This window comes from Pholcus phalangioides, unplaced genomic scaffold, assembly GCF_987345545.1.
Source record: "Pholcus phalangioides strain wild (caught in Gottingen) unplaced genomic scaffold, Ppha-v1.0 ptg000021l_1, whole genome shotgun sequence".
NCBI classification, from domain to species: domain Eukaryota; kingdom Metazoa; phylum Arthropoda; class Arachnida; order Araneae; family Pholcidae; genus Pholcus; species Pholcus phalangioides.
In genome coordinates this window covers 11957672-12101850 of record NW_028301614.1, presented here as the reverse complement: position 1 = coordinate 12101850, position 144179 = coordinate 11957672, and the positions used below count along the sequence as shown (strand labels likewise).

Sequence of the window (144179 nt, the reverse complement as noted above, 5' to 3'; positions counted from 1 at the left end):
ATAATTTTAATTTAACGTCTTTTTTTCATGGCCCCAATTTTTTGTAGCCTGCTGTGACCGCACCCTCTACACTAAGACTGGACTCGCATCTACTTGCTTTTGCGGCAGTCCAGTCATTTTGAGTTTTACCTGGTTGCAGTTCGGTAGGAATTGTTCCCTTCATTGAAGGCGTCGGTGTCTTTCCATCGTCTTGAGCTCCTACAATTTTTTTTAATTATTGTACACTAACTGTGGTTAGATCAACTTAATTTACTACCGTCCGAATTGGGTCGGAATTCTTTCTAGAATGGAAAGTCTAGAGCAGAAACTCAAGTACTCCATGTGCGGGCGTCATCTGGGATTGTTTTTTCCTCTTCAGGGTATATTTCTCCTCTTTTGTCTTCGAAAAAGAGGTACATTAAGCTGAATACAAACTATTGGTACTAGATAGTGGGTCACGCGCGTCAGGAAAATTTGCTTTGGCGAAACACTACTTTTTCCGCACTACTTCAGTAAGACTCTACTTACGTTAGACTTTAGCTCGACAGAATTTGAAAGTCAAGCATCAATATGATATGATAAAAGCCAAACAATCTCAGCTGATGCACCATCCACGTGACTTACTTTCTTTCAAACCGAACATGGCCCCGGCTCTGTCGACTTCAGCCAATTTTAGCTAGACAATGGCCATCACTGCATGACTTGCAGCTTGACGCGAACCTACAACGGTACAATTATCTACCGTCAATCATTACACTTCACTCATAGTTAGAAAAATCTTTGGCAGATGGCAGCACTGCACGTAACAAGCGTTACACAGAAACACTATGTTAGGTTCACAACACGTACACTCCAACATGTACCAATTTGTTACAAGGTCCGCAGAGGAATATGAACGAGGTGCATGTGTGGTTTAGTAGTAGTAAAAACGCGAAGCTTTTTGATGTGAAGGTGAGAAGCGGGGCATAGGCAACAGACTCCTCTGGTGCACGTGACCAGTGGTACCTCAACGCATGGGCATGGCCTGGAGGGTCTCATGAAAATGAGATCTGATTAAAAAATGTCAGAATAAGCATGCAAATTGGTAGGCAGGTATTTCTAGTCAGGTAGGGGAGCCCATGACGCTTTTAAGACGGTCCTGCACGTGACTAGTCATACCGTCTATATTACTCACGAGCTTAGCAAGTCACAAGCCTGAACACGGTTAGTATAGAATAGACTCATATCAACAGGCAGATCGCTTGATACACCCACAAAAATCGTCATGCATTCTAAAAGTTTTGTCGGATGTTAATCCGTCAGAGTGGTGGATGTCAGCCCGGAGCTTCATCTCGGCTACATCCAAGAAAACCTTCACTCGGAAAAACTACGTTCAAAGGGATCGACAGATGCCACCCCAACCGGAAGGATTGAAAAGTGAAATTGTTTACTAGAAAAGGAACAAATGGCGGATATATTATAAAAGAGGTACAATTTTAGTGATTTCATATTTCAGTTATTTCTCTTGTAAACAATGCGGATTTCACGAAGAAAAGTGTACCAGAACAACCACAGCAGAAAAAGATTTCGATTCAAGCTTCCGATACAAAACTACACTTATTTTAAAAGGTTTTCTCAACAAGGCAAACAATATATACATTTGTTCGTCGGGTTTAGCAGCCGACGAAACAGGCGCGATTAGTTGCCAAAATATAGGTTAATTTCACTTCACTTCACGCAACGCTGGAAACAATTCATTTCTTTTCCTCTCCCATAGTAAGTGTAATAAAGTTTTAAAACTGAGAAGATCGTCGCGAATGCGTGCTGCACGCGATGGGAAAAAGAAATAGAAAGCAAAACAACCTTAATCTGGACTTGGCGAGCTGTTCGACAAGAAGTCAATCGATCTATCATCAAATTTAAAAATTGTATTACATAACATTCGATTTTCAACGAAAATTAAGACAAAACAAAAGTTGTGTGAGTCTAAACCTCGCAACTCTAAACTGTCTTATTATAACGCAACAGGAAGTCAATTCGTGTATCTGCACTAGAAATAACGTTCCCAATGATCGTGCGTGCTGAGAGTGTGAGGCCTCCTTTCCTGCACGATAGAAAAAAAAGAAGAAAAATACAATGTGGTGTAATAATCGTGGTTATTTCTTCCCGTAACAAAAAAAAGAACAATCAACTGTAACGGTCATGTGCGTTAGCCAATGATAAGAGAGAACGGACCCGAAATAGCCAATTTATGAGTTTTGACCACCGAAAACCGTAATGTACCGAATTCCAGATCATTCCAAGATGAGCTTCCGCGGTGTTTCCACACTCGGGCCACTGAACTCGGTTCCATCATCGAATGCTGTTTTGACGTCACATCTAAATGTCATATTGTTATTGGACTTCTTTTCACCTCTGACGACCCCCGAAATTTGGCGTGCAACAGATTAACCTTATGTGTGTGTGTAGACCCGCAACTGGGGGGGGGGGGAGCAGGCGGGCTTAGTGTCCCGGGTGCCGGACTAAAGGGGGCACAAATTTCACCTTTTAACCTCGCCTTCAATATTACAAGGGGGGCGCCAAAATGCATTATTGCCCTGGCTGACCTAGCATCTAGTTACTGCTCTGGATCATCCTTTCCGAGAGTCGAATTATAAGGAAAAAAGGGTCTGTGTAAAGTACGGGACGATCCAACGAATCTATAAAATTAATCTACCCTCCCGACACGTCACCCTAGATCCCAGTACAACTAAGGGGGAGCACGTGAGTACTCCCCCCCCCCCCCGAGTACCCGAGTGTGAGACAAGAGGGTTGAAAATTTCATCCTTACACGTCTCCTTCAACATTGAAAGAGGGCGCCTGACAGGGCTCTAGCCCTGGGGCCCGGGACAATTCTCATCCCCTTTTTTTTGCTTTTTCACGCTATAAATTAACTATAGAAGGGCCCGTGGAAAGTCTCACAGGAGACCCGCAAAAGATCCCAGCCTAAGGGCCCTGCTCTACGATGTGGGGGCCATGCTGTGACGTGAGGCGCTGAAGTAGAGGTATTAGTAACCTCTCTTAACTTCGGGAAATAGCCCCCATGTAGGACGGTAGAGAGAGATATAGGCGACCTGTTTTTTCAACCCAAGATATCAAGGAAACAGATATTTTCTGGATATTATGCCGAGGTGAACTTGGAAAGCAAAGACATCTTGTCTCCGCCGAGACTCGAACTCACTCTCTTTCCCACCCCACCCAAAGGGAGCCATTTCCTGAAGTTGAAAGAGGTAACTAATGCCTCCAGTGATGTAGATGGTAACATGCTTACCCGATTTGCAAGAGAACCTGGGTTCGAGTCCCGACGGAGATAAGATGATTTTTCTTTCCGAGTTCACCTCGGCATAATATCCAGAAAATGTTTCCTTGACATCGTGGACTGAGAAAAAAAAAGCCGTCTATCTCCAGTAACCTAAATAGTTTTAAATGTGAGTTTTTTTATTTCAAGATCAGATCATTCAGCATGATTTATGATGATTTTTGAATAATATAGCGGTACGGTTCATTGAATTTGCTTGTAAATAGTAATATTTTAGCACACAATGAGCAAAAAAAAAAGCTGAAAAATAATGATGGCAGACTTTTTGTCCGCGCTTGAACGCTTTTACATGATCAAAAAAAAAAGTTTTGACTATTGTTTGCAATTTTAAATCCGTTTTTCACTCAGAGACCTATTTTTTCTCAATTTAAAAAATAATAATAATAAAGATGTATTTTTGTGGTGAAGCTTGCCATCGCGTTTATGGAGTTTTGCTTCGTAATTAGATTTTTACTTCCTGCAGCATGTCATGGAGGACAAGTTTGAAATTTCCGTTTTCCGTCATGTGTGCATCGCTTCTATATAAACATTTGAAAATGAAATGAAAAGTGTGTGTGTGTGTGTGATACGTTATCTTCCTTTTTTTTTTCATCGGAAAATCTGTTTCGGCAGCGCCTTTCCCAATCTTTTTAGACCCTCACATATTTTACTGGTGTCTTTGGACCAGTAAAATATCTGAAACAATTCCACGGACTTGTGTGGACCCAATTGTTTATTTAAGTCCGTGTGAGTTTTTCTATAAATTAGTATTGGTTGAATAAGTTTGATTCAAATGAATAAAACATTTCAAAAATTCTGAATGAGGACCACACACACACACATCGGATCAGGCGAGGATCTAGGCAATACCATACTAGAAATATTTTTATCACTATATCTTTAGTGTAGTGTTGATCTAGGGCGATTTATTGTTTAGGTTTGCTGAATCTTCCCTTATTTTACGGGATAGATAAATTTGTACCTCATTTTTAACTCTTAGGAGGGACAATTGCCCTCCTCTGGATCCGCGCATGAGCCGAGGCAGACATCCTCAGCTGCCAATTAAGCCAAGGCAGATATCTCCAGCCAGTTTGTTGAATCGTCCCGTATTTTACGACACAGATAAATTTTCCCTAATTTTTTTGGCTATTGGGAGTGGGGCGATCGTCCCTCTGGATCTGCGATTGCATCGGATTAATACAGTGTCATGGTAATCAAAAAGGGGGAGACAGCGCATTCGATACGTAGCATTATACGGTACATAGCTACGTAAAATAACTTATGCATCATTAATCAGTGGATATGCCCCCGACCCAGCCGATTCAGGCCATACGGAGTTTCATTCATTAGTACTCTCTACATCAATATTCTTCAATCATTTATGTGTCATAGATAAGATCTTGTTCATAAGACCTTTTGCTCCCGCGTATGCAGTAGCTTCCGCCACTCATAACGACGCGACGAGTCGTGATATCGACAGATCGCTTCTGCAATATGCATATACGGTCATGTAGTGGTAGTAGTTGTCAGGAGAAAGGCAATGAGGACTTTTGAGAAAATACAGCTCGAACATCATTACATCAAATGGACTCCCCAAACCGTTTTGCGATCTTACCGTCTTCATCCGATCTTGCGGCACTCTGGAGGAAGCTTAAATTGACACGACACACTGGTGTCGAAGTATCACTTGAAAACATCATTGCTCTATCCCAGAGGTCCTCAAAGTTTAAGCAGGGAAGGGCTTAATTATTTTGCGGGCCAGTGCAAAAAAAAAACCTCTGAACAGGAGTTTCCCGATAACCTAGTGTCCACGGGTAGCCTCAGGTTCCCGCCAGTTCACATTGGCACCCAGGAACGGGCTTAAATATTCTGCAGCCAGGTGCAAAAAAAAAGTGGCCCTCTAAAACGGGGGTTTTCCCCGCACCAAACCACTATTTCATGGTAATTGAAAAGCCTTTCGACTATAACTCTGGACAACAGTGCCAGCTGCAAAACGAAAAAAAATACGGGTGTGCTGCCTTCAGACACAAAGTTTGGAGGCTGCCAGGACTATATATACAGAACCATACCCAGGGCTGAGACTAAATATTCTTTCAGCTGGGTGAGCATGCATTGTGCTTCACTCGTGTAATTTTGAATGATTGGTTAAAAGAAAAATTAACCGCTCTCCTCTGGTCCAGCGCCCGGGACACCAGATCCACCTGCACCACCCACCCTTCTAGGCTTGGGGAAGGGAGGTTGGTGGTGGTCAAACCCCAAGACCAGAGAGTTCGATGTCTGGAAGTTAGAGAGATTCTCTATCTTAAAAAGAATTTTAAACTTTAAAATAGCAAAGCAATATTGTTTTGAACTACTATTACTTTGAACAGACTGTTAGGTATACACACAGTTACACTTCCGGCACAACTCACTAGGTAGTAAATCGCTCATGGATGGGGATAGACCTGAGTTGTGCTCGGTTTGAAAGAAAAAAGAAAGTTCTGAAGTCAAAACGTAATCAAAATACTGCACTTTTACACTCTTTTGCGGTCCCTTAAATTTTGCGACCCAGTCAGAGAATCCTGCAAACTACGCGGCCACAGAAAGTGCCGATTAAAAGGGGCGATTTTTTTTAGGGCTTCAGCTGAAGGGGAGGTGCGATTTTTTTTTTTATCACCAAATATTATTCACTTACACCTGAAAAATGTCGAGAACCGGCCTGGACCCGTTATGGCCGCAGCTCCTAGGGCCGTCGATATTGATGTGCGCTTGTATCTTACTTTGAAGTGGTTATTTATTAGACTATTTTGGGGAGCAGCGGATGGCAAAAGTTTGAGATGCACTCAGCTGCTAGGCGGTGATGCAACTGGGCATTTTTGTTCATCACGGTATTTTATACCATATCTTTACTCTATGGCAGTCATATAACGCATATTACTTTTAGAATCACCGTTGGAAGCGGGAGAAGGGCCTGTCTGGGTTTAGATTTTTTTTCTTCTGCCTTTGCGTCATCCGACATTGATGTAGGTCCGAGCTCTTTTTGAACTGTGGAGGGCATTTAAAGGAAGTTTTTCTTGTTGCACGTCGATTTCTTTATCTCCTGATGTGTTACAAGAAAAAAAATAAATTTCCAGATGGTTGCGAAAAATGTGTGGGTTATACTTTTATAGATATCCGCCTTGAGGGGATCGTGGCGTCTTCCAATGCGAGACGATTCCGGAATTTCTAGATGATTAAAACAAGAGAATGTGATAGCTAAAGCTCCTTGAAATACCTTTAGAAATATCCTTTATAGGCGCCTTAGTGATAGCACAATTCTGGGGGGATGACACATTTAATTTTTTTTTTCTTTTTCAGGTCATCGCAATCACCATTTTGACCATTTTCATCCACTTTAGAGATCACGTTTCTATTCTGTATGTTATATCATTATTCTATAACATATTTTCTTTCTTTTTCTTATTTATTGGGTCAAGCATCTTAGCTTTCTTCTTCTTCCTGTTCGCAAGTCGATATATCTCTAATAATGTCTGGTTGATTAATGAGAATGTAGCTGATTGCGTAATTTAAACTAACGGGAAATTCATCATTAAGATGGTTTCACTTTTCTCTATATTTTTTTTTCAATCAAAACGAGGCGTGTCTTATGTATTGCACCTGATAAGGCTTCCGGCGTAGTAACGATCAAATTTGAGGAGCTCATTTTCAAAAGGGAACATACAAAAGTAGAAAATAGCCCAACACAGGTAGCATGTAGAAATGATAGAAGAATATTTAAATGTTAGGTTTCTTGATCAACATTTAAGACTTATCCACCTTTTGAATTTTGGACATGGTTTCGTTTTGAAATAAAATTAATAAAAATGTTCCCTTTGATTGAAATTGGAGCCGGTCAAGTCTGAAAAATTGGAAATTTTTACCTCACGTGTTAATTCCAAAAAGTTTTAACTAGCCCAGGAAGGTACCCGTATTGTCCTCTCGTCATTAACATGAACACGATCATTCTACAGTGGAACCTCCCATAACGGACATCTTCACTGACGAACACCATTTTGAATTACATAGACGGGACTCAATATATCTATCCATTAACGGACACTCCTCGTTAGCGGACAAAATTTTTGGTCCCATAGGTCGGTTATGGAGAGGTCGTTATCAAAAGATGAAAAATACCGAAATGTATGGAAAAGATGGCTATGTTTTCTTTTGATAGAAACGACTAACTTTATATATATAAACTGAAGAGCCAAAAAAACTGGTTCCGTCATGCGTATGCAAATAAAGCGATATGGAACCAATCAGAGTACGGCGCTGCGGTCGGCAATGCCTATATAACACAACAAGTGTCTGGCATAGTTGTTAGATCGGTTACTGCTGCTACAAAATGGCAGGTTATCGAGATTGAAGTGAGTTTGAACGTGGTGTTATAGTCGGCGCACGAGAGATGGGACATAGCATCTCCGAGGTAGCGATGAAATTTGGATTTTCACGTCCGACCATTTCACGAGTGTAGCGTGAATATCGGGAATCCGGTAAAAAATTAAATCTACGACATCGCTGCGGCTGGAAAAAGATCATGCAAGAACGGGGCCAACAACGACTGATGTTGAATCATTAAACGTGACAGACGTGCAACCCTTCCGCAAATTGCTGCAGATTTCAATGCTGGGTCATCAACAAGTGTCAGCGTGCGAACCATTCAACGAAACATCACCGATATGGACTTTCGGAGCCGAAGGCCCACTCGTGTACCTTTGATGACTGCACGACACAAAGCTTTACGCCTCCCCTGGGCCCGACAACACCGACATTGGACTGTTGAGGACTGGAAACACGTTGCCTGGTCTGACGAGTCTCGGTTCCAATTGCTTAGAGCTGATGGACGTGTACGGGTATGGAGACAACCTCATGAATCCATGGACCCTACATGCCAACAAGGGACTGTTCAAGCTGGTGGAGGCTCTCTGATGGTATGGGGCATGTGCAGTTGGCGTGATATGGGACCCCTGATACGTCTAGATACGACTCTGACAGGTGACAGGTACGTAAGCATCCTGTCTGATCACCTGCATTTCTGTCCATTGTGCATTCCGACGGACTTGGACAATTTCAGCAGGAAAATGCGACACCCCACACGTCCAGAATTGCTACAAAGTGGCTCCAGGAACACTTTTCTGACTTTAGACACTTCCGCTGGCCACCTAAATCCCCAGACATGAACATTATTGAACATATTTGGGATGCCTCGCAACGTGCTGTTCAGAAGAGATCTCCACCCCCTCTTACTCCTACGGATTTATGGACAGCCCTGCAGGATTCATGGTGTCAATTACCTCCAGCACTATTTCAGACATTAGTCGAGTCCATGCCGCGTCGTGTTGCGGCACTTCTGCGTGCTCGCGGGGCCCTACACGATATTAGGAAAGTGACCAGTTTTTTTGGCTCTTCAGTGTATATACAGTTTATATATATTGTAATTTTTACGAAAAATATTCCCGCTTGCATAATCTGGCCGAGTTTCTCCCAAAGATTCAGGAATCGTTAAAAAGTGCATTTCAGAAATAAGTGGAGAAGTTCTTTTTTGAAAATAAGCTCCTCAATTTACGTACTAATTAATATATATTGGGTTGTTACACAATGTTGACAGTTACATAAATATCAAGTGAAGTGCTGAAAAAGGCGAAAGGACATTTCGGATTTACATATCTCTTAACAAGGATGAACTTAAATGAATTTTTTTCAACACTGATTTTGAACAAACTTCGCTGCCCGACTATATTTTATCTATCAGCAGGTAAAGAAGTCTCCCTAAGAATGTTCTTGAATTTTTTGGTTGGCATTCATTTTGATAATTTTTTTTTATTTGCCCAGTTTTCACGAGAACAACTTTTTTTCTTATAATTACATGCACTCAATCATTTTAAGGTGATTGGGTCAGGACTTACAGTTTGGAACCAATGGCGAAGGGTCAGACATTTTCAAACTAGGTTTTATATCAAAGTTGAGCTAGTAACTGTCAAAAATTGCAGGTATTGCAATCTAATTGTAATAGCAATGAAAAGGTGACCTGCCATGCCAATAAGAACTGTGCAAAATTTCATCGAAATCAGTTAATATCATCTGGCCTGTCATCTTGATCAAAAATTTCTAAATTTGCTCTAAAATAGGATTTACTTAAAAATTCTCAAACAAAAATATTGAATCAAATGAAGAGATCAGATATTGCTATGTGACAATAGGTATTGGTTATCTTTCATTGTAATTTCCATGAAGTTGCTCCATGTAGTTGGCAATCAATCTTTTTGACGCATGTGTACTTGAATTTTTTAACTGTCCCTGCTCTTGAGAGTTACTAGCTCAACTTTGATATATATAGATTACAATTAGATTGCAATACCTGAGATTTTTTTTTTTTTTTTGGCCCGCTCTAAAATAGCCAAATGTTAACTATCTTGTGTGGCTTATTTATATGCAGAGAAACCTCACTATAACAGTACTCAAAATATAATAATAAATTCCTCTAGAATGATATTTTTCAAATCTTGTTTGGAATTTCCTGTAGTGTAACGTAAAACTCATGTCGATACAATAATATCCTTTACTATGATAAACCACTCTATAACAATATTTTTAGGATATTTCGGAATTGCTACAAAAATATTTCTTATATTTTGCTCAAAAACACAGTCAATATATTTTTAATTCCTCACTAGTTTTACCCTATGAAAGTGTTAATGGAGTTGTGGTGAAGCTACTTTCTGTGTAGTACACATAAGTATTATGAGGTAAACTACTTTAGAGGATAGAACAACCAATTGAATTTTATTCAACTAATCAATTAGAGTTTTTTATTGGGAATAAATACATAAAATGCCATTTCATGGGGGTACTGTCAACAGCAATTCGGGAGAGATGCCAACAAAACCATAAATTTAACACCGCCTGATGAATAATGCTACTTCTTGATATAACAATAACCCCTTTACAGCATCTTTTCTTGGTATGCAGAGTATGCAGTATGTCATTATATCGAAGTTTCACTATATTCATATTACAGTAGAACCTCTCTTCTCACATGAGAGGAAGGACATTCTGAAAAGAAAAATTCTGAATACGAGTATCTCCTTGAGGTTTAAAAGGTCTAAAATAAGGTGAAAATTTTATAAATTATTGTTCAATTTAATTATTGTTTATTTTAATTGATAAAATTGATGTAGTAATGTTTATTTTAATTGCATTCATAAAATTTTGAGTAAATCAAAACAATTAACTCACAAATTATTTTCACTATTTCTTTGGTCAGTGACCTTGAATACAACCTGTTTCTCGGAATGAGTATCTTTGAACATATATGAAAAATATATAACCAATGTAAAATACTTAATAACATATATTACATAATTTTTTTTATTGAACTGTACTGTGAATTGGTTATTGCTCTTCCTCAGAGTTTCAATGTGATCATATTTATAAGCATAAGAAAATACTCCAGCATTTGTCATAGCAGATCTCATACATCCAAAATAAATTTCTATGCAGTAAACTTTTAAAACTATATGAAATCTATGTGGGTTCTATGGAAATCTTACAATTCAAATCAAAAACTGCTTCTGATATGTGTAATAAAGAGATAATTTTAGTATTCTGATTGACAAGCTATGTTTTTTGATTTACATTGCTGGAAGAACGAAACCGGAAACAACAAAATGCTACATGAATGTCATTCTTACCTTAGAAAGGAATGAAGGTATGATGAAGATTTCATATCCACATACAAGATTTCATCCATCAAGAAAAGAAGACTGGCAGAGACATAATATGTTATAAACAAATGAAATTAATTATTGCATCATGTACTTTATGAATGTTTTAACCTTGAACTACAATCCTTTTACTGCATCAGTGAGAATGTCGGTCAACAAGTTCTAAAAAAATCATGATAAATATCAGTTACTACTCCAGACAAGCCAATGGCAGAAATGAAGAAATCATCATGTCACAGGGACACACTTCATAAGCATCACACATATTGCTTTTTGCCTTGGATGGTCAATACGGGTATGAAATGTAACTGCTTTACTAAACATCATATTCCTGAAAAGAATATTCACCAGGGTATGAAAAAAATCAAAAGATCTGATTTTTTTTATATAAATCAGAGTTTTTTATTTAAATTAACTCACTGCTCATTAATTAAAACAAATCTTGTTAACCATATGCATATTTTTTAACTGAACCTCTCAAAATTCAGCATTAATGAATAAATTAACAAACAATAAACAAACTACAAACAAGAAATATGAATACTAAAAATCTATGTTTACGTAACATGAAATCAATATAATATTAACATAATCTGAAATTCTCTCTGGTCTTTCATCAGTTTCTTTGTTTTTTTTTTGTTTCTTGTTATTTTCTTCACGGGTTTGATTTCTTTTTCTTCAGGTACTTCTTTAAGAGGGTGGTGGTTAAATTTGTTTATTCATGGTGACATCTTGTTTATCTTCAGTGGTGTTATTATAACAAATAAAATCGGTTCTTCAGCTCTAACTGGAATTTATATCAATGTTTTTGAAGATTTACTATATCGATGACAGTTTTCGTATTCTTAATAAGTTTCACTCTTTCCAGAATACAGCTTTCCTCGGATGGAAATGAAATTATTAGTATTGTTGAGGAATTTTATAATACTCCATACAAACATGAAGAACAGGATCGGAACAAAGGAAAGGGAGCAGGAAGAAAAGAAAATGGAGCAGAATTTGTACAAATAGCACCTGTGCTGAAAGAAGTCGTCTACATGGCTATAAGGTGTATGAAAAAAGGAAATGCCCAGGTGAAGATAGGATTTCAATATACATTGTTAAAGAAGCAGGAGAAGACTTTGCCGGTATGCTAGCTACTTTGTTCACTTTCATTTTTAATTGGGTTGCTGTATTTTTTAAGTATATGACATCCATATTTTTATGGGCATCTTTTTATCAGCCACCTCGTTCGGCATTTTGCCTGTTGTGGCGTTGTATTTGTATTATTTGTAGTAATTGTCTCACAAAATCGAATGTGCCTGAAGAATGGAACAATGTAATGATAGTTCTTCTTTACAAAAATGGCGAAAAAGAGGGTATAAAGAATTATTGACCAATCAGACTCTTTTCAATAATTTATAAAATCTTCAACAAAGTGCAGACATATAGGCTTGAATCCACATTGGATGAAAAGCAACCTAAAGAATAAGCAGGTTTTTGAAGTAGATTTAGTACAATAGATCACATACAAACAATCAGGGAACTCATAGAGAGACACAAAGAATACAAATTACCATTGTGTGTATGGCCTTCATTGATTTTGAGAAAGCATTTAACTCTGTCTTTACATCTGCTGTTGTTAAAGCTCTAGATGTAATTGGGGTAGAGAAGACATTCATAAATGTCATTAAAAAATATATGACAAAGCAACTGCAATCAGTCATTTGGACAGAGGAAAAAGCGAAGTTTAAACTTGAGAAAGGTGTCTGACAGGGTGATACTATCTCACCAAAACTCTTTACCACTGTTTTAGAAGTATTCAAAAAACTGGATTGGGATGAGAAGGGAATTAAAATAAATAAATAATTCCTCAACCATTGGCGTTTTGCCAAAGACATTGTTATTATCAGCATTAATCCAGAAGAACTAGAAGAAATGATACACAAAACATCCTTTGGCGCGTATCTTATCGACCTGGGCTATCACCCCCTGGCTTTTGTTTTTACATTACATTTGTCCCCACTATAGGTAGGCCATTTCGAAAGTAATTTCATGCATGCATGGATTATAGCAGCCACTACTGCCCAAACAAATACTTGTGAACTGAATGCAGAAACGATTGTCAACAAGAAAAGGATATACCTTCTGATCTCCTACACTGTCTTGCAGGTTGATGATGATAAATTTATCAGGGGAAAAAAGTATGGTTTGACCTCAGCATCAAAATGGGAAAAAAAAACTTTCGATGGAAAAAGATTGATAACATAAACCAAAATTCTGATACCTATAAATGAATTGTGTGTTCTCGTGTTATGATATTGGTCTGTTTCATCATTTAAAAGTCATAAAAATATGAGAATGATATTACAAATACAATACAAATACAACGCCACAACAGGCAAAATGCCCAACGAGGTGGCTGATAAAAAGATGCCCATAAAAATATGGTTGTCATATGTTTCAAAAATACAGCAACCCAATTAAAAATGCAATTAACACAAATTGCACAAATATATAAACCCATCCTGAACCCATCACAAATATATACACATGATAAAATATTATACAATGCCCATAAAGAATACTTATGGTTGTCTTATTCTAAGAATGGATAGCTTCTCGATTTACCCCAACATGTTTATCGTATTTCTTTTTAAACGTGTCAATTGTGTTACAATTTACTACCTCCGGGGGTAAGCTATTCCATTTATTAACAACCCTATTGGAGAAAAATTCCCTGCGACACCATAACCTTGCATTGTCCCTCATATTATTATTTGTGATTCTAATAAGCTGCGTCTACTGTGTTATTCAAATGGACTTTTTCAACTAACTTCCAGTAATCCAGTGATTTTGATAATTTGCTACACACTGATCTAATATGTGCCAGATTACAGAGAGTCTACTGTAAAGTCGACCCTCTGTATTCGCAGATTTTATATTCACGGTTCTTGTATTCATAATCTCTTTCCCAGTTTCTTCGGAAAGCACTGTTGAGGTAATAATTCTCGTATCGGAACAAAATATAAGTTGTACGTGGTTAAATAAATAGTTAAACAATCCCTCCCAAAGATTTTTCTGGTGCTTCTGAAAATATTCATACAAGACTGTTGTTTAAATACTTCTAAAAGTGAAAAACGTGCAAGGAAAATATTGACAAAGGTTATTGAAATATACAAAGGTTAGCTTAGCTGTGGTTTCTCGTAAAAACAGCATCAATGAATCTATATAATGAAATATATAAAGAAATAAATGAACTACAACATTCGATCAGATGATCTGGTAGCTACACCTGCTACTATATAGCCCCTGGATCCACATGTCTCTCATGTAGAAAGTACTGTCTCTCTTTGGATGCGAAGAAAAAGGTATGCAAGTTATGTATTGCATAACTTGCTATAGCCGTCATTATTTAATCTGCAAAACCTGAGAATTAGAAGACAAGTTCATTATCAGCAACATAGCAAAGGTTACGTAAGTTTAAATCAGCAATGATTTGTTTCTATAAAATAGAGCCAACTGTGATACATTTTTCACATGTAGAGGAAATTGTAAAGGAAGCCTTATTACGAGACATGACGTTGTTTCTTTTAGGAATCACTACCACTGAACCACACATGTAGCTCATCTATATTCCTCTGTGGAACTTCTAACAAATTGGTACACATTGGAATGTGCATGCACATGTTGTGAACCTAACTCAGCGTTTGTTTCTGTGTAATGCTTGTTATGCATAGTGATGCCATCAATTTTTCTAACTATGAGTAAAGTGTAATGATCAATAATAATTAATCATTTGCCTTGAATCCCTGGACCCCCCCCCCTAATTCATCCACACAAAGCACTGTAAAAATGAGATGCCTAAAGAACAAAATTTTAGGGTTTTGGTTATCAAATCAAATTTATTAATTTCCAACATACAGAGATTTCGATTAGTTTAAAAAAAACATATTTATCATCCAGAGGCTGTGATGCCTGTACAGATGATTGAAAATTTACATGATAATTAATGAATAAAATATATAAAGCATACGACATGAACAGAAACATTAAAAAAAAGGCACATATACAACATAAAAGAGACAAAATTATCTCTGTCAAATAAAAAAAATACGTAAAGATAAAAAATCAAGAACGAAAAAACATACACAACACAAAAAAGACAAAGTTCTTAATGCATGGCGAGAAATGTAAAATAAAACAAAACATTAAATAAAAAATATATGAAAAAAAATGAAACTCTCACATACATAAATACAAACACGAACAATTTTTTTTAATCGAAAAAATATACATAATTAAAGTGGCACAGCTAAAGTGAAAAAATTTTATTGCTCCTCCTAAAGGTCAAAATAAGAGTCTACATTGTCTATTGAAATTAATAATTTGAATGCTTTTTTAAATTCCGAGTGTGTGGGTATATTTTGTATTTCTAGTGGTAGTGAATTATATAATTTCGGAGCTAAATAATAAAAATGTTTACAAAAAATCTCTTTCCTAAACGAAGGAATACGATAAATCATATGAGGTCTTCGCTCGGAAACATTATCTTTTAAACTGCATAAGAGCCTTTATTACAGTTTAAGAAAAGAATTATACGAAAAAGAGCATTATGGCATAAAGGAAGTAGATTAAGATTTCTAAAAATTGTAGAAGAATGAGATGACCCTGATTCAAAATTTTGAAAACTCTTTTTTTGTGCTTAAAATAAAGGCAATAAATTAGTTTTATAATCACCACCCCATATAATTGTACCATAATTTATAAGTGAATAAAACCAAGCATAGTAAAGGTCTTTTAAGAAATTAGTGGAAACTTTCTTACTTATATAATAAAAATTATATAAAACAAAGTTTTTTAAGTAGTTCATGAACATGAGATTTCCATTTTAAATTGCTGTTTACATTTAAACCCAAGTATTTAATAGTATTTACTTCTTGAATTGCATCGCAATGACAATGAGGTTGAAAATCACAAGCGAGGATGTGAAATTCAAGATTAAGATGTAAATCAGATTGCATAAGATTGAAATTAATGTATTTTGTCTTCTGCAAATTTAATTTTAAATCATTAGCATAGAACCATTTTTGAATTAATAGTAAATCATGGTTAATATGATTCTTAAATCTGTCAAGATCATCACATGAATACATTAATACAGAATCATCGGCATAAGTGATCATGGAACCGTCTAATTCTAAATTACAAAGATCATTAATGAAAATCAGAAAAAGCCTCAGAGCGAGAGCCTCATTTTTGTTCTGTAACTGAATTATAGAGTATTTGTTTATAATATATGAACAGCATTATTGAAATTGATCACTTGTTTGAACTCTATACAAAGGTGTTTATTAACCATTTTCCACCATGGTTTCCCTTCCCCTCTTGGTCAAGTTTTATTTCTGCTCCTTTTCCTCTGTTGTTTTCCATTTAACTAATAAAATTGGTTTTTTTTTGTCATCCCAAGACTTGTGATTTTGTTGAAATTCGCTGTGTTCATATGCGAAGCAGTAGCTGGTTCGTTCAATCGCAAAACAATTGTGGTTGAAATGCACCTCCATCTTAATTCACCACTAGCATCTGTTGTAAAGACAGTGCAGAGAAATTTTTGGGACATACCACCAGATGCAGTTTGCTTTCATGCTAGCAGGTTTGGGAGAGAAATTAGATCATCACAACACCACAGTGTCTCCAGCTACAAACACCAAACCGAAGTCATCTTCTTTACTACCTTCCGAGAAATGAAATCTAACTTCCTTGGTTATTTTGACATCAAGATAGTTGAGATTACTGCACTTCGAAAGTAACAGTTCCGTAGTTCGCAAATACATATATCACATGTCAATCCATTTCACTTCAGGCATCGGAGGAACGTGATAGTTTCCCCACAGACTGTGGTCATTGTATCTGATCATCGGGTGTAAGTCACCAATCACCACCTTCTTTACATTGCAGAGAAAGCCATTCGTTGATAGATGCAGTTTGTGTAACTGCCTGGCCAATGCATAGATTTTCCCTGGACCACACTATTCTGACATCACTTTTCGCATCTTAATGTAGGTCCAATATCACACATGTCGAGTAGCATCTCTTCTGGAAGATTCATCAGCACCACCACTGAATCATTGCATTTTCACTTCACCAACTGAATCTAAGAAATTAGAAAGATCCAAAAAATAGAATCATCTCAAAGCAAGGTATGAAAAAATATTTAAAAAATTGAATCAAAAATCAAATTCTTTAAATTTAAATCAGATTTATTTGATTAAAATTAATTGACAGCTTATTAATGGAATAAAATTTGTGAATCATTGAGTGAAAAAAAAATGCATTCCTAATCTTTCAAATTAAATTTACCACAAATAAGAAATATGAACACCAGAAAAAATCTGTGCTTAAAAAATTAAATTTTTTTTTTAGAATACATGAGCACCCTCTCTTTTGAAGGAAATACCTGGAGGTGATTCACTATCACATATGAAGTCTTTCTCAATTCCTTTTGTGTACAACTAGGGGGTCATTCAGCATGAACTAAACAATTCTACCGATGTGATAGTTTCTTGCCCAATTGATGGATTCATTTATTATAATGTGTTTCCAATTTGCATGAGTTGTTGCTTAATAATTTACACACACATTTTTATTCTTTCAACAGATTTAATGAGTTCAAAAGAAAATGAGCAAACTCCACACTTTCTATTTTTTGTATTATATTTTAAGTTCAATGGTATTTATGTTGGTACAACATCTATTATTATTTTAAATCAGCAATTCAAGGCTTTACACAAAAACTAATTTTCTGTTTTTTTATCAGGGAAACTCTAGTGCCCCATAGTTTCTCTCTGTGGCGACACTTTTTAGCGGGGAGATCATCCCGCATTTGCACCTCTAAGTTGGTAGTTTATAAATGTTTGGTTCAGTAGTAGTGCCTCATTGTAATGCATTGGAAATACTTAGTGCAGTTTCTAAATTTAGCTCCCTATACTTTTCTACAATTTTTTCCCTGCACAAAATCTGGAAAATAATAGAACAGCTATCTTTCTGCATGGTACCTAAGGATTAGGTTCAAGTTTATATTTACCAGATATTCTATATACAATCGAATCCCATTACAGTGAACTTCCAAGAGACCAGAGAATCACTTTGTTATAACGAAATTTCATTATAAAGGAATTCCAGATTTTTAAATTGATCTTATGTTAACTTTTCTGGGGATTAGAAAACTTTTCGTTAAAACAAGATTTTTGCTATTGAAACGGTATTCGTTAAAAAGGGATCCAACTGTATCTGTTAATCAAGAACTTACAAAAATAAGTTCCTGGTTCAGTTTCAGACTTGGTTTGAGTTTTTACTTAAAAACAAGTTTTTACTTACAAAAATAACATTTTCAGCATACTAGGTTACTTATACGTCAATATCGTTGAATTCAATGCAAAGGAAAAATTAAATTTGAATTTTGTGATTTAAATCTGCATACCCTGATATTCACATATATCAGATATATCAATAACACATATACATATATTCATGTGAGGGTACATTAAAATGACGAATAGGGATATAAACATAGAACTACAGCACCCCCCCTCCCCAACTTATGAACAGGTCCTGTTTCAAGTATCATCCATAAGCCAAAGCATTCATAAATTGGGATTGTGCCAATTTGGTAGAAGTGACTCTCATGGCCATCAGTTGTGATCCTTTCAGATTATACAATTATACCCTTTCCGTAATTTTTGTTATCATTTTCTGATTTAATTATTTTTCGATTCTGCTACAAGTTTACGAACATGGCATTATTCAAATTTGTATGTATATATATATATATATAGACATAATGTCATACCAGGATCTGCATCATATACACCGGTGTTTATTAATAATTTTCCAACATGGTTCCCCTTCTGGTCATGTTTTATTTCTGTTTCTTTTCTCTGTTGTTTCCTTTTTAACTAAAAAAAACAATTTTTTTGTCTGATTTTATTTTTACTTGATTCTTGCATGCAAGAGCTAAATATCTTTACTCAAAAACTGCATAAATAGATTGTTTGTAAATCTGCGAGTGGCTATATCTTAACTAAAAAAGCGCAACACTTCTGAAATTCTGCATGAAAACGAAGTACCACGAAATTTGGTCCCACAGTTTGTAATATTAATAACTTTGAGCTGATAAACAATGGCAAAAAATAAAGTCAATTACCATAATTTTTCATAACACTGTTGTGTGAGTGCTACCACAGTCGAATTCCGTTTTAACGAATACCATTATAGCGAAATCTCATTTTAGTGAACACTTTTCTAATCCCCAGATAAGTTTACATAAGAGCAATGCTAAAACCTGGAATTTCTTTATAGCGAAGTGATTTCTCCGGTCTCTTGGAGTTTGTTTTAACGGGATTCGACTGTACTACTATTACCATTACTACTTAACCGTATATGCACCTCATACATATATTCCACTGCAGAATTTATAAAGAATTGGTACATACTGGAATATGTGTTCTGAATGTACATGTGGGGCTGTAACATATTTATGTTATCAGAGTTCTTTTGAAATAAAGTTTCTTTTGTTAATTTGAAGTAAAGATGATAAATGAAAGGATGATGTCACTCTCTGCTACCATACGAAGGTTTTTTAACAACTGGCTGTTGCGAAGATGAATTTTTGGAAAAAGAGAAAATTCAACTGCCTTTGCGGGGAATCGAACCCACATCTTTTCACTTTCCGGGTGAATGCCCTAGACCAGCAGTTCTCAACCTTTTTTGACTCGCGGGGCCCTTTCAGTGTATAATTTCTATGGAGGAGCTCCACGTAGGCCTATTTTTCATTCATTCATCAAAGTTACTGATTTATTATTATTCAAAAATACTTAATTATTATTATTCAAAAATACTTAATTATTATTATTCAAAAATACTTAATTATTATTATTCAAAAATACTTAATTATTATTATTCAAAAATACTTAATTATTATTATTCAAAAATACTTAATTATTATTATTCAAAAATACTTAATTATTATTATTCAAAAATACTTAATTATTATTATTCAAAAATACTTAATTATTATTATTCAAAAATACTTAATTATTATTATTCAAAAATACTTAATTATTATTATTCAAAAATACTTAATTATTATTATTCAAAAATACTTAATTATTTTTTCAGAATTTACTGTTTTTTTCGTATTTTTCTCAAGCTGCTGCGAAGCCCCTAGGGAGTCACACAGAGCACTAGTTGAGAACTGCTGTCCTATAGCACTAGACTACAAAGGTAACGAATCTCCCAATCTCTCCTTGGAGCTCGTATATACTGAAAGGGACCGTACATAGTCGGCCGGACCTGACTCAGGCCAAGCTCACAACTGCTGATGCTACTACCAGATGGCGACTTATGAAAGGATGACATCACTCTCCGCTACCATACGAAGGTTTTTTTTTAACAACTGGCTGTTGGAAACAGAGAAAATTCAATTGCCTTTGCGGGGAATTGAACTCATGTCCTTTTACTTTCCGGGTGAACGCCCTAGACCACTAGACTCCTGTCATAAGTCACCATCTGGTGGCAGCATCAGCAGTTGTGAGATTGGCCTGAGTCAGGTCCGGCCATCCATGTACGGTCCCTTTCAGTGTACACTGCTCCAACGAAAGATTGAGAGGTTTGTTGCCTGTCTAGTCTAATGGTCTAAAGTGTTCACCCGGAAAGTGAAAGGATGTGGGTTCAATTCCCTGCAAAAGCAGTTGAATTTCGCTATTTCCAAAAATTCCTCTTTACAACAGCCAGTTGTTAGAAAAACCTTCGTAAGATGATAAATACTTGAATTTTCCATGTTATATAAGTACCATGTTGAAGGTCTGCCCCTCCTCTCTTTTTTTCAAATGGCAGACCGGCTTGCATTTGCACATAGAAGTTGAAAAAACACCAAAATGTGTAAGTGCTACAACTACTTTGACCTCCAAAAACCAAACCTAACGTGTCACTGAAGAGTGATATCTGCCGTTAGGTCACTACAACCATACATGCACCTTGTAAACATTTGTCCGAGGAATTTCTAATGAACTGGTACGTTCAGGAATGTGTTGTGTGTGTATTAATGTAGACTTGTTGATGAGTTAGCACCATGAAATCCCAGATTTTATTCTGCACAGTGGCACTGTGATGGTTGTAAACTAAAGTTACACTTTCTCTCTGTGGGTTTCCAACACAAAACAGTGAGTATGAGCTGAACAAAATTCATGCCCTCCAAGAAATTCTTTCCACAGACAGCAGTACATAAACAAAGCAAGAACATTACCCTACTAACTCAGCAGTGTTCATTAAAAAATTATGACACTCTGCGATAGGGGTCTTCAACGGCTCGAGGGCCACATAAAAAATTTTTTACGTTCCGCAGGCCACCCATTAATGTCGTGGGAGAGTGCCCAAATTAAATATATTTCAAAATTTTTTAAAATTTTTAAACATTCAATTCAATTAATTTTAACAAATATTAATTTCGAATGATTTAAAAAACATTTCAAATTATAGTGTCACAAAATGCCTTTTTTTCCAAATTAATATATTCCTGTTACTTGAAAATGCTTTTGAAAGTTGGTAAATCTAAACTTTTCTCAGAAATTCCTTGTGCCTCCAATCAATCTCAGTATGTTCCACCCCCACCTGCCAAAGGCTGATCCTAGGTGCGCTCAGATACGTCAAATTAAAATGTGACACGTACTACATATTTTATGATTCCATTATGTAGCATTTTCAGTTTAAAAAATTAAGTTGAATCGGGGTAAGACCAATTATTTTAGGTATTTTTTATATTGTGTGAAAAAATGAAAATGGATGATTTTATTTATACATGTATATGTTGAATTAATTACGTACTAAATCAAAAAAAAAAAGTCTAGTTACTTGCATTACAAATGCGAATGGATGTAATCTCTAAATTAATGCGAAACTTGACATTGTTTTTGCTTGACTAAAGCTTCAATCTTAGGTAAAATTTGTGTTGTTGCTATTCATAAAGTATCCTCCAAATACCGATCAGTCAGGCATGTTCTATTTTTTGATTTTGTATTCTGCATTCGACTAAACAACTGTTCACATATGTAAGTGCTGCCAAATATAATGCATGTTTGCGTATTTCTGGAGATACTTTTCTTCAGACACATACTTAGAATAAAAATCAATTAATGAAGGAATTTCAAAAAACATGTATTTAACTGCTGAGTGACGTTGCAAATCTGCAAATTCTAATTGTAGCTCTGATGGAACACTTTCGATATCGACCAAGAATGGTGAGGAAAACATTTTCATAGAAATTTCGTTCTTTCAAAAGTTGAATAATCTGCTTCTGAATTCCATTCTCAGATTTGAAATGCACTGTACATAATCGTTCAGTTTCCAAGTTGTAGATCTATTTACCAACTCCACTAATTTAGAAAAATGTATGTAGGCACTAAAGTATTTTTCCCCCGGCTCAACCAGCGTATTCCTGTATAATAAATAACGTTGCCATACTCAGCTTCCAAATCCTCTAAGAATTTTTAAAACTGTCTATGGTTAAGTCCTTTCGATCGAATGAAGTTAACCACTTTCACTACAACAGACATTACATGTTCAAAGTTAGAGGAAAAACTTGAAAAAATGATGCAGTGTGGAAAGCCATCATCTTTGTATTTCTGAATTTTTTGGCATCTGATTTTATCAATGTGATTACCCCTGTTTTCTAACCGGTCATAGAGGGAGCACCACCTGTAGTTATGGCAGATACGTTGCTAAGTCCAACTCACATTTGGCCAATGTTTATGTCGAACTTGAATACGAGTCGAAACTTCATGTGGTATCCTTAAGTGCAACGACACTAGCTAACTCCTCAACAATTTTGATGTTTTTGTCAATACCATGAATGAAAATGGCTGCTTGTGTGGTACCAGTTGCATCCATCGATTCGTTCATATCTACTGCGTAAAAAAAATTCCTCACATTTGTATTTGAACATCTTGAATACATCTGCTGACAGATCCTCCACGCGTTTTGCTACAGTCACACCAGACAAACTAATATTCGAAAGGCTTGAAAGTGTGATGGGCAAAGCATATCAAATGCACACTGAAGACATTTTTTAACGAATTTTCCATCAACTAAGGGCTTCCCACATTTCACAATTTTCACAGACTATTCATTTCTTTGAAAGAATAATGACTTGACAGTTCAGCTTTGATTTCAATTCATTGACTTTTCCACTTCAAAAATGTCCCTCCAATCCAGAATACTTCGCACTATGATTGGTATCATAATGTCTCTTAATATTGTATTCCTTCATCATGACTACACTCTCATTGCAAATGAGACAAGCTTTAGCCTTGTTTTCGACGAAAAAAATAAAGGGATGACCACTTTTATTTAAAAAAATCTCACTTTTTCTTCAACTTTCCTTTTTTTTTTGCTATCACAGATCATCATCATGCACTCATTTAAAAACTAAAAGGCTTCTGATCAAAGGCTTCAAAGACTAAAAACACAAGTAAACTAACTGTACCAATATTGTACAAATTCTTCTTCCAACCAATTAAGATGCATATATTCACCTGCTCTTTTTCCAACCATGCACACGAGAAATACAATATCATGGAAATTCTGTTCATTTCTGCTTTCTCCCAGTCAAGGAGCATGGGATGTACTCGAAGTTATTTATGGTGAAGTGTATGGTGTGGTTTCTTTTGCGTTTAAGGCCTTATTAAGAAGCTAAATACTGTACACTGATCAGTCTGTCCATGTTATAAGTCTATATGAAGCTGGGTGACTTTTTTTGCCGAAATCTTTGTTTTACCCTATTTTTCAATGATATTGTGTTTATCGATCTAAATGTTTTGGCAGGCCACGGTTAAAGACCCCTACTCTAGGGCATACATTTATTTCAGCAATATCATTAGAATACACTATAATGATTTTTTTCACTTCAATTCCAAAAATTACCTCTATTTGAACTTATTCAGAGTTTTCTTCATTCAATTTGCATTCTCAACTGTTCTCAGCTGCGAGCTGCAACTTTATGGCCGCTGAGAAATATTCCATCAATTACTTTTACACTGCCCTCAAGAATATGTCTATGCCATCTCTGGCAGCAAAAATGGCCTTCCACTGCCATATTTCAACTCCACAGGAAACAGATGGATGCACGTAATCATTTTTGAGACAAATCCTGAAAATCACATGAAAACATTATTATGCTGCTAGACACTAAATTTTTTTCCCTTATCAAAAAGCAAATTTATGATGATGATAACTAGATATGTAAGTTTTCACAAATACAAAATAGAAACTTTGCAAAAAATAATTTTAAATGGGAAATTTTACATTTTATTTGCAACAAAGAAAAACAAAATAACAGTTTTTTTAAATATAATTATGAGGGCTTACAGGACATTAGTTGAAAGGCAACATTTTATTAGTCCCTATATATTCTCTCCTTCCTTTTGCTTTTTTCTTCTTTCAGTAATAACAACATTACACTATGTTCCAAAAGCTTATAGAATCTTGTTTTTTTGTTTTTTTTTAATACAAATTTTATAGAATGCGGTGTAATGAAATGCAGTTTTCTCACAGAAAAAGAAAAGCATTTTTTCAAAAATATAAACAGCATTTTTCATAAAACAATAAAAATTGTATTAATAATCATTTTTAATTTATCAAAATTACGTGTCCAGAAAAAATTTATGGTACTATTGAATATATACAAATTTGAAACTCCTAATTGTGATGCAAGTCTTCAAACCTGTAAATGTAGCAAGATGGAACAAGGTGCAAGAGAATCTTTTGTTTGCTAGATGTCAAAAGCCATGTAGATTTCTGTAGACAAGATTAACAAAATTTTCAGGTTGAAGTTGCAAAGTAAGCCGCCTATTGAATATTTTTCAAAGGCTTTAAATCATTGCAAAAGCATAATTTATCACATTTTAGCCAGAAAGATGCCTTACCATCCAAAATCACATTCTAGAAGACCTCGTTATACAACTTCCATGATGAGAGGTTGCTAAAAGGAATGGTATTCACCCATGTGATGTTTGCTTGTAGAATTTCTCGTGCCTCTAATTTGAATATATTGCCAATTAAGGGTTTAAGAAGAATTCAAAAAACTGGTTTCATGGTTCATATGGAAAATTATCCGTCAACTAGTCCTCTCAAAGCACCACATTTTGAGCGGTGAGAGTGGACTCAAAGCCAAGTAGCTTATGGAGATGTAAATGACAAAAAGAAATGCCTTCATTGATTTTGAGAAAGTGTTTGACTCTGTCTTCACATCTGCTGTTGTTAAAGCTCTAGATATAATCGGGGTAGAGAAGACTTACATCAATATCATCAAGAAAATATATGACAAAGCAACTGCAACGATTCGTTTCGACAAAGGTAAAGCAAAGATTAAACTTTGAAAAGGAGTCAGACAGGGTGATACTATCTCACCAAAACGCTTTACCGCTTTAGAAGTATTCAGAAAACTGGATTGGAATCAAAAAGGAATTAAAATAAATGAAGAATTTCTCAATCATTTGTTTTTTGCAGATGACATTGTTGTTATCAGCAGTAATCCAGACAAACTAGAAGGAATGATATAAGAATTGGCGAAGGCAAGTATTCAGGTGGGCTTGAAAATAAATCTGCAAAAGACTAAAGTTATGTTCAACCCCTTTGCGTTGAAGAGGACAATCTCGCTTAACAACACAGATAAAAGAAATAGAAAGTTATGTATATACCTGAGACAAGAAATCACGATGGAAGGATCAGGATTGGATAGAGCACTTCTGCAAAAATTGTGTAATTCTGATTCATGCCATTATGCCTGAAAAGAAAAGTTTTTAACCAGTGTGTGCTGGTAGCACACAGTGGTTATGACTTATGGAGCTGAAACATGGACACACAAGCAAGACAATACAAAGGCTACAGACAACACAAAGGAGCAAGGAAAGATATATGCTAGGCATCACAAGGAGAGACAGAAAATGAATCACTAGAATAAGGAACCACACAAAGGTATATGATATCATGGAAAGAATTAAACGTTTGAAATCGAAATGGGCTGGACATATTGCAAGAAGACAGGACAACAGATGGATTACAAGTATTCTAGATTGGTACCCCCGTGGTGTTAAATGTCTGAGAAGGCAACCCCACGCAGGATGGATTGACGAGATCAGGAAAGTGGCAAGAGTCAACTGGATGGCTAAAGCATCAGACAGAGCAGAATGGAAAAATTTAGAGGAAACCTTCATCCAACAGTAGATTGAAAATGATTGATGATGATGATGATGACCTAGAAGACTGCCATCTGCCAATTTGACTGGTAATGTTATGGGTAATTTCATTGCCATATGCAGTAAATATTTCATCAAATCATGGCATCTCAAAGTTGCACTAATATAGAAATGCTCACTTTGGCTAATTGAGAGCATCCTCAATGATAGACTAATTATAAAATAAAAACACTAATGTGGCCAAAAATGCAGTGATGCAAATAACTGAATCTTGTCTGAAAGCTAACAGAAGTTTGAGACAGTCATGATTTTTCTTTCTTCATTCAATACTTGCTGAAATATAGAAAGAACAACACTACTTTGGTAGGTATACAGTCAGAGCAGCTTATAATGAACACAAATCTTACTTTTCCATATATAACAAAGTTTTCCCTGTCCCTTGAATTTCCTATTGCATCTTTGTTATTTTGATTGCTTATAACGAACACAGATTTCAGCAAAGTATGCCTATAATGAATTTTCACCTAGTTTTGAAATACGAATTGTCACGAATTTCTTTGTTATCTTATCTAATTCTTCTCATCTGTAAATTTACCTTTCACAATGAGCCCTTTTCCTTGCAAAAAATATATTTCAGTGTTTTTGAGAGTGAGTAAAAAATTATCGTAAAAATGGCAAATTAGCCTTTTTTTACTCTTTTTTTTCCCCGTTAAATCCTTAAAGAAAGTATAGAACTTAATGTTCTTCAATCACGTTTTGTTAGAAGGGAAGGCTAAGATTCCATGAGGGAAGTTGTTGCCAAATTGACAATTTCTGATTGCACCAAGTTTTTGGCCCCCTTGGTGAATAAACATTTTTTTGTTCACCAAACATATTCAAAGTTGTAGAAATTGAAATATGCCTGCCAAAAAAATTTCCATAGCATTCAAATACCCACAAAATAAATACAATGTGGCTAAGATTTTGTAAGCAGGGTTGTGCCAAATTAAGTCATTTTCAAATTCACAAAGGTTTTTTTACATTGGCGACCCAGAATTTTTTGCTTGCCACTCTTTAACATTGTGAAAATCAAGATGGCCAACAAAAATTAAATTTGGCAATTCTTTTATGGCAAGCCAGAACATCACAAGGAGGAATTCTGGAGCCAAAGAAGAAAGAAAGCATTGGCAATGGGATTCACCCACCCATTAAATTTGAATTTTGTGTTCCTATTCCGGCAGCCCAACACCAATAGTTTCTTAGTGTGGTCGCTGTTCGAAAAGCAACACGTCTCGGGCAAGAAACTTCCTTATCTATGAAAAACTTTTAAAAATTCCCAAGCAAAGCCATTGTGGTGAACATTGACAAAAGAGGCTTTGACCTATTACTTAATTAATTTCAATGATAACGAACACAATAATGAGACCTAAAGGCTGTCACACACACTACAATCTGCAGACTATAGGGTGTAGCAGCCTTAAGATGCTGATGACATTTAGAAATGAAAATAGTCCCAAAATAGAAAATGATAGCATGCTGGCTTAGAAAACATCATTGTTGCCACTGGAAAAGTCTGAAAGAGCCAAAGTGTCAAGGTAATCAGTTGATCACAAAAAAATTAATCACCAAATTTCAAGCGACCCTACTTATGGAATCTTAGCCTACAATAACCAGAAATGCAAAAATATAACACAAAAAATCAATCAATGCCAACCAAATTCTTTGAGTCTGATACCATTTTAGCAGCACATTTTGGGCAAGAAACCAAGCTTTCTTCCACTTGTGTGAGAGTGACTTTTGTTTTGAAGCATTCTCTCATCAGATTGGAAATTGTCCACCTAAGAAAAAGTGGAAAAATTAATGAACGAAGGATGCATATTTAAGTAATGAGCACAATAACTCAAGAATACGAAGATGCTGATCACAAAAAAATAATTAAAAATGGTGAAAAAAAATAAGGATAGCACGTTGGCTTGAGATACACTCTGGTCGCCAATCGGAAAAATTTTAGAAGCGCCAAGGTAAATTATTGGCAGCAAAATAAAAACCATCAATTTGGCTATCACCCTGCCTACAGAATCATAGCCCAGGAAGGCATGCTCCCTCCCACATCCTGAAGCAGGGCCCTTACAGACACAGATCTAAGACGATGTGATGGGGGAGGGGCAAGTTTGTTTGATTGTCCCATATTTTACAAGACAAACAATTTTGCCATATTATTTGGTTCTTAGGAGGGATGGTCATCCCAAAGCCTCTCTATGCATCCACGCCTTAGTGAAGACAGGCATCTTCAGCTATGAATGGAGCAGAAGTAGATATCTTCGGCTGCAAGATAGAGCTTACCAGGTGTACAAGTATGAAATGCGGATTTCAAAAAACAGATGGTGCACCAATGCAGTTTGTGCTATAAAGATTTGACACCGCGCCATTTTGTTGTGTCATCAACAAGTGTCAGATGCGCACGAGTGATAAATTGGAAAAGTGTGTGCATAGTGTTGTATTGTTGTGTTCAATATGTCGAAAGTTATACTGAACAAAGAGCATTCGCGGACAGCATTAATTTTTTTTGTTTTCATTTGAAGAAAACTGCTGCTGAATCATGCCGATTACTTTGAGAAGCTTATGGTGAACATGCTCCATCACAAGATACGTGTGAATAATGGTTTTGGTGTTTCAAAAGTGGCGACTTTGATGTTGCAGACAAGGAACATGGAAAACCGCCAAAAAAAAAAAGATGATGTGGAAGCATTGTTGGACGAAGATGATACTACACAGACACAAAAACAAAAACAACTCGCAGAGCAATGGGGCGTTAGTCAACAAGCTGTTTTCAATCGCAATGCCCCATGACAACGTGAAATGACACATACAGCAAAAGCGGTTCGCGGCACGTTGGAAGCACTCAGCTGGAAGTTCTACCCTATGCGGCTTACTCACCAGACTTGGCTCCTTCCGATTACCACTTGTTTGCATTGATGGGTCAGGCACTTTCTGAGCAACGCTTTCGTTCGTACGAAGATGTGAAAAAATAACTCGATGAATGGTTCGCAGCAAAAGGGGAAGATTTTTACTGGCGTGGTATTCACAAATTTCAGGAAAGATGGGGGAAATGTATAACAAGCAATGGAGCATACTTTGAATAAAGCACTTTTTATCATTCTTCCGAATTTAACGTGTTTTTTAAAAAAAAAAATCTGCATTTCATACTTGTACACCTGGTAGGCAGACATTTGAAGCTGCAAAATAGAGCTTAGGCAGACATTACAAGCTGCAAAATAGATCATTTGATCATTTTTGTCGCACCATGGTCATTTCCTGCACACGAGGGCTAATTAGACCAGGACCTACAATTTACTGCCGATTCCGAACGGCAGGCTTGTATTTATACTCATCGAGAGATTGGTGCATTAACCCCTCGATGGGGGAACTCCCTGAGGTAGCAACTTTGCAGCAGTCAAGTCGCCATTTTTTGTTGTACCCCTGTGTCAGGAAAGTTTTTTGACAAGGATGAACCGGGTATCGAACTCGCGACACCTCTAAACATCCGTTGGTACTTTAGGCGAGTATCTTATCGACTGGGCTACCGCACCCCTGCAAAATAGAGCTTAGGCACACATCTTGGAAACGGAACAGAAAGATGCATCTTCAGCTGCGAATGAAGCCAAAGCAGATATCTTCAGCCGTAAATGGAATGAAGACGGGCATCTATAGCAGCAAATAGAGTAGAGGCAGGCACCTTCAGCTGCAAATGAAGCTGAGGCAGACATCTTCAGCATGGAATGGACAAGAGGCAGGTGGATGATGTGTTGGAGAAACGACTAATTGTGTATGAGCATTGAATCATCCCAAATTTTATGGGACACAAATTTTCCCATATAGTCTTGCTTTATGGGGGAGGGGCACCTCACTGGATTCGTGCTTAACCCCTAGACTTTTTATCGCAAACTCCAGGCATATATTGTCATATGGCAATTTCCAACAAGTGGAGTTGAAAGGAAAATGAAGGTGCAATCTATCGGTGGTCACCCCAGGTTAGGTAGGTAAATAATTTTTTCCTGACGTTCACGTTTTATGCCCTGATTTGAACCCATGGACCTTGACGGTAGCCTTCATTAGTGGAAGACGAGCAACATACCATTGTGCCGCTCAGGCACTAGACAGAGACCTTTAATAGGCTCCTCTTTACTGGATTTATAGCACGAAACAAAAAATAAGTATTGTCACAGGGCTGTTGCCTTGTCAGCAGGGTTTAAGCTAAGGTTGAATTTTTTGCAAAATGCAAAAGTGATAGCCACTTTTGCAAAAATGTGTACAGGAGGTACGGAACGAGTAGACATCCAACCATCAATCATAACATTAGCAATGTAGTATTTTGCTAAAGCTTTTCTCTCCATTTTCGCTTTTTTGCGAAAGTAATTTTTTATGTAGCTTAAGCCCTGCTTGTCAGCCCATATGTGGATGCCATGAACCAGGGAGCGGGGGTGCATTGCATTGTATATGCATTTGGGGAGGCTCTGTCCCTCTGAAATTTATTAGAAGTAGGAGCTTAAATAGTTTGAGCCCCAGATTTCAGCAGCTATGCGGTGGGGTTATTTTTAAGGTGTAAAATTGCACTAGAGCTACATGCCAACTTGAATTTGAACACTATATCATACAAGACAGGAGGGATAGAATAAAATATAAACTACAATAAAACCTCGCTACAAGGATACTCGATATAACGATAAATTCCTTTACAATGATATTTTTTCAAGTCTTGGATGGAAATGTTTATAATCTAATGTTAAACAGCTGTGTCTCGATATTTGTTTGGGTGCACAGAGTATCGCAATATCGAGATTTCACTGTATACCATATATCTTTGTTTACATAGAAAATGAATCATAATAGCGTAGTTATTGCTTCTTCGTATAAATAACATCGAGATTTGAATAAAAATGCAATGTTTGAATACACACCACACAATCCGATTATACAGCGCTGCGGCAGCGAGGCTAAACCCCTGATTAAATCAATCAATACTAATTTATTTTATTAAATATTATGGCAATATTTCAAATGCGAAAATACCTTCGAATAGAAAATTTCGAATAAGGAAAAAAATGAAAGTGACGGAAAATTATTATTATTAAATGGAAGAGCTGCGAAGTATCAAGACTACGTTGCAACAAACGGTGACGCAAAAATCGGTGGTTGGCAACCAGAGGGTGGGGGAAAAGGAAGCGGAAAAAAAGCGAACGCCTCTAAAAAGTCCGTCTATCAGCCAGTTGTAATAATAATAATAATAACCGAATATAATATATGAGAAGTTGTTTGGTGGCTGCTCCTCGTTTTTTCCCCCCCTATTCTTTGATTGTTCGTTCGTGTAGCTGTTAATCAGTGCGGGTGGTGACGGGCGGAAACTTCTCTCTTTCCTTCTTTTGTTGATATATCTCTACGAAAATTACTCCCTTGTAATATAAAAAGCACCGAAGTCATAACTGTAATAAAATGGTCACCAAAGACGATGAATACGATTACCTATTCAAAGGTGAGGGTTTTTTTTTTATCACCCCACATTAACTGTTATTGTTCGCTGCGTATTCATTCCGTGTATGCGTACTTTGCATTGAAATTTGTTTAAATGTCCATTGCTTTTTTTATTCTCCTAGGAGTAAATTGAAATGGGTGTGGAGCTTTGAAGCTTTAAAATAGTAGTTCAATGCGCATCCGGTGCTCGTTTCGATACAACGATTTAAATTGTAATCAACTCGAATTATCCATTTGTTAATTGCATTTGAAACCTAATGCTGGATATAGTAGGACAAATTCTGATAAAATTCGAAATTTTTGACCAAGGCCACCTAAATATTTAGCTGCCTCTCAAGGCCCTCCATTCTCAATTTTGTTGTGTAAAAAATAAAACTAAAGATATAACATCCATGTTCGGGGGGTTCTCCCAACATCAGTTATTTGTGTGGGATGACAATATGTGTGCATTCAGATTGACATTATCGTGCCCCCTCCCCCCGACTGTCAATTCTATTTCTGCACCTATAGGGCTGCAACTAAAAAGAAGCATGTCAGTCTGGGTGCTGGACTAGATGGGACACCAAGCTGACACTTTAATTGTTTAATTGGTTCTTCCTTTCGGGGGGGACGTGGTCCCCACATCCTGCAACAGAGCTCCTAGGCTGGAATCTTAGGTGGGCTCTTGTATAGTAAATTCATGGCTTGAAAGAGCAAAAAAATTATAAAAAAAATCATCCATGAACCTCCTGGTTAGAGCCCTGTCAGTCCCACCCTTGTGGGGGTCATTCACGGGTGTTTAAAAATGCCAGCTTGCTTTAAGTGACAAAGTATTCAGTCGTAACTCTGTCCAGGACGGAAACTAGAGTGATGGTAAATTTTCGGGGAAAAACACTTAAAATTGTCAAATTTCTAGAATAGGAATGTGTACGGGAAGTCTTGTAAAAATAAAATAAATATTCTCATTTGCCTCTCGGGAGAGGTGATCATTATCATCGCTCCCTCCTCAGGATCCAATACCAACATCTTCAACTGTAAATGGAGCGAAAGTAGCTATGAATGGAGTGGGGGCAAACATCTTCAATTACAAATGAGCAGAGGCAGGCGCAAATTTAAGACAATGTGTCAGAAAAGCAAGTTAACGCGCAAGTTCGTTGGATTGTAACTAACCATATTTTACGGGGCAGACAAATTTCCCCATATTATTCGGCTCTTGGAAGAAGTGATCACTGTTTATTCATCCTGTGTATACGTACTTAATATTGAAATTGATTTAAATGTCTATTTTTTTTATTCTAGGAGTAAATTGAATGGGTGTGGAGCTTTAAATGGTAGTTTTATGTTCATCCTGTGCTCATTTTGTTAAATTTTAATTAACTCTCATTTGCCATTTGTTGGGCTGGGATTACACTATAAAAGTTTAAAAAAGATTTTTCGTGAAAAAAACCACCATTGAGCCCATTGGTTACTTTTGCCCGAATGTAACCGATGTGCTTACTAGTTGGAATTTTTAAGTTTTATTTAAAAAAACCTTTATACGGTAATGTCGGCCTTAGTTGAATTTAAGCAGATCACAATTTTCAGCTGAGAAATTTAAAAAAATATGGAACAGATACAGTATAATCCGGATCCCCTTGGCAACTTTTTTTTTGTTGGCAAATATGTTTGATGGTCCAACAAAAAGTTGCCAAGGCTGTAACTGACACTGGACGGTGGGAAAAAAATCACCACTAGAAAACATAACTAAAGCGGAAATCAACAATAATATATATAAAAGTATAAATATATATTCTCATTAAGAAAAAGATAAAACTCTGACTCTTTGAAATAATAAATCAATCAGGGCGTAAGTCATTTGGGGGTATCCAGACTCTTTAAAATAATAATAAACTAAAATATTTCTTTGTGATGCTAAAAACGGAAGGCATGACAGAAAAAGGGCAGAAGTTACAAAAAATAAGAATAAATATATCAAGAAAAATACAACCTGGCGTAAAAATAATCCTTGCGATATAAAATATATAACCTTAATAATCGATAATTATCTCCCCCCCCCCTCATGTTTTTTACATGAGGGGTCCAGGATAAATGGATTGGGTAATTAAAATTTTGGATAAATCAAATTTCTTTGCTGTGACTTTTGATTTTGAGTCAATCAAGTTCGACTGTATACAATCGTTAAATTTTATTGTCAGTATCATGACAATAAAAATCTTTCAATTACCACAGTTTTTAACTGTTATTTAAATAATAAATTGCATAATTGAAATGCAATATTTAAAATAACCAATAATTTCATTTTCAATTAAAAACAACAATTTTATTTATAATTTCGATGAATTTTAAGTAAATCGATATTCGACCACCAAATTTTTTGGCCAAAACATTGTCAAGCAAATATTCTATATTCAGCTGTTCGCCCAAATCGCTATTTGTCCCATTCCTAGTATTTGGAGTGGGGGACAATCGGTTGCTAATCAGGGCAGCTAATTAGAGGAATGAATGGGTAAAAAAATATTTTTTTTATTATAAGTATTTTAAAAAAGTATTTTTTTATAAGTGCAGCAAATTTCATTCCTCTGAGTGGGAAAACCAAAATGCACACGTGTGCATTTTGGTTTGGTGATAAGAGTCCATTCCTGTTTCTGGTATTAAGACCCCTAGTCCCTGCCTGTTCCCTATCAAGTTACGAGTCAAGAGTGATAGTGGTATGCTACTTTATTATTCCAAATTTTAAAAATTTGTTTCTGAACAAAACCTTAAGCTGCCGCCCTCACCCCTTGCACCATCATTTAAGCCATCCTGGGTAAGCATCTTTATCTATGAATGAAACAGATAGGCACGAATATGGGACGATGTTCAGAAAGACAAGTTATTGTGTAGGTTCTTTGGATCATCTCGTATTTTACGGAACATATAAATTTCCCATATTAAATTCAGGCAACAAGTATAGTATAATCCCTTTTGGCGATGTGTTGCCATTTTTTCTTTGGCAAGAAAAATGTCCAAAATGCACTGCACATGCTCACATTACTCTATCCTAGACTCTTCTAATGAGAGGAGCCTCCCTCCCTGTTTCTATTTTCTCTCCCATTTTCATTGCAATGGCTGTAAAAAATATTAAGTCAAAATGAATATAATTTTTTATCCCTTCCAAATATTGAACTCTTTCAATATAATTTTTTTAAACTTCTGATACGATTTCCGAATATAGTGTCTGTTTTACATGAAATGATCAGAGTCGTTGTAACGAATGTCCTGTAATGAAAATGGTTTTTTCTATGCCCGAACCGAGATTTGAACCCATACCGTACAGTGAGAGGCTAGCTCCTTAGCCACTCGACTGCCGGGTGGTAAATGTAGATTTTTTAAAAATTTCTCACTTTTTATATAATTTCTCACCATAATGACTTGAGCCTAGAAGCAAGGGCGTAGCCGGGGGCGGGGGGGACTTAGGGGTCTGGTCCCCCCCACCCCCCCCCCCCGAAATGTGAGAAAATGACCGAAAAAGGGGAAAAAGATGGCCAAATCCATTGTTCTGTCACTTTGGTCCCACCCCGAAATGAAAGTGGCCCCCCCCCCCCGAACGAAATTTCTGGCTACGCTCCTGCCTAGAAGCATTTTGTCACTCCAACAAAGAATCATTGTCTTGGAGATGCATTTACGGGAGGGCTAAGCTGGTTTTAGACACGGGTAGTAATTTTGAAGAATTCGTGGTCAAGACTAGAAAGGGAGAAACAACAACCTCAGCATTGCTCACAGGTGACTAAAGCAGAGGTTCTCAAATTGTGTGCCTTCATTGGGGATGCTTCAGAGCACCCAAACGACAAGGATTTTTTGTTAAATTGTTCTTCGGGGCCACAGGTAAGTTTTGATTAGGGGGTAAGGGGTGCTGCAGGTGGGAAAAGTTTGAAAACCCCTGGATTAAACCATAAATCCATCTTTTTTCTTGCTGTAGGTTCTATCATATTTTCTTATTTTCATAAAGTTTGGTAAATGGATCATTCTCAAAAAAAGTGTATATTCCATATTTTTGAAATAAAATCCAAAGTTCAAGTATATAAAAGCTGCACCAAACTGTGCTGAAATGATTCTCTTGTTACATGGTGCGCCAAGTCCCTGTGCATTTGTGCCAATTCTGGTTTGTGGTACGCAGTGGTTCCACTGACACACTGTAGTATGTCAAATATCCAGAATTTAGGGGGAAAGGAAGCATGAAAATTTTGTTCACGAGACAAGGAAAAGTGTATGGGCGGGAACCTATGTCCTGAAAATAATGGTAATTCTGCAGTAATATACCTGCATTCAAAGACAGCGTGTCTACCAGGCCGTAACTAGACTGGGGCACGATCCGAGGGCCCCCCCCCCCCCACCGAGCAGAATGGGGGTCCCACAAAAAATACTCATTTTTTACATAATATTCATTCAAAGGGGCTACAAGAAAATGTCTACCCTGAGAAAGAATGCCATGGGATCCTGTTATTTACAGCGTAAATTCACTTTGTTTTCCCCACGATTGCGCTCGTGCCTTTGTGAAAAATCATAGAATTGGTTCACTCATTTAAATTATCAAAATTTCTCGATCGTTGGAAATAAAACTCCCATAGAACTAGATAGTCAAAAGAAGTTTGTATTAGGAGCATGCTCATTTTACATAACTTCTATGAAATACCTATTAAATGTCCTATCTTTCCAAAACATGTTGGAGAGAATGAAATGTTTGCACCCCTCTCTTCTCATTGCTCGCACTCCCTCTCTTACAGAGAATTATTCTTTATCTGCAATTGAAAAATTATTGCTGGGATGTTGCTTAACATTGTATCCCCCTCTGAACTATCAACTCTGGGTGATAAATGGATTGCATTACAATGCGAAGAATTGCAAACAGTGACACCAGTTCAAATAATAGATATTGGGCAGACATATTTGAACCTAATAACCTTGAAATCAGTTCAAAGTTCAAAATTTTGCCAGTTTTGGTGGAAGCTCTTATATTCCTACCACATGGTAACACAGACAGTGAAAGAGTTCAGTGTTAACAAAAGTCTGCTTAAGCAGCGAAAAATCTATCCATCCAATGCATTAATGGAATAAGACAAAATCTTACATTCAATGGAAAATTTTTAAAAAGTTGTCATTGTAAGAGATGTTAGACTTCTGAAAGCGACTTGTTATTCATATAGAAAATATTGACAGGCTTCAGTCTGAGAAAACAGCAGAAAAAAGACAATCTATTGACACGCTATTATGTTGAGAAATTGTTTGTGTAAATAAAGGTATATATACACTGAAGAGCCAAAAAAACTGGTACGCCTGCCTAATATCGTGTAGGGCCCCCCCGCGAGCATGCAGAAGTGCTGCAACACGGCGTGGCATGGACTCGACTAATGTCTGAAGTAGTGCTGGAGGTAATTGACACCATGAATCCTGCAGGGCTGTCCATAAATCCGTAGGAGTAAGAGGGGGTGTAGATCTCTTCTGAACAGCATGTTGCAAGGCATCCCAGATATGTTCAATAATGTTCATGTCTGGGAATTTAGGTGGCCAGCGGAAGTGTCTAAAGTCAGAAGAGTGTTTCTGGAGCCACTTTGTAGCAATTCTGGACGTGTGGGGCGTCGCATTGTCTTGCTGAAATTGTCCAAGTCCGTCGGAATGCACAATGGATATGAATGGGTGCAGGTGATCAGACAGGATGCTTACATACCTGTCAGAGTCGTATCTAGACGTATCAGGGGTCCCATATCACGCCAACTGCACACGCCCCATACCATCACAGAGCCTCCACCAGCTTGAACAGTCCCCTGTTGACATGTAGGGTCCATGGATTCATGAGGTTGTCTCCATACCCGCACACGTCCATCAGCTCGCAGCAATTGGAACCGAGACTCTCAGACCAGGCAACGTGTTTCCAGTCCTCAACAGTCCAATGTCAGTGTTGTCCGGCCCAGGCGAGGAGTAAAGCTTTGTGTCGTGCAGTCATCAATGGTACACGAGTGGGCCTTCGGCTCCGAAAGTCCATATCGATGTTTCGTTGAATGGTTCGCACGCTGACACTTGTTGATGGCCCAGCATTGAAATCTGCAGCAATTTGTGGAAGGGTTGCACGTCTGTCACGTTTAATGATTCTCGTCAGTCGTTGTTGGTCCCGTTCTTGCATGATTTCCGGCCGCAGAGTGGACATTCGACAGTGAAAAATCTGGTATTGAAGACATATCATGAATTGTAAGTCATTTTTAAAAGTCAAATCCAAAAAATTTGATCAAGCATTAAAAGGAAAACCTTTCAATGAGTTCAAAAGTATCATATTTATTATGGTACAAAGATATATTTCCCAAATGACCATAACAGAGTAGGCGATAGTGAATAATAAAATCGTTATAATAAAAAGTAGTTTTTCATAAGAACATCATTTTTTTTTTCAAAATCTTATTTGTTTTATTCATATATGGCACAAATATAAAAAGCGTTATTCCAAGTTTTTTGAAAAACAATTCAGATTCACACCAAGTCTCCTTGTTTAACATTTTTTTTCAAGCTGGGACAGCGAGATTTTGAGGTTTTGCTGTGATACTATCTGAAACAAATTAAGGAATACCATGACACAGAATTGAATGTAGAACCAGAAAAAAAATAAAAATTACAACCAGGATACTCTGAAATTTTATAATTTAAGTCTCTGAAATGGTTTGTACACTTTTTCACGAGTGACCCATATGCGACTAGTGCAATCACACAGGCCCCGCACTCAAAGAATAAAAATAAAATGAAATTTGTGAATGAAAAAAACAAACTTTTTAAGTATAACAATGATTACAAAAACTTGTTGAGAGAAACAGGATATACAAATACAAAGCCAGAACAGGCAAAATGCCCAATGAGGTGACTGAGAAAAAGATGCCCATAAAACTATGGATATCGCTAATTGTTGCCAATTTAATGATTTGAATTGCTAAAAATTGTCAACCGGCAAGAAATAAAGTTGTTGCAAGTCACTATGTATTGAAATATATTGTACGGAAAACTGAATTTTTAAAAATGTCGAGACTGCAAAAAAGGAAAATATGGGGACATTTGGTAAAACGGTTCATATAATAACTCTGCATAGGTCTGAAAGCTGTGTCTGCTAAGTGGGCAATCGGCAAATACAGTGCATTTTTGGCTTATTCTATGGGAATTAAAATAGTGTTATTGGATGTGTTTGTTATGGGAAGTTCTGGGAAAGATTGAAGAAAATTATTCTCAATTTCTCTGAATGGGGGCCCCCTATGATTATTTTCGCACTACGTCCCATGTCCGGTAAGGATGGCGCTGCTATAAACTACACAAACATAATTTAGCTATTGTTAACTATTGAGTTCTTTCATATGCCTAATCATGGGCGGAGATACGGGGGGGATTGTCCCCCCCCCCAGCTATAATGACCGTGCCCCCCCCCCCCCATACTTCCAAGTCTATCTCCGCTTATGGGCCTAATCAAGTTTTTCAGTTAATTAAGAGCTCGGTTGATACAATATTTTTTCAGTGACACCTTTAACTTCATTTTGACAAGATTTGATGTTATTTTAAGGTAATTTATCTTATTTACTTGGAGGATAATCCTTTTATAAATGAGGAAAATTTATGAAGAACCTTGTGTTCAAGGGCTGAGCTGGTTTGTATTTCATAATGTCAACTTGTAATTTTTAAAACATTTTAGAATCTATGCATTACATTAGAGTCTAAACATTTTAGATCATGGACAGGATACAAAATATTTTTTTCAGTCTCTGAACCAGACATGCAGGATGACCACTGCTCATATGTCACAAACTGGTATAGCTCACTTGTTGTGTTGATTGATCTTTTCTTTTTTTTCTTGATAATCTTAGATAAGGTGGAGGACATTGATCTTTGCTTACTGAAAACCACTCAGTGGTTTATTTAATTGAAAGTTTTGCTATGTTTGTTACACTCATTTAACCTGTGAAATATTTTTCAGTGGTACTGATTGGAGACTCAGGAGTCGGAAAGACGAATTTGCTGTCACGATTTACCAGAAATGAGTTCAGCCTAGAGAGTAAAAGTACAATTGGTGTAGAGTTTGCCACAAGAAGCATTCCTGTTGATGGGAAAACAATCAAGGCTCAGATTTGGGATACAGCTGGGCAAGAGAGATACAGAGCAATTACCAGTGCGTAAGTATTTTCCCAATTTCTTTCAAGCTACCACTTACCTAGAATCCTGAAGCAGTGAGAGGGGACATGATGTTTTATTGGTTTGTTTCTTTGGCATCTTTTCTTTTTTCCTCTCCTCAGTTCAAAAGTGTTTGAATTTGCAACAAAGTTAGTGCAGAAATTTGCTGTAGGAGAAAACATTCATGAAAGGCAATAGACCAGGGTTACACAAATCAAAACAAATCTAGGTGCCAAAAAAAAAATTATCTGAAGAAAAAGGTCCAAAATAATTTTTCTTTTGACTTTCAAGGCATAGTGACCCTGTGTTATGTTGGTAGATATATCTGTAAATTTCAAACATTTTGTGCTGCTCTCAACCTGCAATTTAGTAACTACACAAAGAAAATTTTGGATGCCAATACTAATTTTTTAGTCCCCATGGTCAGGGCCGCTACTAGATACTTTGTCATCTGAGGCAAGCCTGCATTTTGGCGCCCCTTGTAATGTAGAAGAAGCAGTTAAAGCAGTTAAAGGGTGAATTCGGCACCCCATTCTGGTTCAGCGCTCGGGGCATGAGACTCACCTGCTCACCCCCTAGTTGCAGCCCTGCCCATGGCAACCTGTCATTCGTCCAGTCCTGTGATAGACTGTCAGTATCAGTAATTCAACACATATCAGACCAGGAATAATCAAGACCAATGGGAGATCTTCAAAACACACAACATTCATTGAATTTTTTTGTGTGGAGTGCTTGACAAATAAAAAAAAAGATCTAAGTGCCAACCAAATATTTTAGGAACCAAATGTATTTCTTTTGTCTGGGCTATTAATTACACTTAGAAAAGTTTAGGTGCCAATTTTTTTCCCCCATAGTGACATGGCACCTGGAATTTGTCAAGCCCTGCTGTACACCATGTATTCATTTACAAAACTACAAATAAATTTTTAAAAATATCAACTGAACTTCAAATATGAACTTAGACTGTTACATATGTTAAAATTTTGTAGCAGTATTGTAAAAGCATTGTAAGAAGCAGGCTTTAGCTCTGTGCCAAATGTCATGTATAATGTAGTTAAATGGTCATAGCAAGCAACTCCACTCCCTGCATCTTGTTCATATTTATCACTCCCTTTCCATTATTTGTATCGTGCATTATATTGTTTAAATTCATGTATAACATGATGTTCAGTTTTTCATCTGTGTTCAGGGACATGCCTATTTTTCCTGGCGCTTAATTAACGAACATCCATCCGTCACAACAACTTCACTGAAATTGGATTGCATGATGTATATGTACTTTTTTTTAATTCGTTTTATTTACTTTTAGAAGCATTGATTTGTTTATAAGCATGAATTGACTATTGTAATTTCTAGCCTTTTATCCGTAACAGTGTAGGTCTATAATCATTATAACTTGTACATGATAGTATCTAGTTATCTTCATTACTTGTGATGGAATGAAAGGTATCATTATTAAGAAGACACCAACGAATAAGGCAAATAGGGGTTTCCCCCCATTTGCCTTGTTCGTTGGTGTCTTAATATTCTTGGGTGAAGTTGATCAACTATTCAAAGGTATCATTATTCATTTATTTTTAGGGTGAAAAGTTTTTATTCTTTTACTCACATCTATTGGCCAAAGCTATGCCAAAAAAATAATTTAGGCACCCCAGCCTAATTTCTTAGGAGACAAGCATGTTTTTCTCAAGAAAAACAGTAAAAAATTATGGTTTTCTCCAGCTTATCCAAGTCAGGCTCAAACCCTATTGACGGCACAGTGATGGTCGGCTAAAGTTGGTTTTCTGTGGTTTTCCAGTTTTGAGGCGTGAATGCAAGCCAGTCTTCCATTTAAAAAAGCATCCATAGAGAGCATGTAGATCTACACCCATGATACTGACGTAACAGGACAATTCAAACATTTCCATCTTTGCTTTAGAAAATTGAAGAAAAATGGCAGCAGGAACATGAAACAAGCTCAACTTGACAACATAAATACGTTAGGGCCACACATACACTCAGAATACACATTCCGGCATGTGCTGATTTGTTAGAAATTCTGTACAGGAATGTGTACGGTTAAGTAGTAGTAACTTGTCCAGGACTTGGTAACCCCTGCCCATGTTACTAGACACTCTTACATAATTTCAAGAAATTTATAGGCTCGAACTCCAATTTAGTAATCAATCATCTAGAATTATAGGTGCCAATATCAATTTCCTAGTCATTGTGGTCACCTGGAATTTATCAAGCCCTTTTATAGGTCATCTTTTTCTTCAAAAAAATGTGTTTTTATGTGTATTGTTGAAATATTTATATTGCTTCAACCTTAACTAGAAAAAAAACCTGCAGATTATATGCACCTATCTGTAATTTAGATTTAGAAATTCAAAATTTTTTTTTAATACACTGAGATTGTGATATGATAGTCTGCAGACCAAAAAAAAACATCACCATAAAGGAATTGTCATTATATTGAGAGATATTATCACACGACACCAAATTTATGTTGATGTTAACATTTTTGAATAAATGAAATGAAGATAACTGTGTTGTGTTCCTGTAAAAAGGTGCACCGCATTGCACTTTTGTGTCTTACATAGAAAATAGCATTACCAATGACTCTCTCAGAAAAATGAAAACAAATGAAGTTAAAATTTAATTAAAGACCATTTTGGGAGAAATATAAAAAATATTGTTGTAGCTGTTTTGAAATCACTTAAAAAAATTAGGCCTATTGTTATAAAGGTATTTATTACCGTAAATGTGGTATGTTTTCTGTCCGTGTTTTACCTGATTAAATAAATTATCTTATCATAAAGGGTATCGTAGTATTGAGAGGTGTTCAGCATCAGACTATAGGCAATTCAAAATAAGATTTGAAAATATATTTTTGTATAAAGTGATTTGTCATTATATTGAATACCGTTTCGCTGTATATATTCTGCAAATTATAGGCTTTAAATAACTTTGTTTATGTGGAATTTATTCATGCATGTTTCAAACAACAAAATTTTGTGAACTTTTATAAAACGGCTGCTGTGTGATATTATGTCTTCTTTTTTTAGTTATTACCGTGGTGCTGTTGGTGCCCTTTTGGTGTATGATATTGCTAAACACTTAACATATGAGAATGTTGAACGTTGGTTGAAAGAATTACAAGATCATGCCGACCAAAGCATAGTTATTATGTTAGTAGGTAACAAAAGTGATCTGCGACATCTGCGTGCAGTTCCTACTGATGAAGCTAGGACGTTTGCAGGTACAGTATGTTTTTTTTTTCTTTTGTGCATCTTAAGTTGAGTTTATCAACTAGTTTGAATGAATTGATTGAAGTTTTTTCACGTACACATACACACTAACTTGATTGAAAAGTACCCATCCTAGACACTGTTTCAATGCCTTGCATTTCACTGACACAAGGAATCTGTAATTTGAAATAGCATGGGCGTCAGGAGAAAAATGGTTTTCTAAGAAACTACAGGGAAAATTTGAGATATGAGTACAAGCTTTTGAAATATTCGGTTTTGATTGTTTCTCTTATATGGTATTAAATCTTTGAAATTTTATTTTCATCCATCGTTATAAATTATAAGATTTTTAAATTTCTATTGTTTGCTCCATACATAAATTTTTAGTGAAGAAAGATACAAAATGTAAATCATTTTCCGAGGAATTTTGCTGATGTTAGGTAGAAAGCACTATTACAATTTGGAACATCATGGAACAAACAACTGTCAACATAATAAGTTAGGGCCACACCTACACTCAGAACAAACATTTCGGCATATACCAATTTGTTAGAAATTACATCCAGGAATATATACAAGGTGTATGTATGATCAAGTAGTAGTAGTTTAAAACATCAAAAAATAATCTGAATCTATAAGAGGGTTCAGTTTTCTAGAAAATCTACAGATTGGCAAATAATATAACCATAAATACTTCTTCCTCTTATCTGTATTTGTTTTTTTCCCCTTGACTTTTATGTAACTATTTTTTTTTTTTTTTTCATATTTTTCGTATTACAGAGAAACACAAGCTGTCTTTCATAGAAACCTCTGCTCTTGATACAAGTAATGTAGAAGCTGCTTTCCACCAAGTTTTAACTGGTAAGCATATTTTGTGATTGTCAGAGGCTAGTATGATACACTATCAATGTTACTACAGTGATCTCTCACTTGTGTTTCTGTCACTTATAACCCCTAGGCTGTGGGAATAGTCAGGTAAAAGCTGCTCTCAAAACGGCTTTAAAAAAATTATTTTTTTTTCCCAGTTGTCTTTTGTGAGAGATGACATTCAAACTCATAACATTGCAAACACAGTGATACCTCGGCTATTGAAGATAATTTGTTCCGGAATCACGTTTGTTAGCCGAGGTATCACTGAAGTGAAAACCTATTTAATAGACTGAGATAGAAACCTCTCTCTCTGTCTTCAACAAAAACAAAAATAGTCCCTTCATTGATTAATGTGTGCGTGCGTGCGTGTTTTTTATTCTTTGTCATCCCACATAGTACAAGCAAACCAGCTAGAAAATAGAGAAAATAATTAGTGTGTGTGTGTATATGCCATCTATATGTCAGTTTCAAAACTTAAAAAAAATCATCTCAGGACGATTGAGAACGCTGCTATGCTCATCCTTTGATGATGGGAACACGCTGAGAAATAATCAAGATGTATAATTGATAGATTACATATGTAACAATAACCTACCCTAACTTGGAAATTGGTACATCTCTCTTCACAGAAGAACTTACATTTTTCTTTTTTTAAAATCAGAAAACACATGATGTCAGAGTATTTTATTCTTTGTTTTTTATTTTTCCAGAAATATATCGCATAACATCTCAAAAGCAAATAAGGAGTGATGCTGAAAATGACCCGTCTCCCGGTGGTGACCACATAAAACCAGTTAGCCTTCCTCCAACAGATAGTCCCGATATGAGGAAAAAAAATCCTTGTTGTCAGCCATAGATGTACTATATGTGTATGCCATGTTTTTGGACTATTTTTCTTCTTTTTTTTCTGTTAATGTGGCCAAAAGCCTGTGAATGCAAACATATTAAATTTTTCTGTCAAAAGTAAGATATTTTAATTATTTATGATGTTCAGTCCAATTGAAATATTTAATTTTTTTTCTCAATATATTCTGATTCATATGAAATGCATTACTTGGGGCTTTTGGCTGAAAATTTTCCATGCTAATTCTTATTTGTTACTGATTTATATTGTATTGATATACTATTTTTTTTTCCACTTCTTTGTGAATATTTTTGAAGAAATGGGTTTAGCTTTGTTCAAAGAATGTTGAAAGCTCAAGCTGATGTCATTTCTTTGAACGTGTTTCATTTATGAATACTCAAAATACAAAGCCTTAGACATAAAGCATTATGGACTTGTATTTTTATATTGTGCCAGCCACCGTTAAACTAGAAAATGTGCTCTGTGATTGATACTTCCATTATCTGTGCCTACAAGTTCAGAAGTGGAGCTTTCTCTTTAGTAGCTGGTTCTATGTGTAATTTAATGTTTTATTCTGGATAAACATTCAAAATTCTTTGTCAGTGAATTATTGTATTGAAAATATATATCTAAGTACAATAGGGACATGATTGTCTGATGCTGCCATCTAAAATTTTGCATTATTGGAACAGCCAAAACGTTTCATCCCATTGTAGCTTATTTTCCCAGTTATGAGTTTTTTGGCTGTAAATACATGTGAAATGCTAATTTTAACATCAATTTCAATAATACATTCGAAACTCGATAAAAATGCAATAAAATTCTTTTTAAAAAAACACGAGTCCAAATACATGAGATGAATGTAGAAATGTCAATTAATTCTGCACTTAAAATTATTTATTGATATTTTAATATCAATAAGTAATTGATAAATATGATGCTATTAGCTTTGGGCACTACAGATTTGGCAAATGTACACAGTATTATATTCACTGAAATTGAACAATTAAAATTTTTCAGAAGGTATAGATTATCAAAATGGACCTCATTAAAACAAAGTTAAATAGATGATTGGCGTGATGATGGTTAAAGTTTATCAAACCAATTTCATTTTTCAATAAATCGTGATCTACACTTTCTAAGATATAATCGTTGTTTGTACTGGAAGTCTGTTCAAATCTTTCTTTGAGTTGTGTAAGAGTTTGAATTTTATTCTGTAGAATTTAAATTTTGGATTTATATATTTATGAAGTTGTTAAAGCGATACGTATTTGTAAATTTTGTGCGGTTTGCAATGGCTTTAAAATATGTTTCCTTCATTTAGCCTCACATTTAAATGAGTATTACTCGTTAAAGACTATTTTAAACATGAATTGAATTTTTTCCCCCATTCTTATGACTCGGATGATGTAATTTCAACTGTTGACTGATTTAATGTGGCTGGCAGATATCAAAGAGTGATGACGAAGCTGGGCTACTGAGATCAGTGATATTAGTACACAGTTTAATATCCACATGTATATCAGTTTGTATCTTGATGTTAAAAAGTTGTATAGCTGAATAAATCATACGATGTAAAAATTGTAGAAAACAATCAAAACCAATATGTTTATAGATTGAGTTACAATTAAACATTTTAGTGGTCCCCCCCCCAACCCCCCCATTAAATGTAACATGTTAAAAACTTTAGTTCAGATATGATGATTATTGCACATTTTGTTTGAGAAGTGGGTTACATGTTAATTTTATACGAAATGTTCTTGAAGTTTCATGATGGGAGGAATAAAAATATGATCAGCAAATGAGACCATTTTTTTTCATACGTTTCAAGTACTTTCTAAAGAGTAATTAAACAGTAGTCCTGCTGCATGCAATAATAAAAGGTGCTGAAAAATCATGTATTTCTGTTCGAAACTCATTTGTGTTGTGCCTGCTTCATAACATGGTCATTTAATCATAGGAAATTTCTGAAAAAATTTTGTGTTGTATAGAGCATTTTTTTTAGCATCTGGATATTTTCAGTGTTAAATATACAAGGTAAAATGCTGTAAAATATAGATTTGTAAACATTAACAGCTTTTGTTACTATAACCCACATTCTGTCTTCTAGATCATTTGAGACTCTAAATTTACTGGAGAGGTGAACGTCTGGTTATGTTATCCTCCAACTTTGAGACATGAATTTGAGCCAGTCTTCCACTTGGCAAGTCTTTCTGCAGAGATCAGACAGATTTACAATACTTAAATTACATGAAAATACAGGGATCTGTTTTGATTCAAAATATGTCAGATAGCCGAACCAGTAGAACACGAAACATGGATAACTCTGCCGTCATAAATATGTTAGGGCCACACATACTCTCGCAACACTTGTTCCAGCATGTACCAATTTGTCAGAAATTCACCACAGAAATATTTACGAGGTGTATTTTTACGGTCAAGTTTTATGGTCTGTGGTGAAGAGTGATCATAGTGACAGACTGAATCTCGAGAACCCCATCATTACCGCAGTGGTGGTCAGCTAAGTTGGTTTTCTGATTCCCAACTTTGGCTCGCATTCGTGTCGTGTCTCAATCTCCCCATTGAAAAATCTTGCCACTGAGAACTTGGCCACTAACGACCGTGTTCACCGACAGTTTATACTACAATCGCAGTTGACAGGATTGAAGACCAGTCGAGACGGATATTGGTTAAATTCAGGATTTTAACCAATCTATGTCGATCGCTCATCCTTTTACCTACGATTGTAATTTAAACTGTGGCCGTTGCAATGGTACACATATTGAATTATTACACTTCACTCTGTGTACTAACTTCTGAAATATAGATGGCAGCACTGAAAAATCTGACGTTATACACTATCTACCAATAAGTATTTGGACACCTATGCAAATAACGATATCTGCGGTCCTGAGATACGTCACGCCCTCCGCCGGTATATATCGTGTAGGAAACATTGGCATTAGTCGCATGCAAGATGCCGCGCAGTTCGGAGCTGTCTGATTTCGAGAAAAGTATAATTATCGGGTATCACAAAAATGACCGATCCTTAAGGGACATATCTAGCGAGCTGAAGTACCCAAAATCGACAGTGGCCTATGTGATTAAGAAGTGGAAGGTGAGCAGTGATTGTCGGAATTTGCCCCGAGTCGGCAGACCAACGAAACTGGGAGATAGAGACCGACGGGTGCTGTCCAGAGAAATTCGGAAGAACCGCACCCAACCGATGGCCCTCATCCGCGAGGAGTTTCAACAGGCATCCGGGAGTATTGTTTCAATGAATACCATCCGTAAGAAAGCACATCTGATTGGTTTTCATGGTCGTGCTGCTGCCCATAAGCCTTTGATCACAAAGTCCAACCGCGTTGCTCGGTTAATGTGGTGCAAGGCACATCGAAATTGGACCGTAGATCAGTGGGAAACGGGTTCACCCTCTACCGTTCGTATGGCTGGGTCTGGCGTCTGCCTGGAGAACGTCTCCTGCCAGAATGCATTGTGCCAACAGTCAAGTTCGGCGGAGGTGGAATTATGGTCTGGGGGTGTTTCACCTGGTATGGACTGGGACCCTTGGTCCCCATTCATTGTAAGCTCAACGCCGATGCCTACTGCACTATTTTGGATGACAATGGGCTTCCTACGTTGTGGCAGTTTTACGGGGTGGACCCCTGTTACTTCCAGGACGACAATGCCAGCTGTCATACTGCGAGGTTAACCAAGGCTTGGTATGGTGCCAATGGGGTTCATCGAATGGACTGGCCTGCTCAGACCTGAACCCTATCGAGAACCTCTGGGACGAGTTGGATCGCCGAATCAAGGGGTGCCCTACCCGTCCAAAATCGGTGAAGGAATTGACATGTCTTCTCCAAGCCGAGTGGAAGAAAATACCACTAGCCGTCACACAAGGACTTGTGGAAAGTATGCCCCGGAGGGTTCACGCTGTAATTGCCTCTCGTGGAGGCTCTACCAACTATTGATTTTGAATAAAGTTAGTTTTTCTTATCTATCACAGGTGTCCAAATACTTATTGGTAGATAGTGTATATGCAATCAAACTGTTACACTTCGGGCACAACTCGCTTGGTAGTAAATTGCCCATGGTGATATATAGACCAGAGTTGTGCTCAAATTTTGCACTTCAGCACACACAATGCTTTGAGAATTTTCCAATGCAATACTAATTGTGTGGTGATCTGAATTGTATTGATGGGAGGAAAACTAGATACACATATAATTTACAAATTATATTTGGTGCCATTATATATGCTCACCTAGTGGTATCTTGGAATTGTTATCACTGAAAATACTGTTGATATGCCCTTAAAATTCAGTAATTTTGTAAAAAAAAAAATTTCATATTTTCTATCATCCTGCTTTTATCAAACTTATATAGTGTAATCCTAGTCTGATATAAAATATAGGAAAGTTTTCTCAATAGTGACATGGTGGATTATTAAGTCATGGTTTTATTAGACATGTTAAAAAATATCGTTGAGAAAATATTGTACCAAGAGGCATTATATATGTATGATGTGTCATGTAGTTTAATTTACGCTTCTGGCATCTCTTAATTCAAAATTATTGGTACCATTATAGAAGGATTTATCGTAGAAGAGGAAAGAGCTTTTATATTAGAAGCTTAGAATTTTTAGCTTAAAAGTTTTCAGTTTTTTTGGCTGACGTGAAGTACAGTTTTTGTCTTTCGACGTTTTGTTCTCATGAGTGGCGAACATTTTCAAGAAATCATTACATAACTGCGGGCAAAAGGCTACTACTTACGCTTTCTCCGAGTCGCACTGCCTCGTCGGGATTGATCTGTTTACCCCATTGACCGAAGTTGTTCCTAAGTGCTGTGGATAATGCTTGGGTTTCAATCTCATTTTGAAAATCGGAAACCAAGCACACTGTTGATTTTCATTCTCTCTTCCTTTTTGTTGAAGCACTTCTGCTTGTGAATTTTGATTGCTTCTCTAAAAATATGTTGAAAATATCTTGTGTCGTTGGATAACACTTGGGTGTTTGTGAAGAGAATTTTGTTAAACTTTTAAGCTAAATTCTAATTTGAACGATGACTGCTAAAGCCTTTTTTTGTTTCGCTTATTAGAAGCGTTTAACATTTGATTCCTTATACTGAAGGCAAATGCAAACAAGATTTCAAAGAATGTTGTAGAGTGGTTTGTGGTCAGGGCCGCAACGAGGGCATATGGGGTCGTGCACTGGACCAGAGGGGTGCTGAATTCATTCTTTAAATGCTGCCCTGCCCACAGTACACTTCCATATTAGGGGCCGTTTTTGTCCGTCCGTCCCCCCCCCCCCCCGTCAGCAAAATTTCGTCATCAGCTCTGCCCCTCTGAATCCTAACTCATATTTTCATAATGGGTGGTTGATGACGTAAGCATTATCCAACCCCCCCCCCCGTCATCAAAAATCAAAAGTCGTCAGCAAATCGGAAACTCCCCCCCCCCACCATCGATGATGACGTAATACTTGAACGGCCCCTTACCCATAAGTATAAACTTATATACACAGCCCCCGAGACACCCATTTTGTTCCAGATTACTTATCAAGTGGCCTGCAACACGTAGCCTTTTTTTTACATGTTAACTGGTGGGGCAAAGCCCATTTCTTGTTTTTTTGGAACAGCTTCAACTTCAAACCCTATTAATATGATGGGAGTCAAAGAAATAAAAAGTTTTTGCCATTTGCGAGGCCGATTTTTTTTATGACCGATTTTATTTTTTTCATTGAGGAAATAGAAAGATATAGATCAGGGGTGGCCAACTTCTTTCTGTTCGTGGGCCGCATCAGTGGTGCAACTTTGGTGTATAAGCTGCTCCATGATTAATTTAATTAATTAGTTATTAAATTAATTTTATAGAAATGAATATAGAAGACTATATTCATATAGACACTATATAGAAATGAGTTGTAAGCAGTTTGTTAATCAAGAAATCTGCTGTTGGATGATAAATAATGATCACAAATTTAATTTTTTCACGGTACTTTTACCTTGCCGCGAGCCGCACAAAATCCCTTCACGAGCCAGCTGTTGGCCACTCCTGACATAAATCAACTAAAAAGATAAGTTCTTCAGGGACAGACTTCTTTGGGTCTTTTGCTCTCATAAAAAAGTCAGACAAAGAGCATGTATGTTGACAATCATACTAAAAATTATGGTTTTTCAGTGACGTCTTTATGCTACCTAAAAAAATAGAACACTTAAGCGATCTGTAAAAAAATGTACCGCTTAGTTCATTTTTAAATGAATTTCTTAAAGAGAAATTTAGAGTTCTTAGCCTTCAAATAGCATTGAAACTAATAGAAATTTATTATTATGTATTTTCTTCCGATATTTTAAATAGTTTTTAATTTTTTAATTTAATTTTTCTTTTAAATATTTTTGCATAAGAAAAATACATTTTTGATTGTCTGGGGGAGAGGGGCATGGGGGGAGGCTCGTTCTGCCCCGTCTGCAAAGCTGCATTAAGACTTACAAGCGGCTTTGCCCGTCTGTGTCGACTCTGATCTGAATATGCGTTAGGAGGTAGAGGGCAGAGCTGACGAAATTTTGCTGACAAGTGGGTGAGGGGGGTCAAAAATGACTAAAAATCTGCTGACGTAATACTTGTTTGGTCCCATAGAGCAGTGGTTCTCAACCTTTGGAAGATCGCGGCCCGGTTTCATTCATTTTTATAAGTGGAAGGCCCGGTCAAACACATGATTAACGGAACATGAATGGGGGAGAGGGAACGGCAGATCAGTCGCGGCCCGGCGGTTGAGAAACACTGCCATAGAGCATAGGACTCGTAATCCAGAGGTTACGGGTTCGATTCTGGCTCGTCACATCTCTGTTGCAACTTTTTTTCTCTTTCAACTTTAATTTTTTCTTTTTCCTTACTCTTCCCTCTTGTACGAGACTTCAGTCACTACCTCCTGTGTATAGGAGGTAGTACTTCAGTCCCGATAAAAAAAGCTTTCTTCCCCCCCCCCCCCTGATTTACGGCCAACCACGATTATCGCCAGAAATGTTTAGTGAACAAATCTGCCACACATGGGATATACTATATGGGATTATTACCGCATTTAATTAAATTGAAAATATCTAAATTCAATTTTAAATAATTAAAATTAAATTCGATTGAGGTGAATCTATAGTCATGTCAAACCTAGAAGTTTCACTTAAAGTATATCGCGTGAGATCCTCACGCAGATTTTTTTTACTGAATTTGTTTTTAAATTTTCCGAAAAATCAGTAAATCCTCAACTTCCACCGTATATATCGATGTTCCACTATTATTTTAGAATGCATATATTTATTTTGTATAGTTTTATCGTAATGAAGAAGAAAATATAACTTCTCAAAATTTTTGAGTAGGGGTCATTCAAGTATTACGTCAGCATCGAGGGGTTTTGGATTTGCTGACTTTTGATGACAAGGGGGGAAGGAGGGGGGTTGAAGGTTGCTTACGTCATCAACCACCCTTTTTGAAGATATGAAATATTCAAAGCTGCTGACAAGGAGGGGAATGGGGTCAAAAATGGCTAAAAATCTGCTTACGTAATACTTGAATGGCCCCGTACTATATGCAGATATAAATTTCATTATTGTGTCACGTTTGATTAATTGGCCAGTGTTTCCAACGTGTTAGGCCACATAGAGCCATTGATGGTTAGACTGCCCCACGGAGTCGAACCAAACATTAATATTTCTTTAATACAAATATATTATTTAGATTGCTACTGCACAAATGAAAAAGCTTTTAATTCGTAGGGCAATTTGCCTGTTGTGACATTTGTATAATATCCCACCATCACCACCCCACAACACCCCCCCCCCCCAATGACTTGCCGTGACTTTCCTTCTACTTGGTTTTTACCCATCAGCCTCCTTAGAATATTCAAGGGGCTTCTAAGAACCTGGTCTAGATTAGTGTTCAAAACGCATTGGTTCTACTACCCTCCTTTCCAAAAATCTTTTTGCCATAGTGAGTCGGCTACATTGATGTGGGCGTATTCAGTGCTTTGAATTGTTTTTTTTTTCCGGGGAGCAGTGGATAAACGTTATCGCAGGAGAGCAAAAGTTCGGGAACCACTGCTTTACTGCCCTCTCAATAATTAATGAATATAAAATGCAATGCACCCCATTCCCTCCTGAGTATGTGCTAGAGTCCCATATACACCGAACGACTTTCAACTTTCAGTCCCTCCCCCTTAATGTTTTCTTCATGTGAGCACCTCTGATACTGCCCACTATAGGAAACACGGGTACTGACGACGTTCATAACAACCATATTTTCAACATACTTGCTACTACAATGTACAATAATTGTATTTCATTTTTATGTCATCATATCCAAATCAAATGTCTACAAAACCCCCCCTGACATACCAACGCGGTACATCAGGGCGTCTTGAGGCATTACCTCCTAGAGATACATGCCTTGTATCTCTAGGAGGTAATGCTTAAGGTCCCCTATAACGAAGAGAACTCGTCATCAAAAAACAGGTTTGCTGCTATAAGTGATGTCTCAGAAATCGTTGAAGAAAAACTAGGATAGGACAAGCATAGCGATAATACTGTTGCCACATTAAAAAAAAATGGCAGATGAGTCCGCCTGGTACTTCAAGGAGCTCAAAGGAGAATGTCTCAAATCTAGAAAGGGTTTCACGTTATTATTTGTCCTCAATTTTTTTTAAGTGCATCGCAACAATTTCAATCAATCTATGGAATTAAATCCTTTAATGTTTCTTTAAACTGCCACGAAATTCGATTCTAACAATTTATAGGTATGTCCTAAAAATTATGTCGGGAAAGGGAGTAACTGCTTTTAACTTTTTTTTACCCATGCTGACGGGTACCTAGCCTCGGGGGTGCAGAGATTCAACAAATAATGGATTTTTTTTTTTTGGACAACAGTATTGCACAACGATAATATTTATTTAAATACGTAAGCGCTGAAAAACTTGAAATTAAATTCGTAAAATTTGACATTTCAGCTCGATATTCACATTTTTACGAACACACTAGAGAGTCAGGGGCCTAATCAAGATTGGTCTTCGAAGGGGGCACACAGGATTCGGAGAGGAGGGGCCACAAGTAGCTAATCTATTTCAAAGAATTTGAGTTTCTAATCTTCAAAAAGCATAATATTAAATTAACAAAAATTAAATTTGTCAAGGCAGCATAAAAAGGCATTTTCATTTGATAATTTTTGTTTTACGAAAATATTTAAGAATATTTTAATTTTTGATTGACTCGGAGGGGGGAGGGAAGTGGAACGGTACCCTATGATTCCCCCCTCCCCCGAGTATGCCTCTGACTGCAGATGATTCCTCTTTGAGTGCCCATTTTTCCCAAGTGCCCCACCAGTGAAAATTTCTTATAAAATGATGGCACGTATAGTTTGGTTTAAATTTTTAATAAGAATGCTTCATATTTTATAATGAAGTTGTACACTCATTGCCATAAAAATTTGCGCACCCAGAAGTCGTCAAAATGAAACGAAATTGTACACATGTAAGTACTACGTTGATATAAGTAAGTGATTAGAAAATCCAAGAAAAAGGATTATTTATTGCAGAAAAAAGTACAGATGAACAGAAGTTTTAGTACTCTGTTGGACCCCCTCTAGCGCGAATGCACGGCACGATGCGATACGAGCGGGCATTGAGGCATACAAGTTCCGTATGATGTCCTGAGACATCTCGTTCCACAGTTGCTGTAAATGCGCCTCTAGTTCGACCAACCTCGTATGGTGTCCAACTTGCCGTCCCAAATGAACCCAGATATGCTCGATTGGTGACAAATCTGGGGATAGAGCAGGCCAGGGAAGGGTGGTAATGTGGCGGAGGCAGTCTTGTGACATCCTTGCTGTGTGTGGCCTAGCATTGTCTTGTTGGAAAATGGCTCCTGGGAGCCCTGCCATGAGTGGCAACACATGTGGCTGAAGGATGTTATGGACGTACCGCTGGGCTGTCATTGTGCCATGGATCAATATTAGGGGTGACCGTGTATCGTAAGCAATAGCACCCCATACCATGACACCAGCTGTGGGAGCGGTGTGTCGCTGTTAAGCGAAGGCAGGATTGAAGCGTTCACCACGGGGCCTCCACACACGAACACGATTGTCATCACTGCTCAAGTTGAATCTCGATTCGTCGCTGAAGACGACCTGGTTCCATTCCGTTGCAGTCCAATCCCGTCGGGCTCGACACCACTCCAAACGGAGGCGTTGGTGGGCGGGTGTCATTGGCAGTACACGTAATGGGCGCCGCGATACCAGATGTCCTTCAGCCAGGCGCCTTGCGATGGTTCGGGAAGACACAGGGGGCCCGTAGTGAAGCTGCTGTCTGTGTCTGGATAGCGGCCAATGAGGCAGTTGGCTCTACGCGTGCGTTTCGGATGTGACGGTCTTCTCAACGACTGGTCTGTCGAGGGCAAAGCCGCTTGTAAGTTAATGCTCTTAATGCAGCTTTGGTCGAGGGCGTCCTGAACCTGGTCGCCGTGTAAATGACGTCTCTTCTGTTCACTGGTCCCAACACCTCCTCACAGTAAAATCAGAACGGCCTAGTTGACGAGCTACTCGCCGAGCTGACCACCCAGCTTCCATCATCCCGATGATTCTTCCCCTATCGAACTCTGACAACTGCTCATATGGTCTTCGACGGCGGCGTAACGGCATGTCTACCTCAGCATTTCCTTTGCAAACGATTAAATACACTCCAGCAAGCTCTGCTTACCTGTTTTACACTCCAAGGAGAACGAAGTTCAACGCCCTCTAGTGGCATTACGAAATGCGCAATCACGCTGCATTTCTAATTATTTGCATATCTGCCCGACATGTACCTTCCGGCCAACTTTCGTTTCGATCCCACAGTTATTTCTTGGTGAGCAAATTTTTATGGCAATGAGTGTATATTGACTTGACTCTTTGAGTGGCACAGCAGAAAATGCTGGGTTTTTTTTTGGCATATTCCCAAGAGATCCGTACAATTCCATCCACGGAATTTGTTAGTCTTAGTAAACATCCATGCCAAAACCAAGATTCGAACCCAGACCTGCGCAGTCAGAGGCCAGCTCTATAGCCACTGGACTGCTGCCTGCCAGTCGAGTGGCATTCTAATTTTGAAAGCATTTCCTCTTCGAAATGCCACGTCTTTTTTTTAACCTATACGTATACAAGCTTTTTCAACTAATTTGAATGATTTGTATCTGTGATAAATCTGCTAACCTTGTCCTAACAATGTACCCGTACGTTAGAAGGAGGAAGAAAATAAGAGAGAAACAGTATATACAGTAAAACCTCGTTAAGTCGTCATTTTTCTTAAGACCCTTCCAGCTCTCATAGACCACAATGCTATTAAACTCTCGTTTACTCGTCGCTAATTTCGGTTAAGTCGTCACTATGAAAAAGTTTGAGAAATAGGAACAGACTATTTTTATGGCTCCCATTAAAAAAAGAGCTTGATAACAGCATTGCCATATACTTGAAAGTCACCATAAAATCCTATATACCCAAACGGAACAGTTTAAGTAACGAAAGTTACGCTGGGGCAGTTCATTTGCCGACAAAGGTTTTTGGAACGTTGGGGACTGTTCAAGCTAGATCTCATTTCTGCCTGGGCTCCGTTGGAGAAACTGGACAAACCGCGAGACACCCAAGCTCTGTCGCAAGAAGCAACGTAAGCACTTCACCCTCCCTGGGGGAACCCCAAAGACAAAACCAAAATTTATTAATACGTCAAAGATTACATATAGTGCAAGGAAATCAAAAATTATGTAAATCGAAGAATCAAATTAATCAAGTTAAAGTCAAAGTGCAGCGGACACGGATAATAAATAATCATAGAAAGCATGGACTTTACTAATTTAGGGCTTGAAATTTAAACAAAATATTTTTGTTGAAAAAAATTAGACATTCTTTCCCAAGTTGAGGTCTTCTGTTTACTTTTACCTGCCCAGGACCCCTCCAACAAGTCAAAAGTGTTCGAGATAACTTTGTAGTTGCATCATGAACTACTGATGAAGAATTCAAACATTAAAATTAAATTTGATGTATATGTAAAATTAATGTGCAATAGAGTTCTGTTATGAAGAAAAGCTACTTATTCAAACAGTTGCTCTGTTAGTCTAAATTAAAAATTACTAGTATAAATCAAAGTGTACAGTACATTTCACCACAATAATACAAATACAAATACAACGCCACAACAGGCAAAATGCCCAACGAGGTGACTGAGAAAAAGATGCCCATAAAAATATGGATGTCATATATTTCAAAAATACAGCAACCCAATTAAAATAATGTAAGTAATAAGAGATAATAAGAGATAAAATATTGCTATTATTTTTTTCTTTTGCAATCTATACATTTTATTAATATATGGTTATTTTGATTCATTCTTTAATAAATGTCATATTACTTTAAATTTATATGATTTTCATAACATCGCACATTAAAACTGACGGAACTCCGCTTAAGTCGTCACTCCGCTTAAGCCGTCATAATTTTTCGATAACTTGAGACGACTTATCGAGGTTTTACTGTATATATTTTTTATATTTATTTTCACCCTGGGCCTAAGTGTTCTCTTTTGCTTTTATATGTTTTTTGTAGAAAGGTACTGTACATTGTATGCGGGGGTCCCTGACAAGAGTAAAAAAAAGAACGGGGAGAAAAAAAAATTGGTCCTTGGGGTTACAATAAAGCTTCTTGATGGTGAGGGGAAAGGAAAGAAAATACAAAGAACTCTGGAATGAATTTATTCCACTGGCGTTTGGACAAAATATTTCGTCCGTGATCGTAAAGGGGTTAATGAAGCAGGTTCCGATTTTTAACAGGTGCAAAGTAAGGGATACGGGGAGTTCCATTCAGGGTCGGACTTAAACAGGTGCGAAAGGTGAGGCCGCACCGGGCCGCAAAAAAAATGAAATAGTTTTTTGCCTTGGTAAATAAATATGAATTTGTTTTGAAATTTAATTTTTTCCCGTAAAATACTAATATTGCTTGAAAAAAAGTTTGATTTTGGATCCCATATTCTTTAGCCCTTCAATGGGCAGCGCCGTATATATCCGCTCAAAAATGTTGTGGCGAATCTGGGCAGTGCCGTATATATCCAAATCCTCCTAGATACTACTACTTCCTAGGTACTTCTAGGAGGCTTTGATATATCCGGTCGACCTTAGCAGTTGCCCTCCCCTACTTTCTTTGTGTAGATCTGTCACCCATGCAGTTGACGAGCTCCTCCTCCAGTATTCTCAGATCATGCCATTGTAGGACGCTCTATACCAACACCTACTAGAGAATTTTCTAGTGGGTGTTGTCTATACAGCTACACAATACAGAAAGCACACGGTAATTATTATCCCTTGCATTGTAACTGCTATCTTGAGGAGCAAACGTGCAAAGTGTTGTGGTGAAAGAGAATTTTTGAAGCTGTTTCTGTGGTCTGAAGTGGTTTTTTTTTCCGGTCCAAAAATAGAGTTAACTCTATTTTATATATATTCTATGATTGAGTGGAAGAAAAAAAAAAGCGATAATTATCGCTTTTTTTTCCACTCAATTATTTCTTCTATATTTGATTTTCTTTCGATTTTGAAACTTTCGGATGATAATTAGTTTAGAAATGAATTTGATACAGAATTTATGTTTCAAAATAACTATGAACCTTAAACTCCAACCCCTTGAGCTGAATTTTTTTTTTCGTAGTAAAGAAAGGGACCCCCTCCCCTCCTTCACCCTCTCATCATAAACTGACTTATTTTCCGCTAAATTATGTCATATAAAATTATCCGTGGTCATTAAAACTTTGATATTGTAAATATAAGCCGTCCATCTTATATCCCTAACAGACTGAACCGTCCTCAAAAATTAAATCCTATTTCTGCTTCTTCTGGTTTAAATATAAGTTTTTCCCCTCACACCTATAGTTGAATGGAACTAACTCTCTCCCTTCTACTATCATTATGACCACAGTCTGTCACAATCAAACGCATTCTTTTGTATCGGTCTCGACAAACAATATTGTATGAATAAATGTCAGGAATTTTCTATTTCACCATTTGTTGATTTTTTTCAACTACAATCTCTCGTCATTATTTCCTCAATAACCTCACACACTCTATAAATCAAGTTTATTACACTGCTGATGTATTCCAAAAACATCGAAATTTTAGTATCCATTGCACATCTTTCACGTCCTTTGCGAACATCGAATTTGAATATTACCATAGTTATTTTAAACTTGTGAAACTTTAGGCCCTACATTGCAGCCAGTTCTTTGAAGTGACATTTTCCTAAGCCTGCACAATACTGCAATCCTAAATTATCACATTCCTGAGCTTACGCAAAAGGGAAGGTCTAACCGCCTCTATGAGCCAATATAATAGTGTTATTTTGCAGGAAAAACTTAACTCCCCCCCAAGAAGATATTAAGTTTTGAAACGCTCCTTTCCCCCTCAGAGAAAATCCTGTCTACGCCTGTGATCACATTCACCTCTTTGACGTAGTCTTGTCTGTTCTTTCCGTGATTGATAAATGTATTGTTGTGTATAGAAAAGTGTTCTTTTAGCGAAACTGTGTGGATCACAGAATGCCCATTTACATGGGTTGCATATGTGACGCAATTCATTAGGAAAATTCTGTCTCTCTCAAAATAATAACATTTTGAAAGTACGGTGAAACTTTTATGAAACGGTATTCCGAAAAAACAGAGAGACCGTTTTCGAAGTTGATCACCGAATAGAAGTTGGGCGATGATAGAAAGAAGAATAAGGCAGAGAGCATGTGGTGTGTCAAAATTTTTGATTTCAATTGTCACAAAAGAAAAAATCTCATGCTCAATACATTTTACAATGCCCAAGAAACAGGTGCATATACTTAGGACAGAACATTGAATACCAGATCATCCGAACAATTCTTGAATCTGTATTATCAGAGATCTGTTCTTTCCTCGTAGTGAGTACTACCAACACCCCCTATAGATAAGAATCTTATCTATAGGGGGTGTTGGTACTATACACAATGGAAAGTAAAAGACTGTATTCGTTCTATAAATGGATTACCTTTTGGGTTTGATAATACGATTAAATAATCGACGTTTGGGTGTACCCAAAATTCCAAAACGGACAGGGCTATACGCGTTTCGGAACTATATGAAGTTCCTTCATCAGTAGCAGAAACAAAGAAGAAAGAAAATATTGAAAAAACTCCTTATAGCGGGAGTTACTCGCTGTTGTAGACAAGAGTCAAATTCAAAATGAACCGGCAACAAAAGACGTGCGTCTGCATCCTGCAACAGACCCAAATCAAAAACCAGCAACCAATCAAAAAGCATCATTTTGACGTCACCAAAAAGGGAGACGGCATGTTGGCGAGAGAAATTTGTGGCGTCTGTAAAAAAAGGATTTCAAAAGTAAATCCCCCCCCCCCCCCCTTATTAAGGAGAAATGTCCACAAAATTTTATGTGAAGGTTCCATTTCTTCCTTTGGAGAGAACTGTTCTGTATGCAAAGTTTAGAACATTTTGTGATTACAGAGAACATTTGAAAGAAGTGCATTCTGTTACGTAAACTTAACATAAAATTTCTGTTACGAGGATATAATACATCAAGAACAAATGAGTTTTCCTTAAAAAAAATTATAAACATGGATTTTTTTATAATTAAAAAAAAATCTATGAAACAAAAAAAATAGATTTTATAAGTCATTTCATACTCGCTATTCATGCGAAATCTGCGTTAAAACCCTTACTTTTTTAGTTTATTAATCACCTTTGCAATTTAAATATTGAAACAATTTTTTTATGTTTATGTTTTTCTGAAGTTTTATGTTTTTTCTATTTGTATTTTTTCTGCTTTAACAGGGGTTTGATCCTTGTTTATTTTGATTGGATACTGGTGACATGAATGAATCACATTTAATCATACCAAGGGCGTAGCGAGGGGGGGGGGGACTTGGGGGTCTGGTTCCCCCCCCCCCCCGAAATGTGAGAAAATGACCGAAAAAAGGGAAAAAGATGGCCAAATCCATTGTTCTGTCACTTTGGTCCCCCCCCCCGAAATGAAGTGGTCCCCCCCCCCGAACGAAATTTCTGGCTACGCCCCTGAATCATACATTAAAAAAACGAAGAAAGTAATGAGGAGAAAAACAAAAAATCCTCAGTCGAGTTAGTGGGATTCGAACCCACAACCTTCGCAATGCGTGTCTTAGGCCGGTATTACACTATGAAAGTTCTTTGTCAAAGATCATTTATAAAATACGTTTGACAAAAAATTTCATAGTGTAATGGGCAACTTCGATAAAAGTCGCTCTTTATCAAGTTTTATTTTATCAAAGTTAGCCTCCTCGTCCTATATTTGAAAAAAGATTAATGCTGATGCTTTCTATACTGCAGTTTCAATTGCTGAAGTTTACGTATAGGCTATACTTTATGATTTCATAAAGAAATTAGAAAATGAGTTGTAAGGTAGTGGGAGCTACAAATATCTTAATGCCGTATATGTGAACATCAGGCTACAAAAATATAAACAAACAGTTGGATGCTTATCGGTTATAACGAATTCAATTCCGTCCTCGTGAACCTGCAATGCAATACTAAAATAATGTTGAATATATCGTTATAACGAATGGTCATATTTATATATATGGGATACAAGGGGGGTCTCATATTTTCAAGTAATACGTCACCACTCGTGGTGGGGGGGGGGGGGGGTTCGCGTTTGCTGACTTTAATGACAAGGTGGGGGGGGAAGGAGTTCGAGTGATGATTGTTTGAGAAATAGAGGGGTAAGAAAATATGAAATTGGGTTATGGTATTTGGTTGGTATATATGAAATGGTATATTATTTCCGAAAGTAAAGTATTTATGTAAATTAGGTCCTATACTTCTGGTACTTGCAATCAGGTAGTGGGAACCCTATAACATCGCTCGGTCTGGGGCCGTGGCCCCCACAAGGGGTGGGCTGACAAGGCTCCAGCCCTGGGGTCCGGGATGATTTTCATCATTTTTTTGTTTTTTCAACTATAAATTCATCATAAAGGGGAACGTGAAAGATCCCAGCCTAGGGGCCCTGCTTCAGGATGTGGGAAAAACGATGCCCGCGGCCTTATGATGCTCTTAAGTTTTACAGACATGGGTTATAGCAAGATTGGGGTTGGATGGGTCAATGAAGGTTACATGTCATGGGTGACAATCTACGAAAATTTTAGGGGGCGGGGTTGTTTCCAAGTTTTTCTTTGGGGAGCCACACTGGTGGATCGATTTTTTTTCAATGGATTAAGTTCCATAAAATCGAAAGTTGTATTTCAAGAAAAAAGCCCGAATATCTCTCTGAAGCACTACTGTACTATTGCGGGAATCGACGTCGGGTGTGTTTTGTCAACGCGATAGCTAGATGGCGATCTCTCTAGCTTTAGATAACGCTGTGATTCTGTTCATTCCCATATAACCACTCAAAGAAGAATCGACGTAACTACAGATTTGTGTCAGAGTTCCTCACTCTTCGTAAGCCAATGCGCCACAGCGTTGGTTGATTTTCAACTTTGAGCCCTGAATGCTAGTCGATCTCACGTTAAAAAGTCGCGCCACTGATAGCAACAGTCCTACAACTAAAATGACCAACGACGGCATACAAATAGTGTGCTCGAGCCCAATCTTCGCCAACGCCATCAGTCGAGAGATCTCAAACAATTTCAAATTGAAATACCATCTCGCAATATCGTCCACAACACACCGCTGCTAAAACAACTACATATCTAAACGAAAGAAAAACACAAAAAATGAACCAACAGAGCACTAAACTGCTTCAATATAATTGTGACAGGAGTGAGCCAGTCACTCATCTTCTGATTAAATTTATTCAAGAACAAAAAATAGACATGGTTCTACTGCATGGGGTGTCAGAGACGACGGAACACTGAAAGGATTCCCACAAAAATGGGCACAGTGGACCTCGATCAACAAGAAAGCTGCTATCTTGATCCCAAACAACAGAATTCAAGGAACAACGTTCGCAACGTCAGAGAACAGTGTAACCATCAAGACCAGTCTCACGAATCGAGAGTACATATTTTCATCAGCTTACTCGTCCCCGTACGATAAACTAAAAGACACGACAAATGAACTCCACACAGTAATAAGAAGAGCTGGCACCACACCGACCATCATCTGTGCAGATCTCAATGGACCCCACACGGTGTTTGGATACAAAAAAACTAAACCCAGGGGCTCAAAACTCCTGGATTTTATAAGATCCTCTAACCTAACGATTCTCAATGACGGAGGAATTACATACAGCCACGATGGAAAAACAGGGTCCCCTGACGTCACCCTTATAAACGAACATACCATACTGGACCGCATCGAGTGGCAAATTCACGAAGAAGCAAGCCCAGGTCTACACAAATACATAGTCATTCAAGTACACAATAGCCCCAAAACAGAATCAATAACAAAATTCTCAAACTCAAGAAGGCGGATCGAAAACTTTCTCAAAAATCTAAAATCTAAGGTGAAGGGGCTGACACATAAATTCAACAGGGCCAATAACGAAAATGAACTCGAGCAAACAGTAGAGGAAACCTTCAAAATTCTCCAGAATATCGGGGACGAGACACTAAAGGTCTCCAGAGAGACAGAAAAAGATCACACCCCATGGTGGAGCCAAGACCTCGAGATCATGAGGAAATACAACAAAGCCAAGGACGAGGAAAAAATCAGGGCCAAGGAAACATTCCACAGAACTAGAGCAGCTTACACAAAAGCGATTAAAAAAGCTAAACGAGATCAATGGAAAAAGTTTTGCACGGAGGCATCGGATCCATACGGTGCAACATATAAAGGCACAGTAAAAAGCAGAGCAAGACCAGCCCAACTTATGATGGAGGAGGGAGAAAATCTCACGATAATGGACGCAGCAAAACGCCAACTGGAGAGGATGTTTCCTGCTAGCAACACATCCAGGGAACTCGATCTCGAACAACTTTTAAGTACCCCCAGGAACAATAAAATCAGAGAAAGGCCGATTACGAAACCAGAAATATCTAGAGTTATTAATCGTTTCAATGACAAGAAAGCACCGGGCCACGACCACATCAATAATAAACTTCTCAAATCCATTAACCGAACGTTCCCCGGATTCCTGCCCGCTATGTTTAATAAATGTTTTCAATTGAGTGTATTCCCTCAGCACTTCAAGTTGGGGAAGATTTTCCTTATCCTCAAGAAAGATAAGGATCCAAGGGACATACACTCGCTCCGTGCAATACATCTTCTACCAACTATCGGAAAAACGCTGGAGAAGATCATAACCCAACGTATCATATACCACACCGAGAAAGAGAACTGGTGGAGCGACAAACAATTTGGATTCCGCCAGGGACGCTCAACTGAGCACGCATTGCTTGAAATAAAAGAAGAAATCGGCAAACGAAAAAAGGCTATGCTCGACACAGTGCTTATCTCATTAGATATCAAAGACGCGTTCAACTCGATCAAACACAGTACAATCATAGAAAAACTCAACAATATGTCAATCTCAAACCAACTCTTCAAAATAGCATGCAACACGTTGAAAGGAAGAAAAGTTGCGATACAGACGCAAGACGGACTAGCCACTCACGACCTTTCCAAGGGCTGCCCGCAAGGCTCTTGCTCCGGGCCAACACTTTAGAACGCAGTCATAGACAGCCTACTTAAAACAAAGTGGCCAAACAACACCAGAATACAAGCGTTCGCTGATGTATTGCAGTGTTGGTATCGGATCATACCAAAGAAAAAACAAGGAAAAGGGCTATGGAGGTCCTCGACACAATACATAACTGGATGGAGGCACATGGATTAGAGGTGGCAACGGAAAAATCCAAATTTTTATGGATCTCCTCCAAAAACCCCATATCGCTCCGAATGAATGGCTCACTAATAAAGAGAACCAAGGTACTTAAATACCTCGGAGTACACATTGATGGAAAGATGTCGTTTGTGGACCACATTCAGCAACAAGGAGACAAGGCCAATCGAATTCTCCCCACTCTACTCAGCTGTGCGGGCAGCAACTGGGGAATAAACAGCAGAATGCGGCGAATATTATGCATCACAGTCATCCAAAGAATTCTCACATACGCGGCACCAGTATGGGGGAAAAAACTGTCCCAACAAGCCAAAAAGAAGCTGGATTCTACGCAAAGGGGCTTCTTGCTATACATCACAAAAGCATATTCGACGACCCCGACCAACGCCCTTCAGACGATCACGGGTCTCCCCCCACTAAGTCTCTGGACAGAGTTTGAAGCCAAGATGGGACTGCTGACCAGGCTTAAAAGACCCGCCAGACCGGAGAGAAGCTGCGGGATAGTCACGCCCTCACAAATAGACCAAAAGGCTACAGGATGGTCGGCCCACCCAGCCACCAGCACCAAGCAGGGACAAATCTGTCTGAAAGAGGAGCAACCAACAACAGAGACAGAGATTTACACAGACGGGTCTAGAATGGATGAAGCCACGGCGGCAGCTCTCGTCATCATCGAAAAACAGAAAATTACACACAAATGAGCCCATAAACTAAATAACGAGACCTCGGTCTTCCAAGCAGAGATGTATGCTATTCTGGAGGCAGTCAAAAAGGCCCAAGTGATGAATCGACCAGTCAGAATAATAACGGATTCTCTCTCATCACTTCAATCGATTGCTGACCCGCTATCCAAAACGGAAGCAGCCAGAATTATCAGAGGAATTCTTATTAATAGCTCAAACATCTCGCTCTCCAGGGTGAAGGCGCACGAAGGCAACTGGGGAAACGAGGAGGCAGACACACTGGCTAAACAGGCCACCAAGAAGGAAACCGTGGATCACCACCTCCCGTTCCCCAGAGCATGGGTTAAAAACAAGTTTAAGCAAACCATGCTTCGAAAATGGCAACAACAGTGGGAAACCAACACCAAAACAGGAAGAAAGATCTATCAGATCCTTCCGAAGGTCAAGATTGGTGACAATGGCTGGTCAAGGGGAATGATCCTGTATCTTACAGAGCACGGGCCCTTTCCCGCCTACCTCAAAAGATTTCATGTTCGATCAACCGACAGCTGCAAGTGCGGGGAAAGAGGCACCCCATGCACTACTCCACAAAATGCCTCCTCACAAAGGAGTTACATTTTGGTGCGCCTTCAGAAGAAAACATATCTTTATGGAGAGCGGAACTTCTGAAAAGGGCAGACCGCACGGAGAAAATAGGAAAACTTATACGCCTTCTTGAACATAACCAAAACGACTACATGCCTATAGAAGCTCGTCCACAAAGTAACAGAAAACCCTCGATGGCTGCTTCGTCAGAGGAAGACTCAGACGAGGTGGAGGAATAAAGTGATAAAAGGACATCGCCAGTGAACCACCCTCCAACACATCCGAAGATACGTTTTCAACTCTCAGCTTAGATACGAAAGCAAACGACAAGCACCGACAACATCATCTGCCCCCGAAGTGGCACAATGTCGCGAGGCAGAAGATGAACTGCACACAGGAAACGCTGCGCCCCGAGGAGGCGAATGCTCGCGAAGCAGTTTCTGACATTTTTGTAAATAATTGTTAAATATGATATTTGATGATGAAGAAATTCTGGAGAGGTAGGGCTTCGCTGGGTGGTGCGCATGTGCAACATCGGGAGCCACAGCTTGGTAAGGAGCCAGATGGCAGGATTGCATCAAATCAGGTCGGAACGAGAGGCCCACAGCGACACCACTAATGCTAGGCTGCTTGATGGGAGGGGGGGGGGGACTGGATAGTGCCCTCATCATGGATAAAAAGAGGAAAGGGGGCTGGATGTGCCGGACCGGATGGCCTTCGAATGTATCTCGAGGGCTTCCCGGTCGGACACCTTCAGCACTCTCCAGCACGGACCAACTCAGCCGAGTAAATGGCTAATATCCCTAGCGGGACAGAGCCAGGTCCCTGCCTGGTAAGAAGAAGAAGTCCTACAACAGCACAAATATTCAATCATTACGCTTCACTCACAATTTAATATAGCGATGGCAGCACTGGAAAATCAGACAACACTAAATAGGCACTCAGACTGTTAGGTACACTCCCACATTTCCGGCACAACTCATTCGGTAGTAACTTGCCCATGACGATAGACCGGAGTTTTGCTAGGTTTGAAAGAAAGTCTTTGTAAACGTTAGAACCATTGAAATATTGATAACAATTCAATGGACCACTTACAGCCATGATTCCATGGCTCCCTTGTCTCAGTCAACGGTTTACCCACGGCTCCCTTAATACTTGAAGTACTACTTCAAATCACTGAACAGTTACACATCAATATAGATAGCTTGGCTCTGATAAAGGCTGGTGACTCACCCATAGAAGCTGCGACTCACACTTTGAGAACAACTGACTTGCAGTACACGGGTATTAATATTTTATTCAAAAGCTACGTGAACATCTTTAATGTTCGTGATACATAAGTAAATAATTTTAATTTTAATTTTTGAAGAGTAGAGCAAGAGGACGGAAAAAAGAAGAAAAATGGCGGAGCCAATCACAACCGAGAACGTGATAGTGATGCTGATGGAGAAGAATAATTATTGTAGAAACTGTTGTCAGATTTTTGAGAAGCGTGGTGTGCTAGATAGGTCGTTGACCAACTGGTTTGTGTTTTTGTTGATGTGGAATGATTCGAAGAAATCCAAGTCAGACGGTGAGGGACATTTTTGGATGATTTTGGCAGAAGAGAAGTCAAATTTATGGTCAAAGGACCAGCAGTGTTGGGCTATGGATGAGCGGTTAAGGTCTTGGTTGCTTACGTATCTTCTATGCTCATTTAAACGGTATTTTCGGGCACGTTTAGTTTGCCCTATATATGATAATTCGCATTGGCATGAAATGCTGTAGATGCCCCAGTTGTTGAGTGTGTCAATGGGATCTTTTAGTTGAGAGAACGAAGTTTATTGACGGGGGTGAAAACCACAGAAAAATTGTATTTTCGAAGGATTTTATCGATGCGTTGGCTGGTTTTTGGGAAGAAAGGCAAAATGATCAAGTTTTTGTGTTCAAATTTAGGCTTGGTTTTGGAAGTGTTTTTAATCAGTTTAGTGTGTAGATTATCAATGAGAGAGCTACGGTAGCCACGATCGACTGCTATTGCTCTAAGGATATTCAGTTCAGCATCGAGTAACGTCGGCGAAGAGCAGATATTAATGGCTCGCTTCACGTATGTGTAGAACGAGGCATACTTTTGTGATGGAGGATGCGCAGAGAGGTTGTGAGGGGGTAGAGAAACAGCAAACGGTTTGCGAAATACAGTGGTAGAGAAAGTCTGTTCATGGCGAGTGACCAATACGTCCAGGAATGCAATTTGGTTATTGTTTTCTTCCTCTATAGTGAATTGAATGCAAGGGTCAATTCGTTCTTCTTGACCGTAACCCTAACATTGACCATATTCTAAATACTCTCAATTCCATTGACCCTTGCATTCAATTCACTATAGAGGAAGAAAACAATAACCAAATAACCAAATCTATACATATATGCATTATATCTATTGACTTCACCTTTGATGCTGGGGGGACAATGCCCCCCACGCCCCCCCCCCCCCGTATCTCCGCCCATGTTCTACTGTATCTATGCGTGTAAAAAGGAAAGAAAGCTCCCACAAAGCAAAAACTCTCACGTCCTGTATCTATTCAGTAAAGATCCTGTCCCATGGGGGAAAATTTTCAACTGTCTTATCAGCTAGGATCAATTGTATAGCATTAGCCTTTGTCATCTTATTTACATCTTATTAACATAGGATTTTTTTTAACATGATAATTTCACACATGAATAGGAAATCCGATTGATCTGGAAAGGTATTTATGCTGACGTGTGAAGATTATAAGTTTATACAAATAGAACTATATAAGGTGTTAAGGCATTCAAATAAAACGCAGAAAAACTTGTTGTTTTTTTTTCCTTCAACTCTTACGGCCTAAATTTGAAAGAAAAAAACAGCTTGACAAATTTGACGGGACTACGGATCAGGCTGAATTAGAGAGTTAAGGTATCATACTACCTTTCTTGTCACTTTTCTTTGAAATGGTTCTGGAGTGAACTTTAAATACATTTTTTGATAGAAAGTGTCTCGAAATGGTGAAAACAGTGACAAATTTGGGCTATCTATTATATTTTTTATGAAATAGTCGTTTTTATGTGAAATTTTAGGCAAAATTTATGTGATATTCGAAACACGATTGCATAAAATTTTATAAATGAAAATGCTTTGTGATTTTTACAGTGCATTTAGCTGGTAATGTTGCAGGTTATGAACCAAAATTTAAAGGATTGCATGATATGTTCATAAGTTACACCAAAATATGTTTAAGTACGTGTGAATTTTTTGAAATTTCATCCTACATTTATAAAAGTGTCTATAAAACACCGTAATTCAAAAAATATATGTGATAGACCTTAGATTTTGGTTCATAGCCTCAACAATATATAGCAAAATATCATATTAAAATTTCGTAAAGATGCAATGCATCAATTTTTACAAATCATGTCACAAATTCAAGTAAAATGTCAAAAATAGCATTCTTCGTAAAAAACGTTTAAAGTCTTTATTCGCGTATTACTTGTATGCAAAAACGCAACGCTAAAGTGAACGTAACTTTGATTCTAAGCATCATACAAACAAAACAAGCCCGTTTTGGAATTACAACAAATAGGGCTTTTATAAAAAATAAAAAAATGAAAATCCATATTTTCTTCCAAAATGACATTTTCAACGTAGCGGATACCTTAACTCAATCAATTCTTTTTGAAAGAGGTGGTGGTGGTGTCTCTTTTCAATCCCACCAGTGTCCCTTTTTACGCCCTTCCCCAAAGGTAGGTTTTGCGGACGCCCATAAAGCAAGCAGTTCGTTCAAAGAAAATTGGCACTACTGTATTGACCGGAGCTGATCATAACTGAATGAGGCACAACTAAATTCTAGTAAGAGGAAGAATTTCAAGAAAGAAACAAGAATTTCCCATTTTGTGCCCGCCAAGTTATCTGTATTCGCCCATTAGTATAAACCTCTTACCATCGTGGCTTGTTATAGCCAACACCAGAGGTAAACACAAATAAGCATTTGGTTGTTTCAAATAATGCTTGTTCCGTGATCTCACACATTCCTACTTCCCCACGTTTTTCCTTTTTCCTCTCTCTTCTTTTCTACTTTTTGAGCCATGTGTGTTTCACAATGATTTTTGATGATTCAGTTTAACATTCATACTATTTGACAGGTTAAAATTAGTGAGTAAAAGCAAACCCCATAAGTACATTTATGATGGCTCTATTGAGTGAAGATGAATTCGATGAGAGAAGTTAACATCAAGTTCAGAGAGTGATTGCTCGTTTTCATCAGTTTCATCCAAATCTTAGGATGAACTCCAGATTGTAAGAGACTGGTGCAGACTTGTTGTAACGAAAACACCACCACCACCTCGATTCTACTTTAGTGGACCCCAAGGGCGGGGGGGGGGGACTTGGGGGTCTGGGCCCCCCCCCCCCCCCGAAATGTGAGAAAATGACCTAAAAAAGGGAAAAAGATGGCCAAATGTATTGTTCTATTACTTTGGTCCCCCCACCCGAAATGAAAGTGGTCCCCCCCCCCGAACAAAATTTCTGGCTACACCCCTGGTGGAACCCCAGGCATACAAGTCCCACTCTTAGGCATGGAGTTATTAAAAATATTGGGGGGGGGGGACTCAGGTCCCATACAATAAAACCTCATTTTTTCGACGCTGAATTGAGGGAATTGTTTAAGGCAAAAAAAAATTGGGTCTTTTTCTCAGGAGTACGATTTTTATGACCATGTTAGAGGAAATGGAAATGTGTATAGGCAGGGTCCTATTCCCATTTAACAAAATAAGCGGGTGCTTAGGCTAACTGCACACTACGGTTCGGCTAGTGCGGTTGATTTTATCAGCAACCGTGCAATTTCGCGTGGAACACACACTGCTGTTAGCAACCGGGGGTTTTCATTTTTTTTATGTCACGTGATATCTCTCTCGGGATTGGCTAAATTATTTTCGCCAAGCTGAAGTTGGCTACGATTATCATGCAAATTCATGCTCATAAGTTGCATTGCAGTAAAACACCTCTTAACGGACACCCCTCAGATGCGATCATCCCCTCTTTTATGGCCAAATAATAATTTACAGTTGTATAATATATAAAAGTATGTATTTCAAACTCCTGATTAACGGTCACCCCTCTTTCACGGACGAATTTTTTAGTCCTGTCGGTGTCCGCGAAAGAGAGGTTTTACTGTATATACCAATAAAAATTTTCAGGTAATTAAATTATTTAATTTTTTGTAACAATATTTGCTGTTCAAAATTAATTCGGAGCTGAAGAAAGACAACCCAAAAGTTGACCCATTTTTGACCACTCTTACAACTCGTGACCAAATCGCACAATTTTTTTTGTATATGATGACTGGTATTCAAATAACATATTTTTGAAGTTCCAAAAAATTGGACATGAATTTAGCACATAACGATATTACGATATTTTTTTAGGATATTTCGAAACCACGCGCGAGCTCTCCAACAATATTTTTCATATATTTCACTCAAAATCGCATTATTTTTTTTGAAGTAGTAATAAAGTTGACGATTTAACTCTTTGCTACTCTGAAAGCTCTCCAGTTAACTTGAGGAATAACATACACAACGATCTTAGCTCAATAAATATCTGGTTTAAAAATAATAAACTTGAATTAAAGGTAGATAAAACTAAATTTATGCCATTTGGTTATGACACTTTCAATGATTTCGGTGTCCAAAAATGCCATGGTATGACAGATGGTTGTACCTCGGTTTGTATATGCACAGTTGTCAAAAGAGTTGACACCTTTAAGTACTTGGGAATTTTAAAAATTATCAATTCAAAACTATTTTGGAAAACACATATTAACCATTTGAGTGTAGAATCAAATCAGACGCGCCGACATGAAGAGAACATTGGGCGGGGGGGCTGAAAGTTACTGGTCGTCATGTATATATGGGACTCAAGCGCGTACGCATGAGAGGGAGGGTGCATTGCATTATTTTTTCTGAAATTATTGGGAGGGGCTTAGCCCCCTTACAAAATTTATTGTGGTGCTGGCTCAAATGGCCACAGCCACTAGTTTTCTTCCCTAGGAATCAACATTAGGCATGAGTCCCGTATATACGAGACGACTAGCACCTTTCAGTGCCCCCATCCCCAAAAATCATGTCGGCACCCCTGTATATGTCTTTTAACTGATTAAACAAAATTATTTTATCTCAAGTTGCGGTGAAGCTATATACTTTCTGTGTAGTATAAAAAGTGTTGTGCAAGAAACTACTTTACAGGGTGAAACAATCAACTGAATTTTATTCATCATTTAATCAAATAGAATTTTTTGCTACAGTAAAATACAGTGAAACTTCGATATAACGATACTCTGTGGACCAAGAAAAAATATCATTGTAAAGGGGTTATCGTTATATCGAGAGGTAGCAGGCACCACCAAATTTATGTTGTTGCCATCTTTTCTAAATTGGCATTGTTAGAACCCCCATAAAATGGACACACACGAATATTTTTTCGAGGCAAAAAAAATTAATTGATTGGTCGATGAACAAAATTCAGTTGGTGGTTTCACTCTGCAAAGTAGTTTTTTGCAGAACCCTTTTGTGTACTACACAGTAATATGTAGCTCCATCGAAAGTTCATTATCACTTTCGGAGGATAGATGATGCAAAATACCGATGTAATTAAACTTCCTCGAACGAACAAAAACTGGTGAGGAATTTTAAAATGTATCGAGAAGATTTTGAGCGATTTTTTTTTTCTTATTTCACTCTCAACAATACCTTCATTAAATTACTCATTTCTCGGATAATTAACTTATTGTGGATATTTTGATTTTTAAAATATAAATTCACACGTCTACAAAATACATAAATTATTTTTAAATAAAATAGATGTATGTGTTGTGTGTTAGATCAGATGTCATAAGCAAAAAATATTTATCTTGATACTTGAACACGTATTATTCTGCAATCATTGTTGGTGTGACAGTGCTAGAAAAATCGGGAAAAAAATTAGACGCCAAGATTTTATTTCCCGACAAAATCGCCCGAAATAGCGGTTTTTTTTTTACTTCTCTGGGATTTACGGACCCCTTCCCATGCTGGCAGACATGTTAACAATTTCCAATAGTTTTATGCTGTCCTCAGACTTCAATTCAGTTATCGTAAGTAAAAAATTAGGCGACAATGTCAACTTATACGCCATGGAGACCGTGAGCATGGGATTTGTCAAGCGGTGGACTAGCAGTATTATTATTACTTCCTCATTTAATATCATTGTATGAATTCAACAAAGTGTGAGTCAAGAAGATTCCCAGTTATGTTTTATTTCCTATTTCGCAGATCGGTATGCTAATCAATTTGTAAATTCTGGAAAATTCGAACGGTCTAATACTATCATAGTGGTTCTCAAAGTGTGCGTCACGGTGAACTGGCGGCATTGATGAGTGCTTGTTCAGTGACCTCCCTCCGAAATGTGAGAAAATGACCGAAAAAAGGGGAAAAGATGGAGAAATCTATTATTCTATCACTTTGGTGTCTCCTCCCCCCCCCCCCCCCCCCGGAACGAAATTTCTGGCTACGGGCCTGCTACCCACGTCTCAAATTTCATTTTTAAAGTTCCACTTCGCTATCGCGCAAGATTCTCATGCTTTCAGTGATATTTGGCAGTCAATAGTTGGCAACTTTGGTTATTCTCAGCATCACTTTTGTCGATGATTGGCAAATGTTTCGTATTTGGAATCCAAATCTGTCATATTTTTTCTTCGAGAAAATATGGTCAGTCTATCCATATGAAACATCGTTTGCAGTTTCGTCACGATATCAATTCATAACCTCGTTCATCACCGCAATAAGATGTGTTGTAGGTGGCGGCGCTTTCACCGAAAAATATAAGCGTGTTTACTTTGTGTGGGTTTGATGCAGATAATGGAGATTTTTAAAAGCAGGTTTAGAAAGTAAACTTTTTAGATATTGAATGATATTTTAAGGTTAGCAAACTTGAAACTTTTCAATCGCTCTCATTGGTATTTTAGGATGTGTGGCACGGCGGAACTGAGATCCTTCATAAAATCGAACGAGGGAGAACGTGGCCGCGGATATGTGGAATGGCTATCCCATAATCCCCTGCGGCGGGCGCATGCGTCATCATCGGCTCGTTGGTCTCGGCGGCGGAGTTGGTGTATCACTGTAGAAAATGGCGGCCGTGAAGTCGTTGGAAGACATGCTGTCTTCCGAAGTGGACGAGTCGGTCATAAGTGCACTAGTCGGGTCCCTTGAGTCTCAGTTATCGTCATCGCCTAGTCAGCCGCAGCAGCAAGACGCAACATCGGTCAACCATGTGAACATTGTGGATGGTGCCGCGGTTCGTCGCGTGGACGGCGGCGGCCCGAAGCACGCAGTCAACAATTCCGGAGGAGGAAACCTGCCCGCCGTCAACGCCGCCAGTAAATCGTTGCCCAATGCAACATTTGATGCATCCCAATGCGTGTCGCCGAACGTTCTGGTTACTCTGCCTGGTGCGTTACCAGCCAGCGGTTACATAACCCAAGTCACTGGACCCACTCAGCAGACCTACTTCGCTCCCGTGGCTTGCAATTCCCCGCTGAATAGTACGTCCAGCAAAACTCTTACCACCGCTAATAATCAGGACATCAAAATAGTGTACGCGAGCCAACCTCAAGTAGTTGTAACGAATTCTACCGTGTTATGCAGCGGCATCAAGTCCGCGATCCACAACGGTGCTGCCAGCGTGCCAATGATCGCGTTAAGGCCGACTATGCCTATTGCAACTGCGAGCGGCAACCCCGCTGTGGTCAGCACAACCTCTTCCATGAGTACTATACACGACTTTGCCAACATTGCTTCTCAGCAAGCCCCCATTGCCATAACCAGTACGAGCGTGTGTACCACAGTCACAAATACTCTGGTTACGCAGTGTAGCAAAATAAATGGCAAACAGGTAGCGAGGATGCAGTTGCGTAATGAAAAAAACTCTGATAAAATCAGTGTTAAAAGTAATGTGATAGCCGTTGCCACTAGAACTCAAGATTCTGCATTACCTGTTAGTTGTGCTGCGACGTCTCAAACAAACATCGTAGTGACCACTATGCCAAAAACACAATCTCAGTTGAGTCATGTTAATGTTGTTTCTCAAGTAGTCTCAAATGCTAGCCTTCTACCACCAGGTGTTCAGATCATAAACGTCAATCCGAGACTTGCTGCTCCAAGTTTGACTGCGGCTAAGGCTCTTGCTCCTAGAGTACTCTTATCCAATCAGTTACGGATTGCAACTTCGCCTCAGATTATCACCACTAGACCTGGAGTTGTGGGACAAGTATGACTTTTTACCGTTTTACTCTTGTTTTTTTCCTTTGCTCAAGTTTACTTTGTTTTGTTGTATTATTTTTATATAACCCTATAAAAGGTATATGCACATTGGAGAAACGTATTTTGGAAGAATATAAAATATATCAATGATATGAGCATTTATAATGTTCTGGTTTGCTTTAATACTAACTGGTATGTTTTAATGTAAAAAATTTACTATTTTGCCCTTACCAAACATTCCCAGTGCATAGCTATCGTTCCATTCAGAATTATTGTCTCAATGAAAATATCCATCCTGGTGCTATATTGTGTACATTGTCAATGGTGACTTGAATTGTCATTGCTGTGTTGAGCCTGGCTTGAGTAGCAAGTGTCTACAATAGTGTCAGTGATCCAGATTCCATGACAATTGTTGAGTATGTTTCTTCAAATGTGAGTATCCAGTGAATATGAACAAATTGCCTCCATTTATGAGAATCGAATCAATAAAATGTAATGATATGCGATATATTCTCTTGAAGTAGGACTGTAGTTCGTGAATCCAATCAATATGCATTCATCAAATGCTAAGAAATTTGACACCTTAATTAAAGTTCACTTTCAGACCTTAATCTGCTTTCAGTGATAGGAAAGGCGTATTTTTTAAGGTAGATGCATTCATACCTTTCAGCATCATTAATGCCGTTGCTCAAAGTCAAACTTGCAATGATCGACAATTCAAAACAAAAGGAAGGGAATGTTGACAAGTGTTGTCTGTGTTTACACAGTGAATGTCACCACAAATGTTTTTCTGTGGTTCCCAACTTCGAGGTGTGAATGTGAGCCGATCTTCCCATTAAAAAGTCTCGCTACAAAGAGCAAGAAGCCAACAACTGTATTATTCAATCATTACACTTCACTTCTAAAATATAGGTGAAAGCACTGAGATAGGCATTGAGTTCGGTTTGAAAGAAAGAAAAGTGAATGTCACCAATTTACCCTAAAGCAGAATGTTTTGCATTGTTCTGCAATAAGCCATGGTTCCCAGGAACCTAGAAAGTCGGGAAAATATGAAATATTTGTGTCAAAAGTCAGGAAAAATTCTAAATACTTGGGAAAAGTCTGAAGGGTAAAAATCTGAAGGTGTTTTTTGTCTAGTACTAATGATGATATTCCGAAAGATAAAAAAAGGGGAAAACTTTACAAGAAAAATTGGATATATTGGCTACGCTTGGCAAAAGTAAGTCAATTGCTGCGGTGGCTCACCATTACGGAATCAACAAATCCATGGCAAGATATGTCAAGAAAAAGGAATCAGAAATTCGATCAGTCGTGGCTGTAGCTGCACCTGTGGCAGCAAAAACTTTGCATTGCCTATAGAATCCATGTGTTTCTCATATCAAAAATGCTGGGGTTTTTTTTATGGGTACAAGACTGTTACAAAGAAGGTAGTCCAATTTATTGTAATATTATAATAGGAAGAGACAAAAAGATTAATTTACTCTCCTATAAAGGGAGGGGGCTAGTGAAACGTCTATTTCATTCACGAACCCACCTTCCAACAGAGAGCACTGTCATAAAATTTTGTACTGTTCTTAAACTCCAATTTAACAATTGCATATGAAATATTTTAGGTAACAATACTAAAATTTCCTAGTTGCCATTGTGACTTGGTGCCTGGGATTTGTCAAGCACTGCCCAGACCAAATAAATGTTCGACAATGGTGGTCCCCAAAGCAGGATATGTCAAAACCTATGATGTATGTCATAGAAAAGATAAGAGCAATCAGTTCTATTTGTATCAAACCGTACATTCTGTATCTATTTGTATCATTGATTTGTATGATTGATTGTAAAACCGTCTATTTATATCATTCCTCTACGGAATTTCTAACACTGGGATGTGCGTGTAAGCATTGTGAACCAAATGTGAAGTTTGTTTCTGTGTAATGCTTGTTATATATAGTTCTGCCATCAATCTTTCTAACTATGGGTGAAATGTAATGATTGAACAACTGTTCTGTTGTAAGCCTGTTGCTCTTTGTGGTGAGAGTTTTTAATGGGAAGATCGGCTCACATTTGCATCTCGTAGTTCGGAAGCACAGAAAACAGACTTCAGCTGGCCATCACTGTGGCTACAGTGGGGTTCAAACCTGGGTCCTCGCAATTGAGTCCATCACTATAGCACTTGACCACTACAGCGGCATATCTCATCGGTGCTAATGCGGAACGAATCTTGAAGAATTTTAAGAAAAGTGTAGAAAACACAATTATGGGAATGTTTACAGCAGGGTTTAAGCTGGATAAAAAAAATTCCTTTCACAAAAAAGTGAAAATTGGGGGAAAAGCTTTAGTAAAATGCTACAATACTAATGTAATGATTGATGGTTGGATGTCTACTCATTTATGCAAAAGTGGTTATTATTTTTTTCACCTTCTACGATTTTATTTCGCATTTTGCGAAAAATACGACTGTAGCTTAAACCCTGGTTTACAGAAGAACATTTTCAGTCAGCCAAAGGTTCATTGCAGAACAATGCAAAACATTCTGCTTCACGAATGGGAGCAATTGTACAAAATAATAACACATGAATTAGGGAAAAATTTCTAATAGGTTTTTTTGTCACAGAAAATATTTTAAATAAATAACTAGTCAGTGTATCGCCACTTTTGATCACCCCTCATATTTCTGGGCTAACAATTATTACAAAAGTTTGGTTTTGGAATGAAGTTATTCAATTTAACTTTTAATTTAAAAAAAAGGCATGCTGAAACTTTCATTTTACGTTTCTAGTTTTCTTATATTATTGGTTTTTGCTTGACAATTTTGCATGGAATAGCTTTAGAAAAAAAAAATTGAAGTAATCACACACACACACAAAGCATGAATTACGAGCGCAATATTAAGTAGCATTTGTATGAAGATGTGCATGAAAAAAATTTATGAAATCTGATATCAGGATGTGCATTACAAGCATGAATGAATTGCCCTGCCCTATGGAATTTTAAAACACCTCTTTTGCTATCATCGGTGGGACAAAAAAAATTCATCTGTAAAAGAGGTGACTGTTAATCAGGGGTTTGAAATGTATATTTTTATTATACAGGGTAAAATTATAATTTGGCTGTAAAAGAGGAGTTTTACTATATTTGAGTACGTAATATACAACCTCTGACAATAAAGTTCGGTGAATGAAGTCAGAATGGCCGATCTGGCAACACTGGCGAAGCAAAACGCTGCACATGTGTAGCGGCAGGTGTTGACCATCTGCCGCCACCGTTGTTCAGTTGAGCGTCGTTTCTGTTCCGTGAAAGACTTGTTTTACAATGTGCTTGCTTAGTGCATTGGTTCTTAACTGAGAACAGGAAAATGAACGAACAAAAGATCAATTTAAAGTTTTGTTTTAAGCTTGGCAAGACACCGAAAGAAACTCACTCGATGCTGGTACGTGTTTATGAAGATCAAGTGCTGTCCATGAAGTGTATGTACGATTGGTTCGCCCATTTTAGAGGCCAAGAAAGTGTTTCTGACAACCCCCGTAGCGGAAGACAGGCGACCTCCGTCAGTGACGAAAACATTGAGAAAGTGATGAAAATGATCACGAAAGATCGTCGATTAATTGTGCGCATGATAGCTGATGAACTGCAGATTAACCGTGAATCCGTGCGACAAATCGTTACCCAGAATTTAGGGATGCGAAAGGCGTGTTGTCTTGTGCCACATCACTTGACTGAGGATCAGAAGCAGGCACATTTACAGGCTTCACAGGATTTTGTCGAAACGGCGGATGCCATTCACTGTCCATGAAGTGTGTGTACAAGTGGTTCGTCCGTTTTAGAGAAGGCCAGGAAAGTGTTTCTAAACGTGTATCCACAAGGAATTTCTACCTGAGGGAACGACGAATGCTGCAAGGTACATTCAGATTTTGACCCGTTTCATGAAACGTCTACACAAGATACGACCTCAGTACGCACAACAAGGTTCATGGTTTCTTGTTCACGACAATGCTCGCCCTCACACAGCCAATATCGTCAAACAGTTCCTGGCAAAAAAGGGGGGTGCAAATTGAACATCCACCATACTCGCCAGATCTCAATTCTCCAGACTTTTTCCTATTCCCACGACTCGAACTCGCTTTGAAAGGAAAGAGATTTGACGATATTCCTGACATCCAACGAAATGTGACGAGGCTTTTGAACTCCATCCCAAAAGAAGACTTCTTGCAAAGTTTCCAGGACATGTATAGGAGATTTCAGCGGTGCATAGTAATGGGAGGTGACTATTTCGAAGGACAGTAAGGTAACTTTCGTTAATGTTACAGGACTATTCACCGAACTTTATTGTCAGAAGTTGTATTATATAGTCGGACACACATATACAACGAATGCTCATATTATGAATGTCCACATATAACAAATGTTTTCCCATGTCCTGTAAATTTTATACTGCTTATAACTAGGGGTCCAGATGTTAACATTTACATTTTTTTAAGCATTTTTCTGTTTTTCTTCACACTTATGGTATTTCTTGACATTTTCAGGGGTTATTTTTCATTTAAAATTTTGACAATGGATTGAAAAAATTATATGAATACTGATTGCATTGAGCACTTATGGAAAAATTACCTTGAATTTCTTAGAAAATAGTAAAACATATATTTGTGGTTTTCCAACCATAGACATACACAGAATTTCTAATTGTGATGTTCATTTTTCACTGCAAAAATCCCAACATCGCTCAGTATGGCAGTCATGGTCCCCACATCTTGCAGCAGTGTCTCCAGACTAGGATCTTTCACGGCTGTTTAATAGTTTATAGTGTGTGAAAACGAAAAATGATAATTGTCTCGGGAGTCCTTTCAGCCCACCTTTGTGGAGGGGTGCATAATATCAATGTTCTTAACCGGTTCATGAATTATAGGTCCAAAAACCATTGTTGCCCGATATTTTTTGCCGATTTGGGGCATTTGCCTTGCTCTGACGAAATTTTAAAGTAGCCTATCGTTCAAGTTGGGTCCCATTTGGTATATATGTAAAATTTGGTGACGATCGAACAAAAATTATAGATTTGTATAGAGAACATACAGACACACAGAAAATCAATTTTATATGTATAGATTTTGTAGCGAGTCTGACTATTATGCATCTGATTTTAGATAACACCTAGTAGTGTCTTGGCATTATTTTTTCTTCCTAGAGTTAAAGCAGTTGTGTAATTTGGTATTCCACCTCATTTTGAGAATTTTTCTTTAAAATTACTATGATTAAGATGAAATCTGTTCCCCCCCCCCCAACCAAGTATTCATGAATAGCGGTGACTAATAGCAGAGAGGTGTTCATCTCTAATTTTCATCGCTGGAGTTTATAAAAAATAAAAATTGTATCCAGAATAAGATATATTAAGATAGATATTCTGCTTCTAAGATATGGTGATTTCGAAGATCTTAACTATATCAAATATTGACCAAACAATTAAAATCTGATTCTTGCTTCTTTGAGTATGTATGAAACATTAAATTGTTTACGTGACCTGCTTACATGCGTAAAAGACTTAGTAGTTCACTGAATATTAAGTTGTCAAGTACTTCAAACTATATGCAGATGATAAGGGTTTACGTGCCGCTTAGTTGGTGATTTATATAGTTATTTAGTAAATAAACCTGATTCTATTTTGGTTAAGTAGACCTATGCTCATGCACCAGTGGACCTTCTATGAAAATCATCCAATCAGCTTTTACAAAATCCACTTAACGCTTGTGAGCAATTTTTTGAGAACTTCCCAGCTTAAAATTTAGTTAACCACTAAATCACTTTACGCATGTAAATTGGCCTTAATACCTGAGTCTGTAAGATATGTTGGTTGCTAGATTGGTAGAATAGCTGTGTTTTCTTCAGGTCTAGGTCAATTCGTCGCGGTACAAATTTGTCGCAGACTCATTTTGCCGCGGTACAAATTTGTTGTAGGCTTATTTCGTCACGGTACAAATTTGTCACACTCATTCCGTCACAGTACAAATTTGTCGTAATCTCATTCCGTCGTGGTACAAATTTTCCGCAGACTCATTTAATCGCGACAAATTTGAATTGCTTTAAAATTCATATGTTTGTTGTGATCTTATAAATAGGGTAATTGCTTTAGGCGTAAAAAATGGAACTAATTTTTTTTCTCATTTATTGGAAATGTTCCCATCTGTTTTAATTTTTTACAAATGAAGGAAAGTATTCATTGAAGTCATTAAATTTTTAAAATTTGATTTTTACCATATAAGCCGCATTTCTGTCGGAATTTCCATTTCTCGTAGTGAGGGGCGTTGGGAGCTCACCCAAATAATAAATTGAGATCAAATAAATTTTGAAAATTTAGTTTCCATTGTATAAGCCGCGCTTCCCACTTTCTGTATTTCCATTTCTTGCAGCGAGGGGCGTTGGGGGGGTGCAATGTGGCCCTCTCAGCACTATTTCCTTAATTCACTATTAAATGTATCCATGCAGAGAATATATCTTTCAGGAATTTTTTATGACAATGTGTCTAAGTTTTATGTGTAACAGCTGCGAAAAGTCTTATTTTCAAATTATTTTTTTGCAATGCAATGCACATTTCAAATCACTTTGTATTATCACACCGAAATAATATTCAAACACTCCGACCATAGGCACCAGAACTGGGGGCTGATGCTATTTGAGCCCCCCTTCCCCCCAACTCCAATAACTCATGAATATACAATGCAATGCACCATTTCGCCTCCTGAGTACGGGTTTGAGTCTCTTATAAACGGAATGAATGGCAATTTTCAGCCCCACCTCCTCAATGTTTCTTTCGTGTCGGCACCTTTGACTGGCCAAGGATGCCAGAAGTGTTTGGAACTTGTGAGTAAATTTGAGAGTGAGTAACTTGTGTATTACTTGTGAGTAAATTTGAGAGTGAGTAACTTGTGTATTACTTGTGAGTAAATTTGAGAGTGAGTAACTTGTGTATTACTTGTGAGTAAATTTGAGAGTGAGTAACTTGTGTATTACTTGTGAGTAAATTTGAGAGTGAGTAACTTGTGTATTACTTGTGAGTAACGTGTCTTGATCTTGAAGTAAGAAATTCTGATTTCTGAATCATTTCTCTGGGTGCTCATACCCATTCCATAAAGTACCCTGGACATCCACAGCATCCGTCTCTGACAGCACTGCAAATGTCAATCAATTTTTGATTTTTTTTTTCAACTCTAAAGTAACAACTCTCGAGTGAAAAGAATGAAATCAGACTTTTAATTAGCCCATTGTATGTAACTTCATGTACATGACACTCGAAATTAAAATTACAATATCAATTGCATTTAAAAATTTAACTGCATATAAAAATTTAATTATATTTGAAAATTTGGTTATAAAAATTTGAAATGTTAATTTGGGGAATATCATACAAACCAAAATTTTTCCACATGATATTGAAATTTTATCACAGAAAAAATCAATTATTTAACATTTCAAATTTTTATAACCAAATTTTCAAATATAATTAAACTTTTATATGCAGTTAAATTTTTAAATGTAATTGATATTGTAATTTTAAATAATTGATTTTTGCTGTGATAAAATTCCAATATCATGTGGAAAAATTTCGGTTTGTATGATATTCCCCAAATCACAGTGAGCCTATCTTTCACGGTAAATTTCTATCTGGCCCACGGGCTCGAGAGTCCCCCCCCCCCCTTCGAGAGTCGCCAACATTTACCATCACAGTATCTCCATAAGAACCTGAAATATTTAATTAATTAATAATTCAATTAAATTAATACTTAATTTTCATCGTATAAGCCGCACGTCCCGCTTTTGTTGGGATTTCTATTTCTCACAGCGAAGGGAGTTGGGCGCAGATCAAGGGTGGAAATGTACAGTGCTTATGAATAACGATTCGATGAAGTTTTCATAATGCCCACAGGATGAGCACCAACAAAGACCATATAATCACCAATAAGAAAGATAACTACGGGTCAGTCGCATAGATATAATATAACCATTAATCTTATGTTTATGGTCAGTCGCATATCTTTGACTGGCTTGTTTGAATATTTTCACATAGTTTTCATTAGTGTCTAAGCTTTTGGTACAAGGTTGGTGTGCATGGTCTACGGCTCCAGTCAACGATTAGTAAAAATTTCTACTTACAATACAAGTGAATTAATATTAACAGACAATGTAAGATTATGTTCAGAGTTATATTTCCTAGGTGGGGAGGGTATGTGTGGGCTTTATCCCAAGATGACAAGTTCAAGTGAAAGGGCGTGACCAAAATTAAGTAATTGGTGATCAAGAACATGAATTAGAAAGGAAGAAGGAAGGCAAGGTTTGAATGGCCCACAGGTGGGAAAACTATAAATCCGCCTCTGATTATAGCCTACATTTATTAGGATAATTTTAATTTTAAAAACAATTCGTATCGTACATATAAACACTCCACAATATCTAAACCTTTATTTACTTATTTTCAGTGCTTTGAGTACCATTTTATTTAAACACTTATATAACCTGAATATCGCAGTAAAAACCCGATGATTTATAGAATAATAAGTGATGGTATTTTGAACTACCATAATTTTTTTCTTTTTTTTTTAAAGATGCGTAGAAGATTTCAATTTATTGAAATTGAATTCAAACAATTTAATTTTAAAAAGTACTACATTATTTTTTGTCATCTGTGTAACCTGTATCTCTCTTTAAGATACAACAAAAAACTCAAAGAAAATTAATAATAGGCTAATTCATTGAATTGCATTAAAAGTTTTTCTAATTTCGGAACATGAATTATGGGGGAAAAACTTTTAAGCACACACGTAAACCAACATATCATTTCCACGTTCGGTTTTGCAATATTCGATGTTTATGCCAACAGAAATATGTAGACCAAGCACACCAACCTTGTTCCAACAGCTTAGACGCTAATGAAAACTATGTGAAAATATTCAAACAAGCCACCCAAAGATCTGCGGCTGATTATAAACATAAGATTAATGGTTATATTATATCTATGCGACTGACCCATAGTCATCTTTTTTATTGGTGATTACATTGCCTTTGTCGGTGCTGATCCTGTGGGCATTATGAAAACTTCATTGAATCGTCATTCATAAAAAGCACTGTACATTTCTACCCTTGATCTGTGCCCAACTCCCTTCGCCGTGAGAAATAGAAATCCCAACAAAAGCGGGAAGTTCGGCTTATACGGTGAAAATTAAATATTAATTTAATTGAATTATTAATTAATTAAATATTTCAGGTTCTTATAGAGATACTGTAATGGGGCAGATAGAAATTTACCGTTAAAGATAGGCTCACTGTAATTTTGGGGAATATCATACAAACCGAAATTTTTCCACATGATATTGAAATTTTATCACAGAAAAAATCAATTATTTAACATTTCAAATTTTTATAACCAAATTTTCAAATATAATTAAACTTTTATATGCAGTTAAATTTTTAAATGTAATTGATATTGTAATTTTAATTTCGATGACCTTTCTGCATTGACAAAAATTAATTATTTTCAGTTAACTGTGTGTATACTTTTGTTCATGTTTTTATTTCACGTGTAAGATAAAAACCTACATACAAGCTCGCATGGAACATGTACAGTGAAGAATCGACGGTTCGACGAATTGATTCTGCGCTGTAATACATAAATTGACGTCACGATGAATTGACACGGCGGCAAACTTGTACAGCTACGAATTGGAGATGCGACGAATTTGTATCGCGACGAATTGGATCTGCAACAAATTTGTACCGCGACGAATTGACACTGCGACAAATTTGTACCGCGACGAATTGCCACTGCAACAAATTTGTACCGCGACAAGTTGAGTGCGCAAATTGACCGGCTACGGTTTTCTTCAATAAATAAGTCTGTTATCAATCCTAATCTTTAATAAGCTATATTGCATTATATCCTTCTGTTACAATATGATATAACAAACATCATAGCTGCATGATTGTTGTTAAAATTGAAATTTATTCTGTTTATTTTAATTTTATGATTTTATTATCTTGCATGAAATCCTATTTTAAATCTCTGGAGTTTTTATCGACAGATGCATGCGAGAGCTCCGATGCCTGCACCCAAACTTTTCCATGTTCCCGCTAATAAGGTAAGAAAGCTGTGTTATATGTTGTGGTAAGCAAAGAAATTTTCATTTGAATGGGGAACAAAGTCATTTTGACCAATGAATGTTTTAATTCTTAGTTTTGTATTTGCAAGAGAGAAATAGCTAATATCCCATTTTAAAATTTAAAAAGAATTCATACCCTACATTTTTTTTTTTTTAATTTTTTTTCATTTCTGATTTTTAGTTGTTTCAATGCATTATTTGAAATATTTTGTTTTAGGGCTTTAGTTTCAATAGAAATGTTTTTGGGTTTTGAATAAAGCTTTTTTTCCCCATGTGTAATGTACTGTATGTTACGGTAAATGTAATAAATCTGGTGGTTATGCATAATCATCAATAAAAATCTGGCAATTATGCGTAATCACAGATTCATCTCATTTATCGTGACATATAGGCCTTGTGTAGAGTATTCAATAATTAGGGGAACCCTGTTTAATTAACGAGAATACAGCAGTAAGCTATGACTTGGTTGTCCGTGGAAAGTTTTATTTGCCCTAGGCGTCTGAAAGTTTAACCTACACCATATTTACTCAAATCTAACACTCGCCTAATTTCTTATCTGCAATAATGTACATTTTTTAAAAAATTACCACTGATTCTGACCTGCACTCATATAAATGGGTATGATTTTTAAAATTATTCTTACAGTTCCATATTCAAGTAAATATGGTATTCTTAACCAGGGATTGACAAATCCCAGGTGCCTGGTTGCCATGGGAACTGAGAAATTGGTATCCAAATTTTTCTACATGTGGTTAGTAGTTCAGGCAAAAGGAATGTGCCTGACTTCAAAAAAAAATATTTGGTTTTTGCCCAGATTTTTCTTGATTTGTCAATCACTGTTGTAAAATAATAATAATGAGCACTGTCCAAGTTGACATTGTGACTAATTAATTTTTTACACATTTGTTTGTCATCATCTCTCATGCAGAATTTAAATATTTTTGCATGACTATGCTCAGTAAAAATTGTTCAATCCTCCCCTATTACCACCCCCCCCCCCAGTAATCAAGTACTTTTTCATTTATTTCACAAATACAATCATGTAATACACAAATTCAGACGTATTACATGAATACAAACATGTGTCCTTAGTGTCCTTATTGGCACACTGGGCTTGAGTTATGGAGAGAGACTTTATTTTTTTAATGTTTACATGGATGAACACAGGTGTCGGGGAGATATGATCAAATTGTTCAAAATTTTCAGCGGGATGGATAGGACGGACCATGAATTATTAATGCATCGTCAATCGACTGCTTTTACAAGGGGACACCAGTATCGATTGGTAAGGGACAATGTGAGGTTATGGTGTCACAGGGAATTTTTCTCTAATAGGGTTGTTAATGGAATAGATTACCCACCTACCTATTAATAGGTAGTAAATTGTAACACAATTGACACATTTAAAAAGAAATACGATAAACATGTTAGGATAAATCGAGAAGCTATCCATACTCAGAATAAGACAACCATAAGTATTATTATGGCATTGTATAATATTTCATCATGTGTATATATTTGGTTGGAATTGCATTTTTAATTGGGTTGCTGTGTTTTTTAAATATATGACATCCATATTTATTATGGGCATCCTTTACTCAGCCACCTCGTTGTGGCATTGTACTTATATTACAGGAATACAAGCATGCAGTACACAAATCTAGACATGTGTTACACAAATACAAATATATAATACATAAAAAATGGATGCACACTGGATATTTTCTAATCTTTTTTATTAAAATATCGCAGTGCTTGTTCCATTTCAGATCATTCTGTATTGTGATACCTAAATAATTGTACTCCCAAACAATATCTATTTCTTGGCAATGGCAATTGGTATTTGATTAAATTAATAATTTTTCATCATCTTTGCAGAATACAATAACACTTCAACCAGGCATTCGGGGAGCAATACTTGTGAAGACAGAAAATGGACCTCTACAAGTAGTAAATATTGGTGGAGCTTCAGGTACTCCTCTTCCAGGAACCACGTACAGACTTCAATCAATTCAAGTATGTATTTTTATTGCTACAATCAGTTTTTAAATTGTCTTTTTGGTGTGTGTGTGTGTGTGTGTGTAATGAACTTTTCATGCAGTTTAGTTATTAAGAGAGCCTGGAAGTTTTTGGCACTAAAAATAGTCAAAATATGTAGGCAAAAAGGCACTAGATATGTTTCAAATAGGCAATGATGAAAGGCATTTATAACTAATCAAAGAAAATAATAACTAAATACTAAGATATTAACAGTCCGGAGAGCCGGCTAAAACATGGGTTGCCCTAGCCTGGTCCACTGTTTTAATTATAGTTTAACGTGGATAATGCAGTTATTATAAATTTATTTGATTTCATGTAAATAAAATTTCATTAAAAAATAAAGTGTTGGCAGTCCCTCAGAATTAGGTTGATTCCAGACCATTGTTATTAGACGTGGAGTCCATGGAGAAAATTATCATTTAATTATTCATTGAATTAAAAAAGCCGCCTGGCAGTCGAGTGGTTAGGGAACTAGCTTCTCACTGTGCAGGTCTGGGTTCGAATCCCGGTTCGGGCATGGATGTCTACTAACACTGACAAATTCTCTGGACAGATCGTGCTGCTCACTTGGGAATACGTGAAGCTTGCGTTTATAATAAAAAAATATTTCTCGTTTATTTGTTGTATTATCTGCAATATTCATTATTTTCATAATTGAAACGCAGCCATCTTGATTTATTGTTATAAAAAAATTCTATTCATTTTCATTCATATGAGGACATAAATTTCAATGCAGGGTCTGGTGTGGCCGCACCTGTCCCCCCCCCCAATGGTATCTCTCTGGTCAATTTAATCAAATATTAAATATTAAGATGTCGGTACAAGAACCAAACAGCTCTAGTTTTTGAAATTTTACAGGTCGAACTAAAAACGGTTCAAAAAATATTTGATATTTTTCAAAACTTATCAATTTTCGGTACAGCATTAATGATACTTTTCTCTATCGCAGACTAGTTTTCCTTTTTCACACTTTTACCTGTTTTTTTTTTTAATTAAAGAATGGAGCTGTCTGGTTTTCTCCTCCTAATACTGGAGTTTTGTGGCCAAGGCTTACTATAATAAAAGCCTAGTAGATACTCAAAAACTCTATTAACCCATTATAACTGTATAGTTACAAGAAGTAACTTGTAATAAGTTAATGGGGGGGGGGGGAATCGAGAGGTTCATAGAATCATTTAAAATATGCTCAGAAATCATCATCATTAACATCATCATCACTGGATGCCAACAACTGGCTGATGCAATGCGAAAAACGCTGTTACCAAGCAACCAAATATTAAAAAATTTGGTGTGGAGCTGTCTTATTTCTTGCACCGTATGAAACACCAGTGCAGCTCCTTTTCCTTCATATCGCTATAGCTTATTGCTTGAAGCTTTATGGTTCTTGCACCAGTTGATAAAAGATTTTCTTCTTTATAGAAATAAGTGAAAATAAAAAAAAAAAGGAGCTGTCTGGTACTTGCACCCGCATCTTCCTATGTACCTAAAATAGTCATGGCTGTTTGCATTACATTTATAGTTTAAAAAAATTCAATTCAGAACATGGGTCTCAGGGTTGGGGGCCCTGTGAGCTGCTTTCCCTTCCCGTGTAAGCTATGACAACAACTGATGATTTCTTGGGACAGAAATCGGTCAGCTATACATTATACAATGCAGTCCTATACATGAGCAAGACATGTTATGTGTGAAGCCTGGTATACACAAACCTCTAATTTTTTGCATACATAGACCGCGTTTATCTGAAATTAAAATATTCATGTCTAACACCAAAGGGCTAACATTTAGCCAAAGTAAAGTTAATGCATGGCAGTGCGAAATTTTCTATATCTGAAGCACTATTCACTGATTTAAAATGGGACTTGAGTGAGGAGGGTTTCCTCTGATAATAAATAATACTAAGAGTTAGAGATTTAAAAAAGATCTTTTTTTTTTTTTTTTTTTTTTTGAAATGCTCAAAATATTGAAGTTTTACTGAATATGAGCCCTGCAATTCACAAAAAACTGAAAACAATGTTAAAATAGACATTTATTACAAGAAAAATTCAAAAATTGCATTCCCACAAAAAATTTTGAAAATATCCAAAAAAGGCATTTATGGTATTTTACCAGAACTTCTGGGCTCTAGTTATTATACAAATTACGAACCAACTGCATGTATGAGGTCTCAGAAAATCTCGTGAATTTGCAAAGCTGTTAATAGCTCTGCCGATATCTTACCCAGGACTTGACCAATAAAACAAAAAAGCTTGAGCCAGATCTTTTGGGGGCGAAGCATTTTTGTTTTCCTTCTGGAAAAATGGTCATGAGTAACTTTTTTTTTCCAACTTTTCCAGGCTTCTGTGTTAGTTAAATGCACAAACAAAAGTTACAAAAATTTTGTATCGTCCTGGGAACCCAATTTAGTGATTACACATGGAAAGTTTTCTGCAACCTGCTACTAGGAGTTGTCAAGCCCTGATGTCACCTATAATTTTATTTTGTACATTTTTTTACCAGAACTGGTTTATGGTTAGCATTGTGGGTTGTATTTATTGAAGTGAATTAATGCTATGCTTGCTCTCTCGTGTTCCTCAGAGAACTCATCCGGCTTTTGCTTTATTCCTTTTTCATTAGCATGTAAAAGGTTTCAATGCCATAGCTTTCAGCAGTACATGATTCAGCCGCTGTGGTGGTCGAGTGGTCATAATGACGGACTCGCATCTTGGGGACCCGGGTTCGAGCCCCATCGTCACCACAGTGGTGGTCGGCTGAAGTTGGTTTTCTGTGGTTTCCAACTTCAAGGCGCAAATGCGAGCCTATCTCCCTGTTAAAAAGTCTCGCTACAGAGAGCAACAGTCCTACAAACAGTACAAATATTCAATCATTACACTTCACTCCTGAGATATAGATGGCAGCACTAAAAAAAAATCATACACTACACTAGATATGCACTGATACTGTTAGGTACACATCCTTACACTTCCGGCACAACTCACTAGGTAGTAAATTGCCCATGGCGATAGACCTGAGTTGTGCTCGGCTTGAAAACAAAAAAAAAAGTACATGATTCAGGAGGCATGGCATGAGTCTTTGAATAATAATAAAAAAGACTTGTGTGCCATTCAATCTAAAGTATTCAGGCATACACTCAAGTGAACTGCTGAGATCCCAAATAATGGACAGGATTACAAGCAAATATTCATTGACTTTTGAAGATCCAACTGATGTCTTCAAATAAAAAAGACATCAGTTCGGTCTTTGCAAGCCACTGAATATTTGCTTATAATCCTGTCCATTATATGGGAGCTCAGCAATTTCCTCGAGTGCACGCCTGAATATATTTTGTGGGGAACCAGTTTTAGTTTAGGGCATAGATTCCTAAACTTTTGTTCATCCCCCCCCCCCATTCCCGAGTTTTTTTTCATCTCCCCTTACCTGAAAAGTCTCATAGCAACCTATATTGTCTGTAGCGATTGTCACCCCAGGAGGTGATATTGCTCTCTTTGGATTAAAATTCACTTTGAGCAAAATATAACCTCGGCCAGAAAGAACAATTACTGTGATTTCTTATTTTATCTTATGCTATGCCAAAATGTTTGCCAATGTTGTTTTGATATACTTTTTTTGTGCAATCGCTTAGTAATACAAAATTTTTGTAAATTTTAAATTTAATTATTTTCTATTAAAAAATATGCAATAAAAATAATTATCGCATTGTATATAAATTCATTTGATATTTTAGTGATTTTTTTCCCCTTCTCTTATTAAAAGCCTAATGCACAAAATGTCAGGACCATGTCACCACAGCCAATGACGGTAACTGTTCCTGTAAGTGCTTCAGCTATCAAGACAAATCAGGTATATGGGTTTTTAATTTTTGTGAGTTTATTTGAGAGAATACTAACCACACAGAAAAAGTGCAACTGTAGCTAATTCTAATTTAATTGTTTTTATTCCCACAATCCCAGATCTGAAAATATTGGAAACAGATCTGAAATTTATTCCATGTTCTTTTATCTTAAAAAGTTTGATCTCGTATTCTCTAGCAAAGTATGCAAATGAAGAATTAAATCCATTTGTTATAGCTAATTTTTTAAAATAGGCTAAATATTTTTTCGCAGAGCTGATAAGTTTTTATTTATAAGTTACTATTTTAAAAAATTAGCAAAATCATACAAGTATGGTTTTGAAGCCCTATTCCTCAGTTTAGCAGCTTTTATCTTGCGCTGAAGATTGTTTTCTGTGTTTTTCCGATTTCATTCCATGAATGCTGTCCTTCCCTCCTTTTAAATTCTTAGGGACCACACGTTTTTTTGGCATGAAATCAATTTATAATAACTACATTATTATCCAAGTTTAACTAAACAGTGAACAAAGCAAGTGCAAACAATATTTTAGTTAGTATTTGGATCCTTAATAACTATGCATTTAGTTGTTTCCTCTTTTTTTTTTTCCTATAGTGCCTGAACTCCTGAGTTCTATTTATAACTTTTCATTCTTATCCACTTTTTTTTTACTGTGCATAGGCTGCTGTGTCGGTGCCACAAACAGTTATGGGAACAGTTTTGCAGCATACGCCCTCAACAAATGCAGTCAGAATCCAGGCTCCTAGTGTTATATCGCACACTCCGCCTCATGCAGTTGCTGTCAAGGTAGATCATGTTTTTATTACTTTATTCACTAGATTATTTTCCAAAAATAAGACCATTTTTATAAAAATAAGAAATTACAAAAACAGTTTACAAAAAAGTCTTGATAGACCCCTAAGGCAACATTTAAAAAAACGTATTGATCATGTTCTGGAAGACTACTTTCTAAGGAAACGTTTTTTTATGTTTCCAATACACCTTGTACCTTCCAAATATACCTTGTGACTTACATACCTATTTAGCTAGGAACTATTAAAGTAAGACCCATGAAAAAACTTTTTCCAGGACAAGAATACTGGATTACACAAGACTACGATGTTGTAACTTGCCTTAGTTAACTAGAAAAATGTCACTTTCTAAGTCGAAGGATGAGGCATAACGTTTTCCATTCACTGGCCAGAAACTGATGTATCTATCATGTTGTGTGTGTATTGATACTTTTTTAGGAAAACTTTCACGAGCACTTATGTGGGCTGGAGGTTTTACACCCTTGGTGGTCAATTACATAGGTTTTAATGTATTTGACTTTCTTAAGGTTTCCTTGCTTATTTTTAGTACATATGACATGTATTGTTTGTATTTCGAATACAAATAATTTGTAATAATATTACTCACTTTGGTACCTCTCATTTCGGTAATTTGAAATTTGATATCAGGCCGGTATTCTAAAAAAATAAGTTCTATGATTAATGCCTAACCCTGATATTATAATCAAATATTATTGCTACCTTTCCCATTCCCTGTAAAGCCCAATTAAGTATATTTAGAAAAAAAGTTTATATTTGAAACTGTTTTCAAACTTATTATTTTTAATTTTGTTTTGCAATAATTAAAAAAAATTTATAGAAGTTTCACATGAAATTTTTTCTGATTTCTATTTTGTAGTATAAATTATACTCATTTTTTTCTCATCTTTCCAGGTAGGTGTTAATGGAAATGTCACAGCACCATTGAGTGTTCAAACGACCACAGCAAACAGTACGCCAAGCACACCTTCACAGGTGAGTGATATCAAATGTATAAAAGTTTCTTGAAATCTCTAGGACTGGAATCACACTATAAAAATTTTATGGAATTGCTTTTATAAAAGTTGAAAAATGCAGTTAATAAGTGTATCATTGTATCCGAGCAAATGTAACTAATAGGCTTGTTGGTTGTTTTTCCCCTAAAGTTTTGTAGTTTTATAGTTTAACATTGTGTTGTATCTACAGTGTATTGTAGCGTATCGTTAAAGGAGGAGCCCTCATGAATAAAACTGCTTCTACAGAAAAATTTTAATCCATGAAGTTAATTCAGGCTCAACGACCTTTTATGTCACATAAACACAAATTTTGGATGTTCCTTTGTCTTGCTTGTAGTTCGTTTGTTAATTGTTTTTGTTTTTTCATTAAATGTATTGAATGTGAATAAAAGGTTAGGTGAAAATATGTATTCTTAATGATTAACAAGATCTGTTTTAATTAATGAATGATCAGTTAATTTAAATAGAAAAATGAAATTTAAATCCAAAAAAATTGATTTAAAAAAAAAACTGATTTTTATTTTATCACACTTTGGTATAAAGGTCGTCTTTTTATTTTTGTAATAGATGTCTCCAAATACTGCCAAGAAAAAATGTAAGAATTTCCTGTCTACATTGATCAGACTAGCTGATGAACAACCAACTGCTGTTGCAAGAAGTGTTCGGAATCTTATACAAGGAATAATTGTGAGTTAAACTACCAATTACGATTTGATTTATTTGAATTAGCCGTGAAGAGAGGGGAAGGGCTCTAGTAATTCACCCAGGTTCGTTATCTAAAAAAAGAACATCTTAAAATTAATTCACTCAGAAATATTGACAAAATAGATCAACACCATTTCTTTTGTATCTGCACTGTATTTTTACTAGATCAAAAACAACACTAGTTCCTGTGAAAGAAACAACTTCTTTCCCTGAGTCCACTGGGGGAGGGGGTCATGATTTCATATGTACCCAAGTGATGAGGCCTGCAGATGGTCGAGTTGATTCACATGGTTCGTACGGTCCTTGAAAAAAAAAAGTTCATTTTCAAGGCCTTGAAAATCCATGTGTCCTTGAAAAATAATTTTTTTTTAAGAATTCTGCGAGTCCTTGAAAAATTTGTGTTTTCCGAAATAGTTTTTGCCACTTTTTTTTACTCCATAAGTGATGTCCTTATAAAAGTGCAAAGCACAGGAAAAAAGCCTTAGCAGCCAATAACCCTGGATAATTGGATTTAAAGCCTTTTTTTCCCCCATTCATCTTAAGCCGGGTTTTCGTAGGAGCAGGTTTTGTGTGCAAAGTGAATCGCCCAGTGTGACCAATAATAAGAAAACAAGTTCGACTGTTTTCCTAGAGAGTGCAACAAGCCTCACGGCAGTGCTTTACGTCTGTTAGGTTTATTTTTCATTCTTGCAAATTAAATGAACTCAACCGTAACCGGATCGATCACGATCCGATATGCAAATCATGACGCGATTGCACATGTTTGTAATGTGTATATATATGAACTGTTTGGGATCCTTTTTGTTGTTCTTGTCTTAGTGTTATGTTTGCGTTGTTTCATCAGTTATGTTAGACGTAATATGGACTTTGGTTTTCAATGATTTCTAGTGGAGATCAATATGCTGTCGTTAAATAAATCCGTTATTTTGCCGATCATTATTCTCGTATTCTTTCCGTCTGTACTCGCGCATAACCACACTTTGCCAACAAGGGTTATGGGCCCAGCCACGAGTGCAGATCGGAAATTTTAAACGTTAAGTTACGTTTTTGAATCGGAAAGTTAAAAAGTCCTTTGTGCAAACATGTCCACATTTTTCTCATTGCATTTGCGACAACGATCGACGAACTATAATTTTAAAGTGGAAACTTCTATTCGCTGTCTGTAATATCTTCGACATTGGTATCTCCAACATCGTATTTTCACCGATCGCTGGCTTCATCGGAATTGCTACCGATCAAGGTCATCGGAATCTTCGACATCGTATTTTCACCAATCACCGTTTTCATTGGGACTAGCGTATTCGTCCTTTATTGAGCTTATGGGATCGATGAGCGCTTCATTTTGCTGATTACCAAGAATTTCTACCGATTACCGGAAAAGAATCATAGTTTTTCATCGAAAGTGCATATTCACAATCATCTTGAAATTCACGGTTTTCGTTGATCAACCTCTTCCGCTCAAGGTCGTAGCCGATTTGTTTTCATCAAGGACAGTCAGTGAACTTGAAAAAAAACTGGATTTACTAATCAGTATGTCAACTGGAACATCGCTGAGTTAAAAACTGATTGAATCAATACCAGGATGAAGAAATTTTCAGGTATGAGAAAAATTCTAAGATTTTTCATTTACAATACGTCTTTTTCGACGGGGGCTGCAGAAAATTGTGGTACTAGACTTCTGGCAAGGTTGTATTATATGCTTATACTCGTTGCAACATTTTTTTTAGAAATGAATTACTGGTAATTTCATTATTATACTCTATGCTTTTATTTCTTTGTGTATGCTTATAAATTATAATCTTATACATTATGGAGACAAAGGATGTAAAAATTAAGGTCCTAAATGGGGACAATTGGCATACTTGGATAGATGATATTAAGGTCCTTCTCATGGATAGGGGTTGTTGGTCTTTCATAGATGAAACGGAACCTCCATTGGATGATGAAACTGCATCACGTAAAGAAGTATGGGATTATAATTTGAGAAAAAATAGGGCATATTCAACAATATACTATGCAGTTGATCCTCAGTACAGAAATTTGATAGCTAAAAATACTGATGGGAAATCTGCATAGTACTTTGAGCTAAAAGAGTACTTTGAGCTAAATACAAGAGCACATGTCATCTCATTATTAGATGAATTTTTCTCACTTAGATTTGATAAGAGATCAGAAACTATAGGGTTATATTGTGCTAGATTGAGAAATTGCGTACAAAGATTAGAAGATGCTGGACATGCATTAGAATCTTTATATCAGAGTTTTCAATTGATAAGGTATCTCCCACAAGAATTTTCGGGAATAGTTCAAACTATATATAGATGGCCTGAAAAAGATTTCCTCTTTGATAAAGTCGCTAAACAGCTAGTATTGGAAGAAAATAGATTGTTACAAGCTAAGAAAGACATGAGTAATTTTGAGAATAGTATAGATGGGGCAACTGTTAAATGTAACAATGGAAATCCAAATGCTAAAACTAAGTTCAAGATCAAAAGAAAAATGACCAATTCTAAAAAACTTGGACCTTGTTACAGATGTGAGGAGTTAGGACATTTGAAGGTTAATTGTAATGTAAAAATACCAAATCCTTCAAACAGATATAACAAAAAAGATTCAACCAGTGCTAGTAAAAGTTTCAAAGAAAAATGTAATGTAAAAGATAAGCCAGTATTTCAGTCAAATGTCGAAGTCTTGCTTAATCATGCTAAACTTCATATGGATAAATTTAGTTAGTGTTTATATAGTGGAGCAACTCACCATTTTTGTAATAATAAAGACCTTTTCACTAACTTTAAGGAGTTAGAAGATGTAAATATGGGTTTAGCTGTAGGTGGAGTTGAAAGCCCAATAGTAGGTATTGGTGATGTAACTTTCTATGTAAGATTGAAAGGAAAATTGGTTACTATTGAAATATGTGATGTACTATATTCACCGAAAATGAGACACAATTTAATATCATGTTCATTGTTAGAAAAATGTGGTGCATATTTTATTGGTTGAACGGAAGACTTAGCGTCTATACACCAGAGGATGGACAATTATTTTATGGTATAAGAAAAAATGATTTGTATGTTCTAAGGCCAATATATGATCTTAATGGTAATTCAAATAAGAATTTTAACATTAATGAATTGATAACGAACAGTTGTGAAACCTCAAATAAGTTCAAGAACGTATCTGCTGATACAAATGTCAAAAAAAAAGAAAAATGTATAATTCCATTGCAAGAACTAACGATAATATAGAACTTTGGCATAAACGTTTTTGTCATGTGAATATACATTATTTGCAAAATACAAGTAAGAATTCAAGTGTTAAAGGGTTACTATTGTTAAATAATCCTATGGAAGAATGTGTTAGTTGCAAACCTGTAAAATCCAAGAGAAAACCTTTCAAACCTATTGACAAAATTCGATCTAGTAGACCTTTGGAATTATTACACATGGATGTATGTGGTCCAATGCCTACTGAATCTTGTGGAGGGAATTTATATTTCTTAACTATAACAGATGATTATTCTCAAAGTGTTTGCTTTCCCAATGAAAAGAAAAGGTGAAGTTTTCCAACTTTTTGTAAAATTTCAAAAGAGACAGGAAAGGTTTCTAAATCTGAAAATAGTAACTGTTCGTACAGATAATGGCATGGAATTTTGCAATAATGAATTTGTAAAGTTCTTAGACAATCAGGGAATAGGATATGAAAGGACAAATGATTACACCCCAGAACAGAATGGTGTGAGTGAACGCTATAATCTAACAGCATTGGATGGTGTTAAAGCTATGCTGAAAGATAGTGAAATTGATAAGTTCTGGGCAGAAGCAATAATTTGTTTTACTTATATTTGGAATAGAGTCTGTCACAAGAACCAAACAAAAACGCCATTTGAGTTATATGGGGGGAACAAACCAACAGTATCCCATTTGAAGGTTTTTGGCAATACTGTTTATGTAGGAGTTCCAAAACAAAAGAGAAAGAAACTAGACATGAGAGCACATTTAGGAACCATGATGGGATATGCCCAAAGAACACTTGGTTATAGAATTTGGTTAAGAGATGAACACAGAATGATTGAAACTGCTAATGTTAACTTTAATGAGCAATTGAAAGGAAATATGGCATATTCTAATAAACAAGGTTATGCTAACTTCGAAATAGATGACATTTCATACTCAGATGATGAAACTAAGTCAGTAGACTTATCTGAAAGTTCAGAATTCATCACTAAAATTAACCCAGATCTAAAAAAGTTACACACAAAACAAATTTTCGAACAGAGGAAGAAAAAAATTTAGTTCCTTGTATATCAATCCCATGGATTAGAAAAGCTGTCTTGAGAAAAGATCAATCAAGGACAGACATCTATTACTATATTGAAGGGACAAAAATAAGATTTAGATCCCCACATGATATAAAGAAATACTGTGCAAAACGTGGTATAGAGTTTAGAAATGAACTTTTTAATTTTAGTGGTAGAGATAATTCATCTGGTAAACTTTCAGAGTTGTGTAAATACAATATTACCCAAAGCATGATGCAGAATTTTCCAGAAGCAAACCAAGTAGAATTGAAGATTCCCAAGAACTATAAAGATGTATTTAATTCTCCTCAGGTAAAAAATTGGCAAAATGCTATGGATGAAGAAATACAAATTATCAAAGATAGGCAAGTTTGGGAATTAGTTCCGCCACCCAAAGAACAAGTTATTGGATGCAGATGGGTATATACAACAAAATTAAATGAAAAAGGGGAAATTGTTAAGTATAAGGCTCGCTTAGTAGCCAAAGGTTATGGACAAAGAAAAGAGGAATCTGAAGTTTATAGTCCAGTAGTAAATTTCAGTGTCATTCGATTGTTTTTCTCTTTATTGGTATGTATGCTTGGTTGGTTACATAATCTATTAGATGTAAAAAGTGCATATCTGTATGCAAAATTATCCAAACCTATTTTTATGTCTCAACCAGAAGGATATATAAATGACAATAAGAAAAATTATGTATGTCTGTTAAAAAGAGCTTTGTATGGTTTACATCGAAGTGGTAGGGAATGGTATTTAGAACTGGATACAATGTTAAAAAAAATAGACTTTGTATAATTTAAGTGGTGCAATTGTGTATACAGGAGAGGAAAAACTAATATTATTAGTGTATGTTGATGATATAATAGTTTTTGGAAAAACTAAGCGAGCTATAGATGAAGCTATCACTATAATAATAAAATAATTGTGAATCATCACCCGCACTGTACTTTGCACAAAATCATCGCATTTAACAAGCATGGGTTTTTCTTTTTTCCTTTTCTTACCTGGTGTAACAATTGTTCCGGTGTCTTGAAACTCTTTCGGAGCTTTATGTACACTAGTTCTTCTGACACCTGTTAGTTCTGCTGTCATATTCTCAGAGTCTTTAACAGATGAAGTTAGATTTTTCTTTGAGATCTCTTCAAAGACATGCAAAATTATTCTCTTTTCTGCACATCTCAGTGGCTTACCTTGCTGGTGTTTTAAGCCCGATGTGCCGGGAACAGATTCTGACATGTTCATTAATTAGAAAATTACGTCGGAAATATAAAAAAAAGGTTAAAATATTATCCCCAAATATGGTATGTAAAAATTTAACATCAAATATAGTCAAAAATTAATATTTGATGTTAAATTTTTTTTTGTCTTCTGTACATATGAATCGATTTTAGAAGACAAAAAAAATGAAAAAATAGATTGTGAACAACAGTATGCTACTCAAGAGAGCTGTTTCAGCAATACTGCATAGTTTTTGCGAATGTACTCGTTACGATAAGTAACCCCCCACCCCTATCCTTCGAGTTTCATAGCGCAGGGGTAAAAAGATTTTGTTTACCCCAACGAAATTTTCATTGTTTAGTTCTGCTGTCACAAATGGAGTTCCTCAAGGAAGTGTCCTTGGCCCCATACTTTTTTCACTTTTTATCGATAAACTCGATCAGGGTATCGATGGGATTACTAGCAAATTCGCAGATGATGTGAAGCTAATGGGGGTAATCGGGAATGAAAGCGATAGGGAGTTGCTCCAGACCGACTTAAACAGGATTGCAGCATGGGCAAATGAATGGAGCATGACGTTTAGCATTGATAAGTGCATGGTCGCTCATTTTGGTTCGAACAACCCACTGTTCTCTTACGTGTTGAATGGTGTCACTATCCCGGATGCAACTAGGGTCACCGATTTGGGAATTCTCATTGACGAGCGACTTAGGTTTTCTGAACATTGTTCAGCGGTGGTCAAAAAAGCGAATAGAATGCTTGGTCTCATTTTCAAAAAGGTCTCTTCGCGTTCTCCTAAAGTCATTCTTCCGCTTTTTCGAGGATTAGTTCGTCCTGGACTGGAGTATGCTGTAAGGTTTTGGAGACCGTACCTACAGAGGGACATAGAATTGGTTGAACTGTTTTTTTTTTAAATGTATGACATTCATATTTTTATGGGCATCTTTTTATCAGCCACCTTGTTGGGTATTTTGCCTGTTGTGGCATTGTATTTGTATATATTAGGTCTTAAATTTGAATTGAAAATGTTGGGTAAAACCAAAAAACTTTTGGATATTGAATTTGAAGAAACTGATATTTTTTTTATCTATTCATCAGTGTTTATACACTGCTGGCCACCCAAATTGCAACACCAAGAAAGACAAGATATATCGCAACAATATTTATTTTGTAGATAGCATGTTGACCAAGCATCAAATGATTAAATTTATAGACTTCTGTGAAGTGTGGTTCCTGCCAAAATCAGTAGCCATTGTTGGAGATCACCGCTGCCGCACGCCTCGGCATTGATTCAAAGAGACTTTGGATGTGTTCTTGGGGTACAGCAGACCAAGCAGCTTCCACGCGTTGCCAAAGTTGATCTGGTGTGGCAGCTGGGGATGTAATCTGGGTCAATCGTTGAGCAACCATGGACCACATGTTTTCTATCGGCGAAAGATCCGGAGAGTGAGCTGGCCAGGGAAGCAATTCGATCTGGCGATTGACGAAGAACCTTTGGACAATGTGTGCCACGTGTGGTCGCGCATTATACTGTTGAAATATGGCTGTGGGCAAGCCCTGAAGGTAAGGAAGGACAACTGGCTCCAACACCTCGGAGATGTAGCGCTGGCTTTTTAAAGTACTGGCAATGCATACTAGAGGAGTGCGAGAGTGATATCCAATACCGCCCCATACCATAATACCCGGTGCAGGACCAGTGTGGCGGTGCATAACGCAGCTGTTCAGCATCCTCTCTCCACGGTGTCTCCAGACTCGAATCCGACCATCATGGTGTTGCAGACAGAAGCGTGACTCGTCAGTAAAGACAATTTCATTCCATTGTGCCGTCCACATCCTTCTTTCATCGCACCATTGGCGGCAGAGACGTCTGTGGTTCTGCGTCAAGGGTAGACGAAGCAATGGACGTCTTGCGGACAGACCACTCTGCTGTAAACGGCGTCGAATGGTACGCGCAGACACTGGATGATGCGGTACAGACTGAATGTGCTGTGCTATGGTTCGTGATGTGGCTGAGCGATCCGTCACTGCCATACGCACAATACGCCTGTCATCACGTGAAGTGGTGCACTGAGGGGGATGCGATCGGACACGTCGGTCCGTCGTACCCTCCTGCATCCAACGATCACATATCCGCATTACAGTTGTTTGGTTTCGTCCAACACTACTACCGATTTCCCTGAAAGATAATCCACAATCTCTGTAGGCCACTATCCTTCCTCTGTCGAACTCGGATACTTGATCAAAAGATGATCGCTGTTTTCTACGAGGCATAATTGATCGTTTTTTTGAAAAAACCACAAGAAAAACACAATTGCCGTACTTCAAATCGTCGAAATCTCCAAGCCTTAAATAGCACTTTGAAGTGGCGCCACAGGCGCGCGTGATGTACGTCTGCGCTGAAATTCTAATCATTTGCATATCTCACCTCCACTAATGCATGTTGTAAATTTCATATTATTTGCATGCTTCCTTCAGGGTGTTGCATTTACGGTGGCCAGCAGTGTATATTTATAAGATATGTAAAATGTTTTCTAAGAATAATTTTTTTTCTTCAAATTGGCAACGTTACCAATTGCCAAAAGTCAAATCCTGTCCAAACTTGACTCTCCATCATATCAAAACCAGATAAATGAGATGTCAAAACTTCCATGTAGAAATATTTTAGGTTGCCTTTCATTCATTGCAATTAGAACCAGACCGGACATTATGCTGTAAATATTTTATCTCAATTTCAGGAAAACCCAGGAATTAGACATTGGAACTGTTTATTAAAATTATTAGGATACTAGCTGATACCCGGCGACGTTGCCCTCCCTGTAAAAAAATTATATATGTATAGCTTATTAATTATTTCTTCATCAAAAAAAATTTTGCATCAAGTAAGAAAAAATTACTTTTATTTTAAAATATTTTAATTAAAAACTTCATGCAATCACTTGTGGATACACAATATCTTTGGTTTTTCCACCTGGTGTGTAGATATACAAATTTTTGGGATTATTAACACGCGAACAGGCAACAAAAAGCTGTCCGTGAGAAATACAGGGCTCAAGTAGGTTGATACCTGCCACTGCTAACGACTGGCCTCGCGCTTTGTTGATTGACATAGCAAAAGCTAAAAGAATTGGGAACTGTAATCGCTTAAAAGTGAATGTCATTTCTTCAGTGATAATTGGGATGCGTGGAATGAAGACGTCTCCTCCAGCACATCCAGTTAGACTCGTTGCTTCAAGGATGTAATTGTGTAATTTCTTCACACAGTGTCTGGTGCCATTGCAGAGTCTTGGTGTCTCCAAATTTCTTAAAAGCATTATAGGTGCTCCGACTTTGAGGGTCAAGTTGTGTGGTGGCACATCCCAAATATCCAAAGAGTTCAGAAATTCTGCAGAATAGAGAACTGTCTGCGCCGAGTCTGTGACAGTGTCAACCGATTTGTAAGATGTGGAGTCTCCTGGAATAATTTTTAGGATTTTTTCGTTGATCTTGTTCACACTGTTATTTTCCGGTGCCAGAATCACTCTCTCACAGTCACTCGTGGTTTTGGTGATTTTGTTGAATGTTTGGGAAGACTTCGTCTCCAAGTTCTTGAACTGAGTTTAACAACTGGTAAAATCCATTTGGGAACCTAATCAGTCCAGTTCTTGGGTCTACGGGAATTCTTCCATTGCCAAGTTTGATCAACTACTCGTTTTACCGATCTTCTCTTCATTTTTGTTTTCTTTCACTTCCCTTCATCGATCTCGATGCTTCCTTTCAAACCGTAGCATGCAGATGACAGAGTAGCTGATGCACCACGGTAAGAATACACAAACGCGTAGTGTGATTATGTAACACGTTTCTGTCGACGCGAAATGATCCAGTTTGGTTCATGCAGCATCAAAAACCTATGTTGGAATGTTTTTCCTATTTTTATTCTCTGTGCACGTGGAACCGCTCGGCCCAACGCAATATGTAAATCGCCGGCGGCGTGCTTTCACCCTCACGAGAGCTCGGCTTTATACTGTAGACTGGTTTTTTCCCGCTTGTGTATGTCAGGATTGTTTTTTTTTCTCCCTGAGATTGCCGGTTGTTATTTGTCGGCCGTTTTATTTATTTTTTTTTATGCTCGTAAATGATCTTGTTTTTTTTCTTTGTAACTTTTATGGAATAAAAGCTAGAGTTCAAAATCAACTTCCAATCATTTTTTTTCTTCAGCTCAGTCGGCATGCTCTGGTCTCCAACAACCAATACCTCCTTCTAGAGTAGAAGTCCTGCTCTAGAAGGTATTGCAACAACCCACTTCTAGGAAAACCCGGCTTTATGGTAGCATGTATCCTGTGATCGTATGTAGACGTATTTGGAGTCGTTAGAAGTCATTAAACTTTTATACTGGGTATTTTTTCTGGGGGACGTGAGAAATCAATATCTTAGGGAAAAAAAGTTTTTGCTGAAATAATTTCAGCCTTTCAGTCCATGAGCGAAGCATCCTCTGATTACTGTCAACCATAGGCGGAGATAGACTTGGAAGTCGGGGGGGGGCACGATGATGATGTCAATTCATATATGCATATATATACATTAGATCAGTCTATTTCACCTTTCACGCTGGCCCCCCTCCCCCTATATCTCCGCCCATGCTGTCAACAAAATATTTATTTAGGAGTTATGTGAAGCACTTGTACAAGGTTCTTTGAAGAAGGAAAACAAAAAATGAGTAGCGTAGTGTAAGGAATTTTAATAACTTGTGTGGCTGAAAAATCCCTTCTATCGAGATTGGTTGGTGAGTGTGCCAGACAAAAATGCAAGCTGTGCTTCAATAGGTAAATCGGCGCTGAAATCCATTGAGCTTATATTACTGGAGGGAGTATGACATAGGGCCATAACTAGGATTTTTGTATTGTCTTGCCGCCCCCACCAATTCGGAATTCGATAATTTTATAACACTGTTCACCTAAAAGATGTTCTCTCCCCCCCCCCCCACACCCTCTAGTACCGTCGCTGGTATGACATCAGTGGTCTACATCATTCCTTGGGAGAACACGTGACACGTTGAATGTCAGCGCATCACCGTTATTTTCTAATGGCATCCATAGTTGTTTAAAGGAGTTTAAAACAATAAATGAAAGAAATTATTTCAGTATCAATGATATGATTCCAAAATTAATGAGAGAATTCCAAAATTAATGAAAGAGGGAGTTCCAGAATTAATGAAAGAAAAATTCCAGAATTAATGAAAGATAATTCCAAAATTAATAAAGCAATAGTTCCAGAATTAATGAAATAATTTTAGAATCAATAAAAGAATTTCGGCATTAGCGAAAGAAACAAATCCAGAATTATAAAGAAATTATTCCAGCATTAATGAAATAAATAAATTCAGAATTAATGAAAGAAATAATTTAATCTTTTTCTATCTTTAGAAGAGTTCTTTTTTTTTAGTCTTTAAAAGAAAATTAATTGCAATATTTAGAGACTAAACTACGTTTCAATGAGGAAATTGACAGGCACGAACTGTGTTATTCAATGTGTCATATGTTTTGTATGATATATATGTGTATGTGGCCTCCTTTTATTCATTACGGATGATGTGAAATAAAGTAGGTAGAAATGTAATCTCTGAAAGTTTTAATCAAAATTAAATATGCGCCTATTCATGTGAAAAATATGCGTTTGTAAAAACAGTCCTTGGATTTTTAAGTTTTACCTTGAAAAGTGCTCGAATAGTCCTCGAATTTTTTTTTCAGTAAGAAGAGTACGAACCATGATTCAGGTCTGGCAAATGACCAGCCCATGCCGCAGGTCTACTATAGCCAATCCACGACCTTGGATATGTTGCTGCTTGCGTGACAGTTCTCCCGTTGCCAAGGTTCCATTGCAAAAGCTATTTGTATTGTCCTGTGTGGGATTATTCCCCTAGAAGTTATTTTAAGGAAGTTCTGGACCACCCTTTATATACAGTGAAACTTCTATAGGCAACCACCTTTATTTCTCGGCCAACTTCCCTTCATGGCCTTTAGAGTTAGCGAGTTTTTCATAATACAAAAAGCAACTCCTATTCTCTGTCCACCTTTGTATGTGGCCAGCAGCCATTTCTTTATAAATAAGAGTTTAAAAAAAACAACTTTTTTATGCATTAAGATCTGGTAGTATCTTTATTCATCAGTGTAAATGCCTTTTAGGATCAATCGATAAGATATCGTTCATCACACTTGATAACATACCGATATTCCTATTCCTTTGATAGTTAGGGTTGTCATAGCTAAATACCAAAATTATAAAGAAAATATTTAATAACTATATTAAGAAAATAATGTGATAATTCCATAATTAGAACCAGTATGGCAAAACCAATGCGAGATTCAGAATCAGCGACCCAAAATCATTCTGAAATCACTGAAATATCTTTGAGATTGATTTACTATATTTGTTTGAAATGCGTGGTTTTAATGTGGTTTATACGCTGCCTGTGCATTGCGATTGAAATTTAATTTTCGCTTTATCTGAAAAACTAAGACGTGATGGAATTTTTTAATTTTTCCAGTAATTAGCATCCGAAAACTATAATAAAAAAACACTAATTAGTTTTAAGAAAAAATATGTATACTCTATGATGTTCCTTTGGATATATTGATAAGTAATATGTAGATAATTTTTATTTACAATTTAAAGATATTTAAGTTTGAATTATGTCATTATATGAGTAATATTTTGAAATTTTTTTTTTGCAGGATGGTACTATTCAAGCAGAAGAGTTCACTGCTAAGTTGCAAAAGGAATTGAATTCTGCGCCCCAACCATATTTAGTGCCATTTCTTAAAGTATGTCAGTTTTGTTTATCCAGAGTAATCAATGTGTTTTCCCATCGAAAATATTAGTTGGTAGCCCAACCTTTCCCTGTTTGATATGAAGTGAAACCTCTTATTTAATGATTTTCACACAAATGTATGGTAAAAGATTGAATTTCATTGAAAATGTATATTTTCTATGATGCATTTTTCCTTTTAATTCTTCAACTTCTTTAAAAAATCCTTCTCATTTTGTAGATTTTATTTTTTTAAAGAAATTTTTTTGAAAAATATCCATTAAAAAGTTATCTTGAGGCAATTTGTGGTACATACAGTCAAATCCTGCTATATAATCAACTCCAAAGGATTAAAAATTTGGTTTAAAATATCCAATCTGTTACAAAAATTTATGGGCTGCAATGCACAAAATCATAAAAATATCAACATAGTCACAGGTCTACCATGGAAGATATAAATATAATCAAGATTTCATCAGTCAAACTTTTAAATTCAATAATTGGAGAAAATGGTGACAATGAATGTACGCTTGTGTGTCTGTCTTTCCTCAGATGAGCATTTAGAAAGGCCTCCAAATATAATTCGTAAGCCTTTAACTAGGCAGTCTTCAGCCAATCTGAACGTCACAGTGTTAAATATGACAAGTTCTATTATGCGCTATGCTAAGAACATTCTTACATTACCTTTTTTTTAAAAAAAAATCTGGATTACTAAGTTATGTATTCTTGGTATTTTGCTGTGATGTTTTGCACATTTAAAAACGAGTGAAACATATTAATTTTATAGTTAATTATTTTTATATTTAACATGATTAATTTTATAGTATAATGAAGATGTGCTCATGACTTTTTCCCTTGTATGAAACAGAAAAACCTTCCATTCCTAAGGCATTCTCTTATAACAAAGGAACTCACAATTGAAGGCGTTCGTCCTCCTCCTCCTGGAGCTCTGAGCTTACCACATCCTGGGTCATTGTCAAATTCACAAACTCAGGTCAGTATGTAGTTGTGTTTTATATTACATAAATGGACCAAAAATCATTGGAAATCGTATGAAAAATTGTGACTAGATTTTTGGCCCTTTTGATCATTTTGATTATTGTGTCAGTTTAAAAGCAATGCTGCGAAGCAGTTGCTTTATTTGATATTGAAAAAACATTTTAAGTTGTAAATGTTTTGTAGTCAACAAAAATAATTATACAAGTTTATCACAGTATTATAGCAAAAAAGTGGGATTATACATACTGCCTTTCCTTTCTCCTGTATTTTTTCTAACCAATAAGATCCTGTAGCTTATTAAAATTGCAGTCTATATGTGCATGCTATGTGTAAAGTATGAAATATGTTTGTTTCAAACGCAATATGTAATTTGTATATTCTAAATTAGTGATTCCCAACGTGGGGGCGATGGAATGTTTCAGGGGGCAGTAGAAGATATGGGTATAACATATAATCCTATGGTTTAGATTGCGTTGGAGACAATGGGAGAAAAACATTTCTGATGAAGGGGGATGATGGGACAAAAAAGGTTGGGAAACTATGTTCTAAATGCATTTATTAGCATACCATATTTCCTTGCATCAGTGGGGATGCTGGGGGGGGGAGGCGGATTAACCCTTTTAACATCAACAATCATAACTATTATATTCGTTTCATTTATCATATTTTGCGTGTTTTAATAATAGCAAATTGTTGGCATTTTCTTTCACTCTCTCTGAACGTTTTGCTGCTCAAAATTTAATCCTCAGAAATACTTATATGTGCCTTTTTTTCCCATGGAGGAAGTGTTGCTGTAAAAGAATTAAACCAGCCGATTAAATTGAAAGGGGAAAATGTTTGTCAAATATGAGTTAGGTTTAGACCGTCATGAGCGGGGTTAGATTTATCCTACTTAATAGTAGTCGTAAAATTTGATTTTTTTGCAGTTTTAGATTCTAGAGGAGAAAAAATATTTTGCCAAAGAAAATATCATGCATATATTTTAAGTAATACCAGTGAGGAAATATATATATTATATACAATACACACACACACACATTATTTTGCAAACATAAATTTGAAATTAAAAAATGAGTTCAAAATTTATAATTATAATTTTCTTTCTTAAAATCTATGAAAACCGGCGATTCTGTTTGAATCTCCTCCGATCTTGAATGGTTAAGGATGCTGAAGTCTTATGACTGATAGGAGAATCCATAGAATCGGACATATATATTTCTATGGAGCTCCTCACTTAAGGATATTGGCGACGAAATATCTGATGCAATAAAGTCACTGCCACCATTGCATGCTAGTTGAAAGCAACAAAAGTAATGTAACTCTTGGAATATTTCTTCATAGTTTTGGCAGTCGATGTTGCACGAGGGATGCCTGACACTACTACTATAAACCATGCATGCACCTTGTAATGCAAATATAGGTCACACACATGTATATGGGGGAAATCCCTGTTCTCCCATCCAAGATAAACAGTTTTTTTCTCTCGGTATGGTAGCCGCATAGTCAGCACTTGCAAGGAAATTAAGCTTCGTCTTTTTGAACTCCCTCCAAATATTGGGGATATTGAAATGGCATATTTATAATGTGAGTTTCACTTACCTTAATTAAGGATTATTAGCAGTCACTTATCAGGGCTGACATGTAATCAGCTTATTCATTAATTCCAGGTAAGTCTATTTTCTAATTCTGTAGAAAGCAAGGAATCCAATTCCCGCTGGCTCCAATGAATTGTGTACGATGAATGTAATTTTTAATGTGTGGATGTACCCATAGTTTTCCTTTTGTTTTGCGGAAATAATAGTGTAGGATGATGATTATTTATCATAATATCATCGCTACTAGGACCACTAAAAATCTTTTTTGTTATCCCAGTTTATAATGCATAGGGAGATGAGGTGAACTAAATATACTGCATTTTAATTTATTTTCCAGTGCTTTGACTTTCTTTTATTAGCCCTGTCTGAGGAAGAACAGGCAACTCGACTCGTTCAAGTCAGTTCAACTCTAAAGTTGAGGCTACTGGAGTTTTGTTTGAGTATCCTTGTGTGAGGAGGCCCCTAACAGTTTAAAGGCCGAACTATGAACAAAATCACTTGCTGTTTTGAAATTATAACTTTGAAATTTTTTTGAAAAAATTTTTTTCTTTGTTTTCTACGCAATGTTCCATAAATGGAGTAGTTATTGCACGAAATTTTCTATTTATTACTACAAATTCAAATTCGCAACACATACTGATTTTTTTAACATAAAAAATGTGTGCAAAAAATTAAAATTTTTTCTAATCTCTCCTTGATAAAAGAAGGGAAAACATCTTTGATGGACCCATTTGTCACACATTGGTAACATTCGTTGTTTTTCGGCAAACTGCACCTCGTCCTTGCATCGCAGACACAATATAATGGTCATCAGATGACCTGGCATCTTTTTCCAGTTGACAACGTGAACCTGGGTGAATAATTAACCCCTCCTTTGTTGGTAGAAGGTTCTTGTCACTTCTCTTCGGAATTCAAAATGTGAAATAAGATCTGCTTCTCGACACTCTGAAGGAATTTTCCAATGTGCTATAATCGACATATGGCAAATCTTTCCCAGTGGAATCCAGAGCTGAGGTTTTGATCTGATTCTAGGAAAAAAAATATCCCATGCAATGTGGGGTTTTTTTTTTCGGATTGCTCAAAACCGTCTTGCCTTGAAACGTTCACATGAGTTGCACTTTTTCTACCCTACATCTTTTAAACATATTTCAAGAGTTTCTAATACCTCATCCTCGTTATTGCAAAATATATCTAGCATTCCACATATATCAGTTGGAACTGTTGTCAATAGATCATTTTCAACAATAACATCTTTATATCTGTGATGTTCCTATTTTCATTAGCAATTAGTTGGCATATATCTGCAAGTTATAAATATCCTACTAGTTATATATTTCTAAAAGTTTATAAATATCCTACAGCTTCTAATGTGAGATATTTTTTGGACATGGTTTAATGCAGCTGAACATAAGACTATGTATGATTGCCGATCTTGTTTTGATTCGTCTGCGGTTCAGAAAGACATATTTCTAAGAATGCAAGAATAAAAAGTACTCACCCAATGTAAATATAAAAAATTCACCTCAAAGCACATTCCTCTGTGTCATATTACCCAGAATTTGCCCCTATACACATGTCGAATGATGACAACACCCTAGGGTTCGAACGGAAAAATTGAATTAGGTATCTCTAGAATCCCGCTCTTTTGAAAGGCCAATGTTCCATAAATGGAACACGCATATTTGAATGCATGTAGCTTGCTCACGTGTAACAGTAGAGAAAAAATAATTGATTTACTTTGATATATCAAGTGGTAGAAAAAAGTACACAATTATTTTCAATTTACTTCAAAATTGAAATTTTGGTGAACTTTAATCGGGAAAAAATGTCAAAAATTCTGTCAAAGTTTATATTAACCTGAAGTTTCCGAATTTATTTCAAAAAATACTTTGAACTCTCTGTATACAATAAAAACCACAAATGTATACAATAAAAACCATAAATGTATACAATAAAAACCACAAATGTATACAATAAAAACCACAAATGTTTGAATCAATTTTTATCTGATATTTTTGTAAATAAAAACTATGTTCCATTTATGGAAAATGGATAAGGTTAAATAAAATGTAACCTTAATAAAAGGTTACCACCATTTATGGAACATTGGCCTTTAAACGGTTAAGTATACTTGCATACTGAGAAATGTGGATTGCAGATTCTGAATATGTGGACTCTGAAAGAGTGTCAGCAATGCAAGTACTTGGTTCTGTTATGGCAGAATGGGAATGACAGGTGAAAAAAACAAAGCTTATCGAAATTTTAATTTATTCCTCTGACATCTCAAAAAAATACGAAAGTTTAACAAAAACATAAAATAATGTCAGTCTAGATACATAAGACATATTCGGAAAGTAAGGTTACAAATCAGTATTTTTTCATGTTCAAACCATGTGCCTACAACTGTTTAAAACTTGTCTCTTTGTGCATTTATAAAAGGTTACCACTGGATTCAGTTGATGGTAGATTTAATTTTCTGTGTGGTCATTTGTTGTCAGTGTTTTTTTTTTAATAAAAACATATGTAACAAAAAGTTGCTGGTTAGTCAGATGAAAGCAGTTGATAAATTCATGTCATTCATGTATAAGCTTTACAGTCAACTTAGCATTTTTGAAACACATCTTAATGGATAAAAGTCAATTGAACTGTCAGTTTATGTCAAGCAGTACGAATGCTTCAACATATAACGAGGCTAGTGTTGATTGAGATTTGAATGAAAGCAAGCAAAATTGCAATTATTAAGAAGAAATAAAATATCATGGATATCTGTAATAGTTTTCAGTTGCACTAGCAATTCATTATTGTAAGGTAGTTTTTAAAAAAATGTTTTTTATAATATTAAAACTTTGCAGATCAATCAGAAAAGACCTATGCCAATACCTTCTCCGCAGGTTAGGCTCTTATCCACAACAGCTCCAACTAACATGACAACACAGCTTTTACAGTCAAGCCAAGGGACAATTGGACGCTTTCCTACAGTAAGTGTAATTTTTGCTTTTATAGTAATTTGTATGTCTTGTATATACAGTACACCTTAAACATATTAGTTACACTATCGTAATTTCTTTTGTATAATCAGCATTTGAAAACAAATGTTACGAAAGGGGATTTATTTTTTTTGTAGAATAAATTTGACGATTTTTCATGTCTATATACCATCTATAAATCTTGAAAAAAAAATTTATCAATTAATTCTTTAACTTTTAATTTCTATTCCAACCTTCCCTAAGAAAAATAAAATCTGCAGCTAATATGCAGCAGTACATGATTTGCGCTAAGAAATTTAAATGATTTTTAACTATGGTAAATGTTAGTTCCAATGTTTGCTCTGGCATACACATTAACCTTAGGACCAAACCTCTCTTTGTAGTGGCAATGTTCACCAACGCGAGTGGGGGTTTCCCCCTCCCCCACAATAAAATCATTAATAAATTATTAAACTTCTGTCCGTTTGTTTTTCCTTCGTCAGCACTTGCAGATGTGTGCACAGTCAAACAAAGCAAAACTTAACAATGACTATCAACTTTACTTCATTTCGAATTCATTCTTCAGAGATGCGGTCTTCACGTGACACCATTTTATAGTCAATTGAAAATTTCACTCAATTCTATTACTCTATCAAAAACAAATTTCCATAGTTTTTCATGATTCACTGTAATTCTGTACTTTATGGTAGAAATCCATAGAAACTGTGGTTGTTGGTGAGTATATGGCTCTATAGCAATCTGAACATACCAGTTTTCTCCCAATTGTAAGTTTTTTTATGATTGCATGTATCATGCAATTGCAATTTCATTGTACATTTGAAATTAACTAATTTTTTTCCCTATCAAAAGTAATTTTCATCAAGCATCAAAATCTTATAATGATAAGTTTTGTGATCACATCAATTAGTTCTTTTTCAGTCTGAAGTCCTGAAGCTTGTTACTTAAATTTGACAAATTTTTTAGCCTCGTCTTCCAATTACTCCAATCAGCCAAACCAAGAACCTTTCAACATCAAACCAATTTAATAAAATAGGGGTATCAAGTTCTGTGGCCGTGTCTTCTCCTGCAACAGTCAATGCCCTCCAAGCAAAATCTTTTCTGATGAAAACCTCTATGGCTTCCTCCATGGCTTTAAGTGTGAAAGATAAAACAAAAAGCTCTCTCTCAGCACTCAGGTAATTAAAATATGTTTTCTACTCACTATATTTTATATTATAAATGGTGGATGTAGTATCATTAATGTATTTGTTTAATCAAATATAACAGGTTTGCTGACTTTGCTCTGTATGAGAAAAAACTACTTCCTTCACTGGCCAAATATTCAATTAAAATCACTGATAAAATTAATTTGAACATGTTTGACTATAGTGAGGTATATTCTGCCTAGTTATTTTGTCAAAATCAATAATATATTTTATTCTATAATTCAGGCCTCCCAACTTTCTGGATTTGGCAATGTTTACAGGGCTTCCGGATTATGAATTTATATTGCCGGGTTTCAAATATTGCCATCAACCTAAAAAAATATGAAGGGGAAAAAACATTTTTAGAAATAGACCCTTAACCCATATGGAAAAGCTTTAGGGGCACCACCTGAACGGTGCCCTGTATGAATGGTGGCCAAATCTGTAAAAATCTATGAAAAACATGGCAAACTGTTCATGTTGAAAGAGTTTTTTTTTATTATCATATGACAGCTGGTAGATAGTATTACTATGCCGGCCAATATTTCATAGCGAAAATTACACAAATCATGATCTATGTACCAAAAATACGGGACATCGCTAGTTGTGAGCAAAGTTCCTAATTACCAATGGGAAAAAGTGAGAGCTTTTATAAATGTGTTAATTAGAGTGAAATAATGGAAAAAAAATGCTTAACCTCATAGAAATGTCCAGAACATATCATTCAAGGAAGCATCATTGAAAAAAAAAACAAAAAAACCCCATTCCTTTTAGAATGGTTGGGCATCAAATCATAAAAATACTGGAATGTCCTATAAAAAATAGATAATTTAATCACCTTATGTATTCTTATTTTGGTTATTATGGCTATTAAAAAATCTGGCATGCTGAAGCACATTTGCTAGATTTTTAAGTAAATTGCAGGATTTCCATAAGAAAGTTACAGGATTTTTCCCCTCCTAAAAGGTGGCAGGTCTGTATAATTATATACATACTATAGTGTATGTATGTACAATGATACTCAATATATTGATCATTCGCTCTGCAATGATATTTTTTTCTTGGTCTGTAAAGTATTGATATATTGAGGTTTCACTGCATATATAATTGCAAGTTTTAAAATATTTTGAAACAATCGTATTTTTTTCTGTTTTCAATTTGTTGTACTTTCAAACCTCCCTTGAAACTTTGTCTCAAAAAAGAAAAAAAATCCTTGTATTTAACTGTACTAAATCAAAAGCTGTCTTTGTATTTTTTTAAAACACTTGGAGCTCTCTCTCTGTGTGAGGCCACAATTATACTTAAAATTCCTTTTTTTTTTCATGTAAATCTTTTTCGCAGAGGTGAAAGAAACTGATGAAAAAGGATACAGGTACCTGTATTCCCGATAGAGTATTAGAGCCCATTGTGATGATTGATCTTGTCAATCATAGGTGATACTATGATGGTATACTAGGAGGGACATATTTTAAGGAGTGTACGATCGTGATATCATTCTGCTCGAAAGACCTGTATGCATTTATGCTCATAGCATAGGTGCACAAAACTAACAAGCAGATTGAGGTTAATATTGAACAAAATTAATGGGTTGGATTATGAACAGAGGCCAAATATTATTATATTATAGAGGCGCAAATGCGAGCCGATCTCCCCGTTAAAAAGTCTCGCCACAGAGAGCAACAGTCCTACAACGATAAATCATTCAATCATAACACTTCACTCATAGTTTGAAAAACTGGTGGCATATGGCAGCACTACACATAACAAGCATTACAGAGAAACAAAAAACTTCACGTCAGGTTTCACTACACGTACACTCCAGCATGTACTGATTCGTTGGGGGTTCCGCGGGGGGGGGGGGGGTGCATGTGTGGTGTAGCAATAGTAGGTAGGGCCTCCAAAAAATGTCTTGGGGATCCATGATGTTCTTAAGTCAGCCACCTCGTTGGGCAATTTGCCTGTTGTGGCGTTGTATTTGTTGTTGTTGTTGTATACTTATATATATGCATTAAGTTATTTGAAAAATACTTTTATAGGGATGACGATGATATCAATGATGTTGCTGCAATGGGTGGTGTCAACCTTGTAGAAGAAAGTCAGCGAATCATGGCATCCAACTCTGAGCTGATAGGTACTCAAATCAGGTCTTGCAAAGATGAGAGTTCTCTAGTGTCTAGTGTTCTTCAGAGGCGGCTCCAAGCAATCGGTATGCACTCATTAGTACTTGTGATTATCTAATTCCTCTATTTGTGCAAAATCTAGAATGAACTCTCTTTAGAGACCAATGACGTACAAATGTCTCGTATACAGTAAAACCTTGTTAAGTCATCACTCCGGTTGAATCATCATTTTTTTTATGCCCGTCTATCTTTCATAGACAAAAATATTATTAAACCCTCGTTTACTCGTCGCTAATTTTGGTTAACTCATCACTATGAAAAGTTTGAGGAACAGACTAATTTTATGGCGTCATTAAAAAAAAGAGCTTGCTAAAAGCATTGACATATGCTTAAATGTCATCATAAAAGTCTTATTAAGTTCAAGCTACAACTTATTTCTGTATGGGCTCCACTAATTTAGGACTTCAAATTTAAACAAAATATCTTTGTTGAAAAACCAGATTTTTTTAAAAGTTGGTCTTCTAATGCGCACTTTTCCCTATCCAGGGTTTCTCCCCCCCACTACCCCCACTCATGTAAAAAGTGATCCTGTGTTCAAGATTACCTTGATAAATTTTAATAGGATTACCTTCTAGCTGTATCATGAACTACTGATGAAGAATTAAAACTCTAAAATTAAATTTCGTGTACATGTAAAATTATTGAGCACTAGTTCTGTTATGAAGAAAAGCGAACTATTCTAACAGTTGCTCTGATTAGTTTAAATTAAAAATTACTAATATAAATCTAAAGGCTGGTTTACACGCACCGTTTTGTCGTCCGTTTTGGGGAAAAGAGGGAGTGTCTGCGATAAGATGGTGTCGTGTAGACGGAAAAAATCGAAGGTCAAGTGGTTCAAGGTCGCGTCAAAAAATCTGGTGGCCGAGCAATAGTTTCCGTGAAATCCTACGATAAAAGGGTGCGTGTAAACGCGTTTCCGTTTTGTCGTCAGTTTTTCCCTCCTCGTACCCTTTTTTTTTATCGAATGAATGTTCGTGTACAGTCGATCCCGGTCATAACGTCCCCATTTATAACGTTTTCGCGCTTGATGCAAATAATTTTGGGGGGGGGTCTAGGTGATTCTCATTAAGATTTCCCGTTAAAAGCGTTTTCCCGCTTACAACGTTTCCTCATGGCGGTTTTTTGAAACGTTATAAGCGGGATCCCCTGTATTTTATTTTAATTCCCTGAATTTATTTTTCCCAGTCAGACCTATTTATAACGATCGCGGTTTTAATGACAATTTTTCTATAACAACAATTCTTGGCGGAATGACTAATTCCCATACAGAAGAATTTTCATGAACGTTGCTTACAACGTCGAAGAAATTCAACGCCCTCGGTTACAACGATTCATTTTTTTGTCACTCTTTCTTTTGTTTTTATGGCATGTCTTTTTAAGAAAATTCCCCATTTTTCCCAATTTTCGATAATTCTACCTACAATCGGTTATATTTTTAGCAAAAATTGGTGATGCCTCGTATTTATGATCCCAATTCACCGTACTGTTCTAGATCAATTATGGTCAATGAACACTTTATTTACATTATATTTGATTTCATCTGATTACATTTTTGATCCAAAAAATAAGTACGTCAGCCTCGCTTGTAATGACTAGAGCCCGGAAGTTTAAGCACTAAAGATGGTCGAAATAGGCAGGCAAAAAGGCACTAAAAATGAATAAAATAGGCACAAAAAAAAGACATAATTTTAATGGAAAAAAAAACTACAAATAACTAAAAACTAAGGTATTGAGGGCCCAAAAAATAGCTGAAAAATCGATTGTACTTAATCCGTCTATTATTTTAATCACAATGTATAATAACTGCATTATTATTTAAGTTAAATGGATTTCAAGTCAAAAATAAAAACAGGGCCACGATTACCAGACGCGGGGTCGGTAGGGATAATGATCTGTGGAGCTATCTCGAGTTGCGAATGATTCTCGTTTATTTGTCGTATCATTTTGAATAATCATTATCATTTCTGTAGTTGAAACATGGCTATCGTGTTCTATTTTTGTAAAAAGAAAAAAATATTTTTATATTACTACGTATACAAGACTACTTCAAGCGTGGGGCCCTGCATGACCGCATCTGTCACACACCTATGAGGGGGAGCTCTAGTCAATTTAATCGATTTTAAATGTGCATGTTTAATAAATAACCATGGTTGTTTGCAGTGCATTTACGGTGCAAAAAATAAAGCCAAACAACATGGGCCCCAGAGCCCTGTTTGCTCCTATTCCACCTTCCGTAAGCCATGTTGCCAATTCAAGACCTTTTCGGACAATCATCGGTCCACTATACACATACAACGCAGTCCAATGCCTGAGCGAGAGACATTATATGAAGCCTGTGAGGAGAAACAAATTTCTAACTTTCCTCCGCTTTTCTAACACGGACTGCGTTCATCTGAAACAAAATCATTCACGGCTAATATCATCCGGTCAAAGCAAAATTAATACATGCCAACACCAATCTCTCAGATCACTTAGTTGCGTCTAAATGGCGCTGGGGAGGGCGGCTTTCTGACAATAAGTAATACTGAGATTTGTGAAATTTTAAAAAGAGCGATTTTTTTTTTAAGTTTTCAATGCCCGTAATATTCAAGTTTTACAGATTATGCCTCCGAAATTCACTAATAAACTTAAAACTGTTATAATAGGCATTTATGGCACGATAATTTCAAAAAAGGCATTTTTACCGGAAAAGTTTAAAAATAAGTAAAAAAAAGCATTTATGGCATTTTGCCTGAATTTCCGGGCTCTACTAAGGACGAATCGTTTGTACCAAAAAAATTTCGCAGAATCTTCGATATCATTTTAACCGTGTTTGGCTGTATAAATAAAGTACTTTTTTTAATTATAACTTTGTGATCTGCAATTGCTGAACTGGTCAAAAACATTTTTTGATCAGTATTGGCACCTAAAACTTTTTTTATGTAGATACGTAATGTTTTGCACGCCATAATCCATTTTGCTTATCGAGAAACTTCTGAAAGTGGTATTTGAACTCAAGTAGAGAGTTACGGCAGTCTCTCGATAATTCGAGGAGGATCGGACCGAGGCCACCTCGGATTAAGTAAACAATTACAAAGAAAACGGTCAAACTTTTTGCACATCTCTCGGCGACCCCCGAAAGTTGAAATGGTATTATAGGCTTTATAGACTCCATTCAAAGTATAAAATCCACGTATCAGAAGACATATTTCAGGGCACTTTTTGCCTTTTACCGACCTCAGTTGTACGTATTTTTCTTGCCCTGCGCATAGGCGGAGATAGACTTGGAAGTCTGGGGGGAAGGGGCATGATGATAATGCCAATTCATATATACGCATATACAAAATATCTGTTGACTTCAATTTTGACGCTGGGGGAGGGGGGGGGTGCATTCCCCCCAGGCATATGTCCACCCATGGCAGTACGCCAACGTTTTTTTGTTGGGTAATTTTCGTTTTTTGTGAATAGTTCGTTTCTTTTTTTTTTTTTTTGTGTTTTGATTTTATATTATGTTCCCTCCACTTCATCGATCCTTTAATATAGTAAATTATGTCTCTGACCTGCGATTTCTTTTATTTTTCTTCCTGCTCTTCTGCAACTGATACAATTGGTAAAGAGTGAATAGCAAGAGCGCGTCTTCCATTGTGGACATCCATCAACAGTCACAAGCTGGATCGCACGATAAAACGGTTGAAAAATCGTTGCGTGTAGACACCCCCAAAAAATGACACGATTTTCAGACCGGTTTGGTCCCCCCCAAAACGGACGACAAAACGGTGCGTGTAAACCGGCCTTAAGTGTGTACCTGTATATTTTACCACAAAAAGTCAAGTAATGACCTTACGTTTTCTTTTGCAATCTATAAATTTTATTAATATTGTAATTTTAATTCATATTTTAATACATGTTACATTACTTTAAATTTATGCGATTTTCACATATTGCACATTGAAACTGGCGGCATTTCGGTTAAGTTGTCACTCCACTTAAGCTGTCATAATTTTTCGATAACATGAGGTGACGTTTTATTGAGGTTTTACTGTATATGATTAGGAAGATAACAAAATAAAATTGTTTATGGTAATTTCCCGACTTGTGTCACCCTGCATTCACGTCTCATCTTAAATATTTTTTTCCCCAATTAGAGACACTAAGTAAATTTTGAAAATTTTTGACATTGTATTCTCACAATGGAAATGTTTTCTTGCAAGAGCATCATCAAAAAGAGGAATAGAGGAGAAAAAAAAATAAGTCCACACATTTACCTCTATTCTCCTCTCCTTCTAAATAGGGAGAAGATTATCAGAAGGAAAATTTACCTAAACTTATGTCATTAACATTGAAACAAATTTAACAGTGTCTTAGAACCAATTATACAAAGACGCTGCCTGGCAGTCCAGTGGTTAGGGAGCTAGCGTCTGACTGTGCAGTCTAGGTTAAAATCCTGGGTCGGGCATGGATGTCTACTAGCACTAACAAATTCCCTGGATAAGAATCTCTTGGGAATACATGCTGATCACGTTGTTATAAAGTTTAAAAAAAAAACCCATAACAGGCAAAAAAAAGGATGTCCATAAACAATAGATGTCAAATATAGCAAAACCAGTAGTTTTCAAACTTCTGTCACCCGTGGCTCCCTTACCCAATTCATGGTTCATCTTTAGCTACCCAGAATAGTTTGCTTGATATGTTCTCATATAAAAGAACGACTGCAAAGCATAAATAAGCACACAAATCAATATCTCCAGCTCACCATGATGCACACTTTGAGAAATACGTAACTATAATAAATAACTATGTTAAAATACAGCAATCCAAAAAGGAGCAATAGAAAACCAATAATTAAGATAAAATATAGTACACTGCCTGTTTATAAAAAATTTTTTTTTAGTTTTCACCGCAATATACTTTTGAGGTAAAATAAAAGCAGGACTCAACCCCCCACTCACCCTACTTTTTACCAAATCCTATCAACAAAATTTGTGTGATTGATTTTAATTGAGATGGGAATCATCAATATATTTCCAAATATTACAAATGTAGTAGACTGCAATTAATGATTCTGCCAAAACATAAATTGTATCGTTTTTAAGGTTATTTGTGGGGTGTATGTAGACCATTTGGTTTATGAATTTTTTATTTGCTTAGTTAGAGGGTTCAACAAGTAGTCATTTAAAACTTCTGTCTTGATGGAAAAAATAATTTTGTATTTACTACCTCATGGTCTTGGACAGTAACTAGCAGTAACTAGTCTACATTTTGTGTATTGGTGAAACAACAGTTTGCGTTACAAAGCAGTTGGATACTTGGACCTGTTCTAGGTTTGGTGCTTCTGATACTACCCAATAACATTCAATTGTCTTCTGTACTTTTAAGGCATGAAGAGGCATAAACAATATTTACAATGCTCAGCAAAGAGCTAGAAATGGAAGTGCTTCATTTGTCAAAAACGATTACACCGGTATTGAACAGTAAAATGTCAAAAAATACCCTTTAAAAAAAGGATGGACAACACAGTAAAACCATCTGGTTCACCTTGAGTTATATATATATATATATATAAAAGACTTAGTAATTTGTAAATTTTGCACTGTGCTTTCGAAAGTGGTCTCAAAAGAGTCATTGTTAAAAAACATACATGTCTATAATTTGCTGTGCATTGTCAAAGAGAGTTGACAGATCCAAAAAAAAAAAGAATAAGATATGTTTTGAGGAGAGGCAGAAAAGATTTATCTGTGGTTGCTAAGTATACTGTTTTCGCTAAAAAAAAATTTTTGTAACCAAGTTATTTCTGTCATTTTGCTTTGGTTTGAGTCAATCAGATAGGAGACTGAAAAAAAAATTGAAAAACTTCATTAAAAAATTATTTTAGGAATTTTTTTTTATTATGCTATGTTGTCTGGGGATACCCTCCCCGTCCTGCTTTTTCCTACTTTTCTAATTTTTGAGTGGGAGCCTTGTAAAAGTTTTTAGGAACACTGTAGCACTAGACAATAACATATTTTGTTATGTTTTACGCTATGTTTTGGCAACTTATCACCGTGTTGGTAAGTTTTTGTTGACTCAAAAGTTTTCACAATAAATAACAATTACATTTTTTGATAATTGTACAATTTTTTCAAATTTGAATTTAATTAATGTTTCTGCAGTTTGTAAATCACATCCTCAATCATAGCAATAAATGCTGAAAACTTCAAAAGCAAATATGCAATCAAACCCTCTCTGTCTCGAAAAGCTCTGTATTATTTCTCGAAAACTCTAACTCGAAAAGCTCTGTATTATTATTCGAAAAAATTCATTTCTCAAAAAATGAAAAAATTCTTGTATTTAGTATACTAAATCGATGCATTTTCACCTGTGTTTCGAATTATTTGTCAAAAAACTCTCTATCACAAAGGCCAAGTTCAATGATCGTAAAAAAAAAACCACTGAAATTCCTTCCCTTTTTTGTAAATCTGGCTTCTCCAGAGATGAAAGGCACTGATAAGTTGCCCTGAAGTTGGGTGGTTCCCAACTTCAAGGTGCAAATGCGAGCCGATCTCCCCGTTAAAAAGTCTCGCCACAGAGAGCAACAGTCCTACAACGATAAATCATTCAATCATAACACTTCACTCATAGTTAGATAAACTGGTGGCAGATGGCAGCACTACACATAACAAGCATTACAGAGAAACAAAAAAACTTCACGTCAGGTTTCACTACACGTACACGCACATTCGCGCATGTACCGATTCATTGGGGGTTCCGCGGAGGGGTGTGTGGGCGGGGTGCATGTGTGGTGTAGCAGTAGTAGGTAGGGCCTCCAAAAAATGGCTCGGGGATCCATGATGTTCTTGAGTCAGCCACCTCGTTGGGCAATTAGCCTGTTGTGGCGTTGTATTTGTGTATTTGTATAAGAAGGGATTATTTGCATTTCATCCCATTATGTTGATGGATCTTCTCACTCATCGGCGGTTATTATGATTAACAAGGGGGTGGATGCAGAATGGCAAAAAATCAACCAACAAACAATTCAAAATTGCTTTTAGAAAGTTGCTAATTTGGAACCAGTCGTCTCAGTGGTAAGGATCAGATCTGGTGGTTCATTCGAATTTCAATGATTCTTTGAAAATGTTGAAGATGAAATTTCAAAACATTTGGAACAATACTGAAAAAAACAGTTGAAGCTAGAAATCTCATTTTCCAATTTTGTGGAAATGAACAACTTGCTACAAACTTGCTGCAACTTGACTGATACCAAAATTATTGCTGACTCGTGTGACAAAAATACAGCAGAAAATGCTCCAGAGCAATTGGGAAAAAGTAACAGTGAAAAATGCTGAATGTGTGCTGTAAAAACACTCAGACAATGGGGCCCAAAATATTCACAGCTCTTGCCAGTATAGATGAAATTTTGAAGGCTGAATTATGAATTGTGAAAGAGCAAAACATATCTATCAATCTAAGCTTATGAATTATTTTAAATAAAATTTAATTGAACAAAGAAAACTAACATTTATTTGCATATAGTGGGATTAAACATTGATTTCATTAGTATATAGTAACATATAATACAGTATTTTTAGTTTTTATTAGTCAAATTTTTCATTATTTCTGGTGTTTTTTCCTTTCTTACTTGAAAAAACTATTTCTCAAATGCTGTCTTGTTTCAATCCAGTCTATTTCGAGATAGAGAGGTTTGATGGTATCCGTTAATATTGCATTTAAAAATGTTTTTTTTAATGACTTCTTGGAGCTGCATTTACATTTTACTAATTATATTAATTGAAAATATGTTTCTAAAGTCAGCAGTTGCAAAAATATCCCCTATGCTAACAATTTGGGACAACCCGTATGCATAGTCTGCATTGAGATGTTCTGAGGTTTTAATGTAAATTCGTAGGTTATATGCATGAAGATACAGTAGTTAGGACAATGGGATTTTGGTTGAAAAACATTCATTTTGTGAATATTTTCTACAATAAAGCATCGTGTAGATCAGCAGTTCTCAAACCTTTGCCTTCTGTGGCTCCCTTATTCTAGTGGACATGTATTCGTGGCTCCCCAGAATAGGTACACATTAATGAGGGTAGCTCACCATAATGGTTTGTGATGCACACTCTGAGAACCACTGGTATAGATATTTATCTGTTAAATGAACAGTGCTTAGATACATTGTCTTCATCCAATTGAATGAGCTTAAGAATAATTTACATACTACTTTAACAGAAATAAGTTTTTTTTTATTTCGTGTAAGTGGTGTTTTTCTTTAAATTTTAGTAATTCAACTTATTGTTTCATTCTCTAGGTATGGGTTTTGTGCATATATGTTTTTAAAACATGAATGAACTTGAACTTGTGTGGTTTTCTTGCCTAGCTGTGAAGCGAGGGCTTGAAGATGTATCCCCTGAAGTCACCGCCTTAGTCGCCCATGCAGCAGAAGAGAGGTTAAAATCTTTAATAGGGAAACTTGCCTGTGTTGCTGAGCATCGTGTTGAAAACCCAAAGGTAAGTATATTCTGCAGATTTTATGTAATATTTAAGTTGCATGATTTACGTCTCATGAAAAAATTGAAAATAAAAGTTTTTTTCTGGGTAACATTGTATTTTTACAAGCAAAATTATATTTATTCTGTATGAAATATTCAATATTGCACTGCGCTTATATATTTTTATGTAAATAGTGATATTTTAGGGGCTTGAAACTAATTAATGGGGTTTTTATATCATCTAATGTCATTCCCCTTTTTTGCTCAATCTCATTTGATGATTCCCGTAAGTGGAGGTAGATTATAAGAGCTGAAGGGCATAAAAAATTATAGTGGTACATGCTTATCTATTTCAGACCCTGTACACACAAATGTGTGTGTCACTTTTTCTTGCTTTAGATATTTTTTCCAACCTCACAAAGTTTGGCCCTCACTTCAAGGATTATGTGTTATGGTTGAATAATACTTGCAGCGGGGGGGGACCTCCCATGGTCGTTGGAGCTGGATCTCAAGGGAGATATCATCAACCATTTTCAATCCACTACTGGATGAAGGTCTCCTAAATTTTTCCATTTTACTCTGTCTAATGCATTAGATTTTAAGGGAGATATAAGCTGCATTAAATCATAAGTCAGCCCACTTCATTTGATGCTAGAAATCAACTGCCTGCTTCCGTGCACTCTACCCATGATTTTATTTTTTACTGATTGCTATGCCATTTTAATAAAATTTTAATATCTGTAAATATGGATTATGGAATCACACATTATACTGAACTGCTTGTTACTCTTAGTAGAATTTCTTAACGACATGTCAAAAAATTGTTAGAAAACTTTCAAACTAACCTAATACAGTCGATGCTCGTTATAACGACCATTCCATTACAATGACCAGTAGGGTAAGTCTATCTGTTTTTTCCTTTCGATATAATGACCTTCCAATACAGTAAAATCAGTCTTCAAAGGAATTGCAGAGGACCAAGATTTTTTTTTTTTCGGTGAACAAAGGTTTCCACTTAATACAGGTTCAATTGATATAATGTGTAAAATTATGTAACAATCTCGTGTGTGATTGAAATAAAATAAATTAATAAAGTAAATAATTTATAAATAAATAATTAAGCTATAATCATTAAATATTGTATTTAGTTTTTGACAGCATCTGTATAAAATTCCGACTTACACTGTTTTTATTCTAAAATAACTACCTTTACGCTCTTTTAAACTTCAAAAAATTTCAGTGTGCCAATATCTGTCGTGTCAGGTTCAGTTTGTACATTATCATCTATGTTTATGTAATCCTCAGCATCCAATGTAAAACAAAGCACGAAATAGTTTAGGTAAATAATGGTATTTGTTCTCAACCGAAATGGAAAACTAATATTATCATTAATCGAAAAATAATTTTTGAAAAAAATGTATGACATTTCTGTGAGCAGAAGTTAGAATACAGGTATGATTACAATTTTTTTAGGCATTGAAAAATTCCATTTTATCTTTTTAATTTCCCTGAATATAATCAGTCAGCATGTAATTTTTTTCCATCTCGCACCCCGAAAAATGCTTTTTAAATTTTCACAATTGTGAAATTTTCCATTAAAGGGTACAATTTTCCTTTGATAGGTTCCATTTAATCAAAGTTTTTTAATATGTATTTTAGCATTGAAATCATGGCACCATAATTTTTTTTTATGTTGAAGACAGGTTTCTGCTTGATCAGGTTCTATTACACATATTTTACTGTATTACGTCTATTTTCGATGGGACGATGGGGGTCATTATAATGAGTGCGGACTATATTGCCCTTTTCTATAAAAATAATAAATGTAATTTTTTAAATAAAAGTAATCATATTATATTGATACTTTTATTGAATTCTTGCTGAAGAGGAATGTGTAGCAGAATAGAAATGTATTACATAATGTTTCAATAAAGTGACCTTTTTTTTCTTTAAATGTTTTCAGTTAATTTTCTCGTTTGCAGTGCGATCCTAGGTATGAAGTGACGCACGATGTCAGATCTCAGATAAAGTTCCTTGAAGAATTGGACAGGTTAGAGAGGAGACGCCATGAAGAACAGGAAAGAGAAATATTGCTAAGAGCTGCAAAGGTCAGTGGAAAAAATATATTTTTTTAATTACAAGTGTCGGTAGTGAATTAGTGTGATATAAGTTGTTAAACCTTCATCCATTGTACTTTGATTCAAATCATCTTGATTTGAATCACAAAATTTGAATTTAGTTTTCTCCTTTATTTAACTTCAATGATATTGAAGTAAAAGTTGCCAAGTATGGTATGCATGTTATCGAAGTGCTTTAAAGTTGTTGATTAAAAGAAATATAGAAGATCTCTAATAAATATCTAGACTTGTACTTAATCATTAGATACAGTGCAGTAAGGTAGCCGCTCTGTTTCTAAATTTTGTGCATGAAAAAAGTTTAATATAGGGTGTTAAACTTGGATAAACCATATTTTAGTGTGTATAAGGAACCCCTCTAATTTTTTTGGACTTAGAATTTGGAAAAACATTGAGAAGATCATATATTTAATACTATCCATGTATAAGAAAAGCCCTCTCTTATTTTTGTATAAAAGGTTGTTTTTTATAGATGTTAAAATATAGTAACTGCATTAAGCATTTGCAATGTATTACAATAGGGCACTAGGGTTCCCCCTAATAAAAACCGGGAAACTAGTTTTTGTATTAAGCCTTGAATTCTATGCCCGTAATTGTCAATTTAAAATAATAGATATTGCACCAATATAAATATCATTGGACTTGAAATTTTAATGTAAAAAGTGAGTCTTTAGTTTTTTTTTTAACCTAAACTCATAAAATCTGTGACAATATAAATGTAAAATTTTAAGCAACATCATACAAGTTGGAAACACATCATAATAAATGCATCCATTAATCGTGATAATAGACTGTTTTTCATTTAGTTGTGTGATGTTGAATGACCCTTTGGTTTTATATAAATGAATATTTATGAATCAGAAAACCTTGCACCATATGTGATACTGAATTGCCACCAGGCATTTGCTTTGGGGGGGGGGTCAGGAATAAAAACTTTTCTCTACAAGAGAAATGTTAATTCGTGAAGTTATTTGGACTCAATGACCTTTCATGTTACATAAACAAAGAATTTTAAGTTCGTATTTTTTGCTTGTACATTGTTAGTTTGTTTATTGTTAATTTGTAATTCATTAATGCTGAATTAAATTTGAGAGATTACGAGGAAAAAGCAATTAGGTAATATGAAAATATGCATTCTTAATGATTAAGATTTGTTTTAATTAATGAGCAGTCGGTTAATTTTTTTTCCTTTTTTATACCATGCTTTCACCTGCAGAACATCTAATTTCCAGCTCAACAGGTCCTGGTTTGCATCTTGGTTTTGGCACTGAGGCTGTTGCGGTGCAACCTCTTTATACCCTCATTCTCTTAAACTGTCACTTTGTTTTGTTTTCGATAGTCCCGGCTAAAGAATAGGACAAGTGAGAGAGATATGAACACATTTTTTCCTTCTATCACTTCATTGTACAATACTGTTTGAGCAAAATATTTTCCATTCTGACTCTTGGATAAGAAAGACCACAGAAAGATGGCTTATGACTGTACTTAAACTATTGGCCCTCCATTGCAAAACCCCGATAATATCTGTGATCGTGCAACTGAAGACGGTTTGCAATAGTCTTTCAGCACAAATGTGAGTCTGTTTTCTTTTAAAAAAAAAAAAATGTCACCACTGGAACCAGCAGAAATTACTGTAGTTGATCGTTATTGCGTCAAATCCTGATGTTTTGTGGGGAAAAAAAAATTCATTTCTGGAGTAAAAAGAGCGTGTTTGCCAAATTACGAATGCTAATTTAGAAACTTTGGCAATTTAATGCTCGTTATTCTGCAATGTTGCTGAATAACAAGTGTTAAATCGTCAATATCGCCAAATACAGAGTGTCCGATTACCAATCTTGCCAAATCATGAGGGCTGAATCACCAAACATTGTGTTGATTCTTCCGAAATTCTCTCCTATTTTGTAACAATTTCTTTCCGAGTGTAAAAAATTTGAAAACTTATAGAAAATTTTTAGCCCATTTGAAGTGCTGCTGTTCAAGACAGCAAATAGTGCACTCAGTAAGCAAAATTCATCTTAAATATACTGGTGTTAAAAATTTTATGACAGCTGCTCTTTCAAGCAAGGTGTCAAAAGCCTGAAACACCAAAAACAAAAAACAAGCTGATGAAAAGATGTTCGATAACAAAAGACAGTGCAGTTATTTTATTTTGAAATGGGGTGAGGGTCAACGAAAATATCCTTTTTAATTTCGCTGCTCCAAATCCTGAATTTTGCTGCTTCGAAATCAACCTTGTCACTTCCCATCCATGTAAATGTCTTAACGTCTTGAAATCAGGCTGATATATTCAATACTCACCAAAAGAATTGACAGTGTCTCAAAGTTTATAAGTGAACAGAGCTCTGCGCACTTGACTAAATCACACTAGAGCCCTGTTTACATGTGCAATATTACTGTAATATTTCAAGTTCTGGCATCTGCTTGGTGATTTTTTTTTTTTTTTTTTTTCCTTCGTAGGGAAAAAAATGGGTAGCCTGCATTCCTCTTTTTTCTTGTGGATCTTTGAGGGTTGTGAACTCCTTTCCCATAATCCTTTGTGCTCACACAAACCTCTGACTACTTCAGTAAAGTAGGGTTGCAATGCTTGTCCATGTAAATGGGTAAACTGCAAAAATCCTTGAACCTGTTTTAAACGGGCTTTTTCTATTTTTCATGTGAATGGGCCTTAGGGCTTAACATTAGTTGCCTGAACCTTGGAGGCTACATCCACTTGAAATGCAGACACTTGAGTTTTGACTCCACCTGTAACTTAATTTGTATAAAATCCACTGTACCTGCCCTCCTTGTCTCTGCGCATACACTTGACTAAATAAAATGCACAAATTTCATCATGTGTCACATAAAACTCAAATGGCCAAAAAAAATTTAATTTTTAATCTATAAAATCAATTTCCTTTGTCTATTTGTCTCCCCATAGAAATCTACAATTTTAGACAGTTCATCACCAAATTTTCCGTTTATATATGGAACAGGACCTGACTTCAATGATAGGCTACTTCAAAAATTTGTCAGAGCGGAGCAAATGTCCGAAATGGGCAAAAAAACATGTCTGGCAATAATTTTTTGTTGGCAATGGCTTTCAGAATGTCTACTTTGGTTATCATTGTTCCTAACAGTGCGTCTCAGACATGTTTATTCCTTTATAATGGTTTGTCACTTCTATTCTCACAGTGTATTGAGAAAACCCAGGCAGTGCTGGCTATTATAGATTGTTAGTACCTAAATTTTATCACAAGTTTCAAATGCAGTCAAACTTGGTTGTAACATCACACATTCTGTAGAAGTCAGAGATGGACGTTTTAAAGTAGAAAAAATACAATCAGATGTGTGCGTTTATATGATATGCACATACTTGCCAATTACTACAGAATTTCCGTAGTGTAGTTTCTATGGATTTCTGCTATAAAATACAAAATTACGGCAAATTGTAAAAAATTATGGAATTCCGGTTTTTTTTAGAAACTTCTTTTGTTCAAGGATTTTGTTGAATTCCATTATCTTAATTGAGTGCAAAATGATATGCAAAGACCACCTCTTCAAAGAATAAATATCAGATTAATAACAAATTAACAATTGGCATAAAAAGTAGTGTTTGTACTAAGATAACTTATCGTGGCCTAGAGTTCTTTTTATGAATAAAAAAAACAATTGACACGTGTAGTTTTTCACAATTGGCACTGTAAAATGAAAAACTATATAAATGTACACATTATGAAAATTTAATTTTTGTCTCAACTTGCCAATACCAGCGCAAAGCAGTAATGTGAAGTGAAAAACATTGTTAAAGTTCAGTTTTTAAATGTGAAAAAAAATTAATTATGTGAACATTGGAAATTTAAAAAAAAAATTGAATTCAAAATTGAAAAAAAAGGCTTATCCAATGTCTAGGGCTCTCATCGGGGAACACCTTGACATTGGCTTAACACAAAACACAGGGGTGGGAACTCTGCGCCAAAACTAATATCTTGCGCCATCCTGCTCCAATAGCGTGTTTTCGCATTTTTCTGCGCCAAATAGCGAATTTTGCTTCAGTATGCCCGGAATTTCGGAAAGGATGCCAAAAAATGTTTGTTCCTGCTAGCCACGAAACGTTTCTTTACGAGAAGAGCATTTTTTATTCCACTATACTTAAACTATCGGCCCCTGATTGGGCTTTCCATCGCGAAACCCCCATATTGTCCGTGATCGTGGAACTGAAGATGGTTTGCAATGCCTTTCAGCTTTAAAGTGCAAATTCGAGTGTTTCCGTTTAAAAATAAAGTCGTCACTGGAAGCAGCAGAAATTACTGTAGTCGATTGTCATTGTGTTAAATCCCGATGTTTCGTGAAAAAAATTTTCATTCCGGGAGTAAAACGCGCATGTCCCCGAATTACGAATGTTAGTTTAGAAACTTTGCCGAATAACGAGCGTTAAATCGTCAATATCGCCAAATTACAAGCGTTAAATCTTCAATCTCGCCAAATAGCGAGTATCAGATGGCCAATCTCGTCAGATACTGAGTGCTGAATCGCCAAACATCGAGTTGATTCTTCCGAAATTCTCTCCCATTTTGCAACAATTTCTTTCCAAGTATAAAAAAATTAAAAACTTATAAAATTTTTTTTAGCTCATTTGAAGTGCTGCTGTTCAAGGCAGCAAATAGTGCCCTCAGTAAACAAAAATCATCCTAAATAGACGGCTGCAAAAAATTTTATGACAGCCGCTCTTTCAAACAAGGTGTCAAAAGTGTAAAATACCAAAAACAAAAATGAAGCTGACGAAAAGATGTTTTATAACAAAAGACAGTGCAGTTTTATTTTGAAAAGGGTTGAGGGTTAACAAAAACATTCTTGTTAATTTCACTGTTCCAATTTATAAATATCTGCTCCGAATCCCATATTTTGCTGCTCCAAATCCTGAATTTGCTGCTCCAAAATTGCTCCAAATCCTGAATTTTGCTGCTCCGAAATGGACTTAGTCACTTCCCACCCCTGAAAACATATCTGAGAGCATTTCTTGGCCTCCATAGCCATCGATAGATGCTCGATCCCTGACGTTCTGTTGTAGTATCATTGAATTCAAAAATCCAAATTAAAAAGCCAAACAACTATATTTTTTTTCAAGTTGAAGAAAAAGCAAAAGTTGCATTCAATATAAAAATATATAAAATAGATGCAGAAGGTAAGAGTGAGTCTTAACGTCATGAAATAAAACTTCTGACCAATTTTCATAAATAGCTTTGATTTTGGGTCGGTGTGATTTCTCTGTGTTACCTTCGAACTCCCTTATGACCCCTTTGGGGGGATGAATTTCGGAAAACCTTTTTTAGTTGGTGTTTACTAGGAAATAAAACTTCTGACAAAATTTCAGCTTGGCATGATTTCTGTTACTTGTTAACCCTCGTTATGGCCCCCTTCGGGGTGGAATTTTGAAAAAAAAACCTTAGTTAGTCTTTACGTCATGAAATAAAACTTCTGACCAAATTCCTATAGCAGTTTCGGCTTGGCATGATTTCTGTTATTTTTGAGCCCCCTTTTGTCCCCCTTAAGGGCTATTTTAAGGGAGTCTTCTTAGGGAGTCTTTACATGATGAAATAAAAATTTTGACCAAATTTGATCATATCTTCAGCAGAGTTATGGTTCAGCAATGATGAATCAGTCAGTCAGTCAGGACATGTTATTTTATATATATAGATTGAAAACAAAATTTATTATATGAAGATTGGCTTCGATTCATTTAATTTTTTGAATTTTTCAATGTCTCAAGTTCTCATCGGGGGAAACACCCTAGCATTGGCTTAAAACAATGTTTCTGAGAGCATCTTGAGTCTCGAAAAGCCTAAATAAATATAGCCAAAAAATTGTGTGATTAGTTAAAAAGTGTGTTCGTGCGCACATGCACCCACGGACGGACAGTTCCAGATATTGTTGCTAGTTTGATTTTGCATGTCAGAATCACAATTTTTTTTTTCTCATGACTTTTTTTGTAGATGTAAAAAATCAAATTTTTGTCCGGGGGGGGGGGAAGTGATAATGAACATTGCCACTACGGAGAGAGGATTGGTTCGAAGATTGGCATGTATGGCTAGACATGAAGTCCAGTCTATGCCATATGCTAGGCATTATTGATTATGGTAGCTAAATTATAAAAAATAAAAAGTTTGGTTTTAATACAATGATAAAGACATATCTGTGTAATATACGATTAGAAGAAATATTCAGTTTTATGTAATTGTTAGTAACAAAAACTGTGAATGCTCTCCCAATTGATATTAAATTTATTGATTCACGTTAAATTTATCTTTCAAAGTGAGAATATTTTTCTTTTCCCCATTTATTTTCCCACTTCTTCCTGTTGAACTGCATTACAAAGGTCATTTAACAAAATAAATGAGTTGTGGAAGTTGTTGCTTTCTGCGCTTCTGATTGTGTCAAAAAGGGAATAAAAACTGATAGGATGAAAAGAATCAATCTTTTCCTGATTGATTTTGTGGAGCTTTGATGTAAAACACAACACCATTCAGAAAGAGACTTCAGATAGATAGTAACAAACAATTTGTCTAAAGCCTCCGGAGGAACAACCCCTCAAGTGGGACTTGCATTATTCTTAGACATCCCTTTAACCAAGATAGAAAGCTTGTGTGCGGTAAAATAATGATTGCAGATACAGATCTCGATCCATGGGAGGACATCATAGTTTGTTAGAAATAAAAGAAAGAGCAATCAATAGAGGCCAATGCCACCTAGGAGCACTACCAATATTGCTATATAGAATGAATAGAGACTGAACAATGAGCACATTCAGTGTTAAAGTCAAACATGCAATGAATGTTTTTTCCCATGGCTGTTTTTTCCCCATCATAAAAATAGAAAAAGAAAACAATAGAACATTGGACAAACATTGAGGTTATAAGCAAAGCTCATTAGTACCATTCTCTTAGCCACTGTGGTGGTCGGCTGAAGTTGGGTTTCTGCGGTTCCCAACTTCAAGGCACGAATGCCAGCCAATCTCCCTGTTAAAAAGTCTTGTCGCAGAGAGCAACAGGCGTACAACAGTATAATTGTTCATTCATTACATTTCATTCACTATGAGTTGAGAAAAACTCAGTTTTAAAAAATTGATTGCAGATGGCAGAACTGCACAGAACATTACACAGAAACAAACTTCATGGAAGGTTCACTACGTGAACATACACATTCCAACATATACCAATTCGTTAGAAGTTCCGCAGAGAAATATGGATGAGGTGCATATCTGATTAATAGTAGTAGTATCATTGTCTATGAGAATTGAGAATCAGTTGCAGCCTCAACTTAATGCTGTTATATCCAAGGTGTCGTTACAACCAAGGTCATTATAACTAAGTTTGACTGTACTTAAAATATCTTCTGCAACTTGTTTGTGAATGTAAACAAATATGATCAAGCCTGTGTTTTGTGCTAGTGTTGTGAAAGATCTTTGAATTGAACAAATTAGTTTTTCCAAAATGAAGATTGCATCATATAGAGATCTAATAAATCTTATCTTTAGAATCTCTAGATATTATTGTTTTTAATAGATGTTTTTTTCAAAAGTGAATACACAATAAAAATGTTTTTTATATGAATATTATATTTTTTCAAATCCTGCTCATAATTCTGATAACTATATGTATGTAGAGTCGATCGAAAGCTGAGGATCCTGAACAGTTGAAATTGAAACAGAAAGCGAAAGAGGTAAGTTCAGTCACTCGTATTCGTTTACTATATTATATAGCTCACCTCAGTCTTTTTGAAACAATAATTGCAATTATTTTCATCTCAGATGCAGAGAGCAGAATTGGAGGAAATGAGACAAAGAGAAGCTAACACGACAGCCCTTCTAGCAATCGGGCCGAGAAAGAAGATGAAAGTAGATTCTGATAAATCTGGGGGAACAAATCAGGTACGAGATTTAATATTTTTACAGTAACCCCTCGTATCATGCATGTCAAAAAAAAAAGTGATATAACAGACAACTTTATTTAAGTTTTAATGTTGAACTTTTTTTTAACAGTGCTCCTAATAAAAGGTGAGAGTTATCTGCAAAATTTGATTATAAGCGAATGCAGTGGGAAATAAGGCTACAATAATAGTTATAAATCAGCACAACTTTATTAGCATAGCATAACATTAGCCTCTGCTCAAAGCTGCAAAGTAAACAAAGTGATTTAAAGTCGGGTATGCAGGTTTTTAACGCACTGCAGTTTTTGATGGTTTAAACCGTCTTGGCAAAAACTCTTGGTTAAAAACGTTAAATATTGCTTTTGAATATGAAAATTCAAGACGATGATAAAATCATCCCAAAAATTGTTCTGTCTTGATATATCATATTTAATTTTTACAAACTTTGAATTTGAAGACCACAAATGACAGAGTTTGTACAAGTCAGGGAAAAATTTTGGAAATTTGCGACAACCTGGAAAATCAGCGCAATTGTCGTCTTGATGGGGTGGAATAAGAAAGATATAGAGCAAAAAATAATAAAAATTTCCATCGAAAAAAAAGGGAACTCTCCAATAACATTGTAAATATTCATAATCCATAAAATATCGCAATGTATCCCAAAAAAATATAGATACTGCCAAAGAGGAATGAGGATTTCATAAGTCAGTATGGAAAAGCTTTTTGCTGTGACCTTATCGTAACTACCATATGTACTCGTGTGTAAGCAGAGTTTTTTTTGTGGAAAAATTCGATCCTGGGAGGGTGTTGGCTCATACTCGGGTCAGTTTTTGATGAAAAAATATTGACCCCCCCCCCCCCCCCCCCCCCCCACAGTCAGTGGTCATTTTTTTAACTATAGATGGTGCTGATGGCATAGTGATAGCATAGCTGCCAAGTCTCCCGAATTTTAGCTTCATCGCTCGACATCCGGAAAAGTTCTTAAATCTCCCGAATTTTTACGAAAATCACAAAAATCCCTAATTGTCCCTTAAAATTCCCTACTTCATTAAAAAAAATCCCCGCTTATGAAAACAATCCCTAAGGAATTTCTTGTGGGGCATCTTTTTTTCCCTTTCGAAATGACGTCACACGTCGTAAATGGGGAAATTCCCTTTTTAAGGAAGTTTTACAAACCCTCTGATGGTAACAAGAAAGTTGTTTGTCTTATCGTGCAGGGCTTAGCAGCCAATAGTCCTGGATAATAATTGAAGATTATAGTCACGCGCATGTGGTCAAAATTTCTTTTGTTATAACGTGCGATATAACAAAACACGAATAAGCAATATAACGCGATATAAGCAAAAACATATCTAATCAATTTTAAAGATACTTATTCCGATGAATTTCCTTTCATCAAACGTTCCAGAAGAGGGCCGACTTTCCCTTTTTGTACAAGTTGTGTTACGGACATAAACATCGGTCATGGAAAGACTACCATCATCACTCGTGAAATGAAAAAAAACCCATCAAGCAAGTGTCACAAAAAGTCAGTGTTCTTCAAAAATTGACGGTGTTTTCCTTCATCTTCCGATGATTTTGGGGTCATTCGCGCCGAATGTTTGTTCACAGCGTTTCGGATTGAACAGAATATTTATTTTTACATCATTGAAGTTTTGGCCTCCAATTTCACTTGTTGTTTGCGTAGGAATTTTATTCCCAAGGGTTTAACTTCCACGTGTGTAAAATCCCTATTTTAATTTGACTTCAGTTTTTGAGTAGGTATTTTATTCCCTATGCTCTAACTTTTATATTTGGAAAATCCCTATTTTATTTGGAAAAATCCCTATTGTATTTATTAGGGAGTGTTTTTAGCATAAAATACGGATGTGCGCGAAAATCTCCCGAATTTTCATTTTCAAAAGTTGGCAGCTATGTGATAGATGATGTTGCAAATCATCAGAGTGATTTTTGTTGCTCTAGATGGTGGTTATGTTAGTGCTTTTCAGGTTAAATCCATGTGGTAATTTTTTTTCTAGAGTCAGTACAGGTCATGATCACCTATAGAAAAACCATTGATCTATTGTTGTATCTGAGACTATCAATGATCAAAAATGGAGAAAGCAAAAAGATTTGCATATGATGCGTCTTTCAAACTGAAAGTGATCAAATTCGCCAAAAGAAACAATAACTGTGCTGCAGCTTGGACACATAACGTCAATGAGAAACAAGTGAGAGAATGGCGGAAAATGAAAGAAATTTTCAGCGATGCGGAATACAAAAAATGCTCTTCAAGGAAAAGTATCTGTGTTCCCTGAACTTGAGAAAGAATTGAATGAATGGGTGCTACACCTCAGACTGAAAGATATAATCGTGACAAGGACAGCCATTCGTTTGAAAGCATTGAAACTAGCCGAGAGTGTTAAATTCAAAGACACGAAACCAGAAAAGTTCTATGCATAACCAGGTTAACACACTCGGTTCATGAACCGTTTCAACCTGCGTTTACGCTGGGGAACAAAGATCACACAAAAACTCCCAGAATAATTGAAAAGCAAAATTAAATCTTTCCAGAAGTTCATTCATATGGTCATGCTATAATTGAACTGTCACAAATCAGTAATATGGACAAAACCCCAATTACTTTAGATTTTGCGAGAATTAGAACTGTTGATGAACTTGGGGGCATCTTTGTTAGAACAACTAGTCACGAAAAAACACTATTTACGGTCGTGCTATCACGCTTGGCTAATGGAAAGAAATTGCCTCCAGTTGGGATTTTCAAAAGGAATAAAATTCCTCCGAACGTGAAGTTCTCACCAAGAATGATCATGGAAGCCCAGGAAAAGGGCGTTCTACAATGGACCCAGGAAATATGGAACAAAAGACCCGGAGCAGTGTTCGAGAAACCAGCATTATTGGTATGGGATATGTTCAAATCCCACATAACCGATAATGTCAATGCCAAGGCGAAGAAATCGAAAACATCATCTGCTTTGATACCAGGTGGGCTAACGTTCGATTGTTCAACCTTTTAGATGTGATCATCAACAAGCCTTTCAAAGACTATTTGAGGAATTTGTGGATTGAATGGATGAATTCTGATGATAATACAAAAGTGGTGCCTTGAAGAAACCGGACATTGTGCAAATGGGTACATGAGGCATGGAATTCTGTTTCCACCGAAATTATCATCCGATCCTTCAAAAAGTGTTGCATCAGCAATGCGATGGACAGAACTAAAGATGATATCTTTGAAAGGAACAATGGTGATGACAACCCAGATGAAGATAAAAACTAAGATGCTGCACCCTATGATGATCTGATGGATTATGATGAGCTTGGAGACTCAGAAGAAATGAATTGAAAAGTTTGAATTATTTTCTGTTGTAAATTTCTGTAACCTATTCATTTTGCATGAAAATATAAGAATTTTTTTTCTCTGAAATGCACAGATTTTTTGGGGTCGGCTTATACACAGGTTTTTAATTTATTGCAGATTTTGGTGGTCATAAAGTGGGGGTTGGCTTATACACGAGTATATGCGGTATTTCTTGTGTTTCCAGAAACGTAACTACACATCGTAGAAAGCCAAAGCCCTACAAAGCTCTGTTACAATAATTTTTAAGTTGACTTCAGCTAGCAACAACGGATGATGTATGTGTATATTTTGATTTCCATGGGGGTATTTTTATTTGAAAACAATGAGTAAGAAAAATTTTTAGTCTTGTGTGGGTGGATAAAAATCTGAATCATCAGTATGCAGATTGGATCAAAGTAGTCAAAAATGGCCCAGATAAAGTGTGGTGTCAGTTTTGCAGCAAAATGTTCAATTTGAGTGCAACATAGGCAGATAAGCCATTCCGAGCATATGAAATCAGGAGAGGTTTGTAAACAACCTCCAGTTGCTAAACTTCTCGGTTCTGGTGCTTATGCGAATGCAAGCCAACTGCAAAGAATTGTGACATAGTGAAAGCAACTACATCTTTGACTACTTATGTCACAAAGGAAACAAAGGCTTGAATCTTGTGGGCATTGAAATTAGTGATGTTTCACTCATCCTATAATTAAAGGATGTGAAAATTTTTTAGGTAATGTTTTCCAGACGGATATTGCAGGAAAGGGGAAAACTTTTATTCCTTGTGTTCCATTTTACCATCTTTGAAATGCATATATGAAAAGCATAAATGCATTATAAAAATGTAATAATGAATAATATATGATAATCATGATATGATATTGTAATTAACATTATTAATTTTATAATTAATGTTAATTTTTAATTATAATTAATGTAAATTTTTAATTATAATTAATGTAAATTTTTAATTATAATTAATACAATTTTTATTAATTTATATCAAATTTTTTATTTAAAAGTTTTTTTAAAAAATTTGACTGGAAAACCTTGAAAAGAGTCGGGAAGATTTTTTTACTAAAATAAGTATAAACCTGAACGAGAAAAATTTTCGAATTGAGTCAAACTCCTGATTTGTAGGTTAAAGAAATGGTTTTTTAATGGAATTCCCCCCCCCCACACACACACACACACCTCATCATAGATCTATAATTTCTTCTCTTTTTTTTTTTTTTTTTTGTCTCATTTCTTTATAGTTTGGTGCCTCTGTTAATTTATTAGGCGGTAGTTCAGCAACAAGAGTAATGGTGAGTAAAAGTTCATATCTCTGTGTCTTGGATTTAGTTTGATTTTCTTGCATCACTTGTTGAGATCAAAGACTCTGAAACAAAGAAAACATCGGCAGGGTACTAAAGTTGCCAATCATTTTATGTGTACGGGACTCGTTTTTTTGCAGGAGTGGGGCAATTATGGCATTGTATTTTCATGGATAATGAATATTCCACCTATATGACTGAAATTCATAAGTAGACGTTTCCGAAAAAAGTTTTTTATTCCCATATTCGTTTAATTTTAGTATCCACAACTTTTTCTGGTATCATTTCTGTAAAAAAAAAAAATGCATTAGAATTTACATCAGGGGTTCTTAACCTTTTACAGCTACGACCCAAAATAAACAATAAGATCAGCTTTGCGACCCAGGAGACTATTTGTTTTTCAAAATTAGTGAAAACAGTGATGCAATGAGAGGCATTTAAAACTACAATAATTGGATTTTTACGACTCGCCTAGGAAGTCCCTGTAAATCAAATTAAGTTCGTGACCATAGCTCAAGAATCCGTGGTTGGCCAGAGTTTGTTTTCTATGGTTCCCAACTTTGAAGCGGAATGCGAGCCAATCATTCTTTTGAAAAGTCTCTCCACAGAGCAACAGGTTCACAACGGTGCAAATATTCAATCATTATACTTCACTTCTGAAATATAGTTGTCAGCACTGAAAAATATACATACTCTCTTGTTCACCAACTGGAGATATTGAAACCTCATCAGTTAAGGCATCACCACTTTGGTAAATTTTTTATACATTTTATGGAGAATGTTTATCCAAATCACTCTAATTCATCACTAAATATCCTGTGAAAATAATTCACTGATCAACAAAGCCCTTTTAATGTATATGTTACGGCTAATGTGATAAATCCGGTTATTATTTATAATTGCCGAGCATTTTAGCAAATTTCCTTAAATTTATCCCCTTCACCGGCAATTATGCATAGTACCGAATTGTCTCGTCATTGGTAAACATGATAAGTCATACTAAATGATATGCTATACACGATGATATTCGTACATGTATTGTATGATTATATTGGGGTACAATCATAAAAATTTTGAACGTTATATCAGGATCCGACTATATTCGTCACGCATACTAGACTCATCCGGTTTTTTTTTCATAATTATCAAATTCGCCAATTACACTAGAGTAGTATGCATAATCACAGATAAAAAATGATAAATTTCAAGTATTTGTTGAATTTACCAATGACAATTGGGTATTATATGAATAATCTCTAGTAAAACATGATAAATTTATCAAACTTATACATAATATGTGTAATAACTGTTTCATCACATTTTCCATAACATATTTATTTAATTATTTAATTTATGCAGCTCACTTCATATTAAATATTGAGTTTCAAAAGGTGGCAATGTTGATGCTATTTTTTGATATAGTGTGCAAATTTACTTTACAACAAATTTAATAAAAACTTGTTTGAATCAATACTTTTCCCTCCCATCCCAGGCTCGACCTAGGATAAAGAGGGTGACATACAGAGACTTACTATTTTTGATGGAGCAGGAAAGGGACACGGTGAGATCGCCGCTTCTCTACAAATCTTATCTAAATCCAAAATGACATACAAAGCAAAGTTCTTTCTGTGAGAATGTGTCATGTTTTTTCTGTGCGAATAGCAACAACACGATTGCCAAGTCCATCCAACTACCAAGTTTGCTCGATAATGTTTGGCACAACCTGCCAGATAGGCAACAAGAGTTTAAGCCAAAATTCATATATTTTTCTTATCAAAACTATTTAAATGTAAATATGTTGATTCGCTCAAGACAGTTTTCCATGAAATGAGAGTTGTTTTTTCTTATGGTTTTATGTTTATCTAAAATAAAATTTCTGTCATCCAATTTAATAGAAGCACAGCAGGTTTAGAATGTATTAAATATCTTTTTTTTCCAATTTTATTTTTTTCGCATTTGACTTCATAGTTAATGGTGCGAATATGATGTGGAAATTGAAATGAAATTCTACTGTTTCACATGCTTTGCGAAAAGTGCAAGTCTAGTCTCGTATGAATACATATATTTAAATATTTTATTATATAATTTTATGTAAGAGTCGAATCAAGTCATTTGTTGCCAAAACTTTTTTTTCCTTCTAAAAAGCAGCATTTGCTATTCGGGTTGATGAATAGAAGTATTTGGACATGAAAATGTAGCATTTATAATATAAAGAGCTGCTGTAGTCACCATTATCTCTTCTAAGTGCAGACGTGCCAACTCTCTGGAATTAGGCGAGAGACTCCAGATTTTTTTTCCCACTCTCCAGGATTTATAGAAATTTCTCCCAATTTTTGCCAAAAATTAGATTTCCACTCAAAATTAGCGGGGAAAATTACAAAAGTTAACTGCACATGCCATTTTCAGCATACATTTTACGTGGTGAAGAATAACTCTCTTTCTCTGGAGTTGCAAGATGATCGTGGATGGCAGAAATCATCCAGCACTGGACAGACAGGCTGGTTTTTTTTTTTTTTATCTATTACATAGCTGGCTCCTCCATGCAAAACAGCAATTGACTGACAACAGGTTGCGAGTTCCATCATCTGTGGCGTTCGGGGATGATTGCGCTCACCCGACATCGGCCTAAAATCTTTTTTTTTATTCTTTTTTTTAATGCTGAATATTTGGAGAAATAGTTTGCCAGCTCATGCGAATTTCTTGCTGGCAAGAGCTCTGGATTCAATGTTTATGTATGACTGAGTTTCGCCAACTATGTATACTTTCTTCACCCTCATTTCATTACAGTTCTGTCATGCTGTCCACAGCCACACTTCCAGATTGGTTTTTGTTGGGTTTGTGGCATGGCACCACATTGCCATTCTTAATTCTGCTTTATGTTATCGACTGTTTTGCATTATATTCTGCTCAAGGGTGTAAGCAGGGCCTACTGGGGGGGGGGGGCACTTCGATCAATTTATTTTTTCAAAAACTTTTCATAAAAATACATTTTTTTTTTCATTGAGGCTGTGGTGGCGCAGGGGAGAATCTCTGGATTCCAAAAGTTGGCACATCTGTAAGTACAAGAAAACAAATCAAAGGTTTATTATGTTCTTATGATATTTATGTTAGATGAAACATTTTGTTTCTAAAAGTTATGCACGTTATTCAATATTGTTTTTTTTTTTTATTTAATTTTGTTAAATTATTTATTTTATATAAAAATTGCCACGTTTTCGAGACAAATAAAATTTAATTGGTCAAATGGTCGACGCGTTTCGGCTCTTCAATGGAGAGTTGTCATTAGGACCTAGTGGTCAGAATTCACACGAATGAGTCATGGAGGGGTGATGTTTACATCTGGTCGTCCGAAGAGTTCGCCTTTGTATTTGCTGCGTTTGAGTGGTCTTTGGATGCGAATTGGAGAGCCATCTGTTGCAAAGTGTTGAAAATTTTGTCTCGACTGAGGTTAATAAAGCCTGTCTAAGCTGACAAAATAGGTGGCATGTTTCTTCCATCATTAACGAGGGAGAAACATGCCACCTATTTCGTTAGGTCAAGCTTTATTAACCTCAGTCGAGACAAAATTTTCAACACTTTGCAACAGATGGCTCCTCAATTTGCATCCAAAAACCACTCGGAGGACTAGGCATAAACATCACCCCTGCACGACTCATTGGTGTGAATTCTGACCACAGGGTGCTGATGATGGCTCTCCATTGAAGAGCCGAAACGTGTCTACCATTCGACCAATTAAATTTTATGTCTTAAAAATGTGGCAATTTTTGTATAAATTAAAACCAGGCAAAGTTTCAAATTTTTGTGATAAATGATTTATTATATATATATATATATATATATATATATATATATATATATATATATATTTTTTTTTTTTTTTTTTGTAACTCCTGATTGTTATTAACTGCTCAAGTTTTCGTAGCTATCATCAAAGGAATTTCTCTGACTAAAAAACTGTTGTCAGTTTCACTAGAAAAACACTCTCCTGATTGTACAGTAAAACCTCCCAACAACGAGCACTAATGGGACTGTGAAAATGAGGCTGCTGTGTTAATAATGACCATTTTATTTCTGAAAAAAATTATGACGTATATAACTTGTAAAATGATAATCTATTCTGTAATTGATTTATGATAATTATATAATTGATTATATTTGCTACTGCTATATAATAATTGATTTATAAATATTCTGCAATTAGAGGGGATCTGGCAGGTTGGAGGGGGTTGTCTCCAACATTACAAGAGACCATCAAAATGTGAGCATGCCTCAGCTGACCAAGCATGTAGTTGTAGCTCTGTTAATCAATCTCTAGCGTTATTTTGTCATCCTAAAATTTAGTTTTGCAGTGCTGAGGTGGAAACGACTTGACGAGAAAAACTGATATGGACCAAGGCTGTGTACCAGCAACCCCTAAATGTCAATTTATTCCCACCCACGATTAACTAGACCATAAATACTCAACCCATGGCACGCTGACCAAATGTGGCCCTCGAGTCATCTGATGTGGTTCGCGATCTCAAAGCTAATTTCATAGGTGCCAATGCTTCCGATTTTTCAGCCTTATTAAAATCTTCCGGTCGGAAATGTAATTCTTTTGATTTTTCATATCCTCGTAGAAAAATTCCTGAAAGTCCTCAAATTGAGCTTTGTTTGAATAGAGAATCTCTAAAGTAAATACTCTTCCAGTCCTTGCAATTTCAGGCTGACCCTGTTTTCTCAGAAAAAGTATGGGGAATCAGGATTTCAAGTAAGAAAAATCGGTAATTGTTACCAAATATGATGATTAAAGCAAGCAAAGTAATTGCTAAAAAAATCAGGACGGAAAAATGCATCCCGGAAAAACAGGATTTATATATGGTCACGTGTTGCAATTTCAAAAAGTCCCCAGTTTTCCCTTTCTTTGACATGTTTTCTTTGATGGAATGTGTCATCATGGGATAAACTACTGATTTTTTCAAGTCTGTGAATTTTCACCTATGTAATTTTTCAAGAATCAACCAAGCTGCACATTCTCAAATCACTTCAGTGACCTGCAGCACATTTACAGATCAATTAAGGGACCCGCTGCACATTCCTACTCCAACTTAAGTGGTCTGTAGAACATTTTCACATCCATTAAGTGACCCGCAGGGCATTTAAAGATCACTGACAGAGTTTAACTGCAGTCACAGGTTGAAGGATTAGAGGTCGACACGGATTGATTAAAATCCCGAATTTAACCAACCCATTTTGATCTATAATCCTTTAACCTGCGATTGCAGTTTGTCTGTGAATATGGCCGTTGTGTGTGTGTGATAGTCCTTTTTCCTTCTCTACTGCCTTCAATATACTCAACTAACATTTATACCCAGGAAAAGAAAACTTATAAGTTTTCTCCATAGAATTTTGGGGGAAGGGGAAACCCTTGAAAATCAGTTTATTTATATATAAAATTATTTTTCTCATAATATGCATATTTTTTCCAAACTCCATGTCGAAAAGTGGCTGTTGTTCATAGGGTACCTGTAATGTTGCATCTATGGGACGTGTTCGGTCCCGTCCCGACAAAATGTAGCTGTTCGGAGGTTTTACTGTTTTTGTTTTTTTTTTTAAACGTTGGTGCATGTTTTTCATGGATCATGTAGGTATGTCACATCTGATGTCAAGTCAAAAACTTCATGTTCATTTCAGTTATAATAAAAGTGAGATTATATAGATATATACTCTTCAAAACCGTTTCATAACAAAACAAAAGAGTTGAATGAAAAAATAACCAATTAGAGTGTTTGAGAAATATGCATTATATAGAAAATATGTCAAGTGAAGGCCACAAGAACAGTCATAGTTGTAATTGATCAATTGATGGGAGTTCAGGCGAATAATGGCCTATATAGTTTTTAAACTTTAGAACAGACGCTGAATCATCGTTGAGTTTGGGAGAAACTTTTTCTGCCCTGGAAGTAACACATAGTCCATTATTCCGTCAAACTCCTATGGCGTATGTAGGATGGTAACTGAAGA

At 36.2% G+C, this 144179-nt stretch overlaps 2 protein-coding genes and 1 long non-coding RNA gene across 9 annotated transcripts; 2 read left to right on the top strand and 1 right to left on the bottom strand.

Moving 5' to 3' along the window:
- Positions 1 to 15301: 15301 nt before the first annotated feature.
- LOC149070629 (uncharacterized) lies at positions 15302 to 31431 on the bottom strand. 5 transcript variants are annotated; one of them, XR_016195023.1, is made up of 4 exons: positions 31314 to 31431; positions 27979 to 28081; positions 23992 to 24217; positions 15302 to 17170 (listed from the first exon to the last, which is right to left on the bottom strand). It is a non-coding gene; the product is annotated as an uncharacterized LOC149070629 (long non-coding RNA). The 5 variants fall into 5 exon arrangements; XR_016195021.1 differs by having other exon boundaries at positions 31202 to 31407; XR_016195020.1 differs by lacking the exon at positions 31314 to 31431 and adding an exon at positions 30940 to 31217.
- Positions 31351 to 46764, top strand: LOC149070628 (ras-related protein Rab-11A-like). The gene is made up of 5 exons (XM_089249041.1): positions 31351 to 31773; positions 39730 to 39925; positions 42971 to 43164; positions 43934 to 44014; positions 44734 to 46764. Exons 1-5 carry the CDS (start codon positions 31734 to 31736, stop codon positions 44877 to 44879), a joined length of 657 nt encoding a protein of 218 aa, XP_089105167.1. The 5' UTR covers positions 31351 to 31733; the 3' UTR covers positions 44880 to 46764.
- A 27283-nt stretch (positions 46765 to 74047) lies between these two features.
- On the top strand, positions 74048 to 140112 carry LOC149070627 (transcription initiation factor TFIID subunit 4-like). 3 transcript variants are annotated; one of them, XM_089248869.1, is made up of 18 exons: positions 74048 to 75275; positions 85327 to 85383; positions 87283 to 87420; positions 91195 to 91281; positions 91950 to 92075; positions 92993 to 93073; positions 93661 to 93780; positions 106021 to 106110; positions 106963 to 107088; positions 111541 to 111666; positions 112639 to 112850; positions 114896 to 115065; positions 123375 to 123505; positions 125469 to 125594; positions 133260 to 133316; positions 133405 to 133524; positions 138117 to 138167; positions 139669 to 140112. In XM_089248869.1, the coding sequence occupies exons 1-18, from the start codon at positions 74136 to 74138 to the stop codon at positions 139780 to 139782; spliced, it is 3072 nt and encodes a 1023-aa protein (XP_089104995.1). In that variant the 5' UTR covers positions 74048 to 74135; the 3' UTR covers positions 139783 to 140112. The 3 variants fall into 3 exon arrangements, with proteins under 3 accessions (XP_089104995.1, XP_089104996.1, XP_089104997.1); XM_089248870.1 differs by lacking the exon at positions 85327 to 85383 and having other exon boundaries at positions 139669 to 139890; XM_089248871.1 differs by lacking the exons at positions 125469 to 125594; positions 133260 to 133316; positions 133405 to 133524; positions 138117 to 138167; positions 139669 to 140112 and having other exon boundaries at positions 123306 to 123421.
- Positions 140113 to 144179: the final 4067 nt, after the last annotated feature.

Coding starts and splice junctions, on each gene's coding strand:
- LOC149070627 (XM_089248869.1), top strand. CDS start 74,136: ATGGCGGCCGTGAAGTCGTTGGAAGACATGCTGTCTTCCGAAGTGGAC. Junction 125,595..133,259: donor TATTGCTAAGAGCTGCAAAG/GTCAGTGGAAAA, acceptor ATATGTATGTAG/AGTCGATCGAAAGCTGAGGA. Junction 133,525..138,116: donor AATCTGGGGGAACAAATCAG/GTACGAGATTTA, acceptor ATTTCTTTATAG/TTTGGTGCCTCTGTTAATTT.
- LOC149070628 (XM_089249041.1), top strand. CDS start 31,734: ATGGTCACCAAAGACGATGAATACGATTACCTATTCAAAG. Junction 39,926..42,970: donor TACAGAGCAATTACCAGTGC/GTAAGTATTTTC, acceptor TTCTTTTTTTAG/TTATTACCGTGGTGCTGTTG. Junction 44,015..44,733: donor TTTCCACCAAGTTTTAACTG/GTAAGCATATTT, acceptor TTATTTTTCCAG/AAATATATCGCATAACATCT.